Source organism: Oncorhynchus nerka, linkage group LG15, assembly GCF_034236695.1.
Source record: "Oncorhynchus nerka isolate Pitt River linkage group LG15, Oner_Uvic_2.0, whole genome shotgun sequence".
NCBI classification, from domain to species: domain Eukaryota; kingdom Metazoa; phylum Chordata; class Actinopteri; order Salmoniformes; family Salmonidae; genus Oncorhynchus; species Oncorhynchus nerka.
In genome coordinates, this window is record NC_088410.1 from 70,221,144 (window position 1) to 70,365,322 (window position 144,179).

Genomic DNA, 144,179 nt, shown 5'->3' on the forward strand with positions numbered 1-144,179 from the left:
TAACATCAGTCACAGAGAGAAACAGGGAACAGTCCATCACACTAACATCAGAGTCACAGAGACAAACAGAGAACAGTCCATCACGCTAACATCAGAGTCACAGAGACAAACAGAGAACAGTCCATCACACTAACATCAGAGTCAGTAGTAGTAAACATGACCGTTTTGTACCTAGTAAACATGACTGTTTTGATAGGAAACATGCCTGCTTTGATAGTAAACATGACTGTTTTGATAGTAAACATGACCATTTTGTACCTAGTAAACATGACTGTTTTGATAGGGAACATGACTGTTTTGATAGTAAACATGACTGTTTTGTACCTAGTAAACATGCCTGTTTTTTGATAGTGAACATGACTGTTTTCATAGTGAACATGCCTGTTTTGGTAGTAAACATGACCGTTTTGATAGTAAACATGACTGTTTTTAAAGTAAACATACATGTTTTGATAGTGAACATGACTCTTTTGATAGTGGACATGACTATTTTGATACTAAACATGACCGTTTTGTACCTAGTAAACTTGCCTGTTTTGATAGTGAACATGACTATTTTGATAGTAAACACGACCGTTTTGTACCTAGTAAACATGACTGTTTTGATAGTGAACATGACTATTTTGATAGTAAACATGACCGTTTTGTACCTAGTAAACATGACCATTTGTACCTAGTAAACATGACTGTTTTGATAGTAAACATGACCGTTTTGAACCTAGTAAACATGACTGTTTTGATAGTAAACATGCCTGTTTTGATAGTAAACATGTTCGTGTTGTAGCGATTAAACATGACTGTTTTGATAGTGAACATGACTATTTTGATAGTAAACATGACCGTTTTGTACCTAGTGAACATGACTGTTTTGATAGGAAAAATGCCTGTTTTGATAGTAAACATGACTGTTTTGACAGTAAACATGACTGTTTTGATAATAAACATGACTGTTTTGATATTGAACATGACTGTTTTGATAGTGCACATGACTGATTTGATAGTGAACATGACTGTTTTGATAATAAACTTGACTGTTTTGATAGTGAACATGACTGTTTTGATAGTGAACATGACTGTTTTGATAGTAAACATGACTGTTTTGTACCTAGTAGACATGTCTGTTTTGATAGTGAACATGACTGTTTTGATAGTAAACATGACCGTTTTGTACCTAGTAAACATGCCTGTTTTGATAGTAAACATGACTGTTTTGATAGTAAACATGGCTGTTTTGATAGTAAACATGGCTGTTTTGATAGTGAACATGACTGTTTTGATAATAAACATGACTGTTTTGATAGTAAACATGCCTGTTTTGATATTAAACATGACTGTTTTGATAGTAAACTTGCCTGTTTTGATAGTAAACATGATCGTTTTGTACCTAGTAAACATGACTGTTTTGATAGGAAACATGCCTGTTTTGATAGTAAACATGGCTGTTTTGATAGTAAACATGGCTGTTTTGATAGTAAACATGACTGTTTTGTACCTAGTAAACATGCCTGTTTTTTGATAGTGAACATGACTGTTTTCATAGTGAACATGCCTGTTTTGGTAGTAAACATGACCGTTTTGATAGTAAACATGACTGTTTTTAAAGTAAACATACATGTTTTGATAGTGAACATGACTATTTTGATTGTAAACATGACCGTTTTGTACCTAGTAAACATGCCTGTTTTGATAGTAAACATGACTGTTTAGATAGTTAACATACCTGTTTTGATAGTTAATATTCCTGTTTTGATGGTTAACATGACCGTTTTGACAGTAAACATACCTGTTTTGATAGTAAACATGACTGTTTTGACATTAAACATGACTGTTTTGACAGTAAACATGCCTGTTTTGACAGTAAACATGACTGTTTTGATAATAAACATGACTGTTTTGATAGTGAACATGACTGTTTTGATAATAAACTTGACTGTTTTGATAGTGAACATGACTGTTTTGATAGTGAACATGACTGTTTTGATAGTAAACATGACTGTTTTGTACCTAGTAGACATGTCTGTTTTGATAGTGAATATGACTGTTTTGATAGTAAACATGACCGTTTTGTACCTAGTAAACATGCCTGTTTTGATAGTAAACATGACCGTTTTGATAGTAAACATGACTGTTTAGATAGTTAACATACCTGTTTTGATAGTTAATATTCCTGTTTTGATGGTTAACATGACCGTTTTGACAGTAAACATACCTGTTTTGATAGTAAACATGACTGTTTTGACATTAAACATGCCTGTTTTGACAGTAAACATGACTGTTTTGATAGTGAACATGACTGTTTTGATAATAAACATGACTGTTTTGATATTGAACATGACTGTTTTGATAGTGAACATGACTGTTTTGATAGTGCACATGACTGATTTGATAGTGAACATGACTGTTTTGATAACAAATTTGACTGTTTTGATAGTGAACATGACTGTTTTGATAGTGAACATGACTGTTTTGATAGTAAACATGACTGTTTTGTACCTAGTAGACATGTCTGTTTTGATAGTGAACATGACTATTTTGATAGTAAACATGACCGTTTTGAACCTAGTAAACATGACTCTTTTGATAGGAAACATGCCTCTTTTGATAGTAAACATGACTGTTTTGATAGTAAACATGACCGTTTTGTACCTAGTAAACATGACCATTTGTACCTAGTAAACATGACCGTTTTGATAGTAAACATGACCGTTTTGTACCTAGTAAACATGCCTGTTTTTTGATGCCGGGGCGGCAGGTTAGCCTAGTGGTTAGAGTGTTGGGCTAGTAACCGGAAGGTTGCAAGCTCTAAACCCCGAGCTGACAAGGTACAAATCTGTCGTTCTGCCCCTGAACAGGCAGTTAACCCACTGTTCCTAGGCCGTCATTGAAAATAAGAATTTCTTCTTAACTGACTTGCCTAGTTAAATAAAGGTAAAATAAAATAAAAAATTAAATAGTGAACATGACTGTTTTCATAGTGAACATGACTGTTTTGATAGTAAACATGACAGTTTTGTACCTAGTAAACATGACTGTTTTGTACCTAGTAAACATGCCTGTTTTGATAGTGAACATGACTGTTTTGATAGTGAACATGACCGTTTTGACAGTAAACATGCCTGTTTTTTAATAGTGAACATGACGGTTTTCATAGTGAACATGACTGTTTTGATAGTAAACATGACTATTTTGATAGTAAACATGACTGTTTTGATAGTAAACATGACTGTTTTGTACCTAGAAAACATGACTATTTGATAGTGAACATGACTATTTGATTGTAAACATGACCGTTTTGAACCTAGTAAACATGACTGTTAAGATAGCGAACATGACTGTTTTGATAATAAACATGACTGTTTTGATAGTAAACATGACTGTTTTTAAAGTAAACATACATGTTTTGATAGTGAACATGCCTGTTTTGATAGTAAACATGTCTGTTTTGATAGTGAACATGACTATTTTGATAGTAAACATGACCGTTTTGAACCTAGTAAACTTGCCTGTTTTGATAGTGAACATGACTATTTTGATAGTAAACTGGACCGTTTTGTACCTAGTAAACATGACTGTTTTGATAGGGAACATGACTGTTTTGATAGTAAACATGACTGTTTTGATAGTAAACATGACTGTTTTGATAGTGAACATGACTATTTTGATAGTAAACATGACTGTTTTGATAGTAAACATGACTGTTTTGTACCTAGAAAACATGACTGTTTTCATAGTGAACATGACTATTTGATTGTAAACATGACCGTTTTGAACCTAGTAAACATGACTGTTTTGATAGTGAACATGACTATTTGATTGTAAACATGACTGTTTTGAACCTAGTAAACATGACTGTTTTGATAGTAAACATGACCGTTTTGTACCTAGTAAACATGACCATTTGTACCTAGTAAACATGACTGTTTTGATAGTAATGTCACGTAGAGTAGACCAGAAGGCTAAACTGGATAACCTAACCTCTATCAAAATAAAAAGATAGCGGAGCCGCAAAAGTTCTTCTGTGCAAAGGTGTTTATTTACAAGTGATTCCGGAACAAAAAACAACAGTACTGCCATCAACGTCTACCTTATGGGACAGCTTAAAAACAATGCTGCCCCATCCACAGCTCAATCCAAAAATGCCTCTCCATGACTGAAAGAGAGGCTCCTTATGTAGGGCTAGCCCCTCCCCTCAGAACAATTAACCCTGGTTAATTAATCACTTAACAATACAAACCTACATTTTCCATGAACTAAACATACTAAAAGATATACATTGCAACACGGTTTTAACATTAACATTTACAACATTACATCACTACTGACAATATCTTTCAATATGCCTATATGCATTAATGATCCATTTGGGACAGGCACTATAAAGCCAACCCAATTCCCTTAGCTCGGGTCCTTTTCCAGCATACCCGGAAGCTACCGAGATGGAGAGAGAGGAACAGAACAAACAAACAATGCGCTCATCCACAACATTGATAAGTATAATAATTATTGTATCTCTCAAATATGAACATTGACAAGTGTGAAATGCATGCACCAAGACAGAAGTTAATTTGTGTGTCGACCCACATTGTTAACTTATCTTATAATGGCGCAGGGAGGAGTGATGAATATGTGTGTGCGTTAAAGAACCAAATACTGCCCGCGGCCAGTGACGGACTTCTACGTCACATTAAACATGACTGTTTTGTACCTAGAAAACATGACTGTTTTGATAGTGAACATGACTATTTGATTGTAAACATGACTGATTTGATAGTGAACATGACTGTTTTGATAATAAACTTGACTGTTTTGATAGTGAACATGACTGTTTTGATAGTAAACATGACTGTTTTGTACCTAGTAGACATGACTGTTTTGATAGTGAACATGACTATTTTGATAGGAAACATGACCGTTTTGTACCTAGTAAACATGACCATTTGTACCTAGTAAACATGACTGTTTTGATAGGGAACATGACTGCTTTGATAGGAAACATGACCGTTTTGTACCTAGTAAACTTGCCTGTTTTGATAGTGAACATGACTGTTTTGATAGTGAACATGACTATTTTGATAGCGAACATGCCTGTTTTGATAGTAACCATGACTGTTTTGATAGTGAACATGACTATTTTGATAGTAAACATGACCATTTTGTACCTAGTAAACTTGCCTGTTTTGATAGTGAACATGACTATTTTGTTAGTAAACATGCCTGTTTTGATAGTAAACATGCCTGTTTTGATAGCGAACATGACTGTTTTGATAGTGAACATGACTGTTTTGATAGTGAACATGACTGTTTTGATAGTAAACATGACTGTTTTGATAGTAAACATGACTGTTTTGATAATAAACATGACTGTTTTGATAATAAACATGACTGTTTTGATAGTGAACATGACTGTTTTGATAGTGAACATGACTGTTTTGATAGTGAACATGACTGTTTTGATAGTAAACATGACTGTTTTGTACCTAGTAGACATGCCTGTTTTGATTGTGAACATGACTGTTTTGATAGTGCACATGACTGATTTGATAGTGAACATGACCGTTTTGTACCTAGTAAACATGACTGTTTTGTACCTAGTAAACATGCCTGTTTTGATAGTAACCATGACTGTTTTGATAGTGAACATGACTATTTTGATAGTAAACATGACCGTTTTGTACCTAGTAAACATGACCATTTGTACCTAGTAAACATGACTGTTTTGATAGTAAACATGACTGTTTTGTACCTAGAAAACATGACTGTTTTGATAGTGAACATGACTATTTGATTGTAAACATGACCATTTTGAACCTAATAAACATGACTGTTTTGATAGTGAACATGCCTGTTTTGATAGTAACCATGACTGTTTTGATAGTGAACATGACTATTTTGACAGTAAACATGACTATTTTGAACCTAGTAAACTTGCCTGTTTTGATAGTGAACATGACTATTTTGATAGTAAACATGACCGTTTTGATAGTAAACATGCCTGTTTTGATAGTAAACATGCCTGTTTTGATTGTAAACATGTCCGTTTTGAACCTAGTAAACATGACTGTTTTGATAGGGAACATGACTGTTTGGAAAGTAAACATGACCGTTTTGTACCTAGTAAACATGACTGTTTTGATAGTGAACATGACTATTTGATTGTAAACATGACTGTTTTGAACCTAGTAAACATGACTGTTTTGATAGTAAACATGACCGTTTTGTACCTAGTAAACATGACCATTTGTACCTAGTAAACATGACTGTTTTGATAGCGAACATGACTGTTTTGATAATAAAGATGACTGTTTTGATAGTGAACATGACTGTTTTGATAGTGCACATGACTGATTTGATAGTGAACATGACTGTTTTGATAATAAACTTGACTGTTTTGATAGTGAACATGACTGTTTTGATAGTGAACATGACTGTTTTGATAGTAACCATGACTGTTTTGTACCTAGTAGACATGCCTGTTTTGATTGTGAACATGACTGTTTTGATAGTGCACATGACTGATTTGATAGTGAACATGACCGTTTTGTACCTAGTAAACATGACTGTTTTGTACCTAGTAAACATGCCTGTTTTGATAGTGAACATGACTGTTTTGATAGTGAACATGACTGTTTTGATAGTAAACATGACCGTTTTGACAGTAAACATGCCTGTTTTGATAGTGAACATGACTGCTTTGATAGTGAACATGACTGTTTTTAAAGTAAACATACATGTTTTGATAGTGAACATGCCTGTTTTGATAGTAAACATGACTGTTTTGATAGTGAACATGACTATTTTGATAGTAAACATGACCATTTTGTACCTAGTAAACTTGCCTGTTTTGATAGTGAACATGACTATTTTGTTAGTAAACATGCCTGTTTTGATAGTAAACATGCCTGTTTTGATAGCGAACATGACTGTTTTGATAATAAAGATGACTGTTTTGATAGTGAACATGACTGTTTTGATAGTGAACATGACTGTTTTGATAGTGAACATGACTGTTTTGATAGTAAACATGCCTGTTTTGATAGCGAACATGACTGTTTTGATAATAAAGATGACTGTTTTGATAGTGAACATGAAAGTTTTGATAGTAAACATGACTGTTTTGTACCTAGTAGACATGCCTGTTTTGATTGTGAACATGACTGTTTTGATAGTGCACATGACTGATTTGATAGTGAACATGACGTTTTGACCTAGTAAACATGACTGTTTTGTACCTAGTAAACATGCCTGTTTTGATAGTAAACATGACTGTTTTGATAGTGAACATGACTATTTTGATAGTAAACATGACTGTTTTGACCTAGTAAACATGCCTGTTTTGATAGTGAACATGACTGTTTTGATAGTAAACATGACTGTTTTTGATAGTAAACATGACTGTTTTGATAGTAAACATGACTGTTTTGTACCTAGTAAACATGCCTGTTTTGATAGTAACCATGACTGTTTTGATAGTGAACATGACTATTTTGATAGTAAACATGACCGTTTTTGACCTAGTAAACATGACCATTTGATAGTAAACATGACTGTTTTGATAGTAAACATGACTGTTTTGTACCTAGAAAACATGACTGTTTTGATAGTGAACATGACTATTTGATTGTAAACATGACTGTTTTGAACCTGTAAACATGACTGTTTTGATAGTGAACATGACTGTTTTGATAGTAAACATGACATGAACATGACTATTTTGACTAGTAAACATGACTATTTTGAACCTAGTAAACTTGCCTGTTTTGATAGTGAACATGACTATTTTGATAGTAAACATGACCGTTTTGATAGTAAACATGCCTGTTTTGATAGTAAACATGCCTGTTTTGATTGTAAACATGTCCGTTTTGAACCTAGTAAACATGACTGTTTTGATAGGGAACATGACTGTTTTGAAAGTAAACATGACCGTTTTGTACCTAGTAAACATGACTGTTTTGATAGTGAACATGACTATTTGATTGTAAACATGACTGTTTTGAACCTAGTAAACATGACTGTTTTGATAGTAAACATGACCGTTTTGTACCTAGTAAACATGACCATTTGTACCTAGTAAACATGACTGTTTTGATAGCGAACATGACTGTTTTGATAATAAAGATGACTGTTTTGATAGTGAACATGACTGTTTTGATAGTGCACATGACTGTTTTGATAGTGAACATGACTGTTTTGATAATAAACATGACTGTTTTGATAGTGAACATGACTGTTTTGATAGTGAACATGACTGTTTTGATAGTAAACATGACTGTTTTGTACCTAGTAAACATGCCTGTTTTGATTGTGAACATGACTGTTTTGATAGTGCACATGACTTTTGATAGTGAACATGACTGTTTTGATAGTAAACATGACTGTTTTGTACCAGTAAACATGCCTGTTTTGATAGTGAACATGACTGTTTTGATAGTGAACATGACTGTTTTGATAGTAAACATGACCGTTTTGACAGTAAACATGCCTGTTTTGATAGTGAACATGACTGCTTTGATAGTGAACATGCCTGTTTTGATAGTAAACATGACTGTTTTGATAGTAAACATGACTGTTTTGATAGTAAACATGACTGTTTTGATAGTGAACATGACTATTTTGATAGTAAACATGACCATTTTGTACCTAGTAAACTTGCCCGTTTTGATAGTGAACATGACTATTTTGTTAGTAAACATGCCTGTTTTGATAGTAAACATGCCTGTTTTGATAGTAAACATGACTGTTTTGACTGTTTTGTAAACATGACTGTTTTGATAGTAAACATGACTGTTTTGATAGTAAACATGACTGTTTTGATAGTGAACATGACCTGTTTTGATAGTAAACATGACTGTTTTGATAGTGAACATGACTGTTTTGATAGTAAACATGACTATTTTGTACCTAGTAAACATGCCTGTTTTGATAGTAAACATGACTGTTTTGATAGTGAACATGACTGTTTTGATAGTGAACATGACTGTTTTTAAACATGACCGTTTGATAGTAAACATGACTGTTTTGATAGTAAACATGCCTGTTTTGATAGTAAACATGACTTTGAGGTTTTGATTTTAGTAAACATGACCGTTTTGATAGTAAACATGACTGTTTTGTACCTAGTAAACATGACTGTTTTGACCTAGTAAACATGACTGTTTTGTACCTAGAAAACATGACTGTTTTGATAGTGAACATGACTATTTGATTGTAAACATGACCATTTTGAACCTAGTAAACATGACTGTTTTGATAGTGAACATGACTGTTTTGATAGTGAACATGCCTGTTTTGATAGTAACCATGACTGTTTTGATAGTGAACATGACTATTTTGACAGTAAACATGACTATTTTGAACCTAGTAAACTTGCCTGTTTTGATAGTGAACATGACTATTTTGATAGTAAACATGACCGTTTTTAGTAAACATGCCTGTTTTGATAGTAAACATGACTGTTTTGATTTAAACATGACCGTTTTGAACCTAGTAAACATGACTGTTTTGATAGGGAACATGACTGTTTTGAAAGTAAACATGACCGTTTTGTACCTAGTAAACATGACTGTTTTGATAGTGAACATGACTATTTGATAGTAAACATGACTGTTTTGAATAGTAAACATGACTGTTTTGATAGTAAACATGACCTGTTTTGATAGTAAACATGACTGTTTTGATAGTAAACATGACTGTTTTGATAGTAAACATGACTGTTTTGATAGTAAACATGACTGTTTTGATAGTAAACATGACTGTTTTGATTGTAAACATGTCCGTTTTGAACCTAGTAAACATGACTGTTTTGATAGTGAACATGACTGTTTTGATAGTAAACATGACTGTTTTGTACCTAGTAAACATGACTGTTTTTAGACATGACTATTTAGTAAACATGACTGTTTTGATAGTAAACATGCCTGTTTTGATAGTAAACATGACTGTTTTGATAGTAAACATGACTATTTTGATAGTAAACATGACCTGTTTTGATACCTAGTAAACATGACCGTTTTGACCTAGTAAACATGACTGTTTTGATAGTAAACATGACTGTTTTGAGTAAACATGACTGTTTTTAGTGAACATGACTAGTAAACATGACTATTTTGAACCTAGTAAACTTGCCTGTTTTGATAGTGAACATGACTATTTTGATAGTAAACATGACCGTTTTGATAGTAAACATGCCTGTTTTGATAGTAAACATGCCTGTTTTGATTGTAAACATGTCCGTTTTGAACCTAGTAAACATGACTGTTTTGATAGGGAACATGACTGTTTTGATAGTAAACATGACCGTTTTGTACCTAGTGAACATGACTGTTTTGATAGGAAACATGCCTGTTTTGATAGTAAACATGACTGTTTTGATAGTAAACATGACTGTTTTGATAGTAAACATGACCGTTTTGTACCTAGTAAACATGACCATTTGTACCTAGTAAACATGACTGTTTTGATAGTAAACATGACTGTTTTGATAGTAAACATGACCGTTTTGAACCTAGTAAACATGACTGTTTTGATAGTAAACATGCCTGTTTTGATAGTAAACATGACTGTTTTGTAAAAATGACTGTTTTGATAGTAAACATGACTGTTTTGATAGTAAACATGACTGTTTTGTACCTAGTAGACATGACTGTTTTGATAATAAACTTGACTGTTTTGATAGTGAACATGACTGTTTTGATAGTGAACATGACCGTTTTGTCCCTAGTAAACATGACTGTTTTGTACCTAGTAAACATGCCTGTTTTGATAGTGAACATGACTGTTTTGATAGTGAACATGACTGTTTTGATAGTAAACATGACCGTTTTGACAGTAAACATGCCTGTTTTGATAGTGAACATGACTGCTTTGATAGTGAACATGCCTGTTTTGATTGTAAACATGACCGTTTTGATAGTAAACATGACTGTTTTTAAAGTAAACATACATGTTTTGATAGTGAACATGCCTGTTTTGATAGTAAACATGACTGTTTTGATAGTGAACATGACTATTTTGATAGTAAACATGACCGTTTTGTACCTAGTAAACATGACTGTTTTGATAGTAAACATGACTGTTTTGATAGTGAACATGACTGTTTTGATAGTGAACATGACTATTTGATTGTAAACATGACCGTTTTGAACCTAGTAAACATGACTATTTTGATAGTGAACATGCCTGTTTTGATAGTAACCATGACTGTTTTGATAGTGAACATGACTATTTTGATAGTAAACATGACCGTTTTGTACCTAGTAAACATGATCATTTGTACCTAGTAAACATGACTGTTTTGATAGTAAACATGACTGTTTTGTACCTAGAAAACATGACTGTTTTGATAGTGAACATGACTATTTGATTGTAAACATGACCATTTTGAACCTAGTAAACATGACTGTTTTGATAGTGAACATGACTGTTTTGATAGTGAACATGACTGTTTTGATAGTAACCATGACTGTTTTGATAGTGAACATGACTATTTTGACAGTAAACATGACTATTTTGAACCTAGTAAACTTGCCTGTTTTGATAGTGAACATGACTATTTTGATAGTAAACATGACCGTTTTGATAGTAAACATGCCTGTTTTGATAGTAAACATGCCTGTTTTGATTGTAAACATGTCCGTTTTGAACCTAGTAAACATGACTGTTTTGATAGGGAACATGACTGTTTTGAAAGTAAACATGACCGTTTTGTACCTAGTAAACATGACTGTTTTGATAGTAAACTTGCCTGTTTTGATAGTAAACATGACCGTTTTGATAGTAAACATGACCGTTTTGTACCTAATAAACTTGCCTGTTTTGATAGTGAACATGACTATTTTGGTAGTAAACATGACCGTTTCGTACCTAGTAAAAATGCCTGTTTTGATAGTAAACATGACTGTTTTGATAGGAAACATGACCGTTTTGATAGTAAACATTCCTGTTTTGATAGTAAACATGCCTGTTTTGACAGTAAACATGCCTGTTTTGACAGTAAACATGCCCGTTTTGACAGTAAACATGACCGTTTTCATAGTAAACATGACTGTTTTGATAGTAAACATGACTGTTTTGATAGTGAACATGACTGTTTTTTGATAGTGAACATGACAGTTTTGATAGTAAACATGACTGTTTTGTACCTAGTAGACATGCCTGTATTGATAGTAAACATGATTGTTTCGTACCTAGTAGACATGCCTGTTTTGATAGTGAACATGACTGTTTTGATAGTGAACATGACTGTTTTGATAGTAAACATGACCGTTTTGATAGTAAACATGCCTGTTTTGACAGTAAACATGCCTGTTTTGATAGTGAACATGACTGTTTTGATAGTAAACATGACTGTTTTGATAGTAAACATGACTGTTTTGATAGTAAACATGACTGTTTTGACAGTAAACATGCCTGTTTTGATAGTAAACATGACTGTTTTGATAGTGAACATGACTGTTTTGATAGTAAACATGACTGTTTTGTACCTAGTAAACATGCCTGTTTTGATAGTGAACATGACTGTTTTGATAGTGAACATGACTGTTTTGATAGTAAACATGACCGTTTTGACAGTAAACATGCCTGTTTTGATAGTGAACATGACTGCTTTGATAGTGAACATGCCTGTTTTGATAGTAAACATGACTGTTTTGATAGTGAACATGACTATTTTGATAGTAAACATGACCGTTTTGTACCTAGTAAACATGACCTGTTTTGATAGTAAACATGACTGTTTTGATAGTAAACATGACTGTTTTGATAGAAAACATGACTGTTTTGATAGTAAACATGACTGTTTTGATAGTAAACATGACTGTTTTGATAGTGAACATGACGTTTTGATAGTAAACATGACTGTTTTGATAGTGAACATGACTATTTTGATAGTAAACATGACTGTTTTGTACCTAGTAAACATGCCTGTTTTGATAGTGAACATGACTATTTTGATAGTAAACATGACTGTTTTGATAGTAAACACTGTTTTGATAGTAAACATGCACTGTTTTGATAGTAAACATGACTGTTTTGATAGGGAACATGACTGTTTTGAAAGTAAACATGACCTGTTTTTTGTAAACATGACTGTTTTGATAGTAAACATGACTGTTTTGATAGTAAACATGACTGTTTTGATAGTAAACATGACCTGTTTTGATAGTAAACATGACCTGTTTTGTACCTAGTAAACATGACTGTTTTGATAGTGAACATGACTATTTTGATAGTAAACATGACCGTTTTGTACCTAGTAAAATGCCTGTTTTGATAGTAAACATGACTGTTTTGATAGGAAACATGACGTTTTGATAGTAAACATGCCTGTTTTGATAGTAAACATGCCTGTTTTGACAGTAAACATGCCCGTTTTGACAGTAAACATGACCGTTTTGATAGTAAACATGACTGTTTTGATAGTAAACATGACTGTTTTGATAGTAAACATGACCGTTTTGTACCTAGTAAACATGACTGTTTTGATAGTGAACATGACTGTTTTTTGAACATGACTGTTTTGATAGTAAACATGCCTGTTTTGATAGTGAACATGACTGTTTTGATAGTAAACATGACATGCCTGTTTTGACCTAGTAAACATGACTGTTTTGATAGTGAACATGACTGTTTTGATAGTAAACATGCCTGTTTTGATAGTAAACATGACTGTTTTGATAGTAAACATGACTGTTTTGATAGTAAACATGACTGTTTTGATAGTGAACATGACTGTTTTGATAGTGAACATGCCTGTTTTGATAGTAAACATGACTGTTTTGATAGTGAACATGACTATTTTGACAGTAAACATGACTGTTTTGAACCTAGTAAACTTGCCTGTTTTGATAGTGAACATGACTATTTTGATAGTAAACATGACCGTTTTGATAGTAAACATGACTGTTTTGATAGTAAACATGCCTGTTTTGATTGTAAACATGACGTTTTTGAGTAAACATGACTGTTTTGATAGGGAACATGACTGTTTTGATAGTAAACATGACCGTTTTGTACCTAGTAAACATGACTGTTTTGATAGTAAACTTGCCTGTTTTGATAGTAAACATGACTGTTTTGATAGTGAACATGACTATTTTGATAGTAAACATGACCGTTTTGTACCTAGTAAACATGCCTGTTTTGATAGTGAACATGACTATTTTGATAGTAAACATGACTGTTTTGATAGTAAACATGACTGTTTTGATAGTAAACATGACTGTTTTGATAGTAAACATGCCTGTTTTTTGATAGTAAACATGACTGTTTTGATAGTAAACATGACTGTTTTGACCTAGTAAACATGACTGTTTTGATAGTAAACATGACTGTTTTGATAGTAAACATGCCTGTTTTGATAGTAAACATGACTGTTTTGATAGTAAACATGACTGTTTTGATAGTAAACATGACCGTTTTGATAGTAAACATGACTGTTTTGATAGTAAACATGACCTGTTTTGATAGTAAACATGACTGTTTTGATAGTAAACATGACCGTTTTGATAGTAAACATGACTGTTTTGATAGTAAACATGACTGTTTTGATAGTAAACATGCCTGTTTTGACCAGTAAACATGCCTGTTTTGATAGTGAACATGACTGTTTTGATAGTAAACATGACTGTTTTGATAGTAAACATGACTGTTTTGTACCTAGTAAACATGCCTGTTTTGATAGTGAACATGACTGTTTTGATAGTGAACATGACTGTTTTGATAGTAAACATGACCGTTTTGATAGTAAACATGCCTGTTTTGATAGTGAACATTGACTTTTAGTGAACATGACTGTTTTGATAGTAAACATGACTGTTTTGATAGTGAACATGACTGTTTTGATAGTAAACATGACTGTTTTGTACCTAGTAAACATGCCTGTTTTGATAGTAAACATGACTGTTTTGATAGTAAACATGACTGTTTTGATAGTAAACATGACTGTTTTGATAGTAAACATGACTGTTTTGATAGTGAACATGACTGTTTTGATAGTGAACATGCCTGTTTTGATAGTAAACATGACTGTTTTGATTTTGATTTTAGTAAACATGACCGTTTTGTACCTAGTAAACATGCCTGTTTTTTTGACTATTTTGATAGTAAACATGACCGTTTTGATAGTAAACATGCCTGTTTTGATAGTAAACATGCCTGTTTTGATTAGTAAACATGACCGTTTTGAACCTAGTAAACATGACTGTTTTGATAGGAACATGACTGTTTTGATAGTAAACATGACCTGTTTTTGTACCTAGTAAACATGACTGTTTTGATAGTAAACATGCCTGTTTTGATAGTAAACATGACCTGTTTTGATAGTGAACATGACTGTTTTGATAGTAAACATGACCGTTTTGTACCTAGTAAACATGCCTGTTTTGATAGTAAACATGACTATTTTGATAGTAAACATGACCGTTTTGATAGTAAAAATGCCTGTTTTGATAGTAAACATGACTGTTTTGATAGTAAACATGACTGTTTTTAGTAAACATGATAGTAAACTGTTTTGATAGCCTGTTTTGACAGTAAACATGCCTGTTTTGACAGTAAACATGACTGTTTTGATAGTAAACATGACTGTTTTGATAGTAAACATGACTGTTTTTTTGACCTAGTAAACATGACTGTTTTGATAGTAAACATGACTGTTTTGATAGTGAACATGACTATTTTGATAGTAAACATGCCTGTTTTTAGTAAACATGACTATTTTGATAGTAAACATGACCGTTTTGATAGTAAACATGCCTGTTTTGATAGTAAACATGACTGTTTTGATAGTAAACATGCCTGTTTTGACAGTAAACATGACCTGTTTTGATAGTAAACATGACTGTTTTGATAGTAAACATGACTGTTTTGATAGTGAACATGACTGTTTTGATAGTAAACATGACTGTTTTGTACCTAGTAAACATGCCTGTTTTGATAGTGAACATGACTGTTTTGATAGTAAACATGACCTGTTTTGTAAACATGACTGTTTTAGTAAACATGCCTGTTTTGATAGTGAACATGACTGTTTTGATAGTAAACATGACCGTTTTGACCTAGTAAACATGACCTGTTTTGACCTAGTAAACATGACTGTTTTGATAGTAAACATGACCGTTTTGTACCTAGTAAACATGCCTGTTTTGATAGTGAACATGACTGTTTTGATAGTAAACATGACTGTTTTGATAGTAAACATGACTGTTTTGATAGTAAACATGACTGTTTTGATAGTAAACATGACTGTTTTGACCTAGTAAACATGCCTGTTTTGATAAACATGACTGTTTTTGTAAACATGACTGTTTTGATAGTAAACATGCCTGTTTTGATTGTAAACATGACCGTTTTGAACCTAGTAAACATGACTGTTTTGATAGTGAACATGACTGTTTTGATAGTAAACATGACCGTTTTGTACCTAGTAAACTTGCCTGTTTTGATAGTGAACATGACTGTTTTGATAGTGAACATGACTGTTTTGATAGTAAACATGACCGTTTTGACAGTAAACATGCCTGTTTTGATAGTGAACATGACTGCTTTGATAGTAAACATGACCGTTTTGTACCTAGTAAACATGACCATTTGTACCTAGTAAACATGACTGTTTTGATAGGGAACATGACTGTTTTGATAGGAAACATGACCGTTTTGTACCTAGTAAACTTGCCTGTTTTGATAGTGAACATGACTGTTTTGATAGTGAACATGACTATTTTGATAGCGAACATGACTGTTTTGATAGTTAACATGACTGTTTTGATAGTAAACATGACCGTTTTGACAGTAAACATGCCTGTTTTGATAGTAAACATGACCGTTTTGTACCTAGTAAACTTGCCTGTTTTGATAGTGAACATGACTGTTTTGATAGTGAACATGACTATTTTGATAGTGAAACTGTTTTGATGTAACCTGTTTTGATAGTAAACATGACCGTTTTGTACCTAGTAAACTTGCCTGTTTTGATAGTGAACAACATGATGCCTGTTTTGATAGTAAACATGCCTGTTTTGATTGTAAACATGACCGTTTTGAACCTAGTAAACATGACTGTTTTGATGAACATGACTGTTTTGAAAGTAAACATGACCGTTTTGTACCTAGTAAACATGACTGTTTTGATAGTATGCCTGTTTTGATAGTAAACATGCCTGTTTTGATAGTAAACATGACCGTTTTGACAGTAAACATGCCTGTTTTGATAGTGAACATGACTGCTTTGATAGTGAACATGCCTGTTTTGATAGTAAACATGACCGTTTCGTACCTAGTAAAAATGCCTGTTTTGATAGTAAACATGACCGTTTTGATAGTAAACATGACTATTTTGATAGCGAACATGCCTGTTTTGATAGTAAACATGACTATTTTGATAGTAAACATGACCGTTTTGTACCTAGTAAACATGCCTGTTTTGATAGTGAACATGACTGTTTTGATAGTAAACATGCCTGTTTTGATAGTAAACATGCCATGTTTTGATAGTAAACAACTGTTTTGATAGGGAACATGACTGTTTTGAAAGTAAACATGACCGTTTTGATAGTAAACATGACTGTTTTGATAGTAAATGCCTGTTTTGATAGTAAACATGACTGTTTTGATTGAACATGACTATTTTGATAGTAAACATGACCGTTTTACCTAGTAAACATGCCTGTTTTGATAGTGAACATGACTGTTTTGATAGTAAACATGACCGTTTTGTACCTAGTAAACATGCCTGTTTTGATAGTAAACATGACTGTTTTGATAGTAAACATGACTATTTTGATAGCGAACATGCCTGTTTTGATAGTAACCATGACTATTTTGATAGTAAACATGACCGTTTTGTACCTAGTAAACTTGCCTGTTTTGATAGTGAACATGACTATTTTGATAGTAAACATGCCTGTTTTGATAGTAAACATGCCTGTTTTGATTGTAAACATGACCGTTTTGAACCTAGTAAACATGACTGTTTTGATAGGGAACATGACTGTTTTGAAAGTAAACATGACCGTTTTGTACCTAGTAAACATGACTGTTTTGATAGTAAACTTGCCTGTTTTGATAGTAAACATGACCGTTTTGATAGTGAACATGACTATTTTGATAGTAAACATGACCGTTTTGTACCTAGTAAACTTGCCTGTTTTGATAGTGAACATGACTATTTTGATAGTAAACATGACCGTTTCGTACCTAGTAAAAATGCCTGTTTTGATAGTAAACATGACTGTTTTGATAGTAAACATGACCGTTTTGATAGTAAACATGCCTGTTTTGATAGTAAACATACCTGTTTTGACAGTAAACATGCCCGTTTTGACAGTAAACATGACCGTTTTGATAGTAAACATGACTGTTTTGATAGTAAACATGACTGTTTTGATAGTGAACATGACCGTTTTGTACCTAGTAAACATGACTGTTTTGTACCTAGTAAACATGCCTGTTTTGATAGTGAACATGACAGTTTTGATAGTGAACATGACAGTTTTGATAGTAAACATGACTGTTTTGATAGTAAACATGACCGTTTTGACAGTAAACATGCCTGTTTTGATAGTGAACATGACTGCTTTGATAGTAAACATGACCGTTTTGTACCTAGTAAACATGACCATTTGTACCTAGTAAACATGACTGTTTTGATAGGAACATGACTGTTTTGATAGTAAACATGACCGTTTTGACAGTAAACATGCCTGTTTTGATAGTGAACATGACTGCTTTGATAGTGAACATGCCTGTTTTGATAGTAAACATGACTGTTTTGATAGTAAACATGACCGTTTTGAACCTAGTAAACATGCTTGTTTTGATAGTAAACATGACTGTTTTGATAGGAAACATGACCGTTTTGTACCTAGTAAACTTGCCTGTTTTGATAGTGAACATGACTGTTTTGATAGTGAACATGACTGTTTTGATAGTGTAAAACTGTTTTGATAGTAAACATGACTATTTTGATAGTAAACATGACCGTTTTGTACCTAGTAAACTTGCCTGTTTTGATAGTGAACATGACTATTTTGATAGTAAACATGCCTGTTTTGATAGTAAACATGCCTGTTTTGATTGTAAACATGACTGTTTTGATAGTAAACATGACTGTTTTGATAGTAAACATGACTGTTTTGATAGTAAACATGACCGTTTTGTACCTAGTAAACATGACTGTTTTGATAGGGAACATGACTGTTTTGATAGGAAACATGACCGTTTTGTACCTAGTAAACTTGCCTGTTTTGATAGTGAACATGACTGTTTTGATAGTGAACATGACTATTTTGATAGCGAACATGCCTGTTTTGATAGTAACCATGACTATTTTGATAGTAAACATGACCGTTTTGTACCTAGTAAACTTGCCTGTTTTGATAGTGAACATGACTATTTTGATAGTAAACATGCCTGTTTTGATAGTAAACATGACCGTTTTGAACCTAGTAAACATGACTGTTTTGATAGGGAACATGACTGGTTTTGAAAGTAAACATGACCGTTTTTTAGTAAACATGACTGTTTTGATAGTAAACATGCCTGTTTTGATAGTAAACATGACGTTTTGATAGTGAACATGACTATTTTGATAGTAAACATGACCGTTTTGACCTAGTAAACATGCCTGTTTTGATAGTGAACATGACTATTTTGATAGTAAACATGACCGTTTTGTACCTAGTAAACATGCCTGTTTTGATAGTTGACTGTTTTGATAGTAAACATGACTGTTTTTTGATAGTTTTGACAGTAAACATGCCTGTTTTGACAGTAAACATGACCGTTTTGATAGTAAACATGACTGTTTTGATAGTAAACATGACTGTTTTGATAGTAAACATGACTGTTTTGTACCTAGTAAACATGCCTGTTTTGATAGTGAACATGACAGTTTTGATAGTGAACATGACTGTTTTGATAGTAAACATGACCGTTTTGACAGTAAACATGCCTGTTTTGATAGTGAACATGACTGCTTTGATAGTAAACATGACCGTTTTGTACCTAGTAAACATGACCATTTGTACCTAGTAAACATGACTGTTTTGATAGGGAACATGACTGTTTTGATAGGAAACATGACCGTTTTGTACCTAGTAAACTTGCCTGTTTTGATAGTGAACATGACTGTTTTGATAGTGAACATGACTGTTTTGATAGTAAACATGCCTGTTTTGATAGTAACCATAACTATTTTGATAGTAAACATGACCGTTTTGTACCTAGTAAACTTGCCTGTTTTGATAGTGAACATGACTATTTTGATAGTAAACATGCCCGTTTTGATAGTAAACATGCCTGTTTTGATTGTAAACATGACCGTTTTGAACCTATTAAACATGACTGTTTTGATAGTAAACTTGCCTGTTTTGATAGTAAACATGACCGTTTTGATAGTGAACATGACTATTTTGATAGTAAACATGACCGTTTTGTACCTAGTAAACATGACCATTTGTACCTAGTAAACATGACTGTTTTGATAGGAAACATGACCGTTTTGTACCTAGTAAACTTGCCTGTTTTGATAGTGAACATGACTATTTTGATAGTAAACATGACTGTTTTGATAGGGAACATGACTGTTTTGAAAGTAAACATGACCGTTTTGTACCTAGTAAACATGACTGTTTTGATAGTAAACTTGCCTGTTTTGATAGTAAACATGACCGTTTCGTACCTAGTAAAAATGCCTGTTTTGATAGTAAACATGACCGTTTTGATAGTAAACATGACTATTTTGATAGCGAACATGCCTGTTTTGATAGTAACCATGACTATTTTGATAGTAAACATGACCGTTTTGTACCTAGTAATCTTGCCTGTTTTGATAGTGAACATGACTATTTTGATAGTAAACATGCCTGTTTTGATAGTAAACATGCCTGTTTTGATTGTAAACATGACCGTTTTGAACCTAGTAAACATGACTGTTTTGATAGGGAACATGACTGTTTTGAAAGTAAACATGACCGTTTTGTACCTAGTAAACATGACTGTTTTGATAGTAAACATGCCTGTTTTGATAGTAAACAACGTTTTGATAGTGAACATGTTTTGATAGTAAACATGACCGTTTTGTACCTAGTAAACTTGCCTGTTTTGATAGTGAACATGACTGTTTTGATAGTAAACATGACCGTTTGACCTAGTAAAATGCCTGTTTTGATAGTAAACATGACTGTTTTGATAGTAAACATGACCGTTTTGATAGTAAACATGCCTGTTTTTAGTAAACATACCTGTTTTGACAGTAAACATGACCGTTTTGATAGTAAACATGACTGTTTTGATAGTAAACATGACTGTTTTGATAGTAAACATGACTGTTTTGTATAGTAAACATGACTGTTTTGATAGTAAACATGCCTGTTTTGATAGTGAACATGACAGTTTTGATAGTGAACATGACAGTTTTGATAGTGAACATGACTGTTTTGATAGTAAACATGACCGTTTTGACAGTAAACATGCCTGTTTTGATAGTGAACATGACTGCTTTGATAGTAAACATGACCGTTTTGTACCTAGTAAACATGACTGTTTTGATAGTAAACATGACTGTTTTGATAGGGAACATGACTGTTTTGATAGGAAACATGACCGTTTTGTACCTAGTAAACTTGCCTGTTTTGATAGTGAACATGACTGTTTTGATAGTGAACATGACTGTTTTGATAGTTAACATGACTGTTTTGATAGTAAACATGACCGTTTTGACAGTAAACATGCCTGTTTTGATAGTGAACATGACTGCTTTGATAGTGAACATGCCTGTTTTGATAGTAAACATGACCGTTTTGATAGTAAACATGACTGTTTTGATAGTAAACATGACCGTTTTGAACCTAGTAAACATGACTGTTTTGATAGTAAACATGACTGTTTTGATAGGAAACATGACCGTTTTGTACCTAGTAAACTTGCCTGTTTTGATAGTGAACATGACTGTTTTGATAGTGAACATGACTATTTTGATAGCGAACATGCCTGTTTTGATAGTAACCATGACTATTTTGATAGTAAACATGACCGTTTTGTACCTAGTAAACTTGCCTGTTTTGATAGTGAACATGACTATTTTGATATTAAACATGCCTGTTTTGATAGTAAACATGCCTGTTTTGATTGTAAACATGACCGTTTTGAACCTAGTAAACATGACTGTTTTGATAGGGAACATGACTGTTTTGAAAGTAAACATGACCGTTTTGTACCTAGTAAACATGACTGTTTTGATAGTGAACATGACTGTTTTGATAGTGAACATGACTATTTTGATAGCGAACATGACTGTTTTGATAGTTAACATGACTGTTTTGATAGTAAACATGACCGTTTTGACAGTAAACATGCCTGTTTTGATAGTGAACATGACTGCTTTGATAGTGAACATGCCTGTTTTGATAGTAAACATGACCGTTTTGATAGTAAACATGACTGTTTTGATAGTAAACATGACCGTTTTGAACCTAGTAAACATGCTTGTTTTGATAGTAAACATGACTGTTTTGATAGGAAACATGACCGTTTTGTACCTAGTAAACTTGCCTGTTTTGATAGTGAACATGACTGTTTTGATAGTAAACTATTTTACATGCCTGTTTTGATAGTAACATGACTATTTTGATAGTAAACATGACCGTTTTGTACCTAGTAAACTTGCCTGTTTTGATAGTGAACATGACTATTTTGATAGTAAACATGCCTGTTTTGATTGTAAACATGACCGTTTTGAACCTAGTAAACATGACTGTTTTGATAGTAAACATGACTGTTTTGATAGTAAACATGACCGTTTTGATAGTAAACATGACTGTTTTGATAGTAAACATGACTGTTTTGACCTAGTAAACATGCCTGTTTTGATAGTGAACATGACTATTTTGATAGTAAACATGACCGTTTCGTACCTAGTAAAAATGCCTGTTTTGATAGTAAACATGACTGTTTTGATAGTAAACATGCCTGTTTTGATAGTAAACATACCTGTTTTGACAGTAAACATGCCTGTTTTAGTAAACATGACTGTTTTGATAGTAAACATGACTGTTTTGATAGTAAACATGACTGTTTTGATAGTAAACATGACCGTTTTGACCTAGTAAACATGACTGTTTTTACCTAGTAAACATGCCTGTTTTGATAGTGAACATGACTGTTTTGATAGTGAACATGACTGTTTTGATAGTAAACATGCCTGTTTTGATAGTAAACATGACCTGTTTTGATAGTAAACATGCCTGTTTTGATAGTGAACATGACTGTTTTGATAGTAAACATGACCGTTTTGTACCTAGTAAACATGACTGTTTTGATAGTAAACATGACTGTTTTGATAGGGAACATGACTGTTTTGATAGTAAACATGACCGTTTTGTTAGTAAACTTGCCTGTTTTGATAGTGAACATGACTGTTTTGATAGTAAACATGACTATTTTGATAGTAAACATGCCTGTTTTGATAGTAACATGACTGTTTTGATAGTAAACATGACTGTTTTGATAGTAAACATGCCTGTTTTGACTGTTTTGATAGTAAACATGACTGTTTTGATAGTAAACATGCCTGTTTTGATAGTAAACATGACCGTTTTGAACCTAGTAAACATGACTGTTTTGATAGTGTTGCCTGTTTTGATAGTAAACATGACCGTTTTGATAGTGAACATGACTATTTTGATAGTAAACATGACCGTTTTGTACCTAGTAAACTTGCCTGTTTTGATAGTGAACATGACTATTTTGATAGTAAACATGATAGTAAAAATGACTGTTTTGATAGTAAACATGACTGTTTTGATAGTAAACATGCCTGTTTTGATAGTAAACACTGTTTTGATAGAACATGTTTTGACAGTAAACATGCCCGTTTTGACAGTAAACATGACCTGTTTTGATAGTTTTGATAGTAAAATGACTGTTTTGATAGTGAACATGACCGTTTTTTACCTAGTAAACATGACTGTTTTGACCTAGTAAACATGCCTGTTTTGATAGTGAACATGACTGTTTTGATAGTAAACATGACTGTTTTGATAGTAAACATGCCTGTTTTTGATGAGTTTTGACAGTAAACATGCCTGTTTTGATAGTGAACATGACTGTTTTGATAGTAAACATGACTGTTTTGACCTAGTAAACATGACCATTTGTACCTAGTAAACATGACTGTTTTGATAGGGAACATGACTGTTTTGATAGGAAACATGACCGTTTTGTACCTAGTAAACTTGCCTGTTTTGATAGTGAACATGACTGTTTTGATAGTGAACATGACTATTTTTGAACATGCCTGTTTTGATAGTAAACATGACTATTTTGATAGTAAACATGACCGTTTTGACCTAGTAAACATGCCTGTTTTGATAGTAAACATGACTGTTTTGATAGTAAACATGACTGTTTTGATAGTAAACATGCCTGTTTTGATAGTAAACATGCCTGTTTTGACAGTAAACATGCCCGTTTTGACAGTAAACATGACCGTTTTGATAGTAAACATGACTGTTTTGATAGTAAACATGACTGTTTTGATAAACATGACTGTTTTGATAGTAAACATGACTGTTTTGATAGTAAACATGACTGTTTTGATAGTAAACATGACTGTTTTGATAGTGAACATGACTGTTTTGATAGTAAACATGACCGTTTTGACAGTAAACATGCCTGTTTTGATAGTGAACATGACTGCTTTGATAGTGAACATGACTGTTTTGATAGTAAACAACATGTTTTGATATGAACATGCCTGTTTTGATAGTAAACATGACTGTTTTGATAGTGAACATGACTATTTTGATAGTAAACATGACCGTTTTGATAGTAAACATGACTGTTTTTAAAGTAAACATACATGTTTTGATAGTCAACATGCCTGTTTTGATAGTAAACATGACTGTTTTGATAGTGAACATGCCTGTTTTGATAGTGAACATGACTATTTTGATAGCGAACATGCCTGTTTTGATAGTAACCATGACTATTTTGATAGTAAACATGACCGTTTTGTACCTAGTAAACATGACCATTTGTACCTAGTAAACATAACTGTTTTGATAGGGAACATGACTGTTTTGATAGGAAACATGACCGTTTTGTACCTAGTAAACTTGCCTGTTTTGATAGTAAACATGACTGTTTTGATAGTGAACATGACCGTTTTGTACCTAGTAAACATGACTGTTTTTAAACACTGTTTTGATAGTGAACATGACTGTTTTGATAGTAAACATGACTGTTTTGATAGTAAACATGACTGTTTTGACAGTAAACATGCCTGTTTTGATAGTAAACATGACTGTTTTGATAGTAAACATGACTGTTTTGATAGTAAACATGACTGTTTTGATAGTGAACATGCCTGTTTTGATAGTAAACATGACTGTTTTGATAGTGAACATGACTGTTTTGATAGTAAACATGACGTTTTGATAGTAAACATGACTGTTTTTAAAGTAAACATACATGTTTTGATAGTAAAAACATGCCTGTTTTGATAGTAAACATGACTGTTTTGATAGTGAACATGCCTGTTTTGATAGTAAACATGCCTGTTTTTGAATAGTAAACATGACTGTTTTGATAGTAAACATGACCGTTTTGTACCTAGTAAACATGACTGTTTTGATAGTAAACATGCCTAGTAAACATGACCGTTTTGATAGTAAACATGACTATTTTGATAGTAAACATGACCTGTTTTGATAGTAAACATGACCTGTTTTGACAGTAAACATGCCTGTTTTGATAGTGAACATGACTGCTTTGATAGTGAACATGACTATTTTGATAGTAAACATGACCGTTTTGTACCTAATAAACTTGCCTGTTTTGATAGTGAACATGACTATTTTGATAGTAAACATGACCGTTTTGTACCTAATAAACATGACTGTTTTGATAGTAAACATGACCGTTTTGACAGTAAACATGCCTGTTTTGACAGTAAACATGCCTGTTTTGATAGTAAACATGACTGTTTTGATAGTAAACATGACTGTTTTGATAGTAAACATGACCGTTTTGTACCTAGTAAACATGACCATTTGTACCTAGTAAACATGACTGTTTTGATAGGGAACATGACTGTTTTGATAGGAAACATGACCGTTTTGTACCTAGTAAACTTGCCTGTTTTGATAGTGAACATGACTGTTTTGATAGTGAACATGACTATTTTGATAGTAAACATGACCGTTTTGTACCTAGTAAACATGACTGTTTTGATAGTAAACATGACTGTTTTGATAGTAAACATGCCTGTTTTGATAGTAAACATGCCTGTTTTGACAGTAAACATGCCCGTTTTGACAGTAAACATGACCGTTTTGATAGTAAACATGACTGTTTTGATAGTAAACATGACTGTTTTGATAGTAAACATGACTGTTTTGATAGTGAACATGACCGTTTTGTACCTAGTAAACATGCCTGTTTTGATAGTGAACATGACTGTTTTGATAGTAAACATGACCGTTTTGACAGTAAACATGCCTGTTTTGATAGTGAACATGACTGCTTTGATAGTGAACATGACTGTTTTTAAAGTAAACATGACTGTTTTGATAGTGAACATGCCTGTTTTGATAGTAAACATGACTGTTTTGATAGTGAACATGACCGTTTTGTACCTAGTAAACATGACTGTTTTGTACCTAGTAAACATGCCTGTTTTGATAGTGAACATGACTGTTTTGATAGTGAACATGACTGTTTTGATAGTAAACATGACCGTTTTGAGTAAACATGCCTGTTTTGATAGTGAACATGACTGCTTTGATAGTGAACATGACTGTTTTTAAAGTAAACATACATGTTTTGATAGTGAACATGCCTGTTTTGATAGTAAACACGACTGTTTTGATAGTGAACATGACTATTTTGATAGTAAACATGACCGTTTTGATAGTAAACATGACTGTTTTTAAAGTAAACATACATGTTTTGATAGTCAACATGCCTGTTTTGATAGTAAACATGACTGTTTTGATCGTGAACATGACTGTTTTGATAGTGAACATGCCTGTTTTGATAGTAACCATGACTGTTTTGATAGTGAACATGACTATTTTGACAGTAAACATGACTATTTTGAACCTAGTAAACTTGCCTGTTTTGATAGTGAACATGACTATTTTGATAGTAAACATGACCGTTTTGATAGTAAACATGCCTGTTTTGATAGTAAACATGCCTGTTTTGATTGTAAACATGTCCGTTTTGAACCTAGTAAACATGACTGTTTTGATAGGGAACATGACTGTTTTGAAAGTAAACATGACCGTTTTGTACCTAGTAAACATGACTGTTTTGATAGTAAACTTGCCTGTTTTGATAGTAAACATGACCGTTTTGATAGTGAACATGACTATTTTGATAGTAAACATGACCGTTTTGTACCTAGTAAACATGCCTGTTTTGATAGTGAACATGACTATTTTGATAGTAAACATGACCGTTTTGTACCTAATAAACATGCCTGTTTTGATAGTAAACATGACCGTTTTGATAGTAAACATGCCTGTTTTGACAGTAAACATGCCTGTTTTGACAGTAAACATGCCTGTTTTGACAGTAAACATGACCGTTTTGATAGTAAACATGACCGTTTTGATAGTAAACATGACCGTTTTGATAGTAAACATGACTGTTTTGTACCTAGTAAACATGACCTTTTGTACATAGTAAACATGACTGTTTTGATAGGGAACATGACTGTTTTGATAGGAAACATGACCGTTTTGTACCTAGTAAACTTGCCTGTTTTGAGAGTGAACATGACTGTTTTGATAGGGAACATGACTGTTTTGAAAGTAAACATGACCGTTTTGTACCTAGTAAACATGACTGTTTTGATAGTAAACTTGCCTGTTTTGATAGTAAACATGCCTGTTTTGATAGTAAACATGCCTGTTTTGACAGTAAACATGCCCGTTTTGACAGTAAACATGACCGTTTTGATAGTAAACATGACTGTTTTGATAGTAAACATGACTGTTTTGATAGTAAACATGACTGTTTTGATAGTGAACATGACCGTTTTGTACCTAGTAAACATGACTGTTTTGATAGTAAACATGACCTGATAGTAAACATGCCTGTTTTGACAGTAAACATGACTGTTTTGATAGTAAACATGCCTGTTTTGATAGTAAACATGACCGTTTTGATAGTAAACATGACTGTTTTGATAGTAAACATGACTGTTTTGATAGTAAACATGACTGTTTTGACCTAGTAAACATGACCTGTTTTGACCTAGTAAACATGACTGTTTTGATAGGGAACATGACTGTTTTTGGAAACATGACCGTTTTGTACCTAGTAAACTTGCCTGTTTTTTGATGACTGTTTTGATAGTGAACATGACTGTTTTGATAGTAAACATGACCGTTTTGATAGTAAACATGACTGTTTTGATAGTAAACATGCCTGTTTTGATAGTAAAACTGTTTTGATAGTAAACATGACTGTTTTGACAGTAAACATGCCTGTTTTGACAGTAAACATGACTGTTTTGATAGTAAACATGACTGTTTTGATAGTAAACATGACTGTTTTGATAGTAAACATGACTGTTTTGATAGTAAACATGACCGTTTTGTACCTAGTAAACATGCCTGTTTTGATAGTAAACATGACCTGTTTTGATAGTAAACATGACTGTTTTGATAGTGAACATGACTGTTTTGATAGTAAACATGTAAACATACTGTTTTGATAGTGAACATGCCTGTTTTGATAGTAAACATGACTGTTTTGATAGTAAACATGACTGTTTTGATAGTAAACATGACTGTTTTTGTAAATAGTAAACATGACCTGTTTTGTAAACATAGTTTTAGTAAACATGACTGTTTTGATAGTAAACATGACTATTTTGATAGTAAACATGACCTGTTTTGATAGTAAACATGACTGTTTTGATAGTGAACATGACCGTTTTGTACCTAGTAAACATGACTGTTTTGACCTAGTAAACATGCCTGTTTTGATAGTAAACATGACTGTTTTGATAGTGAACATGACTGTTTTGATAGTAAACATGACCGTTTTGACAGTAAACATGCCTGTTTTTTGAACATGACTGTTTTGATAAACATGACTGTTTTTAAAGTAAACATGACTGTTTTGATAGTGATGCCTGTTTTGATAGTAAACATGACTGTTTTGATAGTAAACATGACTATTTTGATAGTAAACATGACCGTTTTGATAGTAAACATGACTGTTTTGATAGTAAACATGACATGTTTTGACCTAGTAAACATGCCTGTTTTGATAGTGAACATGACTGTTTTGATAGTGAAAACATGACAGTAAACATGACTATTTTGAACCTAGTAAACTTGCCTGTTTTGATAGTGAACATGACTATTTTGATAGTAAACATGACCGTTTTGATAGTAAACATGCCTGTTTTGATAGTAAACATGCCTGTTTTGATTGTAAACATGACCGTTTTGTACCTAGTAAACTTGCCTGTTTTGATAGTGAACATGACTGTTTTGATAGTAAACATGACTGTTTTGATAGTAAACATGCCTGTTTTGATAGTAAACATGACTGTTTTTAAAGTAAACAAACATGTTTTGATAGTGAACATGCCTGTTTTGATAGTAAACATGACTGTTTTGATAGTGAACATGACTATTTTGATAGTAAACATGACCGTTTTGTACCTAGTAAACTTGCCTGTTTTGATAGTGAACATGACTATTTTGATAGTAAACATGACCGTTTTGAACCTAGTAAACATGACTGTGTTGATAGGAAACATGCCTGTTTTGATAGTAAACATGACTGTTTTGATAGTAAACATGACCGTTTTGTACCTAGTAAACTTGCCTGTTTTGATAGTGAACATGACTATTTTGATAGTAAACATGACCATTTTGATAGTAAACTTGCCTGTTTTGATAGTAAACATGCCTGTTTTGATAGTAAACAAACATAGTAAACATGACTGTTTTGATAGTAAACATGACAGTTTTGATAGTGAACATGACTGTTTTGATAGTAAACATGACTGTTTTGACCTTTGCCTGTATTGATAGTAAACATGATTGTTTTGTACCTAGTAAACATGCCTGTTTTGATAGTAAACATGACTGTTTTGATAGTGAACATGACTGTTTTGATAGTAAACATGACCGTTTTGACCTAGTAAACATGACTGTTTTGATAGTAAACATGACTGTTTTGATAGTGAACATGACTGTTTTGATAGTAAACATACCTGTTTTTGTTAATATACCTGTTTTGTAAACATGACCTGTTTTTGATGCCTGTTTTGATAGTAAACATGACTGTTTTGATAGTGAACATGACTGTTTTGATAGTAAACATGCCTGTTTTGACAGTAAACATGCCCGTTTTGACAGTAAACATGACGTTTTGATAGTAAACATGACTGTTTTGATAGTAAACATGACTGTTTTGATAGTAAACATGACTGTTTTGATAGTAAACATGACCGTTTTGTACCTAGTAAACATGCCTGTTTTGATAGTGAAAACTGTTTTGATAGTAAACATGACTGTTTTGATAGTAAACATGCCTGTTTTGATAGTGAACATGACTGTTTTGATAGTGAACATGACTGTTTTTATAGTAAACATGACATTTTGATAGTGAACACTTGTTTTGATAGTAAACATGACTGTTTTGATAGTGAACATGACTATTTTGATAGTAAACATGACCTGTTTTGATAGTAAACATGACTGTTTTGATAGTAAACATACATGTTTTGATAGTAAACATGCCTGTTTTGATAGTAAACATGACTGTTTTGATAGTAAACATGACTGTTTTGATAGTAAACATGACTGTTTTGATAGTAAACATGACTGTTTTGATAGTGAACATGACCGTTTTGATAGTAAACATGACTGTTTTGTACCTAGTAAACATGCCTGTTTTGATAGTGAACATGACTGTTTTGATAGTGAACATGACTGTTTTGATAGTAAACATGACCGTTTTGTTTAAACATGCCTGTTTTGATAGTGAACATGACTGCTTTGATAGTAAACATGACTGTTTTTAAAGTAAACATGACATGTTTTGATAGTGAACATGCCTGTTTTGATAGTAAACATGACTGTTTTTAGTGAACATGACTGTTTTGATAGTAAACATGACTGTTTTGATAGTAAACATGACTGTTTTGACCTAGTAAACATACCTGTTTTGATAGTCAACATGACTGTTTTGAAGTAAACATGACTGTTTTTTGAACATACTGTTTTGTAAACATGACTGTTTTGATAGTAAACATGACTATTTTTGTAAACATGACTATTAAAGTAAACATGCCTGTTTTGATAGTGAACATGACTATTTTGATAGTAAACATGACCGTTTTGATAGTAAACATGCCTGTTTTGATAGTAAACATGCCTGTTTTGATTGTAAACATGACCGTTTTGTACCTAGTAAACTTGCCTGTTTTGATAGTGAACATGACTGTTTTGATAGTGAACATGACTGTTTTTAGTAAACATGACTGTTTTGATAGTAAACATGACTGTTTTGATAGTAAACATGACTGTTTTTGTAGTAGTAAACATGACTGTTTTGATAGTGAACATGACTATTTTGATAGTAAACATGACCGTTTTGTACCTAGTAAACTTGCCTGTTTTGATAGTGAACATGACTATTTTGATAGTAAACATGACCGTTTTGAACCTAGTAAACATGACTGTGTTGATAGGAAACATGCCTGTTTTGATAGTGAACATGACTGTTTTGATAGTAAACATGACCATTTTGATAGTAAACTTGCCTGTTTTGATAGTAAACATGACCGTTTTGATAGTGAACATGACTATTTTGATAGTAAACATGACCGTTTTGTACATAATAAACTTGCCTGTTTTGATAGTGAACATGACTATTTTGGTAGTAAACATGCCTGTTTTGACAGTAAACATGCCTGTTTTGACAGTAAACATGACCGTTTTCATAGTAAACATGACAGTTTTGATAGTGAACATGACTGTTTTTTGATAGTGAACATGACAGTTTTGATAGTAAACATGACTGTTTTGTACCTAGTAAACATGAGTTTTGATAGTGAACCTGTTTTGATAGTAAACATGCCTGTTTTGATAGTAAACATGACTGTTTTGATAGTAAACATGACTGTTTTGATTGACCGTTTTGACCTAGTAAACATGACTGTTTTGATAGTGAACATGACTGTTTTGATAGTAAACATGACTGTTTTGATAGTTTTGACCTGTTTTGATGGTTAACATGACCGTTTTGATAGTAAACATACCTGTTTTGATAGTAAACATGACTGTTTTTTGATAGTGAACATGACTGTTTTGATAGTTAACATGACTGTTTTGATAGTAAACATGACCGTTTTGACAGTAAACATGCCTGTTTTGATAGTGAACATGACTGCTTTGATAGTGAACATGACTGTTTTGATAGTGAACATGACTGTTTTGATAGTAAACATGACCGTTTTGATAGTAAACATGACTGTTTTGATAGTAAACATGACCATTTTGAACCTAGTAAACATGACTGTTTTGATAGGGAACATGACTGTTTTGATAGGAAACATGACCGTTTTGTACCTAGTAAACTTGCCTGTTTTGATAGTGAACATGACTGTTTTGATAGTGAACATGACTGTTTTGATAGTGAACATGCCTGTTTTGATAGTAAACATGACTGTTTTGATAGTAAACATGACTGTTTTGATAGTAAACATGACCGTTTTGTACCTAGTAAACTTGCCTGTTTTGATAGTGAACATGACTGTTTTGATAGTAAACATGACTGTTTTGATAGTAAACATGACTGTTTTGATAGTGAACATGACTATTTTGATAGTAAACATGACCGTTTTGTACCTAGTAAACTTGCCTGTTTTGATAGTGAACATGACTATTTTGATAGTAAACATGACCGTTTTGATAGTAAACATGCCTGTTTTGATAGTAAACATGCCTGTTTTGATAGTGAACATGACTATTTTGATAGTAAACATGCCTGTTTTGATAGTAAACATGCCTGTTTTGACAGTAAACATGACCGTTTTGATAGTAAACATGACTGTTTTGATAGTAAACATGACAGTTTTGATAGTGAACATGACTGTTTTTTGATAGTGAACATGACAGTTTTGATAGTAAACATGACTGTTTTGTACCTAGTAGACATGCCTGTATTGATAGTAAACATGAACATGCCTGTTTTGATAGTAAACATGACTGTTTTGATAGTGAACATGACTGTTTTGATAGTAAACATGACCGTTTTGTACCTAGTAAACATGACTGTTTTGATAGTGAACATGACTGTTTTGATAGTAAACATGACTGTTTAGATAGTTAACATGACCTGTTTTGATAGTTAATATACCTGTTTTGATGGTAAACATGACCGTTTTGATAGTAAACATGACTGTTTTGATAGTGAACATGACTGTTTTTGATAGTGAACATGACTGTTTTGTAAACATGACTGTTTTGTACCTAGTAAACATGTAAACATGATTTTTGATAGTGAACATGAACTGTTTTGATAGTAAACATGACTGTTTTGATAGTAAACATGACCGTTTTGACAGTAAACATGCCTGTTTTGATAGTGAACATGACTGCTTTGATTGAACATTGATAGTAAACATAAACATGTTTTGATAGTAAACATGACCGTTTTTACCTAGTAAACATGCCTGTTTTGATAGTAAACATGACTGTTTTGATAGGAAACATGACCGTTTTGTACCTAGTAAACTTGCCTGTTTTGATAGTGAACATGACTGTTTTGATAGTGAACATGACTATTTTGATGAACATGCCTGTTTTGAAAGTAACTGTTTTGATAGTAAACATGACTTTTTTTAAACATATAGTAAATGCCTGTTTTGATAGTAAACATGACCTTTTTTGAACATGACTATTTTGATAGTAAACATGACCGTTTTGTACCTAGTAAACTTGCCTGTTTTGATAGTGAACATGACTGTTTTGATAGTAAACATGACCGTTTATTTTAAAAATGCCTGTTTTGATAGTAAACATGACCTGTTTTGATAGTAAACATGCCTGTTTTGATAGTAAACATGCCTGTTTTGATAGTAAACATGCCCGTTTTGATAGTAAACATGACCGTTTTGTAAACATGAGTAAACATGACCGTTTTGTAGTAAACATGACTGTTTTGTATAGTAAACATGCCTGTTTTGATAGTGAACATGATGTTTTGATAGTGAACATGACTGTTTTGATAGTAAACATGACCTGTTTTGACAGTAAACTGTTTTGATAGTAAACATGACTGTTTTGATAGTAAACATGACTGTTTTGACCTAGTAAAAACCATTTGTGACCTAGTAAACATGACTGTTTTGATAGGGAACATGACTGTTTTGATAGGAAACATGACCGTTTTGACCTAGTAAACATGCCTGTTTTGAGTAGTGAACATGACTGTTTTGATAGTGAACATGACTGTTTTGATAGTAAACATGACCTGTTTTGATAGTAAACATGACATAGTAAACTGTTTTGATAGTGAACATGACTATGACTATTTTGATAGTAAACATGACCGTTTTGTACCTAGTAAACTTGCCTGTTTTGATAGTGAACATGACTATTTTGATAGTAAACATGCCTGTTTTGATAGTAAACATGCCTGTTTTGATAGTAAACATGACTGTTTTGATAGTAAACATGCCTGTTTTGATAGTAAACATGCCTGTTTTGATTAGTAAACATACTGTTTTGACAGTAAACATGCCTGTTTTGATAGTAAACATGTAAACATGACTGTTTTTAGTAAACATGACTGTTTTGATAGTAAACATGACCGTTTTGTAACTAGTAAACATGACTGTTTTGATAGTAAACATGCCTGTTTTGATAGTAAACATGACTGTTTTGATAGTAAACATGACTGTTTTGATAGTAAACATGAGTAAACATGACTGTTTTGATAGTAAACATGACCGTTTTGATAGTAAACATGACCTGTTTTGATAGTAAACATGACTGTTTTGATAGTGAACAACTGTTTTGATAGGAAACATGACCGTTTTGTACCTAGTAAACATGCCTGTTTTTGAACATGACTGTTTTGATAGTGAACATGACTATTTTGATAGTAAACATGACTGTTTTGATAGTAAACATGACTGTTTTGATAGTAAACATGACCGTTTTGACAGTAAACATGCCTGTTTTGATAGTGAACATGACTGCTTTGATAGTGAACATGACTGTTTTTAAAGTAAACATACATGTTTTGATAGTGAACATGCCTGTTTTGATAGTAAACACGACTGTTTTGATAGTGAACATGACTATTTTGATAGTAAACATGACCGTTTTGATAGTAAACATGACTGTTTTTAAAGTAAACATACATGTTTTGATAGTCAACATGCCTGTTTTGATAGTAAACATGACTGTTTTGATAGTGAACATGACTGTTTTGATAGTAAACATGACTGTTTTGATAGTAACCATGACTGTTTTGATAGTGAACATGACTATTTTGACAGTAAACATGACTATTTTGAACCTAGTAAACTTGCCTGTTTTGATAGTGAACATGACTATTTTGATAGTAAACATGACCGTTTTGATAGTAAACATGCCTGTTTTGATAGTAAACATGCCTGTTTTGATAGTAAACATGACCGTTTTGACCTAGTAAACATGACTGTTTTTAGTGAATAGTAAACATGACTGTTTTTAGTAAACATGACTGTTTTGATAGTAAACATGCCTGTTTTGATAGTAAACATGACTGTTTTGATAGTGAACATGACTGTTTTGATAGTAAACATGACCGTTTTGTACCTAGTAAACATGACTGTTTTGATAGTAAACATGACCGTTTTGATAGTAAACATGCCTGTTTTGACAGTAAACATGCCTGTTTTGACAGTAAACATGACCGTTTTGATAGTAAACATGACTGTTTTGATAGTAAACATGCCTGTTTTTTTGACTGTTTTAGTAAACATGACCATAGTAAACATGTACTCCTGTTTTGATAGTAAACATGACTGTTTTGATAGTAAACATGACTGTTTTGATAGTAAACATGACCTGTTTTGACCTAGTAAACATGCCTGTTTTGATAGTGAACATGACTGTTTTGATAGTAAACATGCCGTTTTGTAAACATGCCTAGTAAAAACATGACTGTTTTGATAGTGAACATGACTGTTTTGATAGTAAACATGACTGTTTTGATAGTAAACATGACTATTTTGATAGTAAACATGTTTTGATAGTAAACATGACTGTTTTGATAGTAAACAACATGTAAACATGTTTTGATAGTAAACATGACTGTTTTGACAGTAAACATGACCTGTTTTGATAGTAAACATGCCTGTTTTGATAGTAAACATGACTGTTTTGATAGTAAACATGCCTGTTTTGATAGTAAACATGACTGTTTTGATAGTAAACATGACTGTTTTGATAGTAAACATGACCGTTTTGTACCTAGTAAACATGCCTGTTTTGATAGTGAACATGACTGTTTTGATGTAAACATGACCGTTTTGTACCTAGTAAACATGCCTGTTTTGATAGTAAACATGACTGTTTTGATAGTAAATGACTGTTTTGATAGTAAACATGACTGTTTTGATAGTAAACATGCCTGTTTTGATAGTAAACATGACTGTTTTGATAGTAAACATGACTGTTTTTATAGTAAACATGCCTGTTTTGATAGTGAACATGCCTGTTTTGATAGTAAACATGACTGTTTTGATAGTGAACATGACTATTTTGATAGTAAACATGACCGTTTTGACCTAGTTGACTGTTTTGATAGTGAACATGACTGTTTTTAGTAAACATGACATGTTTTGATAGTAAACATGACTGTTTTGATAGTAAACATGACTGTTTTGATAGTAAACATGACTGTTTTGATAGTAAACATGACCGTTTTGTACCTAGTAAACTTGCCTGTTTTGATAGTGAACATGACTGTTTTGATAGTAAACATGACTGTTTTGATAGTAAACATGCCTGTTTTGATAGTGAACATGACTGTTTTGATAGTAAACATGCCTGTTTTGATAGTAAACAACATGTAAACATGACTGTTTTGACATGCCTGTTTTAGTAAACATGCCTGTTTTGATAGTAAACATGACTGTTTTGATAGTAAACATGACTGTTTTGATAGTAAACATGACTGTTTTGATAGTAAACATGACTGTTTTGATAGTAAACATGACTGTTTTGTACCTAGTAAACATGACTGTTTTGATAGTAAAACTGTTTTGATAGTAAACATGACTGTTTTGATAGTGAACATGACTGTTTTGATAGTAAACATGACCGTTTTGTACCTAGTAAACATGACTGTTTTGATAGTGAACATGACTATTTTGAGTAAACATGCCTGTTTTGATAGTAAACATGACTGTTTTGATAGTAAACATGCCTGTTTTGATAGTAAACATGACCTGTTTTGATAGTAAACATGACTGTTTTGATAGTAAACATGACTGTTTTGATAGTAAACATGACTGTTTTGATAGTAAACATGACTGTTTTGATAGTAAACATGACTGTTTTGATAGTGAACATGACTATTTTGATAGTAAACATGACTGTTTTGATAGTAAACATGACTGTTTTGATAGTAAACATGACTGTTTTGATAGTAAACATGACTGTTTTGATAGTAAACATGACTGTTTTGATAGTAAACATGCCTGTTTTGATAGTAAACATGACTGTTTTGATAGTGAACATGACTATTTTGATAGTAAACATGACCGTTTTGTACCTAGTAAACTTGCCTGTTTTGATAGTGAACATGACTATTTTGATAGTAAACATGCCTGTTTTGATAGTAAACATGCCTGTTTTGATTGTAAACATGACCGTTTTGAACCTAGTAAACATGACTGTTTTGATAGGGAACATGACTGTTTTGATAGTAAACATGACCGTTTTGTACCTAGTAAACTTGCCTGTTTTGATAGTGAACATGACCTGTTTTGATAGTAAACATTGCCTGTTTTGATAGTGAACATGACTATTTTGATAGTAAACATGACCGTTTTGTAGTAAACATGACTGTTTTGATAGTAAACATGACTGTTTTGATAGTAAACATGACCTGTTTTGACCTAGTAAACATGCCTGTTTTGACAGTAAACATGACTGTTTTGATAGTAAACATGACTGTTTTGATAGTAAACATGACTGTTTTGATAGTAAACATGACCGTTTTGACCTAGTAAACATGACTGTTTTGATAGTAAACATGACTGTTTTGATAGTAAACATGACTGTTTTGATAGTAAACATGACTGTTTTGATAGTAAACATGACTGTTTTTAGTAAACATACCTGTTTTGATAGTAAACATGCCTGTTTTGATAGTAAACATGCCTGTAGTAAACATGACTGTTTTGATAGTGAACAAATAGTAAACATGACCGTTTTGTTTAAACATGACTGTTTTGATAGTAAACATGACTGTTTTGATAGTAAACATGACTGTTTTGATAGTAAACAACATGACTGTTTTGATAGTAAACATGACTGTTTTTGTAAACATGACTGTTTTGTAGTGAACATGACTGTTTTGATAGTAAACATGACCGTTTTTTTGTACCTGTTTTAGTAAACATGCCTGTTTTTTGATAGTGAACATGACTGTTTTGATAGTTAACATGACTGTTTTGATAGTAAACATGACCGTTTTGACAGTAAACATGCCTGTTTTGATAGTGAACATGACTGCTTTGATAGTGAACATGCCTGTTTTGATAGTAAACATGACTGTTTTGATAGTAAACATGACCGTTTTGAACCTAGTAAACATGCCTGTTTTGATAGTAAACATGACTGTTTTGATAGGAAACATGACCGTTTTGTACCTAGTAAACTTGCCTGTTTTGATAGTGAACATGACTATTTTGATAGTAAACATGCCTGTTTTGATAGTGAACATGACTGTTTTGATAGTGAACATGACTATTTTGATAGTAAACATGCCTGTTTTGATAGTAAACATGACTGTTTTGATAGTGAACATGACTGTTTTGATAGTAAACATGACCGTTTTGTACCTAGTAAACTTGCCTGTTTTGATAGTGAACATGACTATTTTGATAGTAAACATGACCGTTTCGTACCTAGTAAAAATGCCTGTTTTGATAGTAAACATGACTGTTTTGATAGTAAACATGCCTGTTTTGATAGTAAACATGCCTGTTTTGACAGTAAACATGACCGTTTTGACAGTAAACATGACTGTTTTGATAGTAAACATGACTGTTTTGATAGTAAACGTTTTGATAGTAAACATGACTGTTTTGATAGTAAACATGACTGTTTTGATAGTAAACATGCCTGTTTTGATAGTAAACATGACTGTTTTGATAGTAAACATGACCGTTTTGACAGTAAACATGCCTGTTTTTTTGACTGTTTTGATAGTAAACATGACCGTTTTGTACCTAGTAAACATGACCATTTGTACCTAGTAAACATGACTGTTTTGATAGGGAACATGACTGTTTTGATAGTAAACATGACCGTTTTGTACCTAGTAAACATGCCTGTTTTGATAGTGAACATGACTGTTTTGATAGTGAACATGACTATTTTGATAGTAAACATGACTGTTTTGATAGTAAACATGACTATTTTGATAGTAAACATGACCGTTTTGATAGTAAACATGCCTGTTTTGATAGTGAACATGACTGTTTTGATAGTAAACATGACTGTTTTGATAGTAAACATGACCTGTTTTGACCTAGTAAACATGCCTGTTTTTGATAGACTGTTTTGTATAGTAAACATGACTGTTTTGATAGTAAACATGCCTGTTTTGATAGTAAACATGACTGTTTTTGTAAACCTGTTTTGATAGTAAACATGACTGTTTTGACCTAGTAAACATGCCTGTTTTGATAGTAAACATGAAACTGTTTTGTACCTAGTAAACATGCCTGTTTTGATAGTAAACATGACTGTTTTGATAGTGACCTGTTTTGATAGTAAACATGACTGTTTTGATAAACATGCCTGTTTTGATAGTTAACATACCTGTTTTGATAGTAAACATGCCTGTTTTGATAGTAAACATGACCTGTTTTGATAGTAAACATGACTGTTTTGATAGTAAACATGACTGTTTTGATAGTTAACCTGTTTTGATAGTAAACATGACAGTAAACATGCCTGTTTTGATAGTAAACATGACTGTTTTGATAGTAAACATGACTGTTTTGATAGTAAACATGACTGTTTTTAGTAAACATGACTGTTTTGATAGTAAACATGACTGTTTTTAGTAAACATGACCGTTTTGTAGTAAACATGCCTGTTTTGATAGTGAACATGACTGTTTTGATAGTAAACATGACCGTTTTGTAAACATGCCTGTTTTGATAGTAAACATGACTGTTTTGATAGTGAACATGACTGTTTTGATAGTGAACATGCCTGTTTTGATAGTAAACATGACTGTTTTGATAGTAAACATGACTGTTTTGATAGTAAACATGCCTGTTTGATAGTAAACATGACCGTTTTGACCTAGTAAACATGACTGTTTTGATAGTGAACATGACTGTTTTGATAGTAAACATGAACATGCCTGTTTTGATAGTAAACATGACCGTTTTGATAGTAAACATGCCTGTTTTGATAGTGAACATGACTGTTTTGATAGTAAACATGACCGTTTCGTACCTAGTAAAAATGCCTGTTTTGATAGTAAACATGACTGTTTTGATAGTAAACATGCCTGTTTTGATAGTAAACATGACTGTTTTGATAGTAAACATGCCTGTTTTGACAGTAAACATGCCTGTTTTGATAGTAAACATGCCTGTTTTGACAGTAAACATGCCTGTTTTGATAGTAAACATGCCTGTTTGATAGTAAACATGACTGTTTTGATAGTAAACATGAACTGTTTTGATAGTGAACATGACTGTTTTGATAGTAAACATGACTGTTTTGATAGTAAACATAGTAAACATGACCTGTTTTGTACCTAGTAAACATGCCTGTTTTGATAAACATGCCTGTTTTGATAGTAAACATGACTGTTTTGATAGTAAAAACATGTAAACATGACTGTTTTGATAGTAAACATGACTGTTTTGATTTTGACAGTAAACAACTGTTTTGATGCCCGTTTTGACAGTAAACATGACCGTTTTCATAGTAAACATGCCTGTTTTGATAGTGAACATGACTGTTTTGATAGTGCACATGACTCTTTTGATAGTAAACATGACTGTTTTGTACCTAGTAGACATGCCTGTTTTGATAGTAAATATGACCGTTTTGTACCTAGTAAACATGCCTGTTTTTTGATAGTGAACATGACTGTTTTGATAGTTAACATGACTGTTTTGATAGTAAACATGACCGTTTTGACAGTAAACATGCCTGTTTTGATAGTGAACATGACTGCTTTGATAGTGAACATGCCTGTTTTGATAGTAAACATGACTGTTTTGATAGTAAACATGACCGTTTTGAACCTAGTAAACATGCCTGTTTTGATAGTAAACATGACTGTTTTGATAGGAAACATGACCGTTTTGTACCTAGTAAACTTGCCTGTTTTGATAGTGAACATGACTATTTTGATAGTAAACATGCCTGTTTTGATAGTGAACATGACTGTTTTGATAGTGAACATGACTATTTTGATAGTGAACATGCCTGTTTTTTGACTGTTTTGATAGTGAACATGACTATTTTGATAGTAAACATGACCGTTTTGTACCTAGTAAACATGCCTGTTTTGATAGTAAACATGACTATTTTGATAGTAAACATGCCTGTTTTGATAGTAAACATGCCTGTTTTGATAGTAAACATGCCTGTTTTGATTGTAAACATGACCGTTTTGAACCTAGTAAACATGACTGTTTTGATAGGGAACATGACTGTTTTGAAAGTAAACATGACCGTTTTGTACCTAGTAAACATGACTGTTTTGATAGTAAACTTGCCTGTTTTGATAGTAAACATGACCGTTTTGATAGTGAACATGACTATTTTGATAGTAAACATGACCGTTTTGTACCTAGTAAACTTGCCTGTTTTGATAGTAAACATGACTGTTTTGATAGTAAACATGACCGTTTTGATAGTAAACATGCCTGTTTTGACAGTAAACATGCCCGTTTTGACAGTAAACATGACCGTTTTGATAGTAAACATGACTGTTTTGATAGTGAACATGACCGTTTTGTACCTAGTAAACATGACTGTTTTGTACCTAGTAAACATGCCTGTTTTGATAGTGAACATGACTGTTTTGATAGTGAACATGACTGTTTTGATAGTAAACATGACCGTTTTGATAGTGAACATGACTGTTTTGATAGTAAACATGACTGTTTTGATAGTAAACATTTGACAGTAAACATGACCGTTTTCATAGTAAACATGCCTGTTTTGATAGTGAACATGACTGTTTTGATAGTGCACATGACCGTTTTGTACCTAGTAAACTTGCCTGTTTTTATAGTGAACATGACTGTTTTGATAGTGAACATGACTGTTTTGATAGTGAACATGCCTGTTTTGATAGTAACCATGACTGTTTTGATAGTGAACATGACTATTTTGATAGTAAACATGACCGTTTTGTACCTAGTAAACTTGCCTGTTTTGATAGTGAACATGACTATTTTGATAGTAAAATGCCTGTTTTGATAGTAAACATGCCTGTTTTGATTGAAAACATGACCGTTTTGTACCTAGTAAACTTGCCTGTTTTGATAGTGAACATGACTATTTTGATAGTAAACATGACCGTTTCGTACCTAGTAGCAAATGTACTTCCGGGTTGGAGCGAGCGGTCGCATCCGCGCTTCGGTCTGCAGGTTGTATAACTTTTTCAATTACATTTCATTATAGTACAACGGTTTGAGTTGTCTAATCTTAGCAATTTCTTCTTAGCTAGCTACATAGCCGTCTTTGTATCAAAGATAATTGCGTAATTATCGTATTTCGTCGTCCTCCTATCTGCCCAGCAGCTAGCCAGCTAGCTAACGTTCACCGTCTACCGTAGCACTGTAGTAACTATCACACTCAACTGAACGACTTGATTAGTGTAGTGTTAGCTAGCTACATAGTTGTCTTTGCTGTCTTCGTATCCAAGATAATTGTGTAGTTTAGAGTGTGTAGTCTTAGAGTGATAATTGCGTAATTATCGTATTTCGTCGTCCTCCTATCTGCCCAGCAGCTAGCCAGCTAGCAAACGTTCACCGTCTTCCGTAGCACTGTAGTAACTATCACACTCAACTGAACGACTTGATTAGTGTAGTGTTAGCTAGCTACATAGTTGTCTTTGCTGTCTTCGTATCCAAGATAATTGTGTAGTTTAGAGTGTGTAGTCTTAGAGTGATTATCTTAATTTACCGAGGTTAGCTAGCCAGCTATTTGTCGTCCTTAACGTAGGAGTCACTCCTAGCTAGCCAACAGCTAGCCAACGTCTACTGAATAGAACTTTCGCATTCCGGTCGCATTCCGCTTCGCTCCACAGGTAGTATCACATTTTCATTTCATTTCATTACAGTCCCAACGGTGTGATTTGTTTGATCGTAGCTAGCTACATAGCTAGCTACATAGCCGTCTTTGTTTCAAAGATAATTGTGTAGTCTAGAGCGATTTTCTAGGTTAGCTAGCCAGCTATTGTCGTTCTTTTAACGCAACGTAACGTAATCAACACTGCTAGCTAGCCAGCTAGCCCCCGAATAGCAGCATTGTAGAAACGTTACACTCAACGGAACGACTTGATTAGTGTAGTGTCAACAACGCAGCCACTGCCAGCTAGCCTACAAAGTCAACAACGCAGCCACTGCCAGCCAGCCTACCTCAGCAGTACTGTATCATTTTAATCATTTTAGTCAATTAGATTCTTGCTACGTAAGCTTAACTTCCTGAACATTCGAGACGTGTAGTCCACTTGTCATTCCAATCTCCTTTGCATTAGCGTAGCCTCTTCTCTAGCCTGTCAACTATGTGTCTGTCTATCCCTGTTCTCTCCTCTCTGCACAGACCATACAAACGCTCCACACCGCGTGGCCGTGGCCACCCTAATCTGGTGGTCCCAGCGCACGACCCACGTGGAGTTCCAGGTCTCCGGTAGCCTCTGGAACTGCCGATCTGCGGCCAACAAGGCAGAGTTCATCTCAGCCTATGCCTCCCTCCAGTCCCTCGACTTCTTGGCACTGACGGAAACATGGATCACCACAGACAACACCGCTACTCCTACTGCTCTCTCTTCGTCCGCCCACGTGTTCTCGCACACCCCGAGAGCTTCTGGTCAGCGGGGTGGTGGCACCGGGATCCTCATCTCTCCCAAGTGGTCATTCTCTCTTTCTCCCCTTACCCATCTGTTTATCGCCTCCTTTGAATTCCATGCTGTCACAGTTACCAGCCCTTTGAAGCTTAACATCCTTATCATTTATCGCCCTCCAGGTTCCCTCGGAGAGTTCATCAATGAGCTTGATGCCTTGATAAGCTCCTTTCCTGAGGACGGCTCACCTCTCACAGTTCTGGGCGACTTTAACCTCCCCACGTCTACCTTTGACTCATTCCTCTCTGCCTCCTTCTTTCCACTCCTCTCCTCTTTTGACCTCACCCTCTCACCTTCCCCCTACTCACAAGGCAGGCAATACGCTCGACCTCATCTTTACTAGATGCTGTTCGTCCACTAACCTCATTGCAACTCCCCTCCAAGTCTCCGACCACTACCTTGTATCCTTTTCCTCTCGCTCTCATCCAACACTTCCCACACTGCCCCTACTCGGATGGTATCGTGCCGTCCCAACCTTCGCTCTCTCTCCCCCGCTACTCTCTCCTCTTCCATCCTATCATCTCTTCCCTCTGCTCAAACCTTCTCCAACCTATCTCCTGATTCTGCCTCCTCAACCCTCCTCTCCTCCCTTTCTGCATCCTTTGACTCACTATGTCCCCTATCCTCCAGGCCGGCTCGGTCCTCCCCTCCCGCTCCGTGGCTCGACGACTCATTGCGAGCTCACAGAACAGGGCTCCGGGCAGCCGAGCGGAAATGGAGGAAAACTCGCCTCCCTGCGGACCTGGCATCCTTTCACTCCCTCCTCTCTACATTTTCCTCCTCTGTCTCTGCTGCTAAAGCCACTTTCTACCACTCTAAATTCCAAGCATCTGCCTCTAACCCTTGGAAGCTCTTTGCCACCTTCTCCTCCCTCCTGAATCCTCCTCCCCCCCCCTCCTCCCTCTCTGCAGATGACTTCGTCAACCATTTTGAAAAGAAGGTCGACGACATCCGATCCTCGTTTGCTAAGTCAAACGACACCGCTGGTTCTGCTCACACTGCCCTACCCTGTGCTCTGACCTCTTTCTCCCCTCTCTCTCCAGATGACATCTCGCGTCTTGTGACGGCCGGCCCCCCAACAACCTGCCCGCTTGACCCTATCCCCTCCTCTCTTCTCCAGACCATTTCCGGTGACCTTCTCCCTTACCTCACCTCGCTCATCAACTCATCCCTGACCGCTGGCTACGTCCCTCCCGTCTTCAAGAGAGCGAGACTTGCACCCCTTCTGAAAAAACCTACACTCGATCCCTCCGATGTCAACAACTACAGACCAGTATCCCTTCTTTCTTTTCTCTCCAAAACTCTTGAACGTGCCGTCCTTGGCCAGCTCTCCCGCTATCTCTCTCAGAATGACCTTCTTGATCCAAATCAGTCAGGTTTCAAGACTAGTCATTCAACTGAGACTGCTCTTCTCTGTATCACGGAGGCACTCCGCACTGCTAAAGCTAACTCTCTCTCCTCTGTTCTCATTCTTCTAGACCTATCGGCTGCCTTCGATACTGTGAACCATCAGATCCTCCTCTCCACCCTCTCCGAGTTGGGCATCTCCGGCGCGGCCCATGCTTGGATTGAGTCCTACCTGACAGATCGCTCCTACCAGGTGGCGTGGCGAGAATCTGTCTCCTCACCACGCGCTCTCACCACTGGTGTCCCCCAGGGCTCTGTTCTAGGCCCTCTCCTATTCTCGCTATACACCAAGTCACTTGGCTCTGTCATAACCTCACATGGTCTCTCCTATCATTGCTATGCAGACGACACACAATTAATCTTCTCCTTTCCCCCCTCTGATGACCAGGTGGTGAATCGCATCTCTGCATGTCTGGCAGACATATCAGTGTGGATGACGGATCACCACCTCAAGCTGAACCTCGGCAAGACGGAGCTGCTCTTCCTCCCGGGAAGGACTGCCCGTTCCATGATCTCGCCATCACGGTTGACAACTCCATCGTGTCCTCCTCCCAGAGCGCTAAGAACCTTGGCGTGATCCTGGACAACACCCTGTCGTTCTCAACTAACATCAAGGCGGTGGCCCGTTCCTGTAGGTTCATGCTCTACAACATCCGCAGAGTACGACCCTGCCTCACACAGGAAGCGGCGCAGGTCCTAATCCAGGCACTTGTCATCTCCCGTCTGGATTACTGCAACTCGCTGTTGGCTGGGCTCCCTGCCTGTGCCATTAAACCCCTACAACTCATCCAGAACGCCGCAGCCCGTCTGGTGTTCAACCTTCCCAAGTTCTCTCACGTCACCCCGCTCCTCCGCTCTCTCCACTGGCTTCCAGTTGAAGCTCGCATCCGCTACAAGACCATGGTGCTTGCCTACGGAGCTGTGAGGGGAACGGCACCTCAGTACCTCCAGGCTCTGATCAGGCCCTACACCCAAACAAGGGCACTGCGTTCATCCACCTCTGGCCTGCTCGCCTCCCTACCACTGAGGAAGTCCAGTTCCCGCTCAGCCCAGTCAAAACTGTTCGCTGCTCTGGCCCCCCAATGGTGGAACAAACTCCCTCACGACGCCAGGACAGCGGAGTCAATCACCACCTTCCGGAGACACCTGAAACCCCACCTCTTTAAGGAATACCTAGGATAGGATAAAGTAATCCTTCTCACCCCCCCCTTAAAAGACTTAGATGCACTATTGTAAAGTGGCTGTTCCACTGGATGTCATAAGGTGAAAGCACCAATTTGTAAATCGCTCTGGATAAGAGCGTCTGCTAAATGACTTAAATGTAATGTAAATGTAGTAAAAATGCCTGTTTTGATAGTAAACATGACTGTTTTGATAGTAAACATGCCTGTTTTGATAGTAAACATGCCTGTTTTGACAGTAAACATGCCTGTTTTGACAGTAAACATGCCCGTTTTGACAGTAAACATGACCGTTTTGATAGTAAACATGACCGTTTTGATAGTAAACATGACTGTTTTGATAGTAAACATGACTGTTTTGATAGTGAACATGACCGTTTTGTACCTAGTAAACATGACTGTTTTGTACCTAGTAAACATGCCTGTTTTGATAGTAAACATGACTGTTTTGTACATAGTAAACATGCCTGTTTTGATAGTGAACATGACTGTTTTGATAGTGAACATGCCTGTTTTGATTGTAAACATGACCGTTTTGATAGTAAACATGACTGTTTTTAAAGTAAACATACATGATTTGATAGTGAACATGACTGTTTTGATAGGGAACATGACTGTTTTGATAGGAAACATGACCGTTTTGTACCTAGTAAACTTGCCTGTTTTGATAGTGAACATGCCTGTTTTGATAGTAACCATGACTGTTTTGATAGTGAACATGACCGTTTTGTACCTAGTAAACTTGCCTGTTTTGATAGTGAACATGACTTATTTGATAGTAAACATGACCGTTTTGATAGTAAACATGCCTGTTTTGATAGTATACATGCCTGTTTTGATTGTAAACATGACCGTTTTGTACCTAGTAAACATGACTGTTTTGATAGTAAACTTGCCTGTTTTGATAGTAAACATGACCGTTTTGATATTGAACATGACTATTTTGATAGTAAACATGACCGTTTTGATAGTAAACATGACCGCTTTTTTATAGTAAACATGACTGTTTTGATAGTGAACACGACTGTTTTTTGATAGTGAACATGACAGTTTTGTACCTAGTATAAATGCCTGTTTTGATAGTAAACATGACTGTTTTGATAGTAAACATGACCGCTTTTCTATAGTAAACATGACAGTTTTGATAGTAAACATGACTGTTTTATACCTAGTAGACATGCCTGTATTGATAGTAAACATGATTGTTTCGTACCTAGTAGACATGCCTGTTTTGATAGTGAACATGACTGTTTTGATAGTGAACATGACTGTTTTGATAGTAAACATGACTGTTTTGATAGTAAACATGACCGTTTTGATAGTAAACATGCCTGTTTTGACAGTAAACATGCCTGTTTTGACAGTAAACATGCCCGTTTTGACAGTAAACATGATCGTTTTCATAGTAAACATGACTGTTTTGATAGTAAACATGACTGTTTTGATAGTGAACATGACTGTTTTGTACCTAGTAGACATGCCTGTATTGGTAGTAAACATGATTGTTTCGTACCTAGTAGACATGCCTGTTTTGATAGTGAACATGACCGTTTTCATTGTAAATATGACTGTTTAGATAGTTAACATACCTGTTTTGATAGTTAATATACCTGTTTTGATGGTTAACATGACCGTTTTGATAGTAAACATACCTGTTTTGATAGTAAACATGACTGTTTTGACAGTAAACATGCCTGTTTTGACAGTAAACATGCCTGTTTTGATAGTGAACATGACTGTTTTGATAGTGCACATGACTGTTTTGATAGTGAACATGACTGTTTTTTGATAGTGAACATGACAGTTTTGATAGTAAACATGACTGTTTTGTACCTAGTAGACATGCCTGTATTGATAGTAAACATGACTGTTTCGTACCTAGTAGACATGCCTGTTTTGATAGTGAACATGACTGTTTTGATAGTGAACATGACTGTTTTGATAGTAAACATGACCGTTTTGTACCTAGTAAACATGACTGTTTTGATAGTGAACATGACCGTTTTGATAGTAAAAACTGTTTAGATAGTTAACATACCTGTTTTTGTTAATATACCTGTTTTGATGGTTAACATGACATGCCTGTTTTGATAGTGAAATGATGACAGTAAACATGTTTTGAACATAGTAAACATGACTGTTTTGATAGTGAACATGACTGTTTTTTGATGAGTTTTGATAATAAACATGACTGTTTTGATAGTGAACATGACTGTTTTGATAGTTAACATGACTGTTTTGTACCTAGTAGACATGCCTGTTTTGATAGTAAACATGACCGTTTTGTACCTAGTAAACTTGCCTGTTTTGATAGTGAACATGGCTATTTTGATAGTAAACATGACCGTTTTGAACCTAGTGAACATGACTGTTTTGATAGGAAACATGCCTGTTTTGATAGTAAACATGACTGTTTTGTACCTAGTAAACATGTCCATTTGTACCTAGTAAACATGACTGTTTTGATAGTAAACATGACTGTTTTGTACCTAGAAAACATGACTGTTTTGATAGTGAACATGACTATTTGATTGTAAACATGACTGTTTTTTTTGTTTTGATAGGAAACGTGCCTGTTTTGATAGTAAACATGACTGTTTTGATAGTAAACATGACCGTTTTGTACCTAGTAAACATGACCATTTGTACCTAGTAAACATGACTGTTTTGATAGTAAACATGACTGTTTTGTACCTAGAAAACATGACTGTTTTGATAGTGAACATGACTATTTGATTGTAAACATGACCATTTTGAACCTAGTAAACATGACTGTTTTGATAGGGAACATGACTGTTTTGATAGGAAACATGACCGTTTTGTACCTAGTAAACTTGCCTGTTTTGATAGTGAACATGACTGTTTTGATAGTGAACATGACTATTTAGATAGTGAACATGCCTGTTTTGACTATTTTGATAGTGAACATGACTGTTTTGATAATAAACATGACTGTTTTGATAGTGAACATTTTGTACCTAGTAGACATGCCTGTTTTGATAAACATGACTGTTTTGATGAGTGAGAGTAAAATGACGTTTTGTATGTAAACATGACTGTTTTGATAGTGAAAACATGACTGTTTTGTTAACATACCTGTTTTGATAATACCTGTTTTGATGGTTAACATGTTTTTGATACCTGTTTTGATAGTAAACATGACTGTTTTGACAGTAAACATGCCTGTTTTGATAGTGAACATGACTGTTTTGATAATAAAATGACTGTTTTGATAGTGAACATGACCGTTTTGTATGACTGTTTTGATAAGTAAACATGACTGTTTTGATAGTAAACATGTAAACATGTCCATTTTTAGTAAACATGACTGTTTTGATGACTGTTTTGTACCTAGAAAACATGACTGTTTTGATAGTGAACATGACTATTTGATTGTAAACATGACCGTTTTGAACCTAGTAAACATGACTGTTTTGATAGGAAACGTGCCTGTTTTGATAGTAAACATGACTGTTTTGATAGTAAACATGACCGTTTTGTACCTAGTAAACATGACCATTTGTACCTAGTAAACATGACTGTTTTGATAGTAAACATGACTGTTTTGTACCTAGAAAACATGACTGTTTTGATAGTGAACATGACTATTTGATTGTAAACATGACCATTTTGAACCTAGTAAACATGACTGTTTTTGATGACTGTTTTGATAGGAAACATGACCGTTTTGTACCTAGTAAACTTGCCTGTTTTGATAGTGAACATGACTGTTTTGATAGTGAACATGACTATTTTGATAGTGAACATGCCTGTTTTGACAGTAAACATGCCTGTTTTGACAGTAAACATGCCTGTTTTGATAGTGAACATGACTGTTTTGATAATAAACATGACTGTTTTGATAGTGAACATGACTGTTTTGATAGTGCACATGACTGTTTTGATAGTGCACATGACTGATTTGATAGTGAACATGACTGTTCTGATAATAAACTTGACTGTTTTGATAGTGAACATGACTGTTTTGATAGTGAACATGACTCTTTTGATAGTAAACATGACTGTTTAGATAGTTAACATACCTGTTTTGATAGTTAATATACCTGTTTTGATGGTTAACATGACCGTTTTGATAGTAAACATACCTGTTTTGACAGTAAACATGCCTGTTTTGACAGTAAACATGCCTGTTTTGATAGTGAACATGACTGTTTTGATAGTGCACATGACTGTTTTGATAGTGAACATGACTGTTTTTTGATAGTGAACATGACAGTTTTGATAGTAAACATGACTGTTTTGTACCTAGTAGACATGCCTGTATTGATAGTAAACATGACTGTTTCGTACCTAGTAGACATGCCTGTTTTGATAGTGAACATGACTGTTTTGATAGTGAACATGACTGTTTTGATAGTAAACATGACCGTTTTGTACCTAGTAAACATGACTGTTTTGATAGTGAACATGACCGTTTTGATAGTAAATATGACTGTTTAGATAGTTAACATACCTGTTTTGATAGTTAATATACCTGTTTTGATGGTTAACATGACCGTTTTGATAGTAAACATACCTGTTTTGATAGTAAACATGACTGTTTTGACAGTAAACATGCCTGTTTTGATAGTGAACATGACTGTTTTGATAATAAACATGACTGTTTTGATAGTGAACATGACTGTTTTGATAGTGCACATGACTGTTTTGATAATAAACTTGACTGTTTTGATAGTGAACATGACTGTTTTGATAGTGAACATGACTCTTTTGATAGTAAACATGACTGTTTTGTACCTCGTAAACATGCCTGTTTTGATAGTAAATATGACCGTTTTGTACCTAGTAAACATGCCTGTTTTTTGATAGTGAACATGACTGTTTTGATAGTAAACATGACCGTTTTGATAGTAAACATGACTGTTTTGATAATAAACATGACTGTGTATGAACACTGTTCTTACACCATAAGGAGGTAGAGAAGGAACACTGTCAGTGTCCATTTGTTGCATGTGTGTACTGTGTTTTGTGTGTAAGAGTGTGTGTGTACTGTGTTTTATGTGTAAGAGCGTGTGTGTAGTATGTTGTGTGTGTGTAAGAGCGTGTGTTTACTGTGTTGTGTGTGTAAGAGCATGTGTGTACTGTGTTGTGTGTGTAAGAGCGTGTGTGTACTGTGTTGTGTGTGTGTAAGAGCATGTGTGTACTGTGTTGTGTGTGTAAAACGTGTGTGTACTGTGTTGCCTACGGAGCTGTGAGGGGAACGGCACCTCAGTACCTCCAGGCTCTGATCAGGCCCTACACCCAAACAAGGGCACTGCGTTCATCCACCTCTGGCCTGCTCGCCTCCCTACCACTGAGGAAGTACAGTTCCCGCTCAGCCCAGTCAAAACTGTTCGCTGCTCTGGCCCCCCAATGGTGGAACAAACTCCCTCACGACGCCAGGACAGCGGAGTCAATCACCACCTTCCGGAGACACCTGAAACCCCACCTCTTTAAGGAATACCTAGGATAGGATAAAGTAATCCTTCTCACCCCCCTTAAAAGACCTAGATGCACTATTGTAAAGTGGCTGTTCCACTGGATGTCATAAGGTGAAAGCACCAATTTGTAAGTCGCTCTGGATAAGAGCGTCTGCTAAATGACTTAAATGTAAATGTAAATGTGTGTGTGTAAGAGCATGTGTGTACTGTGTTGTGTGTGTAAGAGCGTGTGTTTACTGTGTTGTGTGTGTAAGAGCGTGTGTTTACTGTGTTGTGTGTGTAAGAGCGTGTGTGTACTGTGTTGTGTGTGTGTAAGAGCATGTGTGTACTGTGTTGTGTGTGTAAGAGCATGTGTGTACTGTGTTGTGTGTGTAAGAGCATGTGTGTACTGTGTTGTGTGTGTAAGAGCATGTGTGTACTGTGTGTGTAAGAGCATGTGTGTACTGTGTTGTGTGTGTAAGAGCATGTGTGTACTGTGTTGTGTGTGTTGTGGATCTTCATCGGTCCCATCTGTCACACATCTGTGTGTGTGTGTGGGTGTGTGTATGTAAGTGTGAGACATTCGGAGATGATTAAGGTTGTCATCACCCTTCCCTCCATCTGTGTCCGTGTGAGTCTCCCTCGCCAATGAGCCACCCCGTCCCCATGGAAACACCCAGTGAGTGTAAACAACGCCCTAAGTGATTGGACCAGGAACTCCAAACACAACTCATTAGCATAACACATTCTAGTTCAAAACTCTGAAACAAGACTGTCATGAGATGGATTGAACTCTGTGTGTGTGTGTGTGTGTGTGTGTGTGTGTGTGTGTGTGTGTGTGAGACCCCTCCTGTCTCAGCATCCAGTATTTATGCTGCAGTAGTTTATGTGTCGGGGGGCTAGGGTCAGTTTGTTATATCTGGAGTACTTCTCCTGTCCTATTCGGTGTCCTGTGTGAATTTAAGTGTGCTCTCTCTAATTCTCTCTTTCTCTCTCTCTCTCTCTCGGAGGACCTGAGCCCTAGGACCATGCCTCAGGACTACCTGACATGATGACTCCTTGCTGTCCCCAGTCCACCTGGCCGTGCTGCTGCTCCAGTTTCAACTGTTCTGCCTTATTATTATTGGACCATGCTGGTCATTTATGAACATTTGAACATCTTGGCCATGTTCTGTTATAATCTCCACCCGCCACAAGATCTCCACCCGCCACAGACTGGCCACCCCACATAGCCTGGTTCCTCTCTAGGTTTCTTCCTAGGTTTTGGCCTTTCTAGGGAGTTTTTCCTAGCCACCGTGCTTCTACACCTGCATTGCTTGCTGTTTGGGGTTTTAGGCTGGGTTTCTGTACAGCACCTTGAGATATCAGCTGATGTACGAAGGGCTATATAAATACATTTGATTTGATTTGATTTGTGTGTGTGTGTACTGTATATCTATGTTCTGAAGTAGTGTCCTTAATGTATAATTCATCCAGAATTTAAACGTTTTTTTGAGCAATGGTAAGAAAGCCATAACAAGACAAAGGACTCACAGGTGACCACACACACACACACACACACACACACACTTGGAGAAATCACTCATTCTCATCATGGAATGGAATCAATTTCGAAATCACAACCAAATTTCACCATCAATTTCCACATAGGAGTGAGAGGCCGAACAGAAACTTCAGCTTTGTTCTATCCTGTTGTGTTCCAACACACAAACAAAGTTGCTCTGAAAATCCACAGAAAACCATGGTGTAATGATTTATCACGCTACCCCTAGTGTTGATGACTCTAAGTGGCAGCCCTATCTCCCTGATCCTGGCACAGCTGTGTGTGTGTGTGTGTGTGTGTGTGTGTGTGTGTGTGTGTGTGTGTGTGTGTGTGTGTGTGTGTGTGTGTGTGTGTGAGAGAGAGAGAGAGACCTGGAAAACCTGTATGTGTTTAGAGGTGTGTGTGTGTGTCTACGTGTGTGTGTGGGTGTTAGTGGAGGTGTGTGGCTGTGTTTGGAGGTGGAGGTGTTTGGAAGTGTGTAGTTATGTGTTTGGAGGTGGATCAGTGTAGGTGTGTTTGGAGGTGTGTGTGTCTACGTGTGTGTGTCTACGTGTGTGTGTCTACGTGTGTGTGTCTACGTGTGTGTGTGTCTACGTGTGTGTGTGTGTGTGTGTGTGTGTGTGTCTACGTGTGTGTGTGTGTGTGTGTCTACGTGTGTGTGTGTGTTTGGAGGTGGAGGTGTGTGGGTGTGTGTGTTTGGAGGTGTGTGTGTGTGTGTGTTTGGAAGTGTGTGTGTGTGTGTTTGGAAGTGTGTGCGTGTGTGTTTGGAGGTGGAGGTGTGTTTGGAGGTGGAGATGTGTGGGTGTGTGTGTTTGGAGGTGTGTGTGTGTGTGTGTTTGGAGGTGTGTGTGTTTGGAGGTGTGTGTGTGTGTTTGGAGGTGTGTGTGTTTGGAGGTAGAGGTGTGTGGGTGCGCGTATCTCCCTGATCGTGGCCCAGCTGTGGGAGAGGAGATATTTTATAAACTAATCCTCTTATCAGGATCTTGTGCTGCTCTCTGCACACACCGTTTCCCTGAGAAAGTCAGGGAGGGAGGGGACCCAGTAGGACCCCCTGAAACACAAACTGAGTGCTGGAAAACACCCCTATGGTTGTGTGTGTGTGTGTGTGTGTGTGTGTGTGTGTGTGTGTGTGTGTGTGTGTGTGTGTGTGTGTGTGTGTTTGGAGGTGTGTGGGTGTGTGTGGAGGTGTGTTTGGAGGTGGAGATGTGTTTGGAGTTGGAGGTGTGTTTGGAGGTGGAGATGTGTTTGGAGGTGGAGGTGTGTTTGGAGGTGGAGATGTGTTTGGAGGTGGAGATGTGTTTGGAGGTGGAGGTGTGTGGGTGTGTGTGGAGGTGTGTTTGGAGGTGAGAGATGTGTTTGGAGTTGGAGGTGTGAGGTGTTTGGAGGTGTGTTTGGAGGTGTGTTTGGAGGTGGAGTGTGGAGTGTGTTTGGAGGTGTGTGGGTGTGTGTGGAGGTGTGTTTGGAGGTGTGTTTGGAGGTGGAGGTGTGTGTGGAGGTGTGTGTGGAGGTGTGTTTGGAGGTGGAGGTGTGTGTGTGTGTGTGTGTTTGGAGGTTTGTGCATGTGTGTGTTTGGAGGTGTGTGTGTGTTTGGAGGTGCTGGAAAACACCCCTATGGTTACTTGTGTGTGTGTGTGTGTGTGTGTGTGTGTGTGTGTGTGTGTGCTATGTGTAGTCAGTCAGTCAGTCAGTCAATCAGACAGAGAGACAAAGAGACAGACAGACAGGTAGTGAATCTCAAATGTAATGGGGAAACAGACCTTCCATACTCTCCAGACAACCAATGATCACTCTGCATTAGTATCTCTCTATTGGTCCCAATCACACACACACACACACAACTAAGCTTCGGGGGTTGCCCCATATCCTCACTGAAATCAAATCTAAACTCAATCAAAATATGTTTTTGTCAAATATAAAGGTGAACACCTGGAAGTGTAACCGAGTAACCTCGCCTGAGACCTGATGAGTTTCCATATTTAGGCTTTGGCTTAGAGGGCTAATACACTCTTCTGCAAGAGGCCTGAGCTCCAACCCCAAGCAGCAGAGACAAAGCGCTACAGTATATTCAGAACAGGTGGCCATTTAAAACGCTGCTTTAGAGAAGAGCAGGCTGAGCTGTTTATAGAAACTGATAAGAGAGACAGAGAGACAGAGAGACAGAGATAGAGAGATAGATAGATAGAAAAGGAATTACATCCAGACCACAGCACCCCCAGACACATCCACACCCGCACCCCAACCAATCAACACCCCCCCACGTCAACCATGCCCACACCCCATTTAGGCCCCCTCAGATCAGACCTATGCCACTCCTGCCCACCCCATGCACCCCACCCCCGCAAAGAGGGCCTCAACATGGAAGCCACACATACGCCCAGGTAGTGAGCGGGCAAACAGTCCCAACCCCCACTCTCACACTCGCCCAAGCCAATGGCATGTACCAGATGCTCAGCAGGCTCTGCTCACACTTACTGGCCTGAGGCCAAACCACGACCAACAACATTGGACACTCTATGGAACAAAAAGCCTTCACTATATCATCCTGGAATATCCAAGGCCTGAGGTCATCTGCCTTTGGCCTAAAGAGCAGGAACACGGACTTCACCAAAGAAATCGGTAATACAGACATTGTCATCCTGCAAGAAACCTGGTATAGAGGAGACGGACCCACTGGTTGCCCTCTAGGTTACAGAGAGCTGGTAGTCCCATCCACCAAACTACCAGGTGTGAAACAGGGAAGGGACTCAGGGGGTATGCTAATTTGGTATAGAGCAGACCTAACTCACCCCATTAAATTAATCAAAACAGGAACATTCTACATTTGGCTAGAAATTCAAAAGGAAATTATCCTAACAGAGAAAAATGTCCTCCTGTGTGCTACCTATATCCCCCCACTAGAATCCCCATACTTTAATGAAGACAGCTTCTCCATCCTGGAGGGGGAAATCAATCATTTCCAGGCCCAGGGACATGTACTAGTCTGTGGCGACCTAAATGCCAGAACCGGACAAGAACCTTTTTATTTTTATTTTTTATTTCACCTTTATTTAACCAGGTAGGCTAGTTGAGAACAGGTTCTCATTTGCAACTGCGACCTGGCCAAGATAAAGCATAGCAGAGTGAACAGACAACACAGAGTTACACATGGAGTAAACAATTAACAAGTCAATAACACAGTAGAGAAAAAAAAGGGGAGTCTATATACAATGTGTGCAAAAGGCATGAGGAGGTAGGCGAATAATTACAATATTGCAGATTAACACTGGAGTGATAAATGATCAGATGATCATGTACAGGTAGAGATATTTGTGTGCAAAAGAGCAGAAAAGTAAATAAATAAAAACTGTGGGGATGAGGTAGGTGAAAATGGGTGGGCTATTTACCAATAGATTATGTACAGCTGCAGCGATCGGTTAGCTGCTCAGATAGCTGATGTTTGAAGTTGGTGAGGGAGATAAAAGTCTCCAACTTCAGCGATTTTTGCAATTCGTTCCAGTCACAGGCAGCAGAGTACTGGAACGAAAGGCGGCCGAATGAGGTGTTGGCTTTGGGGATGCTCAATGAGATACACCTGCTGGCACCCTCAGCACACAGGGGGACAAACACCTGCCTAGAGGTGACAGCATTCCCTCCCACATATGCCCCCCTAGGCACAACTATGACAACATAATCAACAAAAATGGGTCACAACTCCTGCAGCTCTGTCGCACGCTGGGTATGTACATAGTCAATGGTAGGCTTCGAGGGGACTCCTATGGTAGGTACACATATAGCTCATCTCTTGGCAGTAGTACTATAGACTACTTTATCACTTACCTCAACCCAGAGTCTCTCAGAGCGTTCACAGTCAGCCCACTGACACCCCTATCAGACCACAGCAAAATCACAGTCTACTTAAACAGAGCAATACTCAATCATGAGGCATCAAAGCCAAAGGAAGTGAGTAACATTAAGAAATGCTATAGATGGAAGGAATGCAGTTTGGAAACCTACCAAAAAACAATTAGGCAACAACAAATTCAATCCCTTTTAGACAATTTCCTGGGTAAAACGTTCCACTGTAATAGTGAAGGTGTAAACTTGGCAGTAGAAAATCTTACCAGTATATTTGACCTCTCAGCTTCCCTATCAAATCAAAAAATCTCAAATAGAAAACTGAAGAAATCGAACAATAATGACAAATGGTTTGATGAAGAATGCAAAAATCTAAGAAAGAAATTGAGAAACCTGTCCAACCAAAAACATAGAGACCCGGAAAACCTGAGTCTATGCCTTCACTATGGTGAATCACTAAAACAATACAGAAATACACTACGGAAAAATAAGGAAAAGCATGTCAGAAATCAGCTCAATGTAATTGAAGAATCCATAGACTCTAACCACTTCTGGGACAATTGGAAAACACTAAACAAACAACAACACGAAGAATTATCTATCCAAAATGGAGATGTATGGGAAAACCACTTCTCCAATCTTTTTGGCTCTATAACATAGAATAAAGAGCAAAAATATATACGATCAAATACAAATCTTAGAATCAAATATTAAAGACTACCAGAACCCACTGGATTCTCCAATGAACTTGAACGAGTTACAGGACAAAATAAAACCCTCTAACCCAAAACGACCTGTGGTGTTGATGGTATCCTTAACTTCTTGGATATAGGGGGCGCTATTTTAATTTTGGGTATTCATGATATTTTGTCATGAAAAGATGCTTGACTATGCATATATTTGACAGCTTTGGAAAGAAAACACTCTGACGTTTCCAAAACTGCAAAGATATTGTCTGTGAGTGCCACAGAACTGATGTTACAGGTTTTTGAAACCGCCTCATGGCAATGACTCCTTATATGGCTGTGGAGGAGCTAGGAGTCAGCTTACGTTTTCCACGTTTTCCCCAAGGTGTCTGCAGCATTGTGACGTATTTGTAGGCATATCATTGGAAGATTGACCATAAGAGACTACATCTACCAGGTGGTCGCTTGGTGTCCTCCGTCGCAATTATTGCGTAATCTCCAGCTGCAGTATTTTTCCGTTTGCTTCTGATGAGAAACCAACTGCCACGAATGATTTATCATCGAATAGATATGTGAAAAACACCTTGAGGATTGATTCTAAACAACGTTTGCCATGTTTCGGTCGATATTATGGAGCTAATTTGGAAAAAAGTTTGGTGTTGTAGTGACTGCATTTTCAGTTTTTTTTCTTAGCCAAACGTGATGAACAAAACGGAGCTATTTCTCCTACACAAATAATATTTTTGGTACATTTGCTATCTAACTGAGAGTCTCGTCATTGAAAACATCCAAAGTTCTTCAAAGGTAAATTATTTTATTTGAATGATTTTCTTGTTTTTGTGAAAATGTTGCCTGCTGAATGCTAGGCTTAATGCTATGCTAGGCTATCAATACTCTTACACAAATGCTTGTGTAGCTTTGGTTGAAAAGCATATTTTGAAAATCTGAGATGACAGTGTTGTTAATAAAAGGCTAAGCTTGTGTTTCAATATATTTATTTCATTTCAATTGCGATTTTCATGAATAGGAAAGGTTGCGTTATGGTAATGAGCTTGAGGCTATGATTACGCTCCCGGATACGGGATTGCTCGACGCTAGAGGTTAATGAAATTATCAAATATACAGACAACAAATTCCAATTGGCTATACTAAAACTCTTTAACCTCTTGCCTCTACCTGGGACGCTTGCGTCCCAACTAGAGCTCTGGAAATGCAAATGTGCTACGCTAAATGCTAATAGTACATTTACATTTAACATTTAAGTCATTTAGCAGACGCTCTTATCCAGAGCGACTTACAAATTGGTGCGTTCACCTTAAGACATCCAGTGGAACAGCCACTTTACAATAGTGCATCTAGGTCTTTTAAGGGGGGGGGGGGGGGAGAAGGATTACTTTATCCTATCCTAGGTATTCCTTAAAGAGGTGGGGTTTCAGGTGTCTCCGGAAGGTGGTGATTGACTCCGCTGTCCTGGCGTCGTGAGGGAGTTTGTTCCACCATTGGGGGGCCAGAGCAGCGAACAGTTTTGACTGTCTTATCTAATAATAGTATTAGTTAAAACTCAAAAGTTCATTAAAATACACATGCAGGCTATCAAATTAAAGCTACACTCATTGTGAATCCAGGCAACAAGTCAGATTTTTAAAATGCTTTTCGGCGACAGCATGAGAAGCTATTATCTGATAGCATGCACCAATACACTACAACAGAAAAGCACAGCAGGGGACGTAAACAAAATAATTAGCATTTCGGCGTTACACAAACCGCACAATAAAATAGAAAACAGTCATTACCTTTCACCATCTTCTTTGTTGGCACTCCTAGATGTCCCATAAACACTATTGGGTCTTTATTTCGATTAAATTGGGCCATATAAAGCCAAGATATCGTTATATGTAGACTGTGTGATAAACGAAAAAAACAGCGATTTCACAACGTAACGGCATTTTTTTAAATTCAAAAAGTAGACGATAAACTTTCACAAAACACTTCGAAATACGTTTGTAATGCTACTTTAGGTATTAGTAAACGTTAATATGCGATAAAAATCATCCGTAGGCGATGTAGATATCATTAGCTGTCGTCTTGGAAAAATTTCAGAGAGAGCTCTTCCGGAATGATCTGGGCGGAGACCGGAGGTAAGCGGTGCCCCTCTTTCGGTTCAACCAAGAATCAAAGATGATTAAATTCACAAGATACTCGACAACATGGGGATGCTGTGGGAGTTGAATGCTCGGTCTTATCTAATTCGGCTCACTGTTAACAATTGCGGTAGTGGCGCAAGGATATTTATTTCCATTTTCTGTGATCAGGTTTTCCTGCGCTTTCCGATGTAACGCACGTTATGTAATAGCCACAGTCGTGATTTAACCAGTTTTAAAAACGTCCGAGGGTTTCCTATACACACATTCTAACCATATGAACGTACTATATTCTTGGCATGAGTAGCAGGGCGCTGAAATGTTGCGCGATTTTTAACAAAATGTTCAAAAAAGTAGAGGGTCGACTGAAGAGGTTAACATCATCCTTAGCTTTGGCATCTTCCCCAATATTTGGAACCAAGGACTGATCACCCCAAATCACAAAAGTGGAGACAAATCTGACCCCAATAACTACCGTGGAATATGCGTTAACAGTAACCTTGGGAAAATCTTCTGCATCATCATTAACAGCAGACTTGTACATTTCCTCAATGAAAACAATGTACTGAGCAAATGTCAAATTGGCTTTTTACCAAATTACCGTACAACAGACCATGTATTCACCCTGCACACCCTAATTGACAACCAAACAAACCAAAACAAAGGCAAAGTCTTCTCATGCTTTGTTGATTTCAAAAAAGCCTTCGACTCAATTTGGCATGAGGGTCTGCTATACAAACTGATGGAAAGTGGCGTTGGGGGTAAAACATACGACATTATAAAATCCATGCACACAAACAACAAGTGTGCGGTTAAAATTGTCAAAAAACACACACATTTCTTCACACAGGGTCGTGGGGTGAGACAGGGATGCAGCTTAAGCCCCACCCTCTTCAACATATATATCAACGAATTGGTGAGGGCACTAGAAAAGTCTGCAGCACCCGGCCTCACCCTACTAGAATCCGAAGTCAAATGTCTGCTGTATGCTGATGATCTGGTGCTTCTGTCACCAACCAAGGAGGGCCTACAGCAGCACCTAGATCTTATGCACAGATTCTGTCAGACCTGGGCCCTGACAGTAAATCTCAGTAAGACCAAAATAATGGTGTTCCAAAAAAGGTCCAGTCACCAGGACCACAAATACAAATTCCATCTAGACACTGTTGCCCTAGAGCACACAAAAAACTATACATACCTTGGCCTAAACATAAGCGCCACAGGTAACTTCCACAAAGCTGTTAACGATCTGAGAGACAAGGCAAGAAGGGCATTCTATGCCATCAAAAGGAACATAAATTTCAACATACCAATTAGGATTTGGTTAAAAATACCTGAATCAGTCATAGAGCCCATTGCCCTTTATGGTTGTGAGGTCTGGGGTCCGCTCACCAACCAAGACTTCACAAAATGGGACAAACACCAAATTGAGACTCTGACGCAGAATTCTGCAAAAATATCCTCTGTGTACAACGTAGAACACCAAATAATGCATGCATTAGGCCGATACCCACTAATTATCAAAATCCAGAAAAGAGCCGTTAAATTCTATAACCACCTAAAAGGAAGCGATTCCCAAACCTTCCATAACAAAGCCATCACCTACAGAGAGATGAACCTGGAGAAGAGTCCCCTAAGCAAGCTGGTCCTGGGGCTCTGTTCACAAACACAAACACACCCTACAGAGCCCCAGGACAGCAGCACAATTAGACCCAACCAAATCATGAGAAAACAAAAAGATAATTACTTGACACATTGAAAAGAATTAACAAAAAAACAGAGCAAACTATAATGCTATTTGGCCCTAAACAGGGAGTACACAGCGGCAGAATACCTGACCACTGTGACTGACCCAAAATTAAGGAAAGCTTTGACTATGTACAGACTCAGTGAGCATAGCCTTGCTATTGAGAAAGGCTGCCGTAGGCAGACATGGCTCTCAAGAGAAGACAGGCTATGTGCTCACTGCCCACAAAATGAGGTGGAAACTGAGCTGCACTTCCTGCCCAATGTATGACCATATTAGAGAGACATATTTACCTCAGATTACACAGATCCACAAAGAATTCGAAAAAAACAAATCCAATTTTGATAAACTCCCATATCTAGGTGAAATGCCACAGTGTGCCATCACAGCAACAAGATTTGTGACCTGTTGCCACGAGAAAAGGGCAACCAGTGAAGAACACACACCATTGTAAATACAACCCATATTTATGCTTATTTATTTTTATCTTGTGTCCTTTACCATTTGTACATTGTTAAAACACTGTATATATAATATGACATGTGTAATGTCTTTATTGTTTTGAAACTTCTGTATGTGTAATGTTTACTGTTAATTTTTATTGTTTATTTTATATATTCACTTCATATATTATCTACCTCACTTGCTTTGGCAATGTTAACCCATGTTTCCCATGCCAATAAAGCCCTTGAATTGAATTGAATTGACAGAGAGACAGAGAGAGACAGAGAGACAGAGATACATAAATAGAGACAGAGAGAGAAACAGACAGAGAGACAGAGAGAGAGACAGAGCGAAAGAGAGAGACAGAGAGACAGAGACAGAGAGACAGAAACAGAGAGACAGAGAGACAGAAACAGAGAGACAGAAGCAGAGAGACAGAAACAGAGAGACAGAAACAGAGACAGAGAGAAAGAAACAGAGAGACAGAGACAGAGACAGAAAGACAGAAACAGAGAGACAGAAACAGAGAGACAGAAACAGAGATACAGAAACAGAGATACAGAAACAGAGAGACAGAGAGACAGAAACAGAGAGACAGAGACAGAGAGACAGAAAGACAGAAACAGAGATACAGAAACAGATAGACAGAAACAGAGACAGAAACAGAGACAGAAACAGAGATACAGAAACAGATAGACAGAAACAGAGAGACAGAGAGACCGAAACAGAGAGACAGAAACAGAGAGACAGAAACAGAGAGACAGAAACAGAGATACAGAGATACAGAAACAGATAGACAGAAACAGAGAGACAGAGAGACAGAGAGACAGAAACAGAGACAGAAACAGAGTCAGAAACAGAGAGACAGAAACAGATAGACAGAAACAGAGAGACAGAGAGACAGAGAGACAGAAACAGAGAGACAGAAACAGAGTCAGAAACAGAGAGACAGAGAGACAGAGAGACAGAAACAGAGACAGAAACAGAGAGACAGAGAGACAGAAACAGAGACAGAAACAGAGAGACAGAAACAGAGACAGAAACAGACAGACAGAGAGACAGAAACAGAGAGACAGAAACAGAGATACATAGAGACAGAAACAGAGAGACAGAGAGACAGAGACAGAGAGACAGAAACAGAGAGACATAAACAGAGAGACAGAAACAGAGAGACAGAGAAACAGAGACAGAGACAGAGAGACAGAAACAGAGACAGAAACAGAGACAGAGAGACAGAAACAGAGACAGAAACAGAAACAGAGAGACAGAGAGACAGAAGCAGGGAGACAGAAACATAGAGACAGAGAGACAGAAACAGAGAGACAGAAACAGAGAGACAGAGAGACAGAGAGACAGAAACAGAGAGACAGAAACAGAGAGTCAGAAACAGAGAGACAGAGAGACAGAATTGTGGGGGGATCATTATAGGCCTAATTACCATCATTGGCCTGTCAGTCTGTTACAGTCCTCAACACACACACTCTGGATTAAACACACACACACACTGGGTTAGTGGTTAACTCACCTCTCTTACTCACTCTCTTGACTCCACTCCCATCCTAATATGTAGTAAAACGTGTGTGTGTGTGTGTGTGTGTGTGTGTGTGTGTGTGTGTGTGTGTGTGTCATCCATGTGGCTCAGTGCAAACACCAGCAGAGGTTATAAATACCTGAATGATCTCTGTAGGTGGAAACACCTGATTCAAGCCTGTCTCACTCCTTCTGTTGGGTCAACTATCTGTCTCACTCTCATTCTAGCTGTCTGTCTTTCTTTCCCTCCCCACTTCCACTCCCCTTCACTTTCTCCCTACTGTCTCACAGACTCCTGCTGTTGGGAAAGATTCAATCTCTAGTTCATTTCGTGACTAAGAAGGGGCTCCCTGCGTTGATGTGGCTCTGTGGGACTTTCGTGCAGTGAGAGGGAGGTTTATTCTATGTGGTCTGTGGATGACTGTGGTTGACTGTGGTTGTGTGTGTTATTGTTCTTGTTGTATGGTTATCGACAACCCACCCACCTTCTCCCAACCCAACCACTGGTGGTGTAGTTATAGAGATGAGAGAGGCGCTCTAAGCTTTTATCTTGTGGAGTTGGAGCATAGTACTACGGGCTGAGGGCGCCAGTCTCATGCCATTGCTCACACATACTCACCCAATGTGTGTGTGTGTGTGTGTGTGTGTGTGTGTGTGTGTGTGTGTGTGTGTGTGTGTGTGTGTGTGTGGTGTGTGTGTGTGTGTGTGTGTGTGTGTGTGTGTGTGTGTGTGTGTGTGTGTGGCACTTGGGGCTGAGGGCACCAGTCTCATGCCAAAACTACTTTACTTTATCAGTCAATTTACTTAATGGACCCTCTTCACCCCTCATCTGCTGTTTATCTGCCTGGCGTTCCCCCAGCTAAGGTTATGCTCTCTTCCATAGCACAGCTTCTTGCAGACTTAGCAGAAACACCATTGTTCTATATTCCAGAACTAAAGACCCTCAAAGCTAGAAATCAATGATTGTTTATCATTGTTTACGACATATTATTTTGAGTCACGTGACCATGGTATATCTAGACTTATGGGTCTTATGAGTAGATGGAAATAGGTCTGATCTGCAAAGACATTTAAGTAAACAATACTTCAAAACAGAACAGTAATGTTCATATTACGCATTTGTGTTGCATACAGAGTGGATATAAACAGCATCTGTGAATGTGTGACGAAAGCCTTGATATCCGGCCACGGCCAGTTCTTCTGACCATCCAACTACAACTCAACCCAGCAGGAAGTGTTGCCAAGAGTAATGCCCGCTGGCTTGGAGGAAGAGAGCGAGAGAGACAGACAGACAGAGAGAGAGAGAGAGCGAGAGACAGAGAGAAAAAGAGAGCGAGAGACAGACAGACAGACAGACAGACAGACAGACAGACAGACAGACAGACAGACAGACAGACAGACAGGCAGACAGGCAGGCAGACAGACAGACAGAGAGCGAGAGACAGGGGAGACAGAGAGAAAAAGAGAGCAGACAGACAGGCAGACAGACAGGCCGGCATTTTATGATCATCAAACTGTTGCGTTGATGATAAAGAGGGTAGTAATAATGGAGATGACGAGTTGGCTCAGTGAACACATAATACATCAGCACCAGTTGGTGGCGCTCTTTTTCAAACATCTTTACTGTATGTATGCTGTGTTTCGGTGAAGAAAAAGCCTTTTCCATCCTCTAACTACCTTTCCAGCTAAGAACAAACATTGCCACAACTTTAGAGAACGTGCCCATAAGAGTCTCATAAGGTCATTAAAAACATCATAAAGATTGATTCTACACATCGTTTCTACGAACTGTAATGGAATTGTTTTTCTTTTCGCCTGGCCTGCCCGTCATGAATTTGGATTTTTGAACTAAATGGAGGTATTTGGACATAAATTATGGACTTTATCAAACAAAACAAACATTTATTGTGGAACTGGGATTCCTGGGAATGCATTCTGATGAAGATCATCAAAGGTAAGTGAATATTTATAATGCTATTTCTGAGTTCTGTTGACTCCACAACATGGAGGGTATCTGTATGGCTTGTTTTTGTGTCTGAGTGCCGTACTCAGATTACTGTATGGTATGCATTTTCCGTAAAGTTTTTTTAAAATCTGACACAGCGGTTGCATTAAGGAGAAGTTTATCTAAAGTTTCATGTACACGTGTATCTTTTATCAATGTTTATTATGAGCATTTCTGTAAATTGATGTGGCTCTCTGCAAAGTCACCGCATGTTTTGGAGGCAAAATATTACTGATCATAACGTGCCAATGTAAACTAAGATTTTTGGATATAAAATATGAACTTTATCGAACAAAACATACATGTATTGTGTATCATGAAGTCCTTTGAGTGTCATCTGATGAAGATCATCAACGGTTAGTGATTAAACTTATCTCTATTTCTGCTTTTGTGACTCCTCTCTTTGTCTGGAAAAATGGCTGTGTTATTCTGTGACTAGGTACTGACCTAACATAATCAGATGGTGTGCTTTCGTCGTAAAGCTTTTTTGAAATCGGACACTGTGGTGGGATTAACAACAAGTTTATCTTTAAAACGGTGTATAATACTTGCATGTTTGAGGAATTTTAATTTTGAGATTTCTGTTGTTTGAATTTGCCTGCACTTTCACTGGCTGTTGTCAAGTCGATCCCATTAACGGGATCTCAGCCATTAGAAGTTTTAACTAACGTTTTCATAGGAATGTTATCGTGATGTGCAAGGAATGATTCCAAGAGACCATTACTTTAATGTCAAAAATAACTTACCATGTTCTCAGAATGTAAGATATCAATGTTCTAGAAATGTTTCATGATAACATTAATCCAGTTCTGTGGGTTGAGAGAATATTCCATCAATGTCCATACACAGAACATGGTTTACCAATATACGATATTCATGTTCTAGACATGTGTCATGGGAGCGTTGCAGTAACATTTCTGAGTATCAGTTGTCAGGATGTCGCTTGATGGTCCCATGGAATGTCCCACCCCCCAAAAAAACAGACAGCTTTTGACATAGTTTTTTCAACGTACATATGTGACACACTTCGATGTAGATGATCACATTGTGAATGTTCATTTATAGAGTATTATTATTCAACATGTCCTCATCTGGGAGTTGAACTCACAACCTCTTGTTTGGTTCATCGGTACGCCGATCTTCCAACTATGCCACCGTGTCCTTGTCAGGGATTGCTTAAACTGACTATCCTTGGCATTTTTTTATACATTTTATTTTACCTTTGTTTAACTAGGCAAGTCAGTTAACCTCTTCAACCTATGGGGGCGCTATGTCATTATTGGATAAAAAAACGTGCCCGTTTTAAGCTCAATATTTTGTCACGAAAAGATGCTCGACTATGCATATAACTGGCAGCTTTGGAAAGAAAACTCTCAGACGTTTTCAAAATTGCAAAGATATTATCTGTGAGTGCCACAGAACTCATGCTACATGTGAAACCAAGATGAAACCTCAAACAGGAAATGAGCAGAATTTTTGAGGCTCTGTTTCCCATCGTCTCCTTATATGGCTGTGAATGTGCCATGAATGAGCCTAAGCTCTCTGCCGTTCGTCCAAGATGTCTGCAGCATTGTGACGTATTTGTAGGCATATCATTGGAAGATTGGCCATAAGAGACTACATTTGCCAGGGGTCCGCCCGGTGTCCTTTGTCTAAAATGGTGCGTAATCTTCAGCTGCATGCATTTTGTCATGGGATTCAGAGGGGAAAGCACACTTCCACGACCAATATATCATCGAAGAGATATGTGAAAAACACCTTGAGGATTGGTTCTAAAGAACGTTTGCCATGTTTCAGTCGATATTATGGAGTTAATTTGGAAAAAAGTTCGGCGTTTTGATAACTGAATTTTCGTTTTTTTTTGGTAGCCAAACGTGACGCACCAAACGGACCGATTTCTCCTGCACAAATAATCTTTCAGGAAAAACTGAACATTTGCTATCTAACTGAGAGTCTCCTCATTGAAAACATCCGAAGTTCTTCAAAGGTAAATTATTTATTTGAATGTTTTTCTGGTTTTTGTGAAAATGTTGCCTGCTGATGCTAACGCTAAATGCTACGCTAGCTACGCTAGCTATCAATACTGTTACACAAATGCTAGTTTTGCTATGGTTGAGAAGCATATTTTTGAAAATCTGAGATGACAGTGTTGTTAACAAAAGGCTAAGCTTGAGAGCTAGCACATTAATTTAATTTAATTAGCGATTTTCATGAATAGTTAACCTTGCGTTATGGTAATGAGCTTGAGGCTGTATTCACGATCCCGGATCCGGGATGGCTAGTATCAAGAGGGTATTAAGAACAAATTCTTATTCGATATTGCAATGATATTGCAACCTTTCGGGTACTAGTCCAATGCTCTAACCACTAGGCTACCTGCCTCTAACCACTAGGCTACCTGCCTCTAACCACTAGGCTACCTGCCTCTAACCACTAGGCTACCTGCCTCTAACCACTAAGTTCCCTGCCTCTAACCACTAGGCTACCTGCCGCCCAAAATTGATTTGATGTACTTATTTCAAAAATGTTGGCGCTTTCTGTACAGCTGTCTAATGTCGGTGCGGCATGTTAACCTGTTTTAATGATCCTCCTGATTCACTATGATCAATAGGGGTTTTCTTGATTGTATTTTTTTTTTTTTAACGCCTTTTTTCTCCCCAATTTCGTGGTATCCATTTGTTTAGTAGCTACTATCTTGTCTCATCGCTACAACTCCCGTACGGGCTCGGGAGATACGAAGGTTGAAGGTCATGCGGCCCCAAATACACAACCCAACCAAGCCACACTGCTTCTTAATGGCTGCGTTTCCACAGGCAGCTCAATTCTGATCTTGTTTCAGATCAGCTCTTTCTACAATAATTGGGCAATTGATCAGAATTGGGCTGCCTGTGTAAACGCAGCCAATGACACATGTTTGTTCTTCATGGTACAGTCCCTATAGAAAGTCTACAACCCCTTGAACTGTTTCACATTTTGTTGCGTTACAAAGTGGGATTGAAATAGATTGAATTGTATTTTTTCAGCGCCCCCGGAGGACAACACACACACAAATTAATACAAAATGTAATAGTTAAAATACTCGTTGCAGAACTAGTCACCCCCTTTGTTTAGGCAAGTCTAAATTAGTTCATTGTACATAACAAATCCCATAATAATTTACATGGACCCATAATAATTTACATGGACCCATAATAATTTACATGGACCCATAATAACTTACATGGACCCATACTAACTTACATGGACCCATAATAACTTACATGGACCCATAATAACTTACATGGAGTGTGAAATCATAGAGATTGACCTGAGTTTTGAAGCTGAAGGCACTAAAGCTAAAGCTGATAAAGGCACTAAAGCTGAACAAGGCACTAAAACTGAAGCTGAACAAGGCACTAAAGCTGAATCTGAACAAGACACTAAAGCTGAAGATGAATAAGGCACTAAAGCTGAACAAGGCACTAAAGCTGAAGCTGAACAAGGCACTAAAGCTGAACAAGGCGCTAAAGCTGAAGATGAACAAGGCACTAAAGCTGAAGCTGAACAAGGCACTAAAGCTGAAGATGAACAAGGCACTAAAGCTGAAGATGAACAAGGCACTAAAGCTGAAGATGAACAAGGCACTAAAGCTGAAGATGAACAAGGCACTAAAGCTGAAGATGAACAAGGCACTAAAGCTGAAGATGAACAAGGCACTAAAGCTGAAGATGAACAAGGCACTAAAGCTGAACAAGGGACTAATGCTGAAGATGAACAGGGCACTAAAGCTGAACAAGGGACTAATGCTAAAGCTGAACAAGGCACTAAAGATGAACAAGGCACTAAAGATGAACAAGGCACTAAAGCTGAAGATGAACAAGGCACTAAAGCTGAAGATGAACAAGGCACTAAAGCTGAACAAGGGACTAATGCTGAAGATGAACAGGGCACTAAAGCTGAACAAGGCACTAAAGATGAACAAGGCACTAAAGATGAACAAGGCACTAAAGATGAACAAGGCACTAAAGCTGAAGATGAACAAGGCACTAAAGCTGAAGATGAACAAGGCACTAAAGCTGAACAAGGGACTAATGCTAAAGCTGAACAAGGCACTAAAGATGAAAAGCACTAAAGATGAACAAACTAAAGAGGCACTAAAGCTGAAGATGAACAAGGCACTAAAGCTGAAGATGAACAAGGCACTAAAGCTGAAGATGAACAAGGCACTAAAGCTGAAGATGAACAAGGCACTAAAAAGATGAACAAGGCACTAAAGCTGAACAAGGACTAACTAAAGCTGAACAAGGGACTAATGCTGAAGATGAACAAGGGGCTAAACTGAACAAGGGACTAAGATGAACAAGGCACTAAAGCTGAACAAGGGACTAATGCTAAAGCTGAACAAGACACTAAAGCTGAAGATGAACAAGGCACTAAAGCTGAACAAGGCACTAAAGCTGAAGCTGAACAAGGCACTAAAGCTGAACAAGGCGCTAAAGCTGAAGATGAACAAGGCACTAAAGCTGAAGCTGAACAAGGGCTGAAGATGAACAAGGCACTAAAGCTGAAGATGAACAAGGCACTAAAGCTGAAGATGAACAAGGCACTAAAGCTGAAGATGAACAAGGCACTAAAGCTGAAGATGAACAAGGCACTAAAGCTGAAGATGAACAAGGCACTAAAGCTGAAGATGAACAAGGCACTAAAGCTGAAGATGAACAAGGCACTAAAGCTGAACAAGGGACTAATGCTGAAATGAACAGGGCACTAAAGCTGAACAAGGGACTAAAGATGAACAAGGCACTAAAGCTGAAGATGAACAAGGCACTAAAGCTGAAGATGAACAAGGCACTAAAGCTGAAGATGAACAAGGCACTAAAGCTGAATGCTAAAGCTGAACAAGGGACTAATGCTAAAGCTGAGGCACTAAAGATGAACAAGGCACTAAAGATGAACAAGGCACTAAAGCTGAAGATGAACAAGGCACTAAAGCTGAAGATGAACAAGGCACTAAAGCTGAACAAGGGACTAACAAGGCACTAAAGCTGAACAAGGCACTAAAGATGAACAAGGCACTAAAGATGAACAAGGAACTAAAGATGAACAAGGCACTAAAGCTGAAGATGAACAAGGCACTAAAGCTGAAGATGAACAAGGCACTAAAGCTGAACAAGGGACTAATGCTAAAGCTGAACAAGGCACTAAAGATGAACAAGGCACTAAAGATGAACAAGGCACTAAAGCTGAAGATGAACAAGGCACTAAAGCTGAAGATGAACAAGGCACTAAAGCTGAAGATGAACAAGGCACTAAAGCTGAAGATGAACAAGGCACTAAAGCTGAAGATGAACAAGGCACTAAAGCTGAACAAGGGACTAATGCTAAAGCTGAACAAGGGACTAATGCTGAAGATGAACAAGGGACTAATGCTAAAGCTGAACAAGGGACTAATGCTAAAGCTGAACAAGGGACTAATGCTAAAGCTGAACAAGGGACTAATGCTAAAGCTGAACAAGACACTAAAGCTGAAGATGAACAAGGCACTAAAGCTGAACAAGGCACTAAAGCTGAAGCTGAACAAGGCACTAAAGCTGAACAAGGCGCTAAAGCTGAAGATGAACAAGGCACTAAAGCTGAAGCTGAACAAGGCACTAAAGCTGAAGATGAACAAGGCACTAAAGCTGAAGATGAACAAGGCACTAAAGCTGAAGATGAACAAGGCACTAAAGCTGAAGATGAACAAGGCACTAAAGCTGAAGATGAACAAGGCACTAAAGCTGAAGATGAACAAGGCACTAAAGCTGAACAAGGGACTAATGCTGAAGATGAACAGGGCACTAAAGCTGAACAAGGCACTAAAGATGAACAAGGCACTAAAGCTGAAGATGAACAAGGCACTAAAGCTGAAGATGAACAAGGCACTAAAGCTGAAGATGAACAAGGCACTAAAGCTGAAGCTGAACAGGGCACTAAAGCTGAACAAGGGACTAATGCTAAAGCTGAACAAGGCACTAAAGATGAACAAGGCACTAAAGATGAACAAGGCACTAAAGCTGAAGATGAACAAGGCACTAAAGCTGAAGATGAACAAGGCACTAAAGCTGAACAAGGGACTAATGCTGAAGATGAACAGGGCACTAATGCTGAACAAGGCACTAAAGATGAACAAGGCACTAAAGATGAACAAGGCACTAAAGATGAACAAGGCACTAAAGCTGAAGATGAACAAGGCACTAAAGCTGAAGATGAACAAGGCACTAAAGCTGAACAAGGGACTAATGCTAAAGCTGAACAAGGCACTAAAGATGAACAAGGCACTAAAGATGAACAAGGCACTAAAGATGAACAAGGCACTAAAGCTGAAGATGAACAAGGCACTAAAGCTGAAGATGAACAAGGCACTAAAGCTGAAGATGAACAAGGCACTAAAGCTGAAGATGAACAAGGCACTAAAGCTGAACAAGGGACTAATGCTAAAGCTGAACAAGGGACTAATGCTGAAGATGAACAAGGGACTAATGCTAAAGCTGAACAAGGGACTAATGCTAAAGCTGAACAAGGGACTAATGCTAAAGCTGAACAAGGGACTAATGCTAAAGCTGAACAAGGGACTAATGCTGAAGATGAACAAGGCACTAAAGCTGAACATGGGACTAAAGATGAAGAAAGACAAATAATCAATGGAACACACTTTTTAGGTCAAAATGCAAAGCATTATTTTGGGGGCAAATGCAACACATCACTGAGTAACTGCCTCCTTATTTTCCAGCATGGTGGTGGCTGCATCATGGTTTGGGGATGCTTGACATCGGAGAAGAATGAAGAGTTTATTTTGGCGATAAGCATAGGCAAAATCCTACAGGGAAACCTGCCTCAGTCTGCTTTACACCAGACACTGGGAGAGGAATTCACCTTTCAGCAGGACAATAAAATATTACACAAGGCCACATCTACACTGAAATTGCTTACCAAGAAGACAGTGATGTTCCTGAGTCGCCAAGTTACAGGTTTGACTTAATTCTGCTTGATAATTTATGGCAAAACTTGAAAATGGCTGTCTAGCCATGATCCTCCACATCTTGAAGAATTTTGAAAATAGAAATGGGCAAATATTGCACAATACAGTGGTGCAAAGACTCACGGCTGTAATCGCTGCCAAAGGTGTTTCTAACATGTATTGACTCATGGGGTGAATACTTATTTTTATTTCACCTTTATTTAACCAGGTAGGCAAGTTGAGAACAAGTTCTCATTTACAATTGCGACCTGGCCAAAATAAAGCAAAGCAGTTCGACACAAACAACACAGAGTTACACATGGAGTAAAACAAACAGTCAATAACACAGTAGAAAAATAAGTCTAAATACAATGTGAGCAAATGAGGTGAGATAAGGGACGTAAAGGCAAAAAAAAGGCCATTGTGGCAAAGTAAATACAATATAGCAAGTTAAACACTGGAATGGTAGATTTGCAGAGGAAGAATGTGCAAAGTAGAGATAGAAATAATGGGGTGCAAAGGAGCAAAATAAATAAATAAATGCAGTAGGGAAAGAGGTAGTTGTTTGGGCTAAATTATAGATGGGCTATGTACAGGTACAGTAATCTGTGAGCTGCTCTGACAGCTGGTGCTTAAAGCTGGTGAGGGAGATAAGTGTTTCCAGTTTCAGAGATTTTTGTAGTTCGTTCCAATCATTGGCAGCAGAGAACTGGAAGGAGAGGCAGCCAAAGGAAGAATTGGTTTTGGTGGATGACCAGAGAGATATACCTGCTGGAGCGTGTGCTACAGGTGGGTGTGGGTGTGGCTATGGTGACCAGGGAGCTGAGATAAGGGGGGACTTTACCTAGCAGGGTCTTGTAGATCACCTGGAGCCAGTGGGTTTGGCGATGAGTATGAAGCGAGGGCCACCCAACGAGAGTGTACAGGTCGCAGTGGTGGGTAGTATATTGGGCTTCGGTGACAAAACGGATGGCACTGTGATAGACTGCATCCAATTTATTGAGTAGGGTGTTGGAGGCTATTTTGTAAATGACATCGCCGAAGTCGAGGATTGGTAGGATGGTCAGTCTTACTAGGGTATGTTTGGCAGCATGAGTGAATGGTGCTTTGTTGCGAAATAGGAAGCTCCAACAGGTATATCTCTCTGGTCATCCACCAAAACCAATTCTTCCTTTGGCTGCCTCTCCTTCCAGTTCTCTGCTGCCAATGATTGGAACGAACTAACACAAAAACATGCTAAAATGGTTCTCAGAGATAGATTGTTCCCCCAACTAATGGAAAACTGGACACTCACACTTTATGGGAACATTGCGGTAACATTACAAAAACGTTCTCTACCTAGAATTGTTTGCTAGGTTTCTGCTATCAGTGTGTGTGTGTGTGTGTGTGTGTGTGTGTGTGTGTGTGTGTGTGTGTGTGTGTGTGTGTGTGTGTGTGTGTGTGTGTGTGTGTGTGTGTCCGTGTGCATGCATGCGTGAATGCGTACGTGTGTGTTTTGGTGTGTGAGGGGTTTTGATAAGGTGAATCACCTTCTGAAGGGGCTGTTGTTCTGTAACTGGAGTCTCTTGGTGACCCAAGACAGATTCTTTTGCTCCGAGGAGAGGCATTCCAGACGCTGTCACGCTCCCAGCCTTAAGTAAACCCCTGTGGCGTAACCACTGGGGAAAACAGCAGGAGGTCGCTGAAAGAGTCAAATCAGGCACTTACTTACAGCGCCCGCATTGAATGAAACTCAGAGAGCGAAAAGCCCTTACGCATATCTACAACACCTGCAGCACCTGCCTGTTTAACGCCACACTCGGCATCACAATCACATACACACACACGCTCAAACACACACACACATCAATGTCAAGTTGAGACACATAGTTGGCTGCAGAGGTAGAGCAGGTAAAATAACCACTCCAGAAACTAGGCTGCTACCAACCCAACTGCATTCAGGACAGAGACATTCAGACTGTTGCACAGTAGGTCGAAATAGAAGCAAACCCGTTTCAAACGGATAACGCAATTAAACATTGTTATTGCATTAGCTCAGGTTGATTCTGTTTGATCATATAGAAGTGCTGCCCCAATGGGACCAGGCCTGACTGTGTACCAGGGCCTGACTGTGTACCAGGGCAGTGGGACCAGGCCTGACTGTGTACCAGGGCAGTGGGACCGGGCCTGACTGTGTACCAGGGCAGTGGGACCAGGTCTGACTGTGTACCAGGACAGTGGGACCAGGCCTGACTGTGTACCAGGGCAGTGGGACCGGGCCTGACTGTGTACCAGGGCAGTGGGACCGGGCCTGACTGTGTACCAGGACAGTGGGACCAGGCCTGACTGTGTACCAGGGCAGTGGGACCGGGCCTGACTGTGTACCAGGACAGTGGGACCAGGCCTGCTAGCATCTTCTTCAATAAGGAGTGTTTGGTCTTAACAGCGCTCCGGCGTCGGCTAACCGGCTGCCAATCTCCCGGAGTCAACACACACACACACACACACACACACACACACACACACACACACACACACACACACACACACTCTCTCTCTCCAATTCACTCACTCACTCACTAACTCACACACACACACACACACACACACACACAATCTCAATAAGTCAACACGTTGATGAGAGTATGCCAGAGACAGCACCCCCGGAGGACAACACACACACAGGATCAGGCTGAAGCACAAAAGCTGAAGCAGTAAGAGTCAATTCATACTTGATCAGAAAACGTGGTCAGAGGCGCCGTATGGAGGGTGTGATGCAATGACGGAGCCTCTGGAGGCATGCAGAGGCCAAATTGAGCTACGCACCACATTGCCGTGCGCTTCCTTATTTTATTTTCAATGCGGAGGGCTCCATAAAGCTCTGCATTGACAGCTCTCTGCTGCTCCGCGTAGATCAACAAGTATGAACGCCCTGACAGAGGACGTATCATCGTAAATGCTGCAAGGCAGATGTCGGATTGACCATCGTCTTTAAGACTGAAGCAGAGACAAGCAGTAAGTGTTGTGGTGCTGGAGACAGTACTGGGTCTAGTAGATGACAGCTGAGGATGGCTGAGCAGCGTCACGATGGGAGATGTATGAAGTGATGGACAGGTGTCTGTAGGTAGGACAGACTGAGCTCATTCATGCAAGAGACCTGGCTCCACTGTGCCCTGTGAGTGTGTGTGCATGTATTTTCACAGATGGGCCTGACTAGAGCATGCTAGGTAAACCGAGGTCCTCGGTCATCCCTCTGAACACTGACCTCACACCTGGTTTTGACAACCTCATACACACAGCTAATACACTCTGCTATTGAACCACATCTAATGCCCTCGAGGTCGTGGTGTATATGGGGACTACTGTTGTGGTTGGTGTGTATGGGGACTACTGTTGTGGTTGGTGTATATGGGGACTACTGTTGTGGTTGGTGTGTATGGGGACTACTGTTGTGGTTGGTGTGTATGGGGACTACTGTTGTGGTTGGTGTGTATGGGGAATACTGTTGTGGTTGGTGTGTATGGGGAATACTGTTGTGGTTGGTGTGTATGGGGAATACTGTTGTGGTTGGTGTGTATGGGGACTACTGTTGTGGTTGGTGTGTATGGGGACTACTGTTGTGGTTGGTGTGTATGGGGACTACTGTTGTGGTTGGTGTGTATGGGGAATACTGTTGTGGTTGGTCTCCGACCACTACCTTGTATCCTTTTCCCTCTTGCTCTCATCCAACACTTCCCACACTGCCCCTAATCGGATGGTATCGCGCCGTCCCAATCTTCGCTCTCTCTCCCCCGCTACTCTCTCCTCTTCCATCCTATCATCTCTTCCCTCTGCTCAAACCTTCTCCAACCTATCTCCTGATTCTGCCTCCTCAACCCTCCTCTCCTCCCTTTCTGCATCCCTTGATTCTCTATGTCCCCTATCCTCCAGGCCGGCTCGGTCCTCCCTCCTGCTCCGTGGCTCGACGACTCATTGCGAGCTCACAGAACAGGGCTCCGGGCAGCCGAGCGGAAATGGAGGAAAACTCGCCTCCCCTGCGGACCTGGCATCCTTTCACTCCCTCCTCTCTACATTTTCCTCTTCTGTCTCTGCTGCTAAAGCCACTTTCTACCACTCTAAAGTCCAAGCATCTGCCTCTAACCCTAGGAAGCTCTTTGCCACCTTCTTCTCCCTCCTGAATCCTCCTCCCCCTCCCCCTCCTCCCTCTCTGCAGATGACTTCGTCAACCATTTTGAAAAGAAGGTCGACGACATCCGATCCTCGTTTGCTAAGTCAAACGACACCGCTGGTTCTGCTCACACTGCCCTACCCTGTGCTCTGACCTCTTTCTCCCTCTCTCTCCAGATGAAATCTCGCGTCTTGTGACGGCCGGCCGCCCAACAACCTGCCCGCTTGACCCTATTCCCTCCTCTCTTCTCCAGACCATTTCCGGAGACCTTCTCCCTTACCTCACCTCGCTCATCAACTCATCCCTGACCGCTGGCTACGTCCCTTCTGTCTTCAAGAGAGCGAGAGTTGCACCCCTTCTGAAAAACCTACACTCAATCCCTCCGATGTCAACAACTACAGACCAGTATCCCTTCTTTCTTTTCTCTCCAAAACTCTTGAACGTGCCGTCCTTGGCCAGCTCTCCCGCTATCTCTCTCAGAATGACCTTCTTGATCCAAATCAGTCAGTATCACGGAGGCCCTCCGCACTGCTAAAGCTAACTCTCTCTCCTCTGCTCTCATCCTTCTAGACCTATCGGCTGCCTTCGATACTGAACCATCAGGCTCCACCCTCTCCGATTGCGTCCCGGCGCGGCCCACGCTGACAGGTCGCTACCTGACAGGTCGGCCAGGTGGCGTGGCGAGAATCTGTCTCCTCACCACGCGCTCTCACCACTGGCGTCCCCCAGGGCTCTGTTCTAGGCCCTCTCCTATTCTCGCTATACACCAAGTCACTTGGCTCTGTCATAACCTCACATGGTCTCTCCTATCATTGCTATGCAGACGACACACAATTAATCTTCTCCTTTCCCCTTCTGATGACCAGGTGGCGAATCGCATCTCTGCATGTCTGGCAGACATATCAGTGTGGATGACGGATCACCACCTCAAGCTGAACCTCGGCAAGACGGAGCTGCTCTTCCTCCCGGGAAGGACTGCCCGTTCCATGATCTCGCCATCACGGTTGACAACTCCATTGTGTCCTCCTCCCAGAGCGCTAAGAACCTTGGCGTGATCCTGGACAACACCCTGTCGTTCTCAACTAACATCAAGGCGGTGGCCCGTTCTTGTAGGTTCATGCTCTACAACATCCGCAGAGTACGACCCTGCCTCACACAGGAAGCAGCGCAGGTCCTAATCCAGGCACTTGTCATCTCCCGTCTGGATTACTGCAACTCGCTGTTGGCTGGGCTCCCTGCCTGTGCCATTAAACCCCTACAACTCATCCAGAACGCCGCAGCCCGTCTGGTGTTCAACCTTCCCAAGTTCTCACGTCACCCCGCTCCTCCGCTCTCTCCACTGGCTTCCAGTTGAAGCTCGCATCCGCATACAAGACCATGGTGCTTGCCTACGGAGCTGTGAGGGGAACGGCACCTCAGTACCTCCAGGCTCTGATCAGGCCCTACACCCAAACAAGGGCACTGCGTTCATCCACCTCTGGCCTGCTCACCTCCCTACCACTGAGGAAGTACAGTTCCCGCTCAGCCCAGTCAAAACTGTTCGCTGCTCTGGCCCCCCAATGGTGGAACAAACTCCCTCACGACGCCAGGACAGCGGAGTCAATCACCACCTTCCGGAGACACCTGAAACCCCACCTCTTTCAGGAATACCTAGGATAGGATAAAGTAATCCTTCTCACCCCCTTAAAAGATTTAGATGCACTATTGTAAAGTGGCTGTTCCACTGGATGTCTTAAGGTGAACGCACCAATTTGTAAGTCGCTCTGGATAAGAGCGTCTGCTAAATGACTTAAATGTAAATGTAAATGGTTGGTGTGTATGGGGACTACTGTTGTGGTTGGTGTGTATGGGGACTACTGTTGTGGTTGGTGTATATGGGGACTACTGTTGTTACAGCCTATTTACGTTACGTTATTACATCCTTATTACGTTACGTTATTACATCCTTATTACGTTACGTTATTACAGCCTTATTACGTTACGTTATTACATCCTTATTACGCTACGTTACAGCCTTATTACGTTACGTTATTACATCCTTATTACGCTACGTTATTAGAGCCTTATTACGTTACGTTATTACGTCCTTATTACGCTACGTTACAGCCTTATTGCGTTACAGCCTTATTACGTTACGTTACAGCCTTATTACGCTACATTACAGCCTTATTACGTTACAGCCTTATTACGTTACGTTATTACATCCTTATGACATTACGTTATTACATCCTTATTACGCTACGTTACAGCCTTATTGCGTTACGTTATTACAGCCTTATTACGCTACGTTACAGCCTTATTACGTTACGTTATTACATCCTTATTACGCTACGTTACAGCCTTATTACGTTACCGCCTTATTACGTTACATTACAGCCTTATTACGTTACGTTATTACAGCCGTATTACGTTATGTTATTACAGCCGTATTACGTTATGTTACATCCTTATTACGTTACGTTACCGCCTTATTACGTTATGTTACATCCTTATTACGCTACGTTACAGCCTTATTACGTTACGTTATTACAGCCTTATTACGTTACAGCCTTATTATGTTACGTTATTACATCCTTATTACGTTACGTTACAGCCTTATTACGTTACTACAGCCTTATTATGTTATTACAGCCTTATTACGTTACATTATTACAGCCTTATTACGCTATTTTACAGCCGTATTATGTTATTACAGTCTTATTATGTTATTACAGCCTTATTACGTTATTACAGTCTTATTACTTTACGTTATTAGAGCCTTATTACGTTACGTTATTACAGCCTTATTACGTTACTTTATTACGTCCTTACTACGTTACGTTATTACAGCCTTATTACGTTACGTTATTACAGCCTTATTACGCTATTTTACAGCCGTATTGTGTTATTACAGTCTTATTATGTTATTACAGACTTATTACGTTATTACAGTCTTATTACTTTACGTTATTAGAGCATTATTACGTTACGTTATTCGTCCTTATTACGCTATGTTACAGCCTTATTACGTTACGTTATTACATCCTTATTATGTTACGTTATTACAGCCTTATTACGTTACGTTATTACGTCCTTATTACGCTACGTTATTACAGCCTTATTACGTTACGTTATTACAGCCTTATTACGTTACGTTATTACGTCCTTATTACGCTACGTTACAGCCTAATTACGTTACGTTATTACATCCTTATTAGGTTACGTTATTACAGCCTTTTTACGTTACTTTATTACGTCCTTATTACGCTACGTTACAGCCTTATTACGTTACATTATTACATCCTTATTACGCTAAATTACAGCCTAATTACGTTATTACATCCTTATTACGCTACGTTACAGCCTAATTACGTTACGTTATTACATCCTTATTACGTTACGTTATTACAGCCTTATTACACTACATTATTACGTCCTTATTAAGCTACGTTATTACGTCCTTATTACGTTACCTTATTACAGCCTTATTACGTTACGTTATTACAGCCTAATTACGTTACGTTATTACATCCTTATTACGTTACGTTATTACAGCCTTATTACGTTACGTTATTACGTCCTTATTACGCTACGTTACAGCCTTATTACGTTACGTTATTACATCCTTATTACGTTACGTTATTACAGCCTTATTACGCTACGTTATTACGTCCTTATTACGCTACGTTACAGCCTAATTACGTTACAGCCTTATTATGTTACGTTATTACATCAATATTACGCTACGTTACAGCCTTATTGCGTTACAGCCTTATTACGTTACGTTACAGCCTTATTACGTTACAGCCTTATTACGTTACAGCCTTATTACGTTACGTTACAGCCTTATTACGTTACAGCCTTATTACGTTACAGCCTCATTACGTTACAGCCTTATTACGTTACGTTACAGCCTTATTATGCTACATTACAGCCTAATTACCTTACAGCCTTATTACGTTACGTTATTACATCCTTATGACGTTACGTTATTACATCCTTATTACGCTACGTTACAGCCTTATTGCGTTACAGCCTTATTACGTTACGTTACAGCCTTATTATGCTACATTACAGCCTTATTACGTTACAGCCTTATTACGTTACGTTATTACATCCTTATGACGTTACGTTATTACATCCTTATTACGCTACGTTACAGCCTTATTGCGTTACAGCCTTATTACGTTACGTTACAGCCTTATTACGTTACAGCCTTATTACGTTACAGCCTTATTACGTTACGTTACAGCCTTATTACGTTACAGCCTTATTACGTTACAGCCTCATTACGTTACAGCCTTATTACGTTACGTTACAGCCTTATTACGTTACAGCCTTATTACGTTACAGCCTTATTACGTTACGTTACAGCCTTATTACGTTACAGCCTTATTACGTTACGTTACAGCCTTATTACGTTACAGCCTTATTACGTTACGTTACAGCCTTATTACGCTACGTTACAGCCTTATTACGTTACGTTATTACAGCCTTATTACGTTACGTTATTACATCCTTATTACGCTACGTTACAGCCTTATTACGTTACCGCCTTATTACGTTACGTTACAGCCTTATTACGTTACGTTATTACAGCCGTATTACGTTATGTTATTACAGCCGTATTACATTATGTTACATCCTTGTTACGTTGCGTTACAGCCTTATTACATTACGTTACAGCCTTATTACGCTACGTTACAGCCTTATTACGTTACGTTATTACAGCCTAATTACGTTACAGCCTTATTACGTTACGTTACAGCCTTATTACTTTACTTCAGCCGTATTATGTTATTACAGCCTTATTACGTTACGTTATTACAGCCTTATTACGCTATTTTACAGCCGTATTATGTTATTACAGTCTTATTATGTTATTACAGCCTTATTACGTTATTACAGTCTTATTACTTTACGTTATTACAGCCTTATTACGTTACGTTATTACAGCCTTATTACGTTACGTTACAGCCTTATTACGCTACGTTACATCCTTATTACGTTATGTTATTACAGCCTTATTACGTTATATTATTACAGCCTTATTACGTTACATTATTACAGCCTCATTACGTTACGTTACAGCCTTATTACGTTACCTTATTACACCCTTATTACATTACATTACAGCCTTATTACGTTACGTTATTACAGCCTTATTACGTTACGTTAGTACAGCCTTATTTCGTTACGTTACAGCCTTATTACATTACGTTATTACAGCCTTATTACATTACTTTATTACAGCCTTATTACGTTACGTTACAGCCTTATTACGTTACGTTACAGCCTTATTCTAAAATTGATTACATAGTTTTTTTCCCTCATCAATCTTCACACAATATCAGATAATGACAAAGCAAAAACAGGTTTTTAGATTTTTTTTATAACAAATTTACATAAGTATTCAGACCCTTTACTCAGTACTTTGTTGAAGCACCTTTGGCAGCGATTACAGCCTTGAGTCATCTTGGGTATGACGCTACAAGCTTGGCACACCTGTATTTGGGGAATGTCTCTCATTCCTCTCTGCGTGTCCTCTCAAGCTCTGTCAGGTTGGATGGGGAGCGTCGCTGCACAGCTATTTTTAGGTCTCTCCAGAAATGTTCAAATCGGGTTCAAGTCTGGGCTCTGGTTGGGACACTCAAGGACATTCAGAGACTTGTCCCGAAGCCACTCTTGCGTTGTCTTGGCTGTGTGCTTAGGGATGTTGTCCTGTTGGATGGTGAACCTTCAACCCAGTCTGAGGTCCTGAGTGCTCTGGAGCAGGTTTTGATCAAGGATCTCTCTGTACTTTGTTTCATTCATCTTTGCCTCGATCCTGACTAGTCTCCCAGTCACCTGCAGCTGAAAAAAATCTCCACAGCATTATGCTGCCACCACCATGCTTCACCGTAGGAATGGTTATTGGTTTCCTCTAGATGTGACGCTTGGCATTCAGACCAAATAGTTCAATCTTGGTTTCATCAGACCAGGTCTGAGAGTCTTTAGGTGCCTTTTGGAAAACTCCAAGTGGGCTGTCATGTTTCTTTTACTGAGGAGTGGCTTCCATCTGGCCACTCTACCATAAAGACATGATTGGTGGAGGGCCGGTTGTCCTTCTGGAAGGATCTCCCATCTCCACAGAGGAACTCTGTAGCTCTGTCAGAGAGACCATCGGGTTCTTGGTTACCTCTCTGACCTTCTCCCCCGATAGCTCAGTTTGGCCGGGAGGCCAGCTCTAGGAAGAGTCTTGGTGGATCCAAGCTTTTCCCATTTAAGAATTATGGAGGCCACTGTGTTCTTGGGGACCTTCAATGCTACAGATTTTCTTTGGTACCCTTCCCTAGAATTGTGCCTTGACACAACTGTCTCGGAGCTCTACGGACAATTTCTTCAACCTCATGGCTTGGTATTTGCTCTAACATGCAGTGTCAACTGTGGGACGTTATATAGACAGGTGTTTGCCTTTCCAAATCATGTCCAATCAATTGAATTTACCACAGGTGGACTCCAATCATGTTGTAGAAACATCTCAAGGATGATTCATGGAAACAGGATGCACCTGAGCTCAAATTTCGAGTCTCATGACAAAGGGTTTGAATACTTACGTAAATAAGGTATCTGTTTTTAATTTTTAATACATTTGCTAAAATGTCTAAAAACCTGTTTTTGCTTTGTCATTATGGGGTATTGTGTGTAGATTGCTGAAAAAAAACACTTAATCCATTTTAGAATAAGGCTGTAAATAAAATGTGGAAAAAGTCAAGGGGTCTGAATAGTTTCCGAAGGCACTGTATATTGTGATTAGTGACATTTACCATTAGACCTAACACAACCCAATAGCATTACAATCGCAAAACCATATACAGTGTGTTTGGGACTTTCACCATTGACGACCATAACATTGAAGCCATTAGAACTGTTGTAGCCTAATGATTTGCGGTTTCCCCAGGAATGGTCTAACAGTAGGGAATAAAGGGAAGAAACATCTAGAGGCCAGAACCTGGTACTTTACATTTAGTGGACAAAACCTGGTACTTTACATCTAGTAGTCAGAACCTGGTACTTTACATCTAGAGGCCAGAACCTGGTACTTTACATCTAGTGGTCAGAACCTGGTACTTTACATCTAGTAGTCAGAACCTGGTATTTTACATCTAGAGGCCAGAACCTGGTACTTTACATCTAGTGGTCAGAACCTGGTACTTTACATCTAGTAGTCAGAACCTGGTATTTTACATCTAGAGGCCAAAACCTGGTACTTTACATCTACAGGCCAAAACCTGGTACTTTACATCTATAGGCCAAAACCTGGTACTTTACATCTAGTAGTCAGAACCTGGTACTTTACATCTAGAGGCCAGAACCTGGCACTTTACATCTAGTGGTCAGAACCTGGTACTTTACATCTAGTAGTCAGAACCTGATACTTTACATCTAGAGGCCAGAACCTGGTATTTTACATCTAGAGGCCAAAACCTGGTACTTTCACACTACTTTATGGGAAATGATGCATCACCAGACTCACAGGGAAAACATTACTGTATGGAGAAGCAATACTCCAAGCCGCAGCTTCATACTACTCGTCAAACATAGAGAACTGATACCACATACTGGTTGTTTGTGTGGGATTGGTATGGGCTGTGGGGTCAATGGGTGGCTTAGAATTTTTGGGGGGGATTCCTCATTGGTAGGAAGAAGTTTGGTCCATATCAGATGTTGGGTTCTATATCTATTGAATATTATCTGAATCCTATACCTTAAAATTATGAATTTGGGTGCAATCAATTAGTTTAATTTCGCAGCGATAAAATGAAATGTCAACAAAATAATGTTTCAGGAATGTCAATATTACATGTTGCTAACTACAGAAACAATTTGTGAACAATCTGAGATGGTAGGTGTCATCATGGCTTGCTGAAATGACATGGAACGACTCTACTGTGTCACCAGTCAAAAGCATTTGGAATTTTCCAGTGACCCATCAGATAAACAAAACAGCCCAAAAACCAAACCAGCCACAACCCATCAGTGGATCCCGACCCTCTACTTGGGAAACACTGCACCAGAGAATTCCTAATGCAATTAGAATTCCTATCTATCTATCTATCTATCTATCTATCTATCTATCTATCTATCTATCTATCTATCTATCTATCTATCTATCTATATATCTGTCTATCTGTCTATCTGTCTATCTGTCTATCTGTCTATCTGTCTGTCTGTGTGTGTGTGTGTGTGTGTGCCAGCTCCCAAGAATATGTGTATTGGTTATCACATTCCTGGTGTGTAGAGAAACCAACCCTAACACAAGCCACTGTCCACAGGTTGTCCCAGACAGAAAATTGGGAGGGTTAGGGTCCAAATTACACTCTGGGAGAGGAGAGAACACTGCTTTTGTTTCCTGCACTGTGTGTTTAGTATGTATGTAGTGTTGTGTGTGTTTTCTCCTGGCAGGGGACACAGTAGGCAGTAGTGACAGGCTCTTTTAGGGTATTATCAATTCTATCTAAACCAAACAGGTGTCAGTGTTCAGCAAACATATGCATACAGTGGGGCATGCTGTGTGTGTGTGTGTGTGTGTGTGTGTGTGTGTGTGTGTGTGTGTGTGTGTGTGTGTGTGTGTGTGTGTGTGTGTGTGTGTGTGTGTGTGTGTGTGTGTGTGTGTGTGTGTGTGTGTGTGTGTAGAGTATGACGAGAGCTAAGGGAGAGAGAGTTGAGAAGGTGTGTGTGTGTGTGTGTCTGGGCTCTGCAAACATAAACACGGTGGTGTGTTAGTCTGATCTGTGGCGCAGCTCTACTAAGTCCCACTGCCAAAACAAATAGTGTGCACGTCACGTGTATTTTGTGTGTGCATGCATATGTGCACGTGCATGTGCGTGTGTAGCTGCTAAGTGCCACTGGGCCGCTGCCAAAGCAAACAGCTCTAATGAGAAGCAGCTCCTGGGGAAGAGAGGAGGCCGGAGCTGAAGCCTGGGGCTCACCAGCCCAAACACACTGGCCCTGCTGTCTCCCACACAGGCTTAAATAGAGGCCTGTTCACGCCCCACGGCCACCTCCACCCCTCCAACCTCTTCCACCTCACCACACAGCCCAGGAGTTAAAGTGTGAGAGAGAGGTAGATGAGGGGGTGTGAGGACCGGTATGGTATGGGGGTTAGGAGGCATAACAGTTAAAAAACAGATTTTATTTACCTTTATTTAACCAGGCAAGTCAGTTAAGAACAAATTCTTATTTTCAATGATGGCCTAGGAACAGCTGTACCTTGTCAGCTCAGGGGTTTGAACTTGCAACCTTTCTGTTACTAGTCCAATGCTCTAACCACTAGGCTACCCTGTCGCCCCAGATCTTGTATTCAGTTCTAGGTAATTATGTCTGGGGGATGGGGGTTCTAGGTAATTATGTCTGGGGGATGGGGGTTCTAGGTAATTATGTCTGGGGGATGAGGGTTCTAGGTAATTATGTCTGGGGGATGGGGTTCTAGGTAATTATGTCTGGGGATGGGGGTTCTAGGTAATTATGTCTGGGGGATGGGGTTCTAGGTAATTATGTCTGGGGGATGGGGGTTCTAGGTAATTATGTCTGGGGGATGAGGGTTCTAGGTAATTATGTCTGGGGGATGGGGGTTCTAGGTAATTATGTCTGGGGGATGGGGGTTCTAGGTAATTATGTCTGGGGGATGGGGGTTCTAGGTAATTATGTCTGGGGGATGGGGGCTACATGTGTTCGTAGATGTTTGTGAGTGCCAAACCTCAGGTGCTTTACAGACTAATCACTGAAACATGCACACACACACACACACACACACACACACACACACACACACACACACACACACACACACACACACACACACACACACACACACACACACACACACACACACACACACACACACACACACACACACACACACACACACACAGGGTTGCTCCTGACACTCCTGGGTTACTCCTGACATGGTTACTCCTGACAGGGTTACTCCTGTTACTCCTGGCAGGGTTACTCCTACTCCTGACAGGGTTACAGGGTTCCTGACAGGGTTACTCCTGACATGGGTACTCCTGGCATGGGTACTCCTGGCATGGTTACTCCTGACAGGGTTACTCCTGACATGGTTACTCCTGGCATGGTTACTCCTGGCATGGTTACTCTTGACAGGGTTACTCCTGACAGGGTTACTCCTGACAGGGTTACTCCTGACAGGGTTACTCCTGACAGGGTTACTCCTGACATGGTTACTCCTGGCAGGGTTACTCCTGACAGGGTTACTCCTGACATGGTTACTCCTGACAGGGTTACTCCTGACAGGGTTACTCCTGACATGGTTACTCCTGGCATGGTTATTCCTGACAGGGTTACTCCTGACATGGTTACTCCTGACATGGGTACTCCTGGCATGGTTACTCCTGACAGGGTTACTCCTGACAGGGTTACTCCTGGCATGGTTACTCCTGGCATGGTTACTCCTGACAGGGTTACTCCTGACAGGGTTACTCCTGACATGGTTACTCCTGACATGGGTACTCCTGGCATGGGTACTCCTGGCATGGTTACTCCTGGCATGGTTACTCCTGACAGGGTTACTCCTGACAGGGTTACTCCTGGCATGGTTACTCCTGGCATGGTTACTCTTGACAGGGTTACTCCTGGCAGGGTTACTCCTGACATGGTTACTTCTGACAGGGTTACTCCTGACATGGTTACTCCTGACATGGTTACTCCTGACATGGTTACTCCTGACATGGTTAATCCTGACAGGGTTACTCCTGTTATTCCTGACAGGGTTACTCCTGACATGGTTACTCCTCTGGGACTCCTGGCATGGTTACTCCTGACATGGTTACTCCTGACATGGTTACTCCTGACAGGGTTGCTCCTGACAGGGTTACTCCTGACATGGTTACTCCTGACAGGGTTACTCCTGACATGGTTACTCCTGACATGGTTACTCCTGACAGGGTTACTCCTGACAGGGTTACTCCTGACATGGTTACTCCTGACATGGTTACTCCTGGCATGGTTACTCCTGACAGGGTTACTCCTGACAGGGTTACTCCTGCCATGGTTACTCCTGGCATGGTTACTCCTGGCATGGTTACTCCTGGCATGGTTACTCCTGGCATGGTTACTCCTGACATGGTTAATCCTGACAGGGTTAGTCCTGGCATGGTTACTCCTGGCATGGTTACTCCTGGCATGGTTACTTCTGACATGGATACTCCTGACAGGGTTACTCCTGACAGGGTTACTCCTGACATGGTTACTCCTGGCATAGTTACTCCTGACAGGGTTACTCCTGACAGGGTTACTCCTGGCATGGTTACTCCTGACAGGGTTACTCCTGACAGGGTTACTCCTGACAGGGTTACTTCTGACACGGTTACTCCTGACATGGTTACTCCTGACATGGTTACTCCTGACACGGTTACTCCTGACAGGGTTACTCCTGACATGGGTACTCCTGGCATGGTTCTCCGTCATTCACCAAACTGTAAAAGAGCTGCCACAAATAGCACCTATTACTGGGGTATGTACACAGGAGCAGCAGCATTAGCACAGTACCACTGGGAGGAAACCAGAGGAGTGTGTTCTTTGGGGACTGTCTGTTAGTGTCTGTCTGTTAGTGTCTGTCCGTTAGTGTCTGTCTTTTAGTGTCTGTCCGTTAGTGTCTGTCCGTTAGTGTCTGTCCGTTAGTGACTGTGTGTTAGTGTCTGTCTGTTAGTGTCTAACAGGGCTCCGGGCAGCCGAGCGGAAATGGAGGAAAACTCGCCTCCCTGCAGACCTGGCATCCTTTCACTCCCTCCTCTCTACATTTTCCTCCTCTGTCTCTGCTGCTAAAGCCACTTTCTACCACTCTAAATTCCAAGCATCTGCCTCTAACCCTAGGAAGCTCTTTGCCACCTTCTCCACCCTCTTGAATCCTCCTCCCCCTCCCCCCCCTCCTCCCTCTCTGCAGATGACTTCGTCAACCATTTTGAAAAGAAGGTCGACGACATCCGATCCTCGTTTGCTAAGTCAAACGACACCGCTGGTTCTGCTCACACTGCCCTACCCTGTGCTCTGACCTCTTTCTCCCCTCTCTCTCCAGATGACATCTCACGTCTTGTGACGGCCGGCCGCCCAACAACCTGCCCGCTTGACCCTATCCCCTCCTCTCTTCTCCAGACCATCTCCGGTGACCTTCTCCCTTACCTCACCTCGCTCATCAACTCATCCCTGACCGCTGGCTACGTCACTCCCGTCTTCAAGAGAGCGAGAGTTGCACCCCTTCTGAAAAAACCTACACTCGATCCCTCCGATGTCAACAACTACAGACCAGTATCCCTTTCTTTTCTCTCCAAAACTCTTGAACGTGCCGTCCTTGGCCAGCTCTCCCGCTATCTCTCTCAGAATGACCTTCTTGATCCAAATCAGTCAGGTTTCAAGACTAGTCATTCAACTGAGACTGCTCTTCTCTGTATCACGGAGGCGCTCCGCACTGCTAAAGCTAACTCTCTCTCCTCTGCTCTCATCCTTCTAGACCTATCGGCTGCCTTCGATACTGTGAACCATCAGATCCTCCTCTCCACCCTCTCCGAGTTGGGCATCTCCGGCGCGGCCCACGCTTGGATTGCGTCCTACCTGACAGGTCGCTCCTACCAGGTGGCGTGGCGAGAATCCGTCTCCTCACCACGTGCTCTCACCACTGGTGTCCCCCAGGGCTCTGTTCTAGGCCCTCTCCTATTCTCGCTATACACCAAGTCACTTGGCTCTGTCATAACCTCACATGGTCTCTCCTATCATTGCTATGCAGACGACACACAATTAATCTTCTCCTTTCCCCCTTCTGACGACCAGGTGGCGAATCGCATCTCTGCATGTCTGGCAGACATATCAGTGTGGATGACGGATCATCACCTCAAGCTGAACCTCGGCAAGACGGAGCTGCTCTTCCTCCCGGGGAAGGACTGCCCGTTCCATGATCTCGCCATCACGGTTGACAACTCCATTGTGTCCTCGTCCCAGAGCGCTAAGAACCTTGGCGTGATCCTGGACAACACCCTGTCGTTCTCAAATAACATCAAGGCGGTGGCCCGTTCCTGTAGGTTCATGCTCTACAACATCCGCAGAGTACGACCCTGCCTCACACAGGAAGCGGCGCAGGTCCTAATCCAGGCACTTGTCATCTCCCGTCTGGATTACTGCAACTCGCTGTTGGCTGGGCTCCCTGCCTGTGCCATTAAACCCCTACAACTCATCCAGAACGCCGCAGCCCGTCTGGTGTTCAACCTTCCCAAGTTCTCTCACGTCACCCCGCTCCTCCGCTCTCTCCACTGGCTTCCAGTTGAAGCTCGCATCCGCTACAAGACCATGGTGCTTGCCTACGGAGCTGTGAGGGGAACGGCACCTCACTACCTCCAGGCTCTGATCAGGCCCTACACCCAAACAAGGGCACTCGTTCATCCACCTCTGGCCTGCTCGCCTCCCTACCACTGAGGAAGTACAGTTCCCGCTCAGCCCAGTCAAAACTGTTCGCTGCTCTGGCCCCCCAATGGTGGAACAAACTCCCTCACGACGCCAGGACAGCGGAGTCAATCACCACCTTCCGGAGACACCTGAAACCCCACCTCTTTAAGGAATACCTAGGATAGGATAAAGTAATCCTTCTCCCCTCCCCCCTTAAAAGACCTAGATGCACTATTGTAAAGTGGCTGTTCCACTGGATGTCATAAGGTGAAAGCACCAATTTGTAAGTCGCTCTGGATAAGAGCGTCTGCTAAATGACTTAAATGTAATGTAAATGTAATGTCTATCTGTTAGTGTCTGTCTGTTAGTGACTGTGTGTTAGTGTCTGTCCGTTAGTGTCTGTCCGTTAGTGTCTGTCCGTTAGTGTCTGTCCGTTAGTGTCTGTCCGTTAGTGTCTGTCCGTTAGTGTCTGTCCGTTGGTGTCTGTCCGTTAGTGTCTGTCCGTTAGTGTCTGTCCGTTAGTGACTGTCTGTTAGTGTCTGTGTTTGGGAGAGAGAGAACTGTAACAAATTCAGAAAAATACATGTATATTATTGTACTGGGCTGATTGTGCACCAACAGAGATATAACCCCATGAAAGCCTGCTGTGTCAAATCAAATCAAATCAAATCAATTTTATTTGTCACATACACATGGTTAGCAGATGGTAATGCGAGTGTAGCGAAATGCTTGTGCTTCTAGTTCCGACAATGCAGTAATAACCAACAAGTAATCTAGCTAACAATTCCAAAACTACTACCTTATAGACACAAGTGTAAGGGGATAAAGAATATGTACATAAGGATATATGAATGAGTGATGGTACAGAGCGGCATAGGCAAGATACAGTAGATGGAATTGAGTGCAGTATATACATATGAGATGAGTATATGAACAAAGTGGCATAGTTAAAGTGGCTAGTGATACATGTATTACATAAAGATGCAGTAGATGATATACAGTATATACATATACATATGAGATTAATAATGTAGGGTATGCAAACATTATATTAGGTAGCATTGTTTAAAGTGGCTAGTGATATATTTTACATCATTTCCCATCAATTCCCATTATTAAAGTGGCTGGAGTTGAGTCAGTGTGTTGGCAGCAGCCACTCAATGTTAGTGGTGGCTGTTTAACAGTCTGATGGCCTTGAGATAGAAGCTGTTTTTCAGTCTCTCGGTCCCAGCTTTGATGCACCTGTACTGACCTCGCCTTCTGGATGATAGCGGGGTGAACAGGCAGTGGCTCGGGTGGTTGTTGTCCTTGATGATCTTTATGGCCTTCCTGTGACATCGGGTGGTGTAGGTGTCCTGGAGGGCAGGTAGTTTGCCCCCGGTGATGCGTTGTGCAGACCTCACTACCCTCTGGAGAGCCTTACGGTTGTGGGCGGAGCAGTTGCCGTACCAGGCGGTGATACAGCCCGACAGGAAGCTCTCGATTGTGCATCTGTAGAAGTTTGTGAGTGCTTTTGGTGACAAGCCGAATTTCTTCAGCCTCCTGAGGTTGAAGAGGCGCTGCTGCGACTTCTTCACGATGCTGTCTGCGTGGGTGGACCAATTCAGTTTGTCTGTGATGTGTACGCCGAGGAACTTAAAACTTGCTACCCTCTCCACTACTGTTCCATCGATGTGGATAAGGGGGTGTTCCCTCTGCTGACCCAGGGTCTCGAGCTTGATGACGAGCTTGGAGGGCACTATGGTGTTAAATGCCAAGCTGTAGTCAATTAACAGCATTCTCACATAGGTATTCCTCTTGTCCAGATGGGTTAGGGCAGTGTGCAGTGTGGTTGAGATTGCATCGTCTGTGGACCTATTTGGGCGGTAAGCAAATTGGAGTGGGTCTAGGGTGTCAGGTAGGGTGGTCGTTGACTAGTCTCTCAAAGCACTTCATGATGACGGAAGTGACTGCTACGGGGCGGTAGTCGTTTAGCTCAGTTACCTTAGCTTTCTTGGGAACAGGAACAATGGTGGCCCTCTTAAAGCATGTGGGAACAACAGACTGGGATAGGGATTGATTGAATATATCCGTAAACACATCAACCAGCTGGTCTGCGCATGCTCTGAGGGCGCGGCTGGGGATGCCGTCTGGGCCTGCAGCCTTGCAAGGGTTGACACGTTTAAATGTTTTCCTCACATCGGCTGCAGTGAAGGAGAGTCCGCATATTTTAGTTGCGGGCCGTGTCAGTGGCACCTTATTGTCCTCAAAGCGGGCAAAAAAGTTATTTAGTCTGCCTGGGAGCAAGACATCCTGGTCCGTGACTGGGCTGGATTTCTTCCTGTAGTCCGTGATTGACTGTAGACCCTGCCACATACCTCTTGTGTCTGAGCCGTTGAATTGAGATTCTACTTAGTCTCTATACTGACGCTTAGCCTGTTTGATTGCCTTCCGGAGGGAATAGTTACACTGTTTGTATTCGGTCATGTTTCCGGTCACCTTGCCCTGATTAAAAGCAGTGGTTCGGGCTTTCAGTTTCACGCGAATGCTGCCATCAATCCACGGTTTCTGGTTTGGGAATGTTTTAATTGTTGCTATGGGAACGGCATCTTCAACGCACGTTCTAATGAACTCGCTCACCGAATCAGCGTATTCGTCAATGTTGTTGTCTGACGCAATACGAAACATATCCCAGTCCACGTGATGGAAGCAGTCTTGGAGTGTGGAATCAGATTGGTCGGACCAGCGTTGAACAGACCTCAGCGCGGGAGATCCTTGTTTTAGTTTCTGTCTGTAGGCAGGGATCAACAAAATGGAGTCGTGGTCAGCTTTTCCGAAAGGAGGGCGGGGCAGGGCCTTATATGCGTCACGGAAGTTAGAATAGCAGTGATCCAAGGTTTTTCCTGCCCTGGTTGCGCAATCGATATGCTGATAAAATTTAGGGAGTCTTGTTTTCAGATTAGCCTTGTTAAAATCCCCAGCTACAATGAATGCAGCCTCCGGAAAAATGGATTCCAGTTTGCTCTGTGATTGCCAGATGTGTGTATATATGGGTGTGTTTGTGACTAACATACAGTATAACTCACACACAGACAGAAATAGCATACACATAATGCATTGCACAAACACCAGAGGGGAGACCATACAATACAATGTCATATTCAAAACACACACACACACACACACACACACACACACACACACACACACACACACACACACACACACACACACACACACACACACACACACACACACACACACACACACACACGGTAGAGGGGGTGAGTGTGTGTCTGTGTGTGTACAGGGGAATAGTAGACGGGAGATTAGGGTCTAAAGTCTCTCAGTCTCCAGGACAATCCAGTCTGCCTGGCTACCCTCCATTCATATTATAATACACAGAGATACAGAGAGAGAGATGGGTGGGGGAGAGAAAGAAAGAGAGGGGGAGAAACCAACAGAGGGGAAAGGGGAGACAGGCACAGGAAGGACGGGAAGGGGAGAGAGGGGTAGAGGTGGGAGAGAGTGAGAAGGAGACAGACACAGGAAGGAGGGGAAGGGGAGAGAGGGGTAGAGGTGGGACAGAGTGAGAAGGAGACAGGCACAGGAAGGAGGGGAAGGGGAGAGAGGGGTAGAGGTGGGAGAGAGTGAGAAGGAGACAGACACAGGAAGGAGGGGAAGGGGAGAGAGGGGTAGAGGTGAGAGAGAGTGAGAAGGAGACAGACACAGGAAGGAGGGAAGGGGAGAGAGGGGTAGAGATGGGAGAGAGTGAGAAGGAGACAGACACAGGAAGGAGGGGAAGGGGGAGAGAGGGGTAGAGGTGGGAGAGAGTGAGAAGGAGACAGACACAGGAAGGAGGGGAAGGGGAGAGAGCGTTAGAGGTGAGAGAGAGTGAGAAGGAGACAGACACAGGAAGGAGGGAAGGGGAGAGAGCGTTAGAGGTGGGAGAGAGTGAGAAGGAGACAGACACAGGAAGGAGGGGAAGGGGAGAGAGGGTAGAGGTGGGGAGAGTGTGAAAAGGAGACAGACACAGGAAGGAGGGGGAGAGAGGGGTAGAGGTGGGAGAGAGTGAGAAGGAGACAGACACAAGAAGGAGGGGGAGAGAGGGGTAGAGGTGGGAGAGAGTGAGAAGGAGACAGACACAGGAAGGAGGGGAAGGGGAGAGAGGGGTAGAGGTGGGAGAGAGTGAGAAGGAGACAGACACAGGAAGGAGGGGGGGGAGAGAGGGGTAGAGGTGGGAGAGAGTGAGAAGGAGACAGACACAGGAAGGAGGGGAGAGAGGGGTAGAGGTGGGAGAGAGTGAGAAGGAGACAGACACAGGAAGGAGGGGGAGAGAGGGGTAGAGGTGGGAGAGAGTGAGAAGGAGACAGACACAGGAAGGGAGGGGGAGAGAGGGGTAGAGGTGGGAGAGAGTGAGAAGGAGACAGACACAGGAAGGAGGGGAAGGGGAGAGAGGGGTAGAGGTGGGAGAGAGTGAGAAGGAGACAGACACAGGAAGGAGGGGAAGGGGAGAGAGGGGTAGAGGTGGGAGAGAGTGAGAAGGAGACAGACACAGGAAGGAGGGGAAGGGGAGAGAGGGGTAGAGATGGGAGAGAGTGAGAAGGAGACAGACACAGGAAGGAGGGGAAGGGGAGAGAGGGTAGAGATGGGAGAGAGTGAGAAGGAGACAGACACAGGAAGGAGGGGAAGGGGAGAGAGGGGTAGAGGTGGGAGAGAGTGAGAAGGAGACAGACACAGGAAGGAGGGGAAGGGGAGAGAGGGGTAGAGGTGGAGAGAGTGAGAAGGAGACAGACACAGGAAGGAGGGGAAGGGGAGAGAGGGGTAGAGGTGGGAGAGAGTGAGAAGGAGACAGACACAGGAAGGAGGGGAAGGGGAGAGAGGGGTAGAGGTGGGAGAGAGTGAGAAGGAGACAGACACAGGAAGGAGAGGGAGAGAGGGGTAGAGGTGGGAGAGAGTGAGAAGGAGACAGACACAGGAAGGAGGGGGAGAGAGGGGTAGAGGTGGGAGAGAGTGAGAAGGAGACAGACACAGGAAGGAGGGGGAGAGAGGGGTAGAGGTGGGAGAGAGTGAGAAGGAGACAGACACAGGAAGGAGGGGGAGAGAGGGGTAGAGGTGGGAGAGAGTGAGAAGGAGACAGGCACAGGAAGGAGGGGAAGGGGAGAGAGGGGTAGAGGTGGGAGAGAGTGAGAAGGAGACAGACACAGGAAGGAGAGGGAGAGAGGGGTAGAGGTGGGAGAGAGTGAGAAGGAGACAGACACAGGAAGGAGGGGAAGGGGAGAGAGGGGTAGAGGTGGGAGAGAGTGAGAAGGAGACAGAAAACTGCAGAATCTCCTCTTCAAGTCAGTCCAGATATGAGTGACCCTTGTAACTGAATGAGCCCCATACTGGCTGAGCTGAAAAGCTGATGATGTTGTCATGCAAACAGCTGTGCCTTGGACATTTCTCCCCACACAAATGGACTGATTGTTTTGTACAAACATTGCTTGCTAAATTAATGCTATCACAAGCCACATCAAACATTGTGCTTTTCTTGAACTCAAACGCAATATTCTGGTTATCATATTATTCAAGTATTTAAAAATGTTTAACATTTGTTTTTCTTTTTGCTTGGTACCGCCAAAGCGCAGCTGTAGAACTGGGTGGTGTAATCATTAGTCCAAACCGTAGCAAACAGAAAACGTTTTGCAATGAAAACTACAGTTTATATTGGACAAATGCAGCTAGGTCGTTCCCCGTTTGGTTCTGTTGGTATCCTAGTGAATACACCCCTGGCTTCCTAGGTGAGCACGCCGGCCTAGTTTGCGGCTGTGGGCACAGGTTGCACGCTTCTTGTTAAGTGGTTTCTCCCGTTTAAGGCGTGTTTTCATAGTCTATCAGAAACGCTGACGTTTATGTGCTAATTTCAAGCCGTTAGAAAGTTAGTGGTACAGTCACCAGAAAAGGTTGGGAACCACTGTGACAGCCTATCATTACTATTGACACTGACAATTGTAGGCCAATAAATCAAATCAAATCAAATCCAATGTTATTTGTCACATACACAATAAGTGTTGTGCATTGTGTATTGGCCAATTTAGTTTATTGTTTGTTCAAGTTACATATTATTTTTATCATCTGTACATTCTTGTAACTACAACCTCAAGTCTTCATCTCTTGCACAGTAAATAAATATCACTCAGCTACTGAATATCGAACCTGGATTGTCTGCCACTAGCCGAGCTTACTGAGCTGAATCCTAGGCATTAGCATGGGGAACCAACACACGCTTTCAGGTATGAGGCTAATCATTTTACAAGCATGATTCTTTGCACCATCTCTGCTAGCCTACTTGAGCATTAGTGTCTTTGCACCATCTCTGTTGGGCTACTTGAGTATTAGTGTCTTTGCACCATCTCTGCTAGGCTACTTGAGCATTAGTGTCTTTGCACCATCTCTGCTAGGCTACTTGAGCATTAGTGTCTTTGCACCATCTCTGCTAGGCTACTTGAGCATTAGTGTCTTTGCACCACCTCTGCTAGTCTACTTGAGCATTAGTGTCTTTGTACCATCTCTGTTGGGCTACTTGAGCATTAGTGTCTGCACCATCTCTGTTGGCCTACTTGAGCATTAGTGTCTTTGCACCATCTCTGTTGGGCTACTTGAGCATTAGTGTCTTTGCACCATCTCTGTTGGCCTACTTGAGCATTAGTGTCTTTGTACCATCTCTGTTGGGCTACTTGAGCATTAGTGTCTTTGCACCATCTCTGTTGGCCTACTTGAGCATTAGTGTCTTTGCACCATCTCTGTTGGGCTGCTTGAGCATTAGTGTCTTTGCACCATCTCTGTTGGGCTACTTGAGCATTAGTGTCTTTGCACCACCTCTGCTAGGCTACTTGAGCATTAGTGTCTTTGCACCATCTCTGTTGGGCTACTTGAGCATTAGTGTCTTTGCACCACCTCTGCTAGGCTACTTGAGCATTAGTGTCTTTGCACCATCTCTGTTGGGCTGCTTGAGCATTAGTGTCTTTGCACCATCTCTGTTGGGCTACTTGAGCATTAGTGTCTTTGCACCATCTCTGTTGGCCTACTTGAGCATTAGTGTCTTTGCACCATCTCTGTTGGGCTGCTTGAGCATTAGTGTCTTTGCACCATCTCTGTTGGGCTACTTGAGCATTAGTGTCTTTGCACCACCTCTGCTAGGCTACTTGAGCATTAGTGTCTTTGCACCACCTCTGCTAGGCTACTTGAGCATTAGTGTCTTTGCACCATCTCTGCTAGGCTACTTGAGCATTAGTGTCTTTGCATCACCTCTGCTGGGCTACTTGAGCATTAGTGTCTTTGCACCACCTCTGCTGGGCTACTTGAGCATTAGTGTCTTTGAACGCTTGAAAGTATGTTCCCACTGCACCCTGAGTTTCCCTCTGATCTGTATGTCCGTCCGTGGGTTTTAGCTGAGTGTTTAGTGTTCTGGCTGGTGTTTATAGTATCTGATCATTAGCCCTCATATCCACACTTACAGGGCTGTGTGTGTGTGTGGCAATGCTGTCTAATATCAACCCTTACAGAGCTGGCAGTAGCACCCTGACCCCTGCCCGTTTGGTCTCATCCTGTTTGTTTCTGACCCATTTCCTGTCGACTGGTGCTGCACTGTTTGTGCTGGCGACACATCGCTCTCTGGTCACTGGGAGGGCAGGTGTGGCGAGAGGAACTCAGTGTGTGTCTAATAGAGAGTGAGCGAGAGACAGACTCAGTTAGAAGGATATTTTGGGCACAGTCAGCCCAGCAAATTATTTTTAGGATTGAGTTACTGAGTGTGTTGTGCTGGATGGCACTGTGTGTATGCGTACCTATGTGCTTGCTTGTGTATGTATGTGTTGGCATCGGAGCAGACTGGCAGGCTAGGGAGGCTGTGGTAAAGCAGTGTGTGTGGATGGGGGAAGGGGGTTGTGTGCTGTGTGAAAGAGCTGTCAGAGTGACGCTCCTCCTGAATTGAATATAGAACAACAACTCTCCTAACAGTCATACCTCCTCTGCCTCCTCTCTTTATCTCCTGAATCTGCTGATCAACTCTCTTTACCTACCCTCTACCATCTCCAACTTTCTTTTCTCTACCATCTCCAACTTTCTTTCTCTACCCCTCCTCTCTTTTACCTCTCCTCTCTTTACCTCTCCTATCAACCTCCTGAATCTTCTCTTTAAACTTCTCTACCTCTTCTGAATCTCTAAACTCTTACCTCTCCTCTCAACCCCTCAACCCCTCCCTCAACCCCTCTCAAGCCCTCCTCTCTTTACCTCTCCTCTCAACCCCTCCTCTCTTACCTCTCTTCCTCTCAACCCCTCAACCTCTTACCCCTCCTCTTACCTCTCCTATCAACCTCCTCTCTTTACCTCTCCTACCCCTCCTCTCAACCCCTCCTCTCTGTACCTCTCCTATCAACCCCTCCTCTCTTTACCTCTCCTATCAACCCCTCCTCTCTTTACCTCTCCTATCAACCCCCCTCTCTTTACCTCTCCTTACCTCTCCTCCCAACCCCTCCTCTCTTTACCTCTCCTCTCTTTACCTCTCCTATCAAACCTCTCCCTCAACCCCTCCTCTCCTCTCCTCTTACTCTCTTTACCTCTCCTCAACCCCTCTCTCTTTACCTCTCCTATCAACCCCTCCTCTCTTTACCTCTCCTATCAACCCCTCCTCTCCCTCTCCCTCTTATCAACCCCTCCTCTTTACCTCTCCTCCTCCTCTCTTTACCTCTCCTATCAACCCCTCCTCTCTTTACCTCTCCTATCAACCCCTCTCTCTTTACCTCTCCCTTCAACCCCTCCTCTCTTTACCTCACCCAACTCCTCTCTTTACCTCTCCTATCAACCCCTCCTCTCTTTACCTCTCCTATCAACCCCTCCTCTCTTTACAACCCCTCCTCTCTTTACCTCTCCTATCAACCCCTCCTCTCTTTACCTCTCCTATCAACCCCTCCTCTCTTTACCTCTCCTATCAACCCCTCCTCTCTTTACCTCTCCTATCAACCCCTCCTCTCTTTACCTCTCCTATCAACCCCCCTCCTCTCTCTATCAACCCCTCCCTCTTTACCTCTCCTATCAACCCCTCCTCTCAACCTCCCTATCAACCCCTCCTCTCTTTACCTCTCCTATCAACCCCTCCTCTCTTTACCTCTCCTATCAACCCCTCCTCTCTTTACCTCTCCTCAACCTTTCCTCTCTTATCAACCTCTCCTCTCTTTACCTCTCCTATCAACCCCCTTTACCTCTCTTCAACCCCTCTCTTTACCTCTCCTCTCTTTACCTCTCCTATCAACCCCTCCTCTCTTTCCTCTCTATCAACCCCTCCTCTCTTTACTCTCCTCTCAACCCCTCCTCTCTTTACCTCCTATCAACCCCTCCTCTCTTTACCTCTCCCTCTTTACTTCTCCTATCAACCCCTCCTCTCTTTACCTCTCCTCTCTTTACCTCTCCTATCAACCCCTCCTCTCTTTACCTCTTCCCAACCCCTCCTCTCTTTACCTCTCCTATCAACCCCTCCTCTCTTTACCTCTCTCTTTACCTCTCCTATCAACCCTCTCCTCCTCTCTTTACCTCTCCTATCAACCCCTCCTCTCTTTACCTATCAACCTTTACCTCTCCTCTTTACCTCTCCTATCAACCCCTCCTCTCTTTACCTCTCCTATCAACCCCTCCTCTCTTTACCTCCTCAACCCCTCCTCTTTACCTCTCCTATCAACCCCTCCTCTCTTTACCTCTCCTATCAACCCCTCTCTCTTTACCTCTCCTATCAACCCCTCCTCTCTTTACCTCCTCTCTTTACCTCTCCTATCAACCCCCTCCTCTTTATCAACCCCTCCTCTCTTTACCTCTCCTCTCTTTACCTCTCCTATCAACCCCTCCTCTCTTTACCTCTCCTCTCTTTACCTCTCCTCAACCCCTTTCTTTACCTCTCCTCTCAATACCCCCTCTCTTTACCTCTCCTATCAACCCCTCCTCTCTTTACCTCTCCTCTCTTTACCTCTCCTCTCAACCCCTCCTCTCTTTACCTCTCCTCTCTTTACCTCTCCTATCAACCCCTCCTCTCTTTACCTCTCCTCTCTTTACCTCTCCTCTCAACCCCTCCTCTCTTTACCTCACCTCTCTTTACCTCTCCTATCAACCCCTCCTCTCTTTACCTCTCCTCTCAACCCCTCCTCTCTCTTTCTCTATCTACTCACCCCACCACATTTATACTAACAAAATCCCACTGTTTGTGTATGCATGTGTGTGTGTGTGTGTGTGTGTGTGTGTGTGTGTGTGTGTGTGTGTGTGTGTGTGTGTGTGTGTGTGTGTGTGTGTATGCATGTGTGTGTGTGTGTGTGTGTGTGTGTGTGTGTGTGTGTGTGTGTGTGTGTGTGTGTGTGTGTTTGTTTGGGATCAGTTGTTCCTTTCAGGATATTGTATTATTCCAGGGTGAGCACTCTCTTAAATGTGGCGAAATCCAGGTAAACCATCGGAATGCCATTGGAATTCTATTGGACTTCCATGTGAATGCAGCGTGATAAATCTCACTGGCACAGCCTTGCCAGAGGGCATACACACTAAGGTCTACAGGTTCACTACAACACACACATCTATTCAGGTTCACAGACCACCCGCTCCACTCTGTGTTATCATCAAGTTTCCCAGGACACTCATGAAGAGATGTGTTCTGAGAAGATTCTCCCCTCAGACTCGGAGTGTGTTATCCTGTATTTTACAGTAATGGATGTTCTTGTTCCCATGGTGATGAATCTATGCCGGGCCACCCCTCAGCTGGAGGTAGGTTCACTCCTCCAGGCTAGATTTACATAGATCTAGAAACTGTGTGTGTGTGTGTGTGTGTGTGTGTGTGTGTGTGTGTGTGTGTGTGTGTGTGTGTGTGTGTGTGTGTGTGTGTGTGTGTGTGTGAGAGAAGGTGAGTCTGGGTGGTCCGTGGGGGTGTATTGGTGAGTATGCCTGTCTCCGTGGTGACAGTAGACTCATGAACGCTCTGCCATCAGATATCCATGGATAACTCCCAGCCTGAGACACTCTTAGCCAATCCTCACTGATTAAACACATCTTCACACACATGTGCGCGCACACACACTCATCTCCTCCTCCTTCACAAAGATAACCAATTCAGCCCCCAAATGAAGCCCTTAAATGATGTCACCTGGGTAATCCAAGCTGAGCTAGTAAGGCATTAAACTGTCACAGCTTCAGGAAGGAAGAGCTCTCTGTTGTTCACAGAAATCCTCCCGTCCACATTCCTCACCTCTCTGGTCACAAACTCATAAAAAAGTATAGATGACATCTAACTTTCCCATGCTGTTGGTAAGAAGAATAGAAAAGAGAAAAGTGTTATTGTACACACATAGACCTGCAGCTTTATCCTCGTAATACTCACAGATATCCACGCCCAGATGGACAGAGCTTTGATGCGGTTGTCTTTCAACTGTAAAATATTGCATAGCGTGACGCCAACTACTTGCCACCATGCTCCAAAAAGGACAGTGATGAATTATTATACACTGAGTGTACAAAAATTAGTAATACCTTCCCAATATTGAGTTGTACTCCCTTTTGCCCTCAGAACAGCCTCAATTCATCAGGTCATGGACTCTACAAGCGTTCCACAGGGATGCTGGCCCACCTTGACTCCAATGCTTCCCACAATTTTGTCAAATTGGATGGATGTCCTTTGGGGGGTGGACCATTCTTGATACAACCCAGCAGCGTTGCAGTTCTTGACACACTCAAACTGGTGCTCCTGGCACCTACTACCATACCCCATTCAAAGGCACTTAAATCTTTTGTCTTGCCCATTCACCCTCTGAATGGCACACATACACAATCCATGTCTCAATGGTCTCAAGGCTTAAAAATCCTTCTTTAACTAGTTGCTCCTACCCTCTACTTTTTTGAACATTTTGTTAAAAATCGCGCAACATTTCAGCGCCCTGCTACTCATGCCAGGAATATAGTACGTTCATATGGTTAAAATGTGTGTATAGGAAACCCTCGGACGTTTTTAAAACTGGTTAAATCACGACTGTGGCTATTACATAACGTGCGTTACATCGGAAAGCGCAGGAAAACCTGATCACAGAAAATGGAAATAAATATCCTTGCGCCACTTCCAGCAATTGTTAACAGTGAGCCGAATTAGATAAGACCGAGCATTCAACTCCCACAGCATCCCCATGCAGTCGAGTATCTTGTGAATTTAATCCTCTTTGATTCTTGGTTGAACCGAAAGAGGGGCACGACGTACCTCCGGTCTCCGCCCAGATCATTCCGGAAGAGCTCTCTCCTGAAATTTTTTCCAAGACGACAGCTAATGAATGTACATCGCCTACGGATGATTTTTATCGCTTATTAACGTTTACTAATACCTAAAGTAGCATTACAAACGTATTTCGAAGTGTTTTGTGAAAGTTTATCGTCTACTTTTTGAATTTTAAAAAATGACGTTACGTTGTGAAATCGCTGTTTTTTTCGTTTATCACACAGTCTACATATAACGATATCTTGGCTTTATATGGCCCGATTTAATCGAAATAAAGACCCAATAGTGTTTATGGGACATCTAGGAGTGCCAACAAAGAAGATGGTGAAAGGTAATGAATGTTTTCTATTTTATTGTGCGGTTTGTGTAACGCCGAAATGCTAATTATTTTGTTTACGTCCCCTGCTGTGCTTTTCTGTTGTAGTGTATTGGTGCATGCTATCAGATAATAGCTTCTCATGCTGTCGCCGAAAAGCATTTTAAAAATCTGACTTGTTGCCTGGATTCACAACGAGTGTAGCTTTAATTTGATACCCTGCATGTGTATTTTAATGAACTTTTGAGTTTTAACTAATACTATTAGCATTTAGCGTAGTGCATTTGCATTTCCAGAGCTCTAGTTGGGACGCAAGCGTCCCAGGTAGAGGTAAGAGGTTAACCTGTACTCTCCTTCATCTACACTGATTAAAGTGGATTTAACAAGTGATATCAATAAGGGATCATAGCTTTCACATGGATTCACCTGGTCAGTCTATGTCATGGAAAGAGAGCAGGTGTTCCTAATGTTTTGTACACTCAGTGTATAAGATAAAACATTGACACAGAAGAGTTAAATGTATTATAATTTAAGCAGAATATGACACTATCTATTATCTTTACATCATGTGACATCCACTTTCACCCAAACAAACCTGTCGTTTCTCTCTGTTCTGTTCAATACTGCAGGTTGTCGTTTAAAAATCCTCCGTATTTTTATGCTGAGGATTTTTACGACACCAGTGGGGCAAGATCGACATCTTGTGGTCGATTGTTGGCCTTCTGCATATATACTTTGTCCTCTGATGTAAACCGCAAAAGCTCATTCTATTTATGTGATTAAAAACTGGACACTTTATTAAATGAATTAAAAACTAAAGACAGACTAAGTCCCTTCCCGTTTTGTTGTTTTCTTCCGTTTGATTCCTGTAGTAAATGGTTTCCGTTGCAAAACGTGAATGAATAAACCCCAGGTCTGATTGATCGAGACGTTGTGTTGTCTGGTGGCAGTAACCATGGAATCTGCCTGTCGCAAAGACCAGCCAAAACTGAACTCCACTCCTACCAGAGGAGGCGGGGCCAAGCAGAAATCTGCCCAGCAGGAAGGTAAAGTGGGACACAGCATTGCCTTGCCTGAGTGCCACTCTGTTTCAAACTAGCTAAACGACAAGCGTTGGCTAAAGTGGAAACCGACTGGCCAGTCCATCAAACAATGCCATTCAACTTCTTTGCAGAAGCTTGAGCAGTTTGAACTAATTCAATCACCCATAGAATTACAGCCGACATGGTGGCTGACTGGCTGGCTGGCTGGCTGGCTGACTGGCTGGCTGACTGGCTGGCTGGCCGACTGGCTGGCTGGCTGGCTGGCTGACTGGCTGACTGGCTGGTTGAATGAGTTCAAACTGCATCTGCATAGAAGTCAAATGACATGTTTCAGTGGATAAGGTGATGACAGAGCAGGAACAGCAGCAGTTTGAAGCCTTCTGTAAGCAGATGCTGTCCCATGGAGAGTGACTGACAACCTCCCCACGGCCTCCCAGCAACCTTAACTTCTTGCATCGAGCCATCCCGGATCCGGTATCGTGACTACAGCCTCAAGCTCATTACCATAACGCAACGTTAACTATTCATGAAAATCGCAAATGAAATGAAATTAATCTATTTGCTCTCAAGCTTAGCCTTTTGTTAACAACATTGTCATCTCAGATTTTCAAAATATGCTTCTCAACCATTGCAAAACAAGCATTTGTGTAACAGTATTGATAGCTAACGTAGCATTTAGCGTTAGCATTCAGCAGGCAACATTTTCACAAAAACCATAAAAAGCATTCAAATAAAATAATTTACCTTTGAAGAACTTCGGATGTTTTCAATGAGGAGACTCTCAGATAGCAAATGTTCAGGTTTTCCTGAAAGATTATTTGTTTGAGGACAAATCGCTCCGTTTTCTGCGTCACGTTTAGCTACGAAAAAAAACCTGTATCCAGGATTGTGTAAATCTATCCGCAAGCTCATTAGCATAACACAACGTTAACTATTCATGAAAATCGCAAATGAAATTAAATTCATCTATTTGCTCTCAAGCTTAGCCTTTTGTTAACAACACTGTCATCTCAGATTTTCAAAATATGCTTTTGAACCATAGCTAAACAAGCATTTGTGTAACAGTATTAGTATTAGTATTAGCCTAGCATTGGATTATGCCTCTATTTCAGCATGCAACATTTTCCACAAAAACCAGAAAATAATTCAAATAAAAAGATTTACCTTTGAAGAACTTCAGATGTTTTCAATGAGGAGACTGTTAGATAGCAAATGTTCCGTTTTTACAAAAAATATTATTTGTGTCGACTAATCGCTCCGTTTTGTTCATCACGTTTGGGTAAGGAAAAGAAAAAAAAAGTCATTAAAACGCGAACTTTTTTCCAAATTAACTCCATAATATCGACAGAAACATGGCAAACCGATGTTTAGAATCAATCCTTAAGGTGTTTTTCACATATCTATCGACGATAACTGCCACGATGGATTTTTACTTTCTCTACTGAAGAAATGGAAGGCGCATGGACCTACAGATTACGCACACAGGACACCGGGCGGGACACCAGGTAAATGTAGTCTCTTATGGTCAATCTTCCAATGATATGCCTACAAACACGTCACAATGCTGCAGACACCTCGGGGAATAGACAGAAAGCGCGGGCTCATTCCTGGCGCATTCACAGCCATATAAGGAGACATTGGAACACAGCGCCTTCAGAATTTGGGGCATTTCCTGTATGAAACTTCATCTTGGTTTCGCCTGTTGCATTAGTTCTGGGGCACTCACAGATAATATCTTTGCAGTTTTGGAGACGTCAGAGTTTTGTCTTTCCAAGGCTGTCAATTCCATGCATAGTTGAGCATCTTTTTGTGACAAAATATTGCGCTTAAAACGGGCACGTCTTTTTATCCAATAATGACACAGCGCCCCCATAGGTTGAAGAGGTTAACCTGTTACTCCTACCCCCTACTTTTTTGAACATTCTGTTAAAAATCGCGCAACATTTCAGCGCCCTGCTACTCATGCCAGGAATATAGTATATGCATATGATTAGTGTGTGTGGATAGAAAACACTCAGACGTTTATAAAACTGGTTAAATCACGGATGTGACTATAACAGAACGTGCGTTTCATCGAAAAGTGCAGGAAAATCTGATCACTGAAAATGGAAAAATATATCCATGCGCCACTTCAACCAAATTGATAAAGGTGAACCACATTAAATGGGGCCGAGTTTGCAATACCTACAGCTTCCACACCATGTCAACAGTCTTGTCATTTGCCTACTATTTGTTTCTTGGTCAAACAGACACAAGGCAGTGCAGTTCTTCCAGTCTCCGACCGGATATTTTGGTTGAGATTTACCCGGACATTATTTCCAGACGTACAGCTATAGAATATACATCGCCTCGTGATCAATTTGATCGCTTATTAACGTTTACTAATACCTAAAGTTGCATTACAAAAGTATTTCGAAGTGTTTTGTGAAAGTTTATCGTCAACTTTTTTTATTTAAAAAAATGACGTTACGTTATAAAACACAATTTTTTTCGTTGATCACACAGTCTTCATAGATCGATATCTAGGCTATATATGGACCGATTTAATCGAAAAAAAGACCCAATAGTGATGTTTATGGGACATCTAGGAGTGCCAACAAAGAAGATGGTCAAAGGTAATGAATGTTTTATATTTTATTTGTGCGTTTTGTGTAGCGCCGACTATGCTAATTATTTTGTTTATGCTAATTATTTTGTTTACGTCCCCTGCGGGTCTTTTGGGGTGTTACATGCTATCAGATAATAGCTTCTCATGCTTTCGCCGAAAAGCATTTTAAAAATCTGACTTGTTGCCTGGATTCACAACGAGTGTAGCTTTAATTCAATACCCTGCATGTGTATTTTAATGAACGTTTGAGTTTTAACGAGTGCTATTAGCATTTAGCGTAGCGCATTTGCATTTCCAGATGTCTAGATGGGACGCCTGCGTGTCAGGTAGGAGCAAGAGGTTAACCTCCAGCAGCCCTGTCCCAAAGCACAACTACAGGCTCAACCAGTAAAACAAGAGTATTTCTTACAGATCACACACATTGAACTGTGAATGGCTGGCCCTGTTGTGTAGCAATCCCCATAGACAAGAGAATGATGTGGGTCACTGCTGGTCACCTTTGTGTATTCTCAACGGTTGCCTTTCAACGGTTGCCTCTTGTTTGCTGGTATGTGTAATGTTGTCACTGCACCAGTCACCAGTTAACCTGTTGCCTCTACTTGGGACGCTTGCGTCCCAACTAGAGCTCTGGAAATGCAAATGCGCTACGCTAAATGCTAATAGTATTAGTTAAAACTCAAAAGTTCATTAAAATACACATGCAGGGTATCAAATTAAAGCTACACTCGTTGTGAATCCAGGCAACAAGTCAGATTTTTAAAATGCTTTTCGGCGACAGCATGAGAAGCTATTATCTGATAGCATGCACCAATACACTACAACAGAAAAGCACAGCAGGGGACGTAAACAAAATAATTAGCATTTCGGCGTTACACAAACCGCACAATAAAATAGAAAACAGTCATTACCTTTCACCATCTTCTTTGTTGGCACTCCTAGATGTCCCATAAACACTATTGGGTCTTTATTTCGATTAAATCGGGCCATATAAAGCCAAGATATCGTTATATGTAGACTGTGTGATAAACGAAAAAACAGCGATTTCACAACGTAACGTCATTTTTTAAAATTCAAAAAGTAGACGATAAACTTTCACAAAACACTTCGAAATACGTTTGTAATGCTACTTTAGGTATTAGTAAACGTTAATAAGCGATAAAAATCATCCGTAGGCGATGTAAATATCATTAGCTGTCGTCTTGGAAAAAATTTCAGGAGAGAGCTCTTCCGGAATGATCTGGGCGGAGACCGGAGGTAAGCGGTGCCCCTCTTTCGGTTCAACCAAGAATCAAAGATGATTAAATTCACAAGATACTCGACAACATGGGGATGCTGTGGGAGTTGAATGCTCGGTCTTATCTAATTCGGCTCACTGTTAACAATTGCTGGAAGTGGCGCAAGGATATTTATTTCCATTTTCTGTGATCAGGTTTTCCTGCGCTTTCCGATGTAACGCACGTTATGTAATAGCCACAGTCGTGATTTAACCAGTTTTAAAAACGTCCGAGGGTTTCCTATCCACACATTCTAACCATATGAACGTACTATATTCCTGGCATGAGTAGCAGGGCGCTGAAATGTTGCGCGATTTTTAACAAAATGTTCAAAAAAGTAGAGGGTCGACTGAAGAGGTTAAACACTGTTTTCTGGCAAGGAGTGTAAGGTCCATCACACGCAGACAGACTCAAACACTATGTGGATACAGCCTTTGGTTATCAACATGCTCCACATGTGGACATACGTTGCATTGTGAATGTAACAATGAGGTTTATTGGTGGATTCTATGTGCAGAGAAGGACTGTGTAATGAAGAGGTGTCTGGTTTCAGACCCAGAAGACCATATGAGATGGCCAGGCTTTTGTACCAGGCCAGCTCCAGCACCTGATTTCAACTGTTCGAGCTGTCTTTAATTTGTACCACGATCATTTAAATCAGGTGTATTACATGGCTGGAACAAAAACATGCACAGGACTCAATAGGCCCACCTATTGGTGTAATGTATTTGTAACAGGTATGTGATGGATCTGAGTGGCTACTGTGTCAGTCCCAGACAAAGCTAGATGCCATCTCTGTCCCCTTTACTCTTTGCCCATCTCTCAATCTATACTGTGTCAATATGAATTGTGCTTATTTATGCTTGGTTTTAAACACCTTGTTTTAGAGTATTGTTTGTGTACTACAGTGAGTACAGCACTGTATAAAATAGGCTTACCTCAACTCTGATACAGTTCAGTCCAAATGCTGTATCCTAGTTGTGTCTGTCCACTTCCACACTGCTGTTATTGTGACCGTCTTAACATGCTGTTCCACCGTTATCATTGTATCAACGTTTGATACACTGTCGTCTAAAACATGTTTTTAAAGCATTGTTTTAATGAACCTTGTGATGATTTGTAAATGTGTACTGGGTGTTTGATTCCAACCCATTGAACTTAATTCAGATGTCTCTAGATCTGAGCTTTATCTATACAGCTACACATATCAGTCACCCTGTAAGCCAGGGTTGTCACACTCATTCCATGTCTGTGGTTTGTTCTTTCAATTCAGACCTAAACAACGAGGTTATGGGTGTTCTTTACTAATTAGTGGGATTCATTCATCAGGAGTGAACCTGCAGACTGCCTTCTGTGGAATGAGTTTGACATGCTGCAAGCAGTGTATGTACAAGCAATCAATGCTTTACTTTAGTTTTCGGAAGCACTTCTTACACAAGCTAATGTTTTAGCATGTGTGTGTTTGTGTGATTCTTTGAATTTGTTAAATTACACATTGGTTTCCTTGACCTGTAAGCAGTCTATGGGCATTGACATGATTATGAAGGGATGAGAAGAGATGGGAGAGGTGACAGAGATGGTGATGAGAGGAGTTGGGAGAGAGATGAGAGGAGATGGGAGAGGTGACAGAGAGAGTGATGAGAGGAGATGGGAGAGGTGACAGAGATGGTGATGAGAGGAGATGAGAGAGGTGACAGAGATGGTGATGAGAGGAGTTGGGAGAGGTGACAGAGAGAGGGATGAGAGGAGTTGGGAGAGGAGACAGAGATGGTGATGAGAGGAGATGAGAGAGGTGACAGAGAGAGAGATGAGAGGAGATGGGAGAGGTGACAGAGAGAGGGATGAGAGGAGATGAGAGAGGTGACAGAGCGAAGGATGAGAGGAGATGGGAGAGGTGACAGAGATGGTGATGAGAGGAGATGGGAGAGGTGACAGAGATGGTGATGAGAGGAGATGGGAGAGGTGACAGAGATGGTGATGAGAGGAAATGGGAGAGGTGACAGAGATGGTGATGAGAGGAGTTGGGAGAGGTGACAGAGAGAGGGATGAGAGGAGTTGGGAGAGGAGACAGAGATGGTGATGAGAGGAGATGAGAGAGGTGACAGAGATGGTGATGAGAGGAAATGGGAGAGGTGACAGAAATGGTGATGAGAGGAGTTGGGAGAGGTGACAGAGAGAGAGATGAGAGGAGATGGGAGAGGTGACAGAGAGAGGGATGAGAGGAGATGGGAGAGGTGACAGAGATGGTGATGAGAGGAGATGGGAGAGGTGACAGAGATGGTGATGAGAGGAAATGGGAGAGGTGACAGAGATGGTGATGAGAGGAGTTGGGAGAGGTGACAGAGAGAGGGATGAGAGGAGTTGGGAGAGGAGACAGAGATGGTGATGAGAGGAGATGAGAGAGGTGACAGAGATGGTGATGAGAGGAAATGGGAGAGGTGACAGAAATGGTGATGAGAGGAGTTGGGAGAGGTGACAGAGAGAGAGATGAGAGGAGATGGGAGAGGTGACAGAGAGAGGGATGAGAGGAGATGGGAGAGGTGACAGAGATGGTGATGAGAGGAGATGGGAGAGGTGACAGAGATGGTGATGAGAGGAGATGGGAGAGGTGACAGAGATGGTGATGAGAGGAGATGGGAGAGGTGACAGAGATGGTGATGAGAGGAAATGGGAGAGGTGACAGAAATGGTGATGAGAGGAGTTGGGAGAGGTGACAGAGATGGTGATGAGAGGAGATGAGAGAGGTGACAGAGATGGTGATGAGAGGAAATGGGAGAGGTGACAGAGATGGTGATGAGAGGAGATGGGAGAGGTGACAGAGAGAGGGATGAGAGGAGTTGGGAGAGGTGACAGAGATGGTGATGAGAGGAGATGAGAGAGGTGACAGAGAGAGAGATGAGAGGAGATGGGAGAGGTGACAGAGAGAGGGATGAGAGGAGATGAGAGAGGTGACAGAGAGAAGGATGAGAGGAGATGGGAGAGGTGACAGAGAGAGGGATGAGAGGAGTTGGGAGAGGTGACAGAGAGAGGGATGAGAGGAGATGGGAGAGGTGACAGAGATGGTAATGAGAGGAGATGAGAGAGGTGACAGAGATGGTGATGAGAGGAGATGAGAGAGGTGACAGAGAGAGGGATGAGAGGAGTTGGGAGAGGTGACAGAGAGAGAGATGAGAGGAGATGGGAGAGGTGTCAGAGATGGTGATGAGAGGAGATGAGAGAGGTGACAGAGCGAAGGATGAGAGGAGATGGGAGAGGTGACAGAGAGAGGGATGAGAGGAGTTGGGAGAGGTGACAGAGAGAGGGATGAGAGGAGATGGGAGAGGTGACAGAGAGAGGGATGAGAGGGGATGGGAGAGGTGACAGAGAGAGGGATGAGAGGGGATGGGAGAGATGGCAGAGAGAGGGATGAGAGGAGTTGGGAGAGGTGACAGAGAGAGGGATGAGAGGAGATGGGAGAGGTGACAGAGATGGTGATGAGAGGAGATGAGAGAGGTGACAGAGAGAGAGATGAGAGGAGATGGGAGAGGTGACAGAGAGAGGGATGAGAGGAGATGAGAGAGGTGACAGAGCGAAGGATGAGAGGAGATGGGAGAGGTGACAGAGAGAGGGATGAGAGGAGTTGGGAGAGGTGACAGAGAGAGGGATGAGAGGAGATGGGAGAGATGACAGAGAGAGGGATGAGAGGGGATGGGAGAGGTGACAGAGAGAGGGATGAGAGGGGATGGGAGAGAATGCAGAGAGAGGGATGAGAGGAGTTGGGAGAGGTGACAGAGAGAGGGATGAGAGGAGATGGGAGAGGTGACAGAGATGGTGATGAGAGGAGATGAGAGAGGTGACAGAGAGAGGGATGAGAGGAGTTGGGAGAGGTGACAGAGAGAGAGATGAGAGGAGATGGGAGAGGTGACAGAGAGAGGGATGAGAGGGGATGGGAGAGGTGACAGAGAGAGATGAGAGGGATGGGAGAGGTGACAGAGCGAGGGATGAGAGGAGATGGGAGAGGTGACAGAGAGAGGGATGAGAGGAGTTGGGAGAGGTGACAGTGATGGTGATGAGAGGAGATGAGAGAGGTGACAGAGATGGTGATGAGAGGAGTTGGGAGAGGTGACAGAGAGAGGGATGAGAGGAGTTGGGAGAGGAGACAGAGATGGTGATGAGAGGAGTTGGGAGAGGTGACAGAGATGGTGATGAGAGGAGATGAGAGAGGTGACAGAGATGGTGATGAGAGGAGTTGGGAGAGGTGACAGAGAGAGGGATGAGAGGAGTTGGGAGAGGTGACAGAGATGGTGATGAGAGGAGATGGGAGAGGTGACAGAGAGAGGGATGAGAGGAGTTGGGAGAGGTGACAGAGATGGTGATGAGAGGAGATGAGAGAGGTGACAGAGAGAGAGATGAGAGGAGATGGGAGAGGTGACAGAGAGAGGGATGAGAGGAGATGAGAGAGGTGACAGAGCGAAGGATGAGAGGAGATGGGAGAGGTGACAGAGAGAGGGATGAGAGGAGTTGGGAGAGGTGACAGAGAGAGGGATGAGAGGAGATGGGAGAGGTGACAGAGATGGTGATGAGAGGAGATGAGAGAGGTGACAGAGATGGTGATGAGAGGAGATGAGAGAGGTGACAGAGAGAGGGATGAGAGGAGTTGGGAGAGGTGACAGAGAGAGAGATGAGAGGAGATGGGAGAGGTGACAGAGATGGTGATGAGAGGAGATGAGAGAGGTGACAGAGATGGTGATGAGAGGAGATGAGAGAGGTGACAGAGAGAGGGATGAGAGGAGTTGGGAGAGGTGACAGAGATGGTGATGAGAGGAGATGAGAGAGGTGACAGAGAGAGAGATGAGAGGAGATGGGAGAGGTGACAGAGAGAGGGATGAGAGGAGATGAGAGAGGTGACAGAGCGAAGGATGAGAGGAGATGGGAGAGGTGACAGAGAGAGGGATGAGAGGAGTTGGGAGAGGTGACAGAGAGAGGGATGAGAGGAGATGGGAGAGGTGACAGAGAGAGGGATGAGAGGGGATGGGAGAGGTGACAGAGAGAGGGATGAGAGGGGATGGGAGAGATGGCAGAGAGAGGGATGAGAGGAGTTGGGAGAGGTGACAGAGAGAGGGATGAGAGGAGATGGGAGAGGTGACAGAGATGGTGATGAGAGGAGATGAGAGAGGTGACAGAGAGAGGGATGAGAGGAGATGAGAGAGGTGACAGAGCGAAGGATGAGAGGAGATGGGAGAGGTGACAGAGAGAGGGATGAGAGGAGTTGGGAGAGGTGACAGAGAGAGGGATGAGAGGAGATGGGAGAGATGACAGAGAGAGGGATGAGAGGGGATCGGAGAGGTGACAGAGAGAGGGATGAGAGGGGATGGGAGAGGTGACAGAGAGAGGGATGAGAGGAGATGGGAGAGGTGACAGAGAGAGGGATGAGAGGGGATGGGAGAGGTGACAGAGAGAGATGAGAGGGGATGGGAGAGGTGACAGAGAGAGGGATGAGAGGAGATGGGAGAGGTGACAGAGAGAGGGATGAGAGGAGTTGGGAGAGTTGACAGAGAGAGTGATGAGAGGAGATGGGAGAGGTGACAGAGATGGTGATGAGAGGAGTTGGGAGAGGTGACAGAGAGAGGGATGAGAGGAGTTGGGAGAGTTGACAGAGAGAGGGATGAGAGGAGATGGGAGAGGTGACAGAGAGAGGGATGAGAGGAGTTGGGAGAGTTGACAGAGAGAGGGATGAGAGGAGATAGGAGAGGTGACAGAGAGAGGGATGAGAGAGGAGATGGGAGAGGTGACAGAGAGAGGGATGAGAGAGGTGACAGAGAGAGGGATGAGAGGAGATGGGAGAGGTGACAGAGAGAGGGATGAGAGGAGATGGGAGAGGTGACAGAGATGGTGATGAGAGGAGTTGGGAGAGGTGACAGATATGATGATGGGAGGAGATGAGAGAGGTGACAGAGAGAGGGATGAGAGGAGTTGGGAGAGGTGACAGAGATGGTGATGAGAGGTGATGAGAGAGGTGACAGAGAGAGAGATGAGAGGAGATGGGAGAGGTGACAGAGAGAGGGATGAGAGGAGATGAGAGAGGTGACAGAGCGAAGGATGAGATGAGATGGGAGAGGTGACAGAGAGAGGCATGAGAGGAGTTGGGAGAGGTGACAGAGAGAGGGATGAGAGGAGATGGGAGAGGTGACAGAGAGAGGGATGAGAGGGGATGGGAGAGGTGACAGAGAGAGGGATGAGAGGGGATGGGAGAGATGGCAGAGAGAGGGATGAGAGGAGTTGGGAGAGGTGACAGAGAGAGGGATGAGAGGAGATGGGAGAGGTGACAGAGATGGTGATGAGAGGAGATGAGAGAGGTGACAGAGAGAGATGAGAGGAGATGGGAGAGGTGACAGAGAGAGGGATGAGAGGAGATGAGAGAGGTGACAGAGCGAAGGATGAGAGGAGATGGGAGAGGTGACAGAGAGAGGGATGAGAGGAGTTGGGAGAGGTGACAGAGAAAGGGATGAGAGGAGATGGGAGAGGTGACAGAGATGGTGATGAGAGGAGATGAGAGAGGTGACGGAGATGGTGATGAGAGGAGATGGGAGAGGTGACAGAGATGGTGATGAGAGGAGATGAGAGAGGTGACAGAGAGAGAGATGAGAGGAGATGGGAGAGGTGACAGAGAAAGGGATGAGAGGAGATGGGAGAGGTGACAGAGATGGTGATGAGAGGAGATGAGAGAGGTGACAGAGAGAGAGATGAGAGGAGATGGGAGAGGTGACAGAGAGAGGGATGAGAGGAGATGAGAGAGGTGACAGAGCGAAGGATGAGAGGAGATGGGAGAGGTGACAGAGAGAGGGATGAGAGGAGTTGGGAGAGGTGACAGAGAGAGGGATGAGAGGAGATGGGAGAGATGACAGAGAGAGGGATGAGAGGGGATGGGAGAGGTGACAGAGAGAGGGATGAGAGGGGATGGGAGAGAATGCAGAGAGAGGGATGAGAGGAGTTGGGAGAGGTGACAGAGAGAGGGATGAGAGGAGATGGGAGAGGTGACAGAGATGGTGATGAGAGGAGATGAGAGAGAGGTGACAGAGAGAGGGATGAGAGGAGTTGGGAGAGGTGACAGAGAGAGAGATGAGAGGAGATGGGAGAGGTGACAGAGAGAGGGATGAGAGGGGATGGGAGAGGTGACAGAGAGAGATGAGAGGGGATGGGAGAGGTGACAGAGCGAGGGATGAGAGGAGATGGGAGAGGTGACAGAGAGAGGGATGAGAGGAGTTGGGAGAGGTGACAGTGATGGTGATGAGAGGAGATGAGAGAGGTGACAGAGATGGTGATGAGAGGAGTTGGGAGAGGTGACAGAGAGAGGGATGAGAGGAGTTGGGAGAGGAGACAGAGATGGTGATGAGAGGAGTTGGGAGAGGTGACAGAGATGGTGATGAGAGGAGATGAGAGAGGTGACAGAGATGGTGATGAGAGGAGTTGGGAGAGGTGACAGAGAGAGGGATGAGAGGAGTTGGGAGAGGTGACAGAGATGGTGATGAGAGGAGATGGGAGAGGTGACAGAGAGAGGGATGAGAGGAGTTGGGAGAGGTGACAGAGATGGTGATGAGAGGAGATGAGAGAGGTGACAGAGAGAGAGATGAGAGGAGATGGGAGAGGTGACAGAGAGAGGGATGAGAGGAGATGAGAGAGGTGACAGAGCGAAGGATGAGAGGAGATGGGAGAGGTGACAGAGAGAGGGATGAGAGGAGTTGGGAGAGGTGACAGAGAGAGGGATGAGAGGAGATGGGAGAGGTGACAGAGATGGTGATGAGAGCAGATGAGCGAGGTGACAGAGATGGTGATGAGAGGAGATGAGAGAGGTGACAGAGAGAGGGATGAGAGGAGTTGGGAGAGGTGACAGAGAGAGAGATGAGAGGAGATGGGAGAGGTGACAGAGATGGTGATGAGAGGAGATGAGAGAGGTGACAGAGATGGTGATGAGAGGAGATGAGAGAGGTGACAGAGAGAGGGATGAGAGGAGTTGGGAGAGGTGACAGAGATGGTGATGAGAGGAGATGAGAGAGGTGACAGAGAGAGAGATGAGAGGAGATGGGAGAGGTGACAGAGAGAGGGATGAGAGGAGATGAGAGAGATGACAGAGCGAAGGATGAGAGGAGATGGGAGAGGTGACAGAGAGAGGGATGAGAGGAGTTGGGAGAGGTGACAGAGAGAGGGATGAGAGGGGATGGGAGAGGTGACAGAGAGAGGGATGAGAGGGGATGGGAGAGATGGCAGAGAGAGGGATGAGAGGAGTTGGGAGAGGTGACAGAGAGAGGGATGAGAGGAGTTGGGAGAGTTGACAGAGAGAGGGATGAGAGAGGTGACAGAGAGAGGGATGAGAGGAGATGGGAGAGGTGACAGAGAGAGGGATGAGAGGAGATGGGAGAGGTGACAGAGAGAGGGATGAGAGGAGTTGGGAGAGGTGACAGAGAGAGGGATGAGAGGAGATGGGAGAGATGACAGAGAGAGGGATGAGAGGGGATCGGAGAGGTGACAGAGAGAGGGATGAGAGGGGATGGGAGAGGTGACAGAGAGAGATGAGAGGGGATGGGAGAGGTGACAGAGAGAGGGATGAGAGGAGATGGGAGAGGTGACAGAGAGAGGGATGAGAGGAGTTGGGAGAGTTGACAGAGAGAGTGATGAGAGGAGATGGGAGAGGTGACAGAGATGGTGATGAGAGGAGTTGGGAGAGGTGACAGAGAGAGGGATGAGAGGAGTTGGGAGAGTTGACAGAGAGAGGGATGAGAGAGGTGACAGAGAGAGGGATGAGAGGAGATGGGAGAGGTGACAGAGAGAGGGATGAGAGGAGATGGGAGAGGTGACAGAGATGGTGATGAGAGGAGTTGGGAGAGGTGACAGAGAGAGAGATGAGAGGAGATGGGAGAGGTGACAGAGAGAGGGATGAGAGGAGATGGGAGAGGTGACAGAGATGGTGACACTGAGCCTCTTTCTAAAATGTTTTATGAGATTGGAGGGCACATTGGGAGGGATCTATGACCATTCCTCCATACAGAATCTTTCCAAATTCTTTTGGAAAATATCCTTTGTCTGCACTTATTGACTGCCCTCTTCAATTAAAACCACAGGTTTTCAGTGGGGTTCAAGTCTGCAGACTGAGATGGCCATTGCAAAATGTTGATTTTTTGGTCACACCCTCAGCCCTGCTTTGAGTGCGAATGATCTGGTCTATTGCATCTAGTAAGCCCCAGACAGTATCACCTACTAACCTAGTCTTCTGACTCGCATCACAGGACACATACACACACACACACCAAAGCCAGAGAGAGAGAGTAACCTTCATAACAAACATGAGACAATGCATTGAAATGGAGGGTAGAGGAGATGGGAGATTGCATCGGTCAGAAATCTTAACCTTTTACTGTACATTTCCAACTAACAACAACCAGCCATGACAGAGAACGTCAGGGCAGATCAGCAGCCAGAGATCACCTGAGGCCAAAAGAGTAATACAACCAAACCGACAAACACAAGTTTATGACCAAAATCAAATCTGCTTTTAGAGGAATAATACATAAAAATAGCAGTGTGCAGAAATCTGACCTCAGTCTCTATGTAATGCTGTAATGCTTTTCCTTCATAACAGATACAAGCAGAGATGGCTTACTCAACTACTGTAGGCCTACTGAGAAGAGACACAGTCTCAGATACAAACAGAGATGGCTTACTCAACTACTGTAGGCCTACTGAGAAGAGACACAGTCTCATATACAAACAGATATGGCTTACTCAACTACTGTAGGCCTACTGAGAAGAGACAGTCTCAGATACAAACAGATATGGCTTACTCAACTACTGTAGGCCTACTGAGAAGATACACAGTCTGAGATACAAACAGATATGGCTTACTCAACTACTGTAGGCCTACTGAGAAGAGACACAGTCTCATATACAAACAGATATGGCTTACTCAACTACTGTAGGCCTACTGAGAAGAGACCCAGTCTCAGATACAAACAGATATGGCTTACTCAACTACTGTAGACCTACTGAGGGAGAGACAGTCTCAGATACAAACAGATATGGCTTACTCAACTACTGTAGGCCTACTGAGGGAGATACAGTCTCAGATACAAACAGATATGGCTTACTCAACTACTGTAGGCCTACTGAGGGAGATACAGTCTCAGATACAAACAGATATGGCTTACTCAACTACTGTAGGCCTACTGAGAAGAGACAGTCTCAGATACAAACAGATATGGCTTACTCAACTACTGTAGGCCTACTGAGAAGAGACAGTCTCAGATACAAACAGATATGGCTTACTCAACTACTGTAGGCCTACTGAGGGAGATACAGTCTCAGATACAAACAGATATGGCTTACTCAACTACTGTAGGCCTACTGAGAAGAGACAGTCTCAGATACAAACAGATATGGCTTACTCAACTACTGTAGGCCTACTGAGAAGAGACAGTCTCAGATACAAACAGATATGGCTTACTCAACTACTGTAGGCCTACTGAGAAGGGACACAGTCTGAGATACAAGCAGAGTTGGCTTACTCAACTACTGTAGGTCTACTGAGAAGAGACAGTCTCCGATACAAGCAGAGATGGCTTACTCAACTACTGTAGGCCTATTGAGAAGGGACACAGTCTGAGATACAAGCAGAGTTGGCTTACTCAACTACTGTAGGCCTACTGAGAAGAGACAGTCTCCAATACAAGCAGAGATGGCTTACTCAACTACTGTAGGCCTACTGAGAAGAGACAGTCTCAGATACAAACAGAGATGGCTTACTCAACTACTGTAGACCTACTGAGAAGGGACACAGTTTCCGATACAAACAGATATGGCTTACTCAACTACTGTAGGCCTACTGAGAAGGGACACAGTCTCAGATACAAACAGAGATGGCTTACTCAACTACTGTAGGCCTACTGAGAAGGGACACAGTCTCAGATACAAACAGAGATGGCTTACTCAACTACTGTAGACCTACTGAGAAGAGACAGTCTCAGATACAAACAGATATGGGTTACTCAACCACTGTAGGCCTACTGAGAAGGGACACAGTCTCAGATACAAACAGAGATGGCTTACTCAACCACTGTAGGCCTACTGAGAAGGGACACAGTCTAAGATACAAACAGATATGGGTTACTCAACCACTGTAGGCCTACTGAGAAGGGACACAGTCTCAGATACAAACATATATGGCTTACTCAACTACTGTAGGCCTACTGAGAAGGGACACAGTCTCAGATACAAACAGAGATGGCTTACTCAACCACTGTAGGCCTACTGAGAAGGGACACAGTCTAAGATACAAACAGAGATGGCTTACTCAACTACTGTAGACCTACTGAGAAGGGACACAGTCTCAGATACAAACAGATATGGCTTACTCAACTACTGTAGACCTACTGAGAAGAGACAGTCTCAGATACAAACAGATATGGCTTACTCAACCACTGTAGGCCTACTGAGAAGGGACACAGTCTCAGATACAAGCAGAGATGGCTTACTCAACTACTGTAGGCCTACTGAGAAGGGACACAGTCTCAGATACAAAACAGACAGAAATCGATCAGTATTCTCTTTGATAGCACACTCTACCTTGTTGAAAAACAAAACCAAAGAGACTGGCCATTTTACTCACAGGCAGAAAACGAAACAGCAGTCTTCCACCTCTCTCAGACTCTATTCTTTGTCTCTCTCTCTCTCTGTTCACCCCCCTGCCAGTGTCGATTATATAGAGAACAAGCTTGATACAGCACTGACGTGTCAAGTGAGAGGTGTCAAAGCCCATTAGCCCAACAATGGCAGGAGAGTCAAACAGTCTACCCCAACCAAATGGAGAAACCTGAGAAGCTCCCTACCGCAGTTCAGAGGTAAAATACAGTACCCTCTGTATGTAATGATAAGGCAAGAAAAGATTACAAAATGAAGCTGATTATGGAAAATCAAGAGACACTTTTTGCTGACTATTAGAAAAATGGGAACATCAGCAAACTTATCTTCCACACAAACCATCCCCTGGCATGGCACAGTGCTATATTAGCACACTACCCCTTTGTTAAAAGAGGGGGGGTTAACGAGGGGTGGAAACTCAGGATACTAGACAACAAGGACTCTGAGTCAGCTAATATAAACCTCTATAAGTCCGGAACAGTAATGGTACAGGGTAACCCCAAACAGTTTCAGCTGGACTTTCACCAAATTAAAGAATTAGCCCAGCAGGAGAAGCTCTCCCTTGATAAAGATACCCCCACCCCGAGCAGGTCAGACCAGACCTCTTCATTATGTAACCCCACAGACAAGCAACCCCCAGCGGACAGTCAACCTCCCAGCACAGATCACTACTCCCTCATTGAAATTAAGGATAAATTCACCCAGCTGGAGGTAAGGCAGGTGGAGCTGGAACAGCAGGTGATTACACTCCAGTCAGCACAGACCCAGACAACAGACCAGCACAACAACACCCCCTTAACCAGACCCAGAGTGCTGGAGGTGGAGAGAGACACAGCTGCACTCTGGACAGTGGTGAGACAACTTCAACAGGAAAAAGAGCAGGAGCAGGAGAAGAACATAGCATTAGAGGAGAGGATCAGACTGCTGGTGGAGGAGAGGTTGAGGGGGATGGAGGAGAAGGTGAGGGGGACTGAGGAGAGGTTGAGGGGGACGGCGTGTGACAGAGAACAACTCACTAGAGAGGTGGCCACCCCCACAGAGTAGCCAGCAGAACAGCCCACCTCAGCACCCGACAAAAGTCTCGACACCACAGCAGAACAGTCCACACCAAATGAAGAACCCCATGCCCTGCGGCTCTCACCCCCTCTAACCCCCCCCCCGTCAGCCACCCTGATAGCCCTTCTGACAACCCCCCCACACCCACTGAGGACAAACACAAGACACAGATTGTACTCCTTATCGACTCAAATGGGAAATATATAGAAGAAAAACAACTTTTTCCCAAACACAGTGTGTCTAAACTCTGGTGTCCAAACACCCAGAGCGCCCTAGACCTTCTGTCTGAAGATCAACTAGGGTCACCCAGCCACATAACAATACACACAGCCACAAACGACCTGAGAGCACAGCAGGAAAGGGTGGCCACAGCACTGAAGGGAGTGATTGAAAAAGCTTCTTCTACTTTCCCCAACGCACAAGTGGTTATCTCCACCCTGCTACCAGGAAAAGACTTCCACCCTGCCACAATACAGCGGGTAAACGCAAGTAATTCCCGTGACTGTGCCTCAAAACCAAATGTTTTCCTGGCCCACCACTCCACCCTGGATTTGAACAGCCTCTATGACCAGGTCCACCTCTACAAGGCAGCAGTGGCCACTTTTGCCTGAACTCTAAAGGACATCGCTCTCAAACGTCCCCAACACTTCACACAGGAGCAACAGATTGATAGAAACCCCACCCAGACCAGCGAGACACCCTCCCAGACCTGAAGGACCCCCTGGACCTACACATAAAGGAACCACGCCAAGAGGACTTACATCCAGACCACAGCACCCCCAGACACATCCACCCCAACCAATCAACACCCCCCCACATCAACCATGCCCACACCCCATTTAGGCCCCCTCAGATCAGACCTATGCCACTCCTGCCCACCCCATGCACCCCACCCCCGCCAAGAGGGCCTCAACATGGAAGCCACACATACGCCCAGATAGTGAGTGGGCAAACAGGCCCAACCCCCACTCTTACACTCGCCCAAGCCAATGGCATGTACCAGATGCTCAGCAGGCTCTGCTCACACTTACTGGCCTGAGGCCAAACCACGACCAAACCACGACCAACTACATTGGACACTTTATGGAACAAAAAGCCTGAGGTCATCTGCCTTTGGCATAAAGAGCAGGAACCCGGACTTCACCAAAGAATTCGGTAATACAGACATTGTCATCCTGCAAGAAACCTGGTATAGAGGAGACGGACCCACTGGTTGCCCTCTAGGTTACAGAGAACTACCAGGTGTGACACAGGGAAATGACTCAGGGGGTATGCTAATTTGGTATAGAGCAGACCTAACTCACTCCATTAAATTAATCAAAACAGGAACATTTTACATTTGGCTAGAATTCAAAAGGAAATGATCTTAACAGAGAAAAATGTCCTCCTGTGTGCTACCTATATCCCCCCACTAGAATCCCCATACTTTAATGAAGACAGCTTCTACATCCTGGAGGGGGAAATCAATCATTTTCAGGCCCAGGGACATGTACTTGTCTGTGGCGACCTAAATGCCCAGAACCTGACAAGAACCTGACACCCTCAGCACACAGGGGGACAAACACCTACCTGGAGGTGACAGCATTCCCTCCTATGACAACATAACCAACAAAAACGGGTCACAACTCCTACAGCTCTGTCGCACGCTGGCTATGTACATAGTCAATGGTAGGCTTTGAGGGGACTCCTATGGTAGGTACACCTACAGCTCATCTCTTGGCAATAGTACTGTAGACTACTTTATCACTGACCTCAACCCAGAGTCTCTCGGAGCGTTCACAGTCAGCCCACTGACACCCCTATCAGACCACAGCAAAATCACAGTCTACTTGAACGGAGCAATACCCAATCACGAGGCATCAAAACCAAAGGATCTGAGAAACATTGACCTTTTATAACTAGGGGCAGTATTTTCATTTTTGGATAAAAAACGTTCCCGTTTTAAACGGGATATTTTGTCACGACAAAATGCTCGACTATGCATATAATTGACAGCTTTGGATAGAAAACACTAACGTTTCCAAAACTGTAAAGACACTGTGAGTATAACAGAACTGATGTTGCAGGCGAAATGACTCCCTATTCAGCTGTGAATGTACCATCAACGAGCTTAAACTTTCTACGTATTCCCCAAGGTGTCTACAGCATTATGACGTAGTTTTACGCATTTCTGTTGAAGAATAGCCGTAGGCAGCCACATTGCGTAAGTGGTCACATGGTGGCTCCGAGAGAGATTATTGCGTAAAATACAGAGGTAGCCATTACTCCAATCGGACAGAGTGAAAAACGAATTGTCCCGACTTGAGGATGGATTCTAAACAACGTTTGCCATGTTTCTGTCGATATTATGGAGCTAATTTAGAATATTTTTCGGCGTTGTGGTGACCGCAATGTCCGGGCGATTTCTCAGCCAAACGTGAATTACAAACGGAGCTATTTCGCATACAAAAATAATATTTTGGGAAAAAATTAACTTTGGCTGTCTTCCTGGGAGTCTCGTGAGTGGAAACATCTGAAGTTCATCAAAGGTAAACGATTTAATTTGATTGATTTTCTGATTTCCGTAACAAGTTTGCCTGCTGCTAGCAAGGCATAATGCTATGCTAGGCTATGATAAACTTACACAAATGCTTGTCTAGCGTTGGCTGTAAAGCATATTTTGAAAATCTGAGATGACAGGGTGATTAACAAAAGGCTAAGCTGTGTTCCAATATATTTCACTTGTGATTTTCATGAATAGGAATATTTTCTAGGAAGATTTATGCCCGTTGCGTTATGCTAATTAGTGTCAGATGATGATAACGGTCCCGTTCACGGGCTGGGCGTCACTACAGGTTAATGAAATGATCAAATATACAGACAACAAATTCCAATTGGCTATACTAAAACGCTTTAACATCATCCTTAGCTCTGGCATCTTCCCCAATATTTGGAACCAAGGACTGATCACCCCAATCCACAAAAGTGGAGACAAATTTGACCTCAATAACTACCGTGGAATATGCGTCAACAGTAACCTTGGGAAAATCCTCTGCACTATCATTAACAGCAGACTCGTACATTTCCTCAATGAAAACAATGTACTGAGCAAATGTCAAATTGGCTTTTTACCAAATTACCGTACAACAGACAATGTATTCACCCTACGCACCCTAATTGACAACCAAACAAACCAAAACAAAGGCAAAGTCTTCTCAATTTGGCATGAGGGTCTGCTATACAAATTGATGGAAAGTGGCGTAGGGGGTAAAACATATGACATTAAAATCCATGCACACAAACAACAAGTGTGCGGTTAAAATTGGCAAAGAACAAACACACATTTCTTCACACCCGGTCGTGGGGTGAGACAGGGATGCAGCTTAAGCCCCACCCTCTTCCACATATATATCAACAAATTGGCGCAGGCACTAGAAAAGTCTGCAGCATCCGGCCTCACCCTACTAGAATCCGAAGTCAAATGTCTGCTGTCTGCTGTTTGCTGATGATCTGGTGCGTCTGTCACCAACCAAGGAGGGCCTACAGCAGCACCTAGATCTTCTGCACAGATTCTGTCAGACCTGGGCTCTGACAGTAAATCTCAGTAAGACCAAAATAATGGTGTTCCAAAAAAGGTCCAGTCACCAGGACCACAAATACAAATTCCATCTAGACACCGTTGCCTTAGAGCACACAAAAAACGATACATACCTTGGCCTAAACATCAGCGCCACAGGTAACTCCCACAAAGCTGTGAACGATCTGAGAGACAAGGCAAGAAGGGCATTCTACGCCATCAAAAGGAACATAAAATTCAACATACCAATTAGGATTTGGCTAAAAATACTTGAATCAGTCATAGAGCCCATTGCCCTTTATGGTTGTGAGGTCTGGGGTCTGCTCACCAACCAAGATTTCACAAAATGGGACAAACACCAAATTGAGACTCTGCATGCAGAATTCTGCAAAAATATCCTCTGTGTACAACGTAGAACACCAAATAATGCATGCAGAGCAGAATTAGGCCGATACCCACTAATGATCAAAATCCAGAAAAGAGCAGTTAAATTCTACAACCACCTAAAAGGAAGCGATTCCCAAACCTTCCACAACAAAGCCATCACCTACACAGAGATGAACCTGGAGAAGAATCCCCTAAGCAAGCTGGTCCTGGGGCTCTGTTCACAAACAAAAACACACCCTACAGAGCCCCAGGACAACAGCACAATTAGACCCAACCAAATCATGAGAAAACAAAAAGATAATTACTTGACACATTGGAAAGAATTAACAAAAAAACAGAGCAAACTAGAATGCTATTTGGCCCTACACAGAGAGTACACAGCGGCAGAATACCTGACAACTGTGACTGACCCAAAATTAAGGAAAGCTTTGACTATGTACAGACTCAGTGAGCATAGCCTTGTTATTGAGAAAGGCTGCCGTAGGCAAACCTGGCTCTCAAGAGAAGACAGGCTATGTGCTCACTGCCCACAAAATGAGGTGGAAACTGAGCTGCACTTCCTAACCTCCTGCCCAATGTATGACCATATTAGAGAAACATATTTCCCTCAGATTACACAGATCCACAAAGAATTCGAAAACAAATTTTGAAAAACTCCCATATCTACTGGGTGAAATTCCACAGTGTGCCATCACAGCAGCAAGATTTGTGACCTGTTGCCACGAGAAAAGGGCAACCAGTGAAGAACACACACCATTGTAAATACAACCCATATTTATGCTTATTTATTTTATCTTGTGTCCTTTAACCATTTGTACATTGTTAAAACACTGTATATATAATATGACATTTGTAATGTCTTTATTGTTTTGAAACTTCTGTATGTGTAATGTTTACTGTTAATTTTTATTGTTTATTTCACTTTATATATTCACTTTATATATTATCTACCTCACTTGCTTTGGCAATGTTAACACATGTTTCCCATGCCAATAAAGCCCTTGGATTGAATTGAATTGACAGAGAGACAGAGAGAGACAGAGAGACAGAGATACATAAATAGAGACAGAGAGAGAAACAGACAGAGAGACCGAGAGAGAGACAGAGCGAAAGAGAGAGACAGAGAGACAGAGACAGAGAGACAGAAACAGAGAGACAGAGAGACAGAAACAGAGAGACAGAAACAGAGAGACAGAGACAGAAACAGAGAGACAGAAGCAGAGAGACAGAAACAGAGAGACAGAGAGACAGAGAGACAGAAACAGAGAGACAGAGAGACAGAAACAGAGAGACAGAAACAGAGAGACAGAGAGACAGAAACAGAGAGACAGAAGCAGAGAGACAGAAACAGAGAGACAGAAACAGAGAGACAGAGAGACAGAAACAGAGAGACAGAAGCAGAGAGACAGAAACAGAGAGACAGAAACAGAGATACAGAGAGACAGAAACAGAGAGTCAGAAACAGAGAGACAGAAACAGAGAGACAGAGAGACAAAGACAGAGAGACAGAAACAGAGAGACAGAAACAGAGAGACAGAGAGACAGAAACAGAGAGACAGAGAGACAGAAACAGAGAGACAGAGAGACAGAAACAGAGAGACAGAAACAGAGAGACCGAGAGACAGAAACAGAGAGACAGAAACAGAGAGACAGAAACAGAGAGACAGAGAGACAAAGACAGAGAGACAGAAACAGAGAGAAAGAGAGACAGAAACAGAGAGACATAAACAGAGAGACAGAGAGACAGAAACAGAGAGACAGAAACAGAGAGACAGAAACAGAGAGACAGAAAAAGAGAGACAGAGAGACAGAAACAGAGAGACAGAAACAGAGAGACAGAGAGACAGAAACAGAGAGACAGAAACAGAGAGACATAAACAGAGAGACAGAAACAGAGACAGAGAGACAAAGACAGAGAGACAGAAACAGAGAGACAGAACAGAGAGAAAGAGAGACAGAAACAGAGAGACATAAACAGAGAGACAGAGAGACAGAAACAGAGAGACAGAGAGACAGAAACAGAGAGACAGAAACAGAGAGACAGAGAGACAGAAACAGAGAGACAGAAACAGAGAGACAGAGAGACAGAAACAGAGAGACAGAAACAGAGAGACAGAGAGACAGAAACAGAGAGACAGAGACAGAGAGACAGAAACAGAGAGACAGAAACAGAGAGACAGAGAGACAGAGAGAAAGAAACAGAGAGACAGAGAGACAGAGAGACAGAAACAGAGAGACAGAAACAGAGAGACAGAAACAGAGAGACAGAGAGACAGAAACAGAGAGACAGAAACAGAGAGACAGAAACAGAAACAGAGAGACAGAGAGACAGAAACAGAGAGACAGAAACAGAGAGACAGAAACAGAGAGACAGAAACAGAGAGACAGAAACAGAGAGACAGAAACAGAGAGACAGAAACAGAGAGACAGAGAAACAGGGAGACAGAAACAGAGAGACAGAGAGACAGAGAGACAGAAACAGAGAGACAGAAACAGAGAGACAGAAACAGAGAGACAGAGAAACAGAGAGACAGAGACAGAGAGACAGAAACAGACAGACAGAGAGACAGAAACAGAGAGACAGAAACAGAGAGACAGAAACAGAGAGACAAAGAGACAGAGACAGGGAGACAGAAACAGAGAGACAGAGAGACAGAGAGACAGAAACAGAGAGACAGAAACAGAGACAGAAACAGAGAGACAGAAACAGAGAGACATAAACAGAGAGACAGAGAGACAGAGAGACAGAGAGACAGAGACAGAGAGACAGAAACAGGGAGACAGAAACAGAGAGACAGAGAGACAGAGAGACAGAAACAGAGACACGGAGAGACAGAAACAGAGAGACAGAGAGACAGAAACAGAGAGACAGAAACAGAAACAGAAACAGAGAGACAGAAACAGAGAGACAGAGACAGAGAGACAGAAACAGAGAGACAGAAACAGAGAGACAGAGAGACAGAAACAGAGAGACAGAGACAGAAACAGAGAGACAGAAACAGAGAGACACAGAAACAGAGAGACAGAGAGACAGAAACAGAGAGACAGAAACAGAGAGACAGAGAGACAGAAACAGAGAGACAGAAACAGAGAGACAGAAACAGAGAGACAGAGAGACAGAGAGACAGAAACAGAGAGACAGAGAGACAGAAACAGAGAAACAGAAACAGACAGACAGAGAGACAGAAACAGAGAGACAGAAACAGAGAGACAGAAACAGAGAGACAGAGAGACAGAAACAGAGAGACAGAAACAGAGAGACAGAAACAGAGAGACAGAGAGACAGAAACAGAGAGACAGAAACAGAGAGAAACAGAAACAGAGAGACAGAAACAGAGAGACAGAAACAGAGAGACAGAAACAGAGAGACAGAAACAGAGAGACAGAGAGACAGAAACAGAGAGACAGAAACAGAGAGACAGAAACAGAGAGACAGAAACAGAGAGACAGAGAGACAGAAACAGAGAGACAGAAACAGAGAGACAGAAACAGAGAGACAGAGAGACAGAGAGACAGAGAGACAGAAACAGAGACAGAGACAGAAGACAGAGAGACAGAAACAGAAACAGAGAGACAGAAACAGAGAGACAGAGACAGAAACAGAGAGACAGAAACAGAGACAGACAGAGAGACAGAAACAGAGAGACAGAGAGACAGAAACAGAGACAGAGAGACAGAAACAGAGACAGAGAGACAGAAACAGAGAGACAGAAACAGAGAGACAGAGAGACAGAAACAGAGAGACAGAAACAGAGAGACAGAAACAGAGACAGAAACAGAGAGACAGAAACAGAGAGACAGAAACAGAGAGACAGAAACAGAGAGACAGAGAGACAGAGAGACAACGACAGAGACAGAAACAGAGAGACAGAAACAGAGAGACAGAGAGACAGAAACAGAGAGACAGAAACAGAAAGACAGAGAGACAGAGAGACAACAGAGAGACAGAAACAGAGAGACAGAAGACAGAGAGACAGAAACAGAGAGACAGAAACAGAGAGACAGAAGACAGAGAGACAGAAACAGAGAGACAGAAACAGAGAGACAAAGACAGAGAGACAGAAACAAAGAGACAGAAACAGAAACAGAGAACAGAAACAGAGAGACAGAGACAGAGAGACAGAGAGACAGAAACAGAGAGACAGAAACAGAGAGACAGAAACAGAGAGACAGAAACAGAGAGACAGAAACAGAGAGACAGAAACAGAGAGACAGAAGACAGAGAGACAGAAACAGAGAGACAGAAACAGAGAGACAGAAACAGAGAGACAGAGAAACAGAGAGACAGAGAGACAAAACAGAGAGACAGAAGACAGAGAGACAGAAACAGAGAGAGACAGAAACAGAGAGACAGAAACAAGACAGAGAACAGAGAGACAGAGACAGAGAGACAGAAACAGAGAGACAGAGAGACAGAAACAGAGAGACAGAAACAGAGAGACAGAGAGACAGAAACAGAGAGACAGAAACAGAGAGACAGAAACAGAGAGACAGAAACAGAGAGACAGAGAGACAGAGAACAGAGACAGAGAACAGAGAGACAGAAACAGAGAGACAGAAACAGAGAGACAGAGAGACAGAAACAGAGAGACAGAAACAGAGAGACAGAAACAGAGAGACAGAGAGACAGAGAGACAGAGAGACAGAAACAGAGAGACAGAAACAGAGAGACAGAGAGACAGAAACAGAGAGACAGAGAGACAGAAACAGAGAGACAGAAGACAGAGAGACAGAAACAGAGAGACAGAAACAGAGAGACAGAGAGACAGAAACAGAGAGACAGAGAGACAGAAACAGAGAGACAGAAACAGAGAGACAGAGAGACAGAAACAGAGAGACAGAAACAGAGACAGAACAGAGAGACAGAAGACAGAAGACAGAGAGACAGAAACAGAGAGACAGAAACAGAGAGACAGAAACAGAGAGACAGAGAGACAGAAGACAGAGAGACAGAAACAGAGAGACAGAAACAGAGAGACAGAAACAGAGAGACAGAAACAGAGAGACAGAGAGACAGAGAGACAGAGAAACAGAAACAGAGACAGAAACAGAGAGACAGAAACAGAGAGACAGAGAAACAGAAACAGAGACAGAAACAGAGAGACAGAAACAGAGAGACAGAGACAGAGAGACAGAAACAGAGAGACAGAGAGACAGAAACAGAGAGACAGAAACAGAGAGACAGAGAAACAGAGAGACAGAAACAGAGAGACAGAAGACAGAGAGACAGAGGGAGACAGAAACAGAAACAGAGAGACAGAAACAGAGAAACAGAGAGACAGAAACAGAGAGACAGAAACAGAGAGACAGAAACAGAGAGACAGAGAAACAGAGAGACAGAAACAGAACAGAGAGACAGAAACAGAGAGACAGAAACAGAGACAGAAGACAGAAGACAGAGAGACAGAGAGACAGAAACAGAGAGACAGAAACAGAAGACAGAAACAGAAACAGAGACAGAAACAGAGAGACAGAAACAGAGAGACAGAAACAGAGAGACAGAAACAGAGAGACAGAGAGACAGAAACAGAGAGACAGAAACAGAAGACAGAGAGACAGAAACAGAGAGACAGAGAACAGAGAGACAGAAACAGAAGAGAGACAGAAACAGAGAGACAGAAACAGAGAGACAGAAACAGAGAGACAGAGAGACAGAGACAGAGAGACAGAAACAGAGAGACAGAGAGACAGAAACAGAGAGACAGAAACAGAGAGACAGAAACAGAGACAGACAGAGAGACAGAGAGACAGAAACAGAGAGACAGAAACAGAGAACAGAAGACAGAGAGACAGAAGACAGAAACAGAGAGACAGAGAGACAGAAACAGAGAGACAGAAACAGAGAGACAGAAACAGAGAACAGAGAGACAGAAACAGAGAGACAGAAACAGAGAGACAGAAACAGAGAGACAGAAACAGAGAGACAGAAACAGAGAGACAGAGACAGAAACAGAGAGACAGAAACAGAGACAGAAACAGACAGACAGAGAGACAGAAACAGAGAGACAGAAACAGAGAGACAGAGAGACAGAAACAGAGAGACAGAAACAGAGAGACAGAAACAGAGAGACAGAAACAGAGAGACAGAGAGACAGAGAGACAGAAACAGAGAGACAGAAGACAGAAGACAGAAACAGAGAGACAGAAACAGAGAGACAGAAACAGAGAGACAGAAACAGAAACAGAAGACAGAGAGACAGAAACAGAGAGACAGAAACAGAGAGACAGAAACAGAGAGACAGAAACAGAGAGACAGAAACAGAGAGACAGAAACAGAGAGACAGAGAAACAGAAGACAGAAACAGAGAGACAGAAGACAGAGAGACAGAGAAACAGAGAGACAGAAACAGAGAGACAGAGAGACAGAGAGACAGAAACAGAGAGACAGAAACAGAGAGACAGAAACAGAGAGACAGAGAGACAGAAACAGAGAGACAGAACAGAAACAGAGAGACAGAAACAGAGAGACAGAAACAGAGAGACAGAAACAGAGAGACAGAGAGACAGAGAGACAGAAACAGAGAGACAGAAACAGAGAGACAGAGAGACAGAGAGACAGAAGACAGAGAGACAGAAACAGAGAGACAGAGAGACAGAAACAGAGAGACAGAGAGACAGAAACAGAGAGACAGAAACAGAGAGACAGAAACAGAGAGACAGAGAGACAGAGAGACAGAGACAGAGAGACAGAAACAGAAACAGAGAGACAGAAACAGAGAGACAGAGAGACAGAAACAGAGAGACAGAAACAGAGAGACAGAAACAGAGAGACAGAGAGACAGAAACAGAAACAGAGAGACAGAAACAGAGAGACAGAGAGACAGAAACAGAGAGACAGAAACAGAGAGACAGAAACAGAGAGACAGAGAGACAGAAACAGAGAGACAGAAACAGAGAGACAGAAACAGAGAGACAGAAACAGAGAGACAGAGAGACAGACACAGAGAAACAGAATCAGACAGACAGAGAGACAGAAACAGAGAGACAGAAACAGAAACAGAGAACAGAAACAGAGAGAGAAACAGAGAGACAGAGACATAGAGACAGAAACAGACAGACAGAGAGACAGAAACAGAGAGACAGAGAGACAGAGAGACAGAAACAGAGAGACAGAAACAGAGAGACAGAGAGACAGAGAAACAGAGAGACAGAAACAGAGAGACAGAGAGACAGAGACAGAGAGACAGAAACAAAGAGACAGAAACAGAGAGACAGAAACAGAGAGACAGAGAAACAGAGAGACAGAGAGACAGAAACAGAGAGACAGAAACAGGGAGACAGAAACAGAGACAGAGAGACAAAAACAGAGAGACAGAGAGACAGAAACATTGAGACAGAAACAGAGCGACAGAGAGACAGAAACAGAGAGACAGAGAGACAGAAACAGAGAGACAGAAACAGAGAGACAGAAACAGAAAGACAGAGAGACAGAAACAGAGAGACAGAAACAGAAACAGAGAACAGAAACAGAGAGACAGAAACAGAGAGAAAGAAACAGAGAGACAGAGAAACAGAGAGACAGAGACAGAGAGACAGAAACAGAGAGACAGAGAGACAGAAACAGAGAGACAGAAACAGAGAGACAGAGAGACAGAAACAGAGAGACAGAAACAGAGAGACAGAGAGACAGAAACAGAGAGACAGAAACAGAGACAGAAACAGAGAGACAGAAACAGAGAGACAGAAACAGACAGAAACAGAAACAGACAGAAACAGAGACAGAAGACAGAAACAGAGAGACAGAAACAGAGAGACAGAGAGACAGAAACAGAGAGACAGAAACAGAGAGACAGAAACAGAGAGACAGAAACAGACAGAGAGACAGAAACAGAGAGACAGAAACAGAAAGACAGAGAGACAGAAACAGAGACAGAGAGACAGAAACAGAGAGACAGAAACAGAGAGACAGAGACAGAGAGACAGAGAGACAGAAACAGAAAGACAGAGAGACAGAAACAGAGAGACAGAGAGACAGAAACAGAGAGACAAGAGAGACAGAGACAGAGAGACAGAGAGACAGAAACAGAGAGACAGAAACAGAGAGACAGAGAGACAGAAACAGAGAGACAGAGAGACAGAAACAGAGACAGAGAGACAGAAACAGAGAGAAACAGAGAGACAGAGACAGAGAGACAGAGAGACAGAAACAGAGAGACAGAGAGACAGAAACAGAGAGACAGAAACAGAGAGACAGAAACAGAGAGACAGAGAGACAGAAACAGAGAGACAGAAACAGAGAGACAGAAACAGAGAGACAGAGAGACAGAAACAGAGAGACAGAAACAGAGAGACAGAGACAGAAACAGAGAGACAGAGAGACAGAAACAGAGAGACAGAAACAGAAACAGAGAGACAGAGACAGAGAGACAGAAACAGAGAGACAAAAACAGAGAGACAGAGAAACAGAGAGACAGAGAGACAGAAACAGAGAGACAGAAACAGAGAGACAGAAACAGAGAGACAGAGAGACAGAAACAGAGAGACAGAGAGACAGAAACAGAGAGACAGAAACAGAGAGACAGAGAGAGACAGAAACAGAGAGACAGAAACAGAGAGACAGAAACAGAGAGACAGAAACAGAGAGACAGAGAGACAGAGAGACAGAAACAGAGAGACAGAAACAGAGAGACAGAAACAGAGAGACAGAGAGACAGAAACAGAGAGACAGAAACAGAGAGACAGAAACAGAAACAGAGAGACAGAGAGACAGAAACAGAGAGACAGAGAGACAGAAACAGAAGACAGAGAGACAGAGAGACAGAAACAGAGAGACAGAAACAGAGAGACAGAGAACAGAGAACAGAGAGACAGAAACAGAGAGACAGAGAGACAGAAACAGAGAGACAGAAACAGGGAGACAGAAACAGAGAGACAGAGAGACAGATACAGAGAGACAGAAACAGAGAGACAGAGAGACAGAGATACAGAAATAGAGAGACAGAGAGACAGACACAGAGAAACAGAAACAGACAGACAGAGAGACAGAAACAGAGAGACAGAAACAGTAGACAAACAGAGAGACAGAGAGACAGAAACAGAGAGACAGAAACAGAGAGACAGAAACAGAGAGATAGAGACAGAGACAGAGAGACAGAGAGACAGAGAGACAGAGAGACAGAAACAGAGAGACAGAAACAGAGAGACAGAAACAGGGAGACAGAAACATAGAGACAGAGACAGAAACAGAGAGACAGAGAGACAGAAACAGAGAGATAGAGAGACAGAGAGACAGAAACAGAGAGACAGAAACAGAAAGACAGAGAGACAGAAACAGAGACAGAGAGACAGAAACAGAGAGACAGAAACAGAGAGACAGAGACAGAGAGACAGAGAGACAGAAACAGAAAGACAGAGAGACAGAAACAGAGAGACAGAGAGACAGAAACAGAGAGACAGAGAGACAGAGACAGACAGACAGAGAGACAGAAACAGAGAGACAGAGACAGAGAGACAGAAACAGAGACAGAAACAGAGAGACAGAAACAGAGACAGAAACAGAGAGACAGAGAGACAGAAACAGAGAGACAGACAGAGAGACAGAGACAGAGAGACAGAAACAGAGAGACAGAAACAGAGAGACAGAAACAGAAGACAGAGAGACAGAGACAGAGAGACAGAAAGACAGAAACAGAGAGACAGAAACAGAGAGACAGAAACAGAGAAACAGAGAGACAGAAACAGAGAGACAGAAACAGAGAGACAGAGAGACAGAGAGACAGAAAGACAGAGACAGAGAGACAGAGACAGAGAAACAGAAACAGACAGACAGAGAGACAGAAACAGAGAGACAGAAACAGGTAGACAAAACAGAGAGACAGAGAGACAGATACAGAGAGACAGAAACAGAGAGACAGAAACAGAGAGATAGAGACAGAGACAGAGAGACAGAGAGACAGAGAGACAGAGAGACAGAAACAGAGAGACAGAAACAGAGAGACAGAAACAGAGAGACAGAGAGACAGAAAGACAGAGAGACAGAGAGACAGAAACAGAGAGACAGAAACAGGGAGACAGAAACAGAGAAACAGAGAGACAGATACAGAGAGACAGAAACAGAGAGACAGAGAGACAGAGAGACAGAAACAGAGAGATAGAGACAGAGACAGAGAGACAGAGAGACAGAGAGACAGAGAGACAGAAACAGAGAGACAGAAACAGAGAGACAGAAACAGGGAGACAGAAACATAGAGACAGAGAGACAGAAACAGAGAGACAGAGAGACAGAAACAGAGAGATAGAGAGACAGAGAGACAGAAACAGAGAGACAGAAACAGAAAGACAGAGAGACAGAAACAGAGACAGAGAGACAGAAACAGAGAGACAGAGACAGAGAGACAGAGAGACAGAAACAGAAAGACAGAGAGACAGAAACAGAGAGACAGAGAGACAGAAACAGAGAGACAAGAGAGACAGAGACAGAGAGACAGAGAGACATAAACAGAGAGACAGAAACAGAAAGACATAGAGACAGAAACAGAGAGACAGAGAGACAGAAACAGAGAGACAGAGAGACAGAAACAGAGAGACAGAGAGACAGAGAGAGAGACAGAGAGACAGAAACAGAGAGACAGAAACAAAGAGACAGAGAGACAGAAAGACAGAGAGACAGAAAGACAGAAACAGAGAGACAGAAACAGGGAGACAGAAACAGAGAAACAGAGAGACAGATACAGAGAGACAGAAACAGAGAGACAGAGAGACAGAGATACAGAAATAGACAGACAGAGAGACAGAGACAGAGAAACAGAAACAGACAGACAGAGAGACAGAAACAGAGAGACAGAAACAGGTAGACAAAACAGAGAGACAGAGAGACAGATACAGAGAGACAGAAACAGAGAGACAGAAACAGAGAGACAGAGAGACAGAGACAGAGAGACAGAGAGACAGAGAGACAGAGAGACAGAAACAGAGAGACAGAAACAGAGAGACAGAAACAGAGAGACAGAGAGACAGAAAGACAGAGAGACAGAGAGACAGAAACAGAGAGACAGAAACAGGGAGACAGAAACAGAGAAACAGAGAGACAGATACAGAGAGACAGAAACAGAGAGACAGAGAGACAGAGATACAGAAATAGAGAGACAGAGAGACAGAGACAGAGAAACAGAAACAGACAGACAGAGAGACAGAAACAGAGAGACAGAAACAGGTAGACAAAACAGAGAGACAGAGAGACAGATACAGAGAGACAGAAACAGAGAGACAGAAACAGAGAGATAGAGACAGAGACAGAGAGACAGAGAGACAGAGAGACAGAGAGACAGAAACAGAGAGACAGAAACAGGTAGACAAAACAGAGAGACAGAGAGACAGATACAGAGAGACAGAAACAGAGAGACAGAAACAGAGAGACAGAGAAACAGAGAGACAGAGAGACAGAAACAGAGAGACAGAAACAGGGAGACAGAAACATAGAGACAGAGAGACAGAAACAGAGAGACAGAGACAGAAACAGAGAGACAGAAACAGAGCGACAGAGAGACAGAAACAGAGAGACAGAAACAGAAAGACAGAGAGACAGAAACAGAGAGACAGAGAGACAGAAACAGAGAGACAGAGAGACAGAGACAGAGAGACAGAGAGATAGAAACAGAAAGACAGAGAGACAGAAACAGAGAGACAGAGAGACAGAAACAGAGAGACAAGAGAGACAGAGACAGAGAGACAGAAACAGAGACAGAAACAGAAAGACAGAGAGACAGAAACAGAAAGACAGAGAGACAGAAACAGAGAGACAGAGAAACAGAGAGACAGAGAGACAGAGACAGAGAGACAGAAACAGAGAGACAGAAACAGAGAGACAGAGAGACAGAAAGAAAGAGAGACAGAAACAGAGAGACAGAAACAGGGAGACAGAAACAGAGAAACAGAGAGACAGATACAGAGAGACAGAAACAGAGAGACAGGGAGACAGAGATACAGAAATAGAGAGACAGAGAGACAGAGACAGAGAAACAGAAACAGACAGACAGAGAGACAGAAACAGAGAGACAGAAACGGAGAGACAGAGAGACAGAGAGACAGAAACAGGTAGACAAAACAGAGAGACAGAGAGACAGATACAGAGAGACAGAAACAGAGAGACAGAAACAGAGAGACAGAAACATGATGTCCTTTATCATGATGTCCATGTGTAAAGACCTTTATCATGATGTCCTTTATCATGGTGTCCATGTGTAATGGTCTTTATCATGGTGTCCTTTATCATGATGTCTATGTGTAATGGCCTTTATCATGATGTCCTTTATCATGATGTCCAGGTGTAAAGGCCTTTATCATGATGTCCTTTATCATGATGTCCTTTATCATGATGTCCTTGTGTAAAGACCTTTCTCATTATGTCCATTTGTAAAGACCTTTATCATGATGTCCTTTATCATGGTGTCCTTTATCATGATGTCCATGTGTAAAGACCTTTATCATGATGTCCTTTTTCATGATGTCCTTTATCATGGTGTCCATGTGTAAAGACCTTTATCATGATGTCCTTTATCATGGTGTCCATGTGTAAAGACCTTTATCATGATGTCCTTTATCATGATGTCCTTTATCATGGTGTCAATGCTTAAAGACCTTTATCATGATGTCCTTTATCATGATGTCCATGTGTAAAGACCTTTATCATGGTGTCCTTTATCATGATGTCCTTTATCATGGTGTCCATGTGTAAAGACCTTTATCATGATGTCCTTTATCATGATGTCCATGTGTAAAGACCTTTATCATGATGTCCTTTATCATGATGTCGTTTATCATTATGTCCATGTGTATCATGCCACTTCTACATCTAGTAATCAGAGCAGCTTCAGTAGTCTTCATGCTTTCTATTTCAATACTACATACTGTATGGCTTTGGTTATACATAGTGATTACAGTTTGATGCTGCCTTTTACATGCACTGAAACCCTGTCTAAAAACCCAATATTCAGATTAAAGAACCACTTTGGGTGTTTCAGAGTTCTTCCGTTCTGTTTTAAAATCCGTTCTGTTTATCATAAGACTTACATTGGGTTGACATTCAAACACCCTCCAGACACCAGATCTCAGCTTACGTTGTATCATTACACAGGTGCACCTTGTCACAGATGTCTCACGTTTCGAGCAGTTGCAATGCTGACTGCACGATTCTCCACCAGAGTTTTTACCAGAGAAGTTTATGTTCATTTCTCTACCAATACGATGCCTCCAACAATGTTTTAGACAATTTGGCAGTATGTTCAACTGGTCTCACAACCACAGACCACGTATAACCACGCCAGCCCAGGACCTCCACATCCGGCTTCTTCACCTGGGGGGATCGTCTGGGGGGCTTGTGTGGGGAAAAACAAATTCTGATTGGCTGGGCCTGGTTCCCCAGTGGGTGCATCCTGCCCAGTCATGTTAAATCCATAGATTATGGCCTAATGAATTGATTTCAATTGACTGATTTCCTTATTTGAACTGTAACTCAGTAAAATCTTTGAAACTGTTGCATGTTGCGATTCTATTATTGTTCAGTGTAGATTGTTTCAGTGTTTTTTATGAAGAACAGGTTTACTTGAACCAGAAAAGGAAACTTTCCTTGACAACAAGTGATGCGTCCATACAGGCTCTCCTTCTGCCATTGGCTGAACAGTGTGTAAATCAAACTAAAATGACTTCACTGCAGCAGTGCATTGATTCTACATTTGTATGTTTTAACATTTTAAACATCACTTTATTTGTAAATCAAGGTTCATTAATTAAATCAGTTTGATAACTGTTTGGAAACAGAAAACGGAAGCTGAATCTGTGATAAATTCAAAAAGCGGTAGGATTTGAAATCCCAACGTAACCCCAGATTTCAATTTTCTAGTGAAAACCTGGGGATTTTATATGAAGGAAATGAAGCAACATGTAGTTGTAATGAACCCTTCTGTCCACCAGAGGGAGACTGTGGTCCTCCTGCCTCAACCTCAGTGTCCTCTATAGTCTGCTGTGATTCATTATCTCACTGTACAACTCTTCCTGGTAATCTAAATGTGACCTCTCCCTCCCTGGCAACAGGTGATATAGTGAGAAAACTGAGTAAGGTTTGTAGGCCTCCTTGCTCGCACACGCTTTTCTTTAGGATTGAGGTCAGGGCTTTGTGATGGCCACTCCAATACCTTGACTTTGTTGTCCTTAAGCCATTTTGCCACAACTTTGGAAGTATGCTTGGAATCAATGTCCATTTGGAAGACCCAGAAGCTTTAACTTCCTGACTAATGTCTTGAGATGTTGCTTCAATATATCCACATAATTTTCCTACCTCATGATGTCGTCTATTTTGTGAAGTGCACCAGTCCCTCCTGCAGAGCCCCCCCACAACATGATGCTGCCACCCCCGTGGTTCACGGTTGGGATGGTGTTCTTCGGCTTGCAAACCTCCCCCCTTTTCCTCCAAACATGACAATGGTCATTAAGGCCAAACAGTTCCATTTTTGTTTCATCAGACCAGAGGACAATCCTCCACAAAGTATGATCTTTGTCCCGATGTGCAGTTGCAAATTGTAGTCTGGCTTTTTTATGGCGGTTTTGGAGCAGTGGCCTCTTCCTTGCTGAGTGGCCTTTCAGGTTATGTGGATAGAGGACTCGTTTTACTGTGGATATAGATAGTTTTGTACCTGTTTCCTCCAGCATCTTCACAAGGTCCTTTGCTGTTGTTCTGGGATTGATTTGCACTTTTCGCTACAAAGTATGTTCATCTCTAGGAGACAGAACGTGTCTCCTTCCTGAGCGGTATGACGGCTGTGTGGTCCCATGGTGTTTATACTTGCATACTATTGTTTGTACAGATGAACGTGGTACCTTCAGGTGTTTGGAAATTGCTCCCAAGGATGAACCAGACTTGTGGAGGTCAACAACAAAAAAATCTGAGGTCTTTGCTGATTTCTTTTGATTTTCCCATGATATCAAGCAAAGAGGCAGTGAGTTTGAAAGTAGGCCTTGAAATACACCCACAGGTACACCTGCAATTGACTCAAATTATGTCAAGTAGCCAATCAGAAGCTTCTATAGCCATGGCATCATTTTCTGGAATGTTCCAAGCTGTATAAAGGCACAGTCAACTTAGTGTATGTAAACTTCTGACCCACTGGAATTGTGATACAGTGAATTATAAGTGAAATAATCTGTATGTAAACCATTTTTAGGAAAAATTACTTGTTTCATGCACAAAGTAGATGTCCTAACCGACTTGCCAAAACTATACATTTGTGGAGTGGTTGAAAAACGACTCCAACGACTCCAACCTAAGTGTATGTAAACTTCCGACCTCAACTGTATAACTGCTTCTAGCCACTGGTGGTAAAGTCTTGAACCACATAATAACAGCAAGCGCGTGAACGTGCGGTACAGGCTGACTACACCCGGTGTTGCAAAATACATTTTGCATCCACACTGCTCTTGCGCGCCAACGTGCGTCTGCTTTGCCAAGGGCTCAAATAGAAGTCAGTTCTATTTCTGATGCAGATCGCACTGCAAGTCCTGCCTCTCCCATCATCTCATTGGTTTATAGAAGCAGGTACCCACGTGCCATCTCCTCATTGGTTATACCCACGTGGGTCTGAAAGACGAACGAGGTCAGTGGCGGTAATGCACCTAATTTATGAGTCAAGAGTCAAGAGAAGTCAAGAGAAGAAAAGGCCTAGGAGGAGAGATGATTAGAAATTATTTGGTTGACTGTTTTATGTGTGGATACATTTTCAGAGTAGAGGACCTTGTGCATTTCAGGTAAAATAACAACTCAATGTTTATGCCAGGATAAAATGAGCTAACAGCAAACTAGCTAAATAGGACAAATTAGCTAGCAAGTGCAAGCTCGCTAGCTAAATTGCCATAAATGTTTAATGCTTTTTGACATGTCCCCAAATTAATCTAATTGGTTCAGTGTTTGTTTTGATATTTTAACCTGTGTGACGTGATCACGTTTGGTGTGTGGGGACAAAATTCATTTATGCACGATGGCAAACGGGCACAGACAGTTTTGGGTTCCGTGTTAGGCATGCTGCAAGGAGGCATGAGGACTGCAGTTGTGGCCAGGGCAATAAATTGCCATGTCCGTACTGTGAGACGCCTATGACAGCGCTACAGGGAGACAGGGCGGACAGCTGATCATCCTCGCAGTGGCAGACCAAGTGTAACAACACTTGCACAGGATCGGTACATCCGAACATCACACCTGCGGGACAGGTTCAGGATGGCAACAACAACTGCTCGAGATACACCAGGAATGCACAATCCCTCCATCAGAGCTCAGACTGTCTGCAATAGGCTGAGAGGCTGGACTGAGGGCTTGTAGGCCTGTTGTAAGGCAGATTCTCACCAGACATCACCGGCAACAACGTTGCCTATGGGCACAAACCCACCATTGCTGGACCAGACAGGACTGGCAAAAAGTGCTCTTCACTGACGAGTCGCGGTTTTGTCTCACCAGGGGTGATGGTCGGATTCACGTTTATCGTTGAAGGAATGAGCGTTATGCCGAGGCCTGTACTCTGGAGCGGGATTGATTTGGAGGTGGAGGGTCCGTCATGGACTGGGGTGGTGTGTCACAGCATCATCAGACTGAGCTTGTTGTCATTGCAGGCAATCTCAATGCTGTGCGTTACAGGGAAGACATCCTCCTCCATCATGTGGTACCCTTACTGCAGGCTCATCCTGACATGACCCTCCAGCATGACAATGTCACCAGCCATACTGCTCGTTCTGTGCGTGATGTCCTGCAAGACAGGAATGTTAGTGTTCTGCCATGGCCAGCGAAGAGCCCGGATCTCAATCCCATTGAGCAAGTCTGGGACCTGCTGGATCGGAGGGTGAGGGCTAGGGCCATTCCCCCCAGAAATGTCTGGGAACTTGCAGGTTCCTTGGTGGAAGAGTGGGGTAACATCTCACAGCAAGAACTGGCAAATCTGGTGCCATCCATGAGGAGATGCACTGCAGGATTTAATGCAGCTGGTGGCCACACCAGATACTGACTGTTACTTTTGATTTTGACCCCCCCCCCTTTGTTCAGGGACACATTATTCCATTTCTGTTAGTCAAATGTCTGTGGAACTTGTTCAGTTGTCTCAGTTGTTGAATCTTGTTATGTTCATACAAATATTTACACATGTTAAGTTTGCTGAAAATAAACGCAGTTGACAGTGAGAGGACGTTTTTTTTTTTGCTGAGTTTATATAGGAGTGTTAAAGGGGTAGTGCAGTTCATTTACAATAGTTTTTAAAAATTATATTTCCCCACTATGAGTTTGAAAATCATGACAATGTCCTTTTTATGAAGAGCTGTTTGAAAAAAATGCCTGGAATTTGTCCCGCCCTGGCCATACAGAGGCTTTTATTCTTTATTTTGGTTAGGCCAGGGTGTGACTAGGGTGGGCATTCTATGTTCATTTTCTATGTTTTGTATTTCTTTGTTATTGGCCGGGTGTGGTTCTCAATCAGAGGCAGCTGTCTATCGTTGTCTCTGATTGAGAACCATACTTAGGTAGCTTTTTCCTACCTGGGTTTTGTGGGTAGTTGCTTTCTTTGTTTAGTGTTTTTCACCTTTCAGGACTGTTTTGGTTATTCCCTTTTTTTATTTTTTTATTTAGTGTTCAGTGTCAATAAACAAACATGAAGACGTACCACGCTGTGCTCTGATCCTCACCTTCTATCACCAACAGCCGTTACAGAATTTCAGTTTTTGGACCAGAATATGACATCACAATCTGATCTGATTATTTTGATCAATGACATGTCTTATTTTATTTGCATATGTTTCCTCCTACTTTGAAGGGGTGTCGTGATTAAGTGATAGAAGAGAAGCTGTTTGGAGAATGTATTGATATGGGTGTTGTTCATCTCAGGCCGGAAAACCGTGCCAGTATATCCTCCAAACACCGGCTTCGAGGACATTATCATTTCTATACAATGGGTTACCAACATATTTGTATTTTCTATTTGCCAAAGCAGCCGCTACTCTTCCTGGGGTCCAGCAAAATTAAGGCAGTTTATACAATTTAAAAAATATTACAATATGTTCAAATATTTCACAACACATTGTGTGCCCTCAGGCACCTACTCCACCACAACCACATATCTACAGTACTAAATACATGTGTATAGTGTGTATGTTATATTCAAATAATGTTTTACATAGTTTTGATTAATTTATTCATACTATTTCATCCTTCCACAAGACATAGTCCTGACACAAATCTAGGGTTGCTACCCAAGCCGGCTGGTCGTTCGTTCTATCGGTTCGGTTGCCATACTGGCTGGCAATGTTTATATCCCTCGCTTACTAGCTAACCAACTACGGCTAACTTAAAGTCACGTCAACCAGTGGAGCCAGAATAACTAAGTAGCTGTATTTGTTTAAGCTGTGAGACATTGGGCTGATGTGACAGTGGGCTGATGGGACAGTGGACTGATGAGACAGTGGACTGATGAGACAGTGGACTGATGGGACAGAGGGCTGATGGGACAGAGGACTGATGGGACAGTGGGCTGATGGGACAGTGGGCTGATGGGACAGTGGGCTGATGAGACAGTGGGCTGATCAGACATTGGGCTGATGAGACAGTGGACTGATGAGACAGTGGACTGATGGGACAGAGGGCTGATGGGACAGAGGGCTGATGGGACAGTGGACTGATGGGACAGTGGGCTGATGGGACAGTGGGCTGATGGGACAGTGGGCTGATGGGACAGAGGGCTGATGGGACAGTGGACTGATGGGACAGTGGGCTTATGAGACAGTGGGCTGATGGGACAGTGGACTGATGGGACAGTGGGCTGATGAGACAGTGGGCTGATGAGACAGTGGGCTGATGAGACAGTGGGCTGATGAGACAGTGGACTGATGGGACAGTGGGCTGATGGGACAGTGGACTGATGGGACAGAGGGCTGATGGGACAGTGGGCTGATGAGACAGTGGACTGATGAGACAGTGGGCTGATGAGACAGTGGGCTGATGGGACAGTGGGCTGATGGGACAGTGGGCTGATGGGACAGTGGACTGATGGGACAGTGGACTGATGGGACAGAGGGCTGATGTGACAGTGGGCTGATGAGACAGTGGGCTGATGGGACAGTGGACTGATGGGACAGTGGGCTGATGGGACAGTGGGCTGATGAGACAGTGGGCTGATGGGACAGTGGGCTGATGGGACAGTGGGCTGATGAGACAG

The 144,179-nt window shown here is 41.3% G+C and overlaps 1 long non-coding RNA gene across 1 annotated transcript; it reads left to right on the forward strand.

The window, feature by feature from the left end:
* Window positions 1-4,365: 4,365 nt before the first annotated feature.
* LOC135559923 (uncharacterized) lies at window positions 4,366-53,784 on the forward strand. The gene is made up of 2 exons (XR_010458610.1): window positions 4,366-4,491; window positions 53,389-53,784. It is a non-coding gene; the product is annotated as an uncharacterized LOC135559923 (long non-coding RNA).
* Window positions 53,785-144,179: the final 90,395 nt, after the last annotated feature.